The sequence below is a fragment of the Dipodomys spectabilis genome, unplaced genomic scaffold, assembly GCF_019054845.1.
Source record: "Dipodomys spectabilis isolate Male_0828 unplaced genomic scaffold, ASM1905484v1 ptg000081l, whole genome shotgun sequence".
NCBI classification, from domain to species: Eukaryota; Metazoa; Chordata; class Mammalia; order Rodentia; family Heteromyidae; genus Dipodomys; species Dipodomys spectabilis.
The window spans coordinates 16988213-17118739 of record NW_024870758.1 but is presented as its reverse complement, the minus strand read 5'-3'; the positions used below and the strand labels follow the sequence as shown (position 1 = coordinate 17118739).

The 130527-nt window shown below is 39.9% G+C and overlaps 2 protein-coding genes across 4 annotated transcripts; both read right to left on the bottom strand.

Moving 5' to 3' along the window:
* Window positions 1–10375: 10375 nt before the first annotated feature.
* On the bottom strand, window positions 10376–84213 carry Rif1 (replication timing regulatory factor 1). 3 transcript variants are annotated; one of them, XM_042683386.1, is made up of 36 exons: window positions 84114–84213; window positions 83603–83716; window positions 82926–83004; window positions 78582–78678; window positions 73054–73181; window positions 72875–72969; window positions 71248–71437; window positions 68345–68437; window positions 60446–60584; window positions 57512–57663; window positions 55705–55819; window positions 54914–55087; window positions 54595–54705; window positions 53087–53149; window positions 52602–52702; window positions 51061–51147; window positions 50078–50151; window positions 48796–48976; window positions 45558–45665; window positions 44289–44438; window positions 40263–40362; window positions 37569–37833; window positions 35568–35610; window positions 34965–35167; window positions 33946–34045; window positions 31746–31865; window positions 30442–30593; window positions 29911–29994; window positions 29555–29606; window positions 25925–29143; window positions 18123–18266; window positions 17811–17888; window positions 17606–17721; window positions 14839–14992; window positions 12587–12695; window positions 10376–12153 (listed from the first exon to the last, which is right to left on the bottom strand). In XM_042683386.1, the coding sequence occupies exons 2-36, from the start codon at window positions 83704–83706 to the stop codon at window positions 11939–11941; spliced, it is 7395 nt and encodes a 2464-aa protein (XP_042539320.1). In that variant the 5' UTR covers window positions 83707–83716; window positions 84114–84213; the 3' UTR covers window positions 10376–11938. The 3 variants fall into 3 exon arrangements, with proteins under 3 accessions (XP_042539320.1, XP_042539321.1, XP_042539322.1); XM_042683387.1 differs by having other exon boundaries at window positions 51085–51147; XM_042683388.1 differs by lacking the exon at window positions 17811–17888.
* Window positions 84214–97890: 13677 nt separating this feature from the next.
* Tnfaip6 (TNF alpha induced protein 6) lies at window positions 97891–113082 on the bottom strand. Its single transcript, XM_042683528.1, has 6 exons — window positions 112938–113082; window positions 106978–107115; window positions 105244–105405; window positions 104150–104378; window positions 101935–101975; window positions 97891–98388 (listed from the first exon to the last, which is right to left on the bottom strand). Exons 1-6 carry the CDS (start codon window positions 113029–113031, stop codon window positions 98219–98221), a joined length of 834 nt encoding a protein of 277 aa, XP_042539462.1. The 5' UTR covers window positions 113032–113082; the 3' UTR covers window positions 97891–98218.
* Window positions 113083–130527: the final 17445 nt, after the last annotated feature.

Below are 130527 nucleotides of genomic sequence, written 5' to 3'. Positions count from 1 at the left end.
AAGACTCATTAAGTGAGTGAACTCTTGCAATTATTTAACATTACTAAGATTCGGCAGACCTTCAAACCTTAAGGACTTAAGAACTTTAATGATATTTTCACAAAGATGTAAAGCATGATACATAATAGACATCTACCATTAACTGTGCCATAAGAAACCACAAAATCAGGACTGGAGACAAGGTAAAATGTTCCCCAAGGAGGTAGCCCAGAATTTAGTCCCTAGTATCACAAAGAAAAATGGGAAGGAAAAAAAATCCTCCAATAAATTCTAACAATTTGACTCATGACTTGATTTTTGGCTACATTCTCTTAAGTACTTTAAATACCTTTTTTTTTTAAACAAAGAGTATTTAAATGAGGGAAATATGACAACAGAAACCCCAAAACATTCACTTTATTCAATTCTTTCAAATTTCACATTACAGTAAAAGACTTTTTTTTAATGGGGGGGGGGGGGGTTGTTGTGGGCTTGAACTCCAAGCCTGGGCCTTGCCCCGGAGCTTTTGGCTCAAGAATAGCATTCTACAACTTTGAGCCATAACATCACTTCCAGTTTTCTGGTGGTTAATCGGAGATAAGAGTCTCATAGACTTTCCTGCCCTGGCTGGCTTTGAACTGAGATCCTCAGATCTTAGCCTACTGAGGAGCTAGGATTACAGTCATGAGCCACCAGGGCCTGGCTATGGCAATAATCTTGAATTAAAAATCTCTCTGGGTTGCAGGACAGCCTTAAAGGCCTATTTTAATGTGTGGTCCTTGTATATCCTCTGGAAGTGCTAAAAATGCAGACACAGAGCCAGGCACACACCTGTAAGAGTATTATGACATCTTCAGGGAAATGGACAGCCTAGGGAAAAAAAAATTGCTAAATGAAGTCAAGTTCAAGACAAATGGCACATTTATTGTTTGGAAGCTAAATATAAAATATCAACATACTTCGTATGTAAGGTACAATATCTAAACACAAATGATGAAAGGATGGTACACTTAGGAGTCTATTACTGTAACTCTTTGAACAAGCAAAATACCAGGAAGTTTTGTATGTTCACCTATGCTTGCATGCACGCACACGCACACACACACACACACACACACACAAACAGAAATGCAGACTCAGGCCCACAAACAGATCTAACTCAAATAGAATCAATGTTTCTATGAACACCTCCAAGCTTGAGAACAAATGACAAAAATCAAAACTTAAGTATACTACGAGTTTTCAAATGGCTTAGGGACAAAATGGACACTGGCTGTGATAAACAAGTAAACAGTCTCTTTCTCCAACCCACATCTTAGCTGAATGACTTGAACTACTGTTGTTTCATAACCTACTTTAACAACTCAACTCTTAAAATCAATTATGATAGTGAGATGAAATCTAGGCTTTTCTCACTGAGTTAGCAGAAGCTAAAAGGAATAATATTCACTCATTTATAATTTTCAACTAAGCCAGTTTTTAAAACAGCCTTTTGTAGGTGCACATATACCAATCCTAAGGCTTAATTAGGGGCCTGGGCACTGCTCTTGAGCTTTTGTGCTCTACAACTTGAACCACAGCTCCATTTCCAACTACTTAATCGTTAATTGAAAATACATAAATCTGGTAAGACTTTCCTTCCCAAGCTGTCTTCAAACTATGATCCTCAGATCCCAGCCTTTTCAGTAGTAAGGATTACAGGTGTAATATGTTATGCAGTCAGAGCTTAATCATATTCATGCCCTTAAAAACTCACAACTCTGCTTGGCGCTGCCAATAATTGACATTTTTATGATATTTACAATCCCTCAACAGTATTAACAACATGCCTCTATAGTTCAGATTTAAAGCCTATTTGAGTGTATTATAACATTTAACATCCTATTCAACAATGCTTTCCACACTTGTTCAAAAAATAGTACCTATAGTAATAGACTCAACTAAACTATGAAAATTTAAATAAGTAACAATGTAACGGTGAAGTAGGCCCTGAGAGGAGACTCGAGCTGGTACAGCTTCTTTCCAGGCTTTGCCTTTGTTTTAGGGATTTTAGGGGGAAAAAAAAAAAAACTCTAAACAAGGTTAACTTGACCTTGGCTCCAACCAGCCCAGTTCTTGGAATAGAAAGAATGCCTCTAGGTCCCCCTCCCCTTAACCACCTAACCCACCTTGATTGTTCAGTTAAGGACTGACCCATAAAACCACGTGCTTACAGTAAACTCCACCTATTGGCCACCTGTGTGTGGTCTGGTATGACCCTACAATCCTTTGTGTGTGTTACAATCCCATTGGTCACCTGCGTGTGACAAGGTTCAAAGTCATGGTTTTTGCCTTTAAAAACCAAAGAATGGAGGCCACTCAGGGTCACAGTATCAGCTCCCGAACCTGTGCTGTGGCCCTGGCCGGTCAGTGTAGGAACCTTCTCAATAAAGTTGCTTCCTTATTAATAACTTTGTTGCGGTGGGCTCTTTCACTCCGGATGACTAGGTGGGCTTGCCTGCCTGAGTAGGGGGTCTTCCTATTACATTTAATGGGGGCTCATCCGGGATCGAGCTCTTAGCCACTCCAACCTGAGGGGGATTGAAGTCCCTGGCTGGGCAGACAGTGTACGGGCACTCGGCTGTTGGAGAGAAGCTCCAAGAAAAGCTTTGAGGTAAGTGCGGTCGACCTAGGTAGAGAAGGTGCCAGAGTGAGGCCAAAAGTAGGGTGAGGCTGAACGCAGCAGAGTCCCCTATGGCCGAGGAGGTCCAGGGACGCCTGGACCCCTCAATTCCACCATTCCTAGCAGTCCTAGTTGGACGGGGGCTTGCTTGTGGAGAAAATAGGTTGAGAGGAAAAGTAACTTTTGGTTTTGGGATCCCTCCTCATTCTGTGTATAATCGTGTCTGCTGTGTCTCATTGTGCTTTTGCTTTTGCTTGCCATGTTTGTAATTGGATTTACTTTACAGGAAAAATATGGGACAAAGTGAGTCCACCCCCGGGGCACCCCTAGACCTTGTCCTAGTTCATTTAAACAAAAACAAAAACTGCTGGTTCTGCTTTTGTAACTTGCTTGTTTATCAATTATGAAACTGCCACTGACCACCTACAAGTGGCCCCAGTTAGATCTCAGCCTCAGGCTTTGGCCCAGGGGGTCTGAGCATGGAGGTGAACCTGTCAGTCTGAGGGGACGGCCTCTAGGGACTTCTTTCCCTTGCCCCAAGATAACTGGGAATTCTCCTCCACCTTGGAAGGCCCCTGGGTCAAGGTTTGCAGGAATCTAAAAGAAAAATCCTCTGGAATGAGTAGAGGGGATTGGAGTCCCACTTATGAATGGTGGTGAGATGTCGCCCCATTCACTGAGACCTGATTTTGTCTTTGTGGCCACTTGTCTGTCTTGTTTACTTCGGTGTGTTTTCTGTTCTGTTTTCTGAGGTGGGGGAGTTCTGGGTGAGGTTGGCAGGCTCACTCAGCAGACTCCCAGATTCAGCTTGCTGAGTGAGAACAGCGCAGAGTTCTGGTAGGGATGAACGGGGGCCCATTAGTCCCCAACTCAGCCTTTGGTTGTTGTCTAGTTTTGTTTTAAAATTGGTACCAGTTTTAAGTGTGGATCCTTGGTTTTTGTGTTTTTGTTATTTATTTGAACATCTCTGAGGGAATAAAAGTTACAGCCTCCGGCTGGGCTCAGTCACAACTTGCTATAGTCCCCTCCATGTGAGGCGTAGAAGGTTGCTGGACTAGTTTGGTCCCCTTCAAGCCTCAGGCTGAATTTATTGTCTTAATTTTTGTTTAAAAACTTTAGAAAATGTACATACAACTGATTTTGATTTTTGCGCACTTTAAGATCTGTATGAGTGTTTTGTATGAGTGTGAACATGTTCAATAAGAATTGTCAGCATGCTGTAACAACTGGGTGAATTTAAGTTGTTTAAAATTCAAAAAGTTATGAGGTTTGGACATTACCAAAAGAATCTTCACATTGTTTTAAAAGACTTTTTAAGGATTCTTTAACTTGAAAATTAGAAAATCTGGTATTTATACATAAGGCTGTTTACACCATAATCAAGTTATCTGGCTTAACAAAAATGCATTGGCTGTTTGGGATTTAGTTCCCTAGGCTAAAATTTGGGGATAAATATTAGAAATTTAGATGTAAAGGTTAGTTTAATACTGTCAAAGACATTACTGTTCTGTCTGTTTAAAACTGTATTTCATTCAGGAACCAACAGAAAGAAGACCTGTCTTTAGAGGTAAGGGGTGAACAGGCAGAAGTGCAGTTCAGCTGGTCATGCATGGTGGGACAGGCCCTGGGAGGAGTCCACGCGTGGTGAAAGAGGGCAAGCTGGCACAAACGCAGTTCATCTAACCCTGAAGAGTCGGATTGGCCGAGGGGCTGAGTGGCCCGTCGTTGCTGTCCCTTTTTCCTGTAGATAAACACTGGAAACATGATGGTTAAAATTAGTGATGTGATTGTCTGATTAGTATTGCTAAAACTGACCCTTAGAAGTGTTAAAATTAAAAAGGCCTGAAAAAGAGGTTAAAAAGTTTATTTGTATAATGTGACTTGCTTTCAATGATGTCCTACAATTAGGGTATGTTTTTAAAAGCCATAAAGGTGTTAAGTCTAGCTTCTTGGTACAGTGATGGTGATTTTAATTTTTGCATTAAGGAAAAGTTGTTGCTTGAGTTTAAAAGTTTTTTTAATGTGTATCTGTTTTTAAACAAGCAGCCAAGAGGCAATGAGTGACACTTGGCCTCAAGATTTTAAGGGATCTTTTCAAAACGCAAATGAAAACTAAAGTTATAAAATATTCAAAGAGATTAATAAGAGGCTTAAAAATTAGGAATGGATTTTTGGATATAAAGTTTTAAAAGTAAAATTGTTCTTAACATTTGCCTCAAAGTGCACAAAGGAAAAATTAGGTTTACCAAAATAATTGCTATTCGTTGGCTCTTATAGTTTTTTTTCTTTTCTTTTTTTTTTTCCAGGGCTGAGGACCGAACCCAGGGCCTTGCCCGCTCTGGGCGGGCGCCCTTCCGCTGGGCTAAACCCCCAGCCCCTTATAGGTTTGTTTAACAGTTTCCAGCAAGCCCAGAGCAAAGCACAGAGGATTCTTACAAGTTTGCCAGGTGTAACTTTTGTTCTTAAGTTCCAGATAAGAGCATGCTTAAAAGCTTTTTTTTTTGGGGGGGGGGGGGGGGAGGGGGGTCTGGTCGTGGGGCCTGAACTCTGGGCCTGGGCGCTGTCCCTCAGCTCTTCAGCTCAAGGCTAGCGCTCTACCACTTGAGCCACAGTGCCACTTCTGGCTTTTTTCTTTTTGCTTATGTGTGCTGAGGAATCAAACCCAGAGCCTCAGGCATGCAAGGCAAGTGTTCTACCACCACTGAGCTACCTTCCCAGCCCCTTAAAAGCTACTTCTATGTTGACCACCTTGTTGCTTTTAATTGGAGTAAAGTGGCCTTTTATGAGACTCATTGATCTGCAAACTGGTTCAAAGCCAGCCCGGGCAGAAAAAGGTCCCTGTGAGTCTGTCACCTCTAATCAGCCAGCAGAGTGCTGAAAGAGTGAGCAGAGTTGCTTTGGGACTCAAAGTGGCAGAGTGCTAGCCTTGAGCTGGAGAGCTGAGAGACAGCACTCAGGCCCCAAGTTCAAGTCCAGCTACCAGCTAAGGGAAATGCCAATGAGGGATTTATCCCAGTGTGGAGAAGACACTCCTGGGACAAGAGCAATGGAGGAGCATCCAGAAGCAGTAAGCCACTGCTTAGATGGCAGAAATAATGTCAAATCTTAGAGTCATTTGTGTGTGGCCCTTCAAAAATTGGTCAGAGCCAGGAGGTCATGGGAAGATAGTTTGTAAGCATGCCTTATGTCCATAACTATCTACCTTGTAAGGGACAGGAACTTGCCATTTCTGTGGTAGTAGTAAAAAGCCAGTTATAAAATGTGGGAGATGGTTTAAATCTCAACCCCTATATGTGTCAAAAGCTCTAATTGGCAGTTAACTTTTGAGCTGACACCAGCTACATGAAATTCATCTGCTCAGGAAAGTTTGTAAACCTGAGAATGTGTTTCTATTGACATCTGTCTTAAGGCCTGCAAAGGTAACTTAGGCATTGTTAGGGTCACTAGAGATCACATTCCTAAGCCATCCAGAAAGATGCTTTTGCAAACCAGAGTGTTAAACAAGCTACACTACTGTAGCTGGAGGAAAGGTCTGTGCAGTTGTCAAAATATTGTTCTTAATGACATCTAACCTTGATAGCCTCTTTGTAAAATAGGCTAAGGTTATAGGTTCCTGGCTAGGTAGGATCAACGCCCCTGAAGTCAGCTTGAAGAACTTACAGAAGATGGACCTTCGCCCATCAACCCCCTTTTAAAATCAAGGGTCCAGAGTCAGTTTTGGAGAAATGAGGCAAAATAGATAAAATAATTTCTTTTTAAAAAGGCATAAAGAATAGTGTTAACAGGTGTGCAAGTGTGGAGACTGCATCTGTCGGAGATGGTTACAAGACTAAGCCTTCTATGTCTGTTTACAAAAATATCTGGTTAGTAAAAAAGTTGTCATTTTGGTAAATTGTCCTGGGCTATTGTCTAAACAGTCTTAAAAACCAACGGAGCCACAGCCTGCCAAACCTATGCAATGTATCCTTAACCAGTCTGTGTAGGAATTTGCAGCCCAGCACAACGTGTGACAGTCCCTTGGAGCCACTGAGAGACCCTGCTGCTGCTGCTGCACACCCTAATGAGTAAAGTTCAACAACAGCCTGACAGTCACCTGGAGGAAATCTACATCGTCACTCAGACCATCTCCACCCAGACTACCTCCACCGTGGTTAAGAGTAGACTGAACCGCCTGATCCCATCACCTGAGACTGCTTCCTGGTTGAAAGCTGCTAAAACTAAGATCTTGGGGGACATTCTTTTAGTGATATCCAGTAACCCTCTTTACTCCCACAGTGGATATTGGGGTATCACTGGGTATCACTGGCCTGCTTTAGGTACTTCAGGGTCACAGCCTAGTTTGGCTCTGGTATGGTAATAACCTGCTTCTGAAGAACGTAAAATTATATATATATATATAGAGAGAGAGAGAGAGAGCATTTCTGTACCTTTTCGCTTCTGTACCTTTGCTTGCTAAAAACTCTGCTAAAACTTTGAGTGTAGTGAAAGAGGCAGAAAACTGGACTGCCCTCATCAAAGTAGGCAAGCACCCCCTGAATGAATTTATTAAAAGGCATGGAGTAACATTAATGCTTAATGTAATAGAAATTAGAAGTTATGATTTACTAACTGCTCATTTTTGCTTCTGTACGAATTGCTTTGTGCTAGATGATTTTATGGTTTTTGTATGATTTTAACTGTGACTTGTTTTAGTTACTCAGTAGTGGAATGTCAGCCTGGGAGCCTAGAGTTGCTTAGTAAAAGACTTCAAAGGCTTTACAGCCTTGACCAAGGGCGCAAAGTCCTCAGAATCATCCCCACAGCTGCAACGCCCTTCCTGGTGGCCGGGCAGTAAGGCGCTAGGGAAGAAATGTTTTGAGAAACCTAAGCAACTCCATTTTTGTTTAACACTCCATCTCAGTTCTGCGACTTGACTCGTGATCCACTTTAGCCCCAATGCTAGGAATTTATGACAGAAAGCCATGCACAATCTTGGAGCCATAGATGGCGTTTGCTTAAGGCAGGTGTTAGCCCCCAAATGGTGTTGCCCCCCCAGCCACCTAGGACTGAGTTTCTGACCAACCAGTTCTTTGTTGGTCCAGGTGTGACTCAACCGTTTTCAGTCAAGCTATAGACCAAGGACATTTTTCTTCTTTTTTTGGGGTCCAGTTGTGGAGCCTGAGCTCGGCCTGGGCGCTGTCCCTCAGCTCTTCAGTTCAAGGCTAGCACTCTACCACTTGAGCCATAACACCACTTCCGGCTTTTTTTTCCCCTGCTTATGTGGTGCTGAGGAATCGAACCCAGGGCCTCATGCATGCAAGACAAGCACTCTTACCACTGAGCCACCTTCTCAGCCCCAAGGACATTTTTCTGTAAAGGTCAACCAATCATATTTGCCCAGCTTAGCTTGCTTTAAATGTTAACCAATCATGTAATTTCTTATGTAAAAGCTGTTTGTTCAATACTATAAAAACTGCTGATTCTACGCTCAGGGCCTCTTTGCGTCATCGGTTACCGTGTGCACGGAGGACCAAGCTCAAGCTTGCAATAAACCGGCTCTTTGTTGCTTACATTGATCGTGGTCTCTGGTGCTCTTCTGGGGGGTCCCCGAATTCCGGTATAACACCTCCAACTGAGTGTGTGCTATCAATGCAAGTAGTAAAAGGAATGGGACCCAGCCCTGCCCTTAGCCTTAAAATCCAGCAAGCTTCTCCACCTGTGTTGCCTTGAGGCTGTTCTGAGATAACTTGGTCCTACAAGTCACAGGAAAAATTGGGCAGTTTTAAACTCTAGCCACAAAGAAGCTTAAGGAATTGTAAAGAAAGAGGGTAGTAAAGAAAGCCTTGGGAGAGGAATTGGGGGGGGGAATGGTCTGGATAAAAAAGGGCTTAAAAAGTAAGGATTGTCTTAAAATGTTTGTAAGTTTAAGTATGGAGCAAATGGTATGAGTGTCTTAAAATTGGAGCTTATGAGTAAAGCTGGTGGGGCTTGGAAGGTGGCTCAGTGGTAGAGCGCTTGCCTTGCATGAGTAAAGCTGGTATAAAACTAAGTTAGCTATGCTATAAATGAAATCAGTATTGGTGCACTGTGGAACCTTCTTTATGTCTTATCTATATGCCTACTGCAATCTAGATGCTGGTTTAGTTAGAGCCCGCCAGGTAGACTCTTTGGTAGAGGTAGTTCTCTGAAATCGCTGGGGATTGACTTCTCATGAAACAAGGTAGCCTTTGTATTAGGGAAAGTTTGGCCTCAGTTAGAAGAGTCTGAGGGACTGAGTCATGTTATCAGCCTCTCTTCTCATGGTCCCCAGGGGCGATAACCCTAATAACTGCCCTGGCTGGCATACTTCTACTCTTGCTTCTGACATTAACTGTTGGTCTCCATGGATGATGACCTTGATTTCAGCTATTGCTGCCCACCTTCTTATCCTCCTGATGCTATAAACTGGCCCTTGTGTAATTAATGCATTAATGTCATTCATACAAGAGGATTGGAGCTGTAAAATTAATGGTAATGAGAACTCAATACGGTTTCATCCCAATAGAAAAACTGAGTCAATGATTCGACTCAGGAACAAGCCAAAGGGGGGAGTGAAGTCGGCGCTGAGAGGAGACTCGAGCTGGTACAGCTTCTTTCCAGGCTTTGCCTTTGTTTTAGGGATTTTAACTCGACCTTGGCTCCAACCAGCCCAGTTCTTGGAATGGGAAGAATGCCTCTAGGTCCCCCTCCCCTTAACAACCTAACCCTTGATTGTTAAGGACTGAACCATAAAACAGGTTGTAATCTGGCTCGAACTGGTGACACCACGTGTTTACAGTAAACTCTGCCTATTGGCCACCTGTGTGTGTGTGGTCTGGTATGACCCTACAATCCTTTGTATGTGTTATGATCCCATTGATCACCTGTGTGTGACAAGGCTCAAACTCATGGGTTTGCCTTTAAAAACCAAAGAATGGGGGCTGCTTAGGGTCGCAGTATCAGCTCCCAAGCCTGTGCTGTGGCCCTGGGCGGTCAGTGTAGGAACCTTCTCGATAAAGTTGCTTCCTTATTAACAACTTTGTTGCGGTGGGCTCTGTCACTCCGGACGACTAGGTAGGCTTGCCTGCCTGAGTAAGGGTCTTCCTACCACAACAGTAAATTATTTTGGAACTCCAAACCAGTAACCAACCATGCCTGAGTATTAGTAATTCTTACTTGTTTTATTTACCATAGAAAAGATCTGGAAAAAAGACCCCTTTTTACTAGTAAAACCCAAACATACTGAAAACAAATCAAGAAGTATTAATGCATTTCTAGTATTCTGGGTATCATTCACAGAGGAATCTAAAGAAGTTTCAAGGCAAAAGTATTCGAAAGTGACTAAGCTTACATCATTAAAGCAGTATTTTTTTAACAAGCTAACATTTACCCCAAAATAGCATTTTTAAATACAACCTCACAGAACCACACAATTTGTCTTAATAATAAATCAGTTATTTAAGTGAATAGTAATCATTTTGGTTATATTTCCTGTTGCACGGTTCTGCTCCCTAGAGACCTCATTCTGATAGCAAGTTAAAACAACTCATAGAAGATGTTTTAAAAGGCACGCAGTCATGAAATGAACAAATTTTGACACTGAACTGCAGATACTATAGTCATCTGCTAACTTTCACAGACAGGCTTACCCACTATCTTCATCATTCTTACTCGTTAAATGATCATGTTGAGTCAGATGAACATGGCAGTTAAATGGACAATATAAACCACAATGAGAATTGTTTTGAAAAACCAGTAGCTTTTTTTTCTTTATTGGTTATGCCTTCAAAGTACATTCTTGATTCAACAATCCCAGAACTCCTTTTTAAGACCACTCTTGGTATATAAATATCACATTTATATCCAGAAATATACATGATGATGGATTATGAAAAAGATACCAACTTTCTTCAAGGCTGGCAGGAGGTATCTAACTTGCCAAATAAAGGAGACCTTAAACTAGACATGATTAAAATTTCTGACTTGATGAAGAAGTATATTGTTCAAAGTAGGGTTTAAGTTAAGTGTGAAACTAGCATCACTTATCTATTGAAACAAGCTGGATATATTCTCATTTAAAAATACAGGAAGTCAGGCACTAAATACTTATGTAAATTTTACACATTTTAATTATATAGCCTATTAGTTTTAAACCAGAGCAAAACATATATATAATATACATATTTTATATATATGTTTCAAATTTCTTTCAAGTTAACTTTTAGGTGTAATTACGAATAACAGATAATCTCTAGACTTCTTATAATACAACTTGTAATAAAATATCCAGACTAACTCTCCATTAAGAAGAAATGTAATGAGGCACACTTTCTAATGGCTGGCATCCTTTTCCAAACCAAAAGAAAAAAAAGGTAAGGGCACGAATAGCAAAGCTGCTGTGAAACAATTTTCTCATTCCAATAATCTTACCCATTTTGAACAGTCAGATAAACTCATGTTTTAACTAAGTACAATCCTATTTGCTCATTATTTGTACATACAGAATCCTATACATTTCTGCAGCAAGCCCATGAAGCACTCTCCATACTGGCATTTCAGTATTATATACAAAATGTTGCTATTACACAGAATCAAGGTATTCACAAGAAGCTGCAGAAAAACTCACACTGTAGATGAAAGCTAAACTTTATAAATTAAAACAATGTCATCTGTACATAATATACAAAGGGTCATGCTCCTCATAAGAATAAATTTTCTATATACCATGTGCCATCAAAGCAAATTTTCAAAGGCAGATGCTACTGCCCAAACATTTGCTAATGCAAATAGAGGGAGTATTAGTAAAATCTGTGATAGTATTTTTAACCACCAAAAGGCTCAGCCTTTGGTATTTATTTCAATATCCAAAGGTGAAATCTGTGGGAGAAAGTTCCAAAGTAGCAAAAAAAAACTACTTAAACCCAAGCACAAGGATGAGTCACTTTTGAAAATGTTTAAACCCCTTTATCACTTCAGTAAAACCCAAATAAAATACTCCAATATCACATTTCACTAAAAGAGGAATTTTTAAGTATGTGTGAAATAAATTGCTTTCAAAATCTTGTCATGACACTTAAATTTCTTGAAAAAACAAAGTGGCCAAGAAAGCATGTGATCAGGGGTATCGTATCTACCAAACTGATAAAACTCACATAATGGTACGTACGTCATTGCCCTGCAGGGTTTAAAATGTTACCAACTTTGTAGAACCTTCTTCTAAAGTAACAGTATTTAAGAATTTTATTTCAGTAACTAAAAAATTCAGTGATATTTTTAAAACTTCAATTTTCTTACATAATATTAAATAGAATTTTCATTAGCTGATGATTTCCAACGTGATTGTAGATTTCTTATTATCAAGTTTGCCATAGTACCAAGTTTCTCATGCATTTCAAATAGCTGACTTCCTGAATAACTGTGGAGATCTTCTGAATTCAGTTGAAGAGCAAGAGCACTAATTTGTGCCATAAGATTTTTAGATAATGGAGTTTCTAAAGGTACAGGATCAAGCAAATCTGAGGGAAAGGGAGAAATAAAAACAAATAAGGTATATGCCAACTAAAATTTACATTGTATATTATCTCCAAACAGAAGACGAAAAATTATGTTTAGATTTCAAACTGAGAAATGCAAAATGAGGTATATATACCAGTCCAAGTGAACAAGATGTCCAAAAATGTGCCATAGCTTACTATAGTTGGCATAAGTGGACAATATTAATTTTTGTTAACGTAACTGAAATGAAATGGATCCCATGATGAACTAGAAACTGCTAAGGGAACACTAGAAATAACTATAAATTTTCCTACACCTGGCACTGAGGACAAAGTAAAACACACTGAAACGTGAAATTTGTCATGTTCAAATTAAATTAAAATTAAATGCATAACACGTTCTCAAGAAAAGTTAGTTCACCTTTTAAGTAGAATTGACTATGCTAAAATATACCTGAGGCTAGTTTTTCTTCATCAGTTGAGAGAGATTTATTTTCTATCCCATTTACTGCCTTGTCAGAAAGGTCAAAAACTGGAATCTCTTCAAGTCCACGAGACTTCACCTTGATTATACATTCAAAACACAAATCAAAGCTTGTTTTTAATAGTAAGCATGGCACAAACATGCAAAAGGAAGATAGGTATATGAAATATGTCAAGACATAACAAGCATTGCTAAGAAATCACATTCCAGTTATCCACACAACAAAACAGCTTCTCAAACGATTCGTTCAAGTCACAATTTTCAATATTACTTAAGAAAAGAGTACTGGTAGCTGAAAGAATTTTATTTCCCAGTTCAGGAATGTGGGGGAAAATCTCATCAGATATTGTTAATATATTCTTCTGAAAAGAACGTAATTTTCACACGGGGAGTGAGATTGATTGGAATACATTTTAAACATCCATGGAAAAGTTGGACTAAAATTTCACCTTGTATAATAAATGTAAGGTTAGTGGTACAGCAGGTAATCAACATTCATGAGGCCTGAGTTCTACTTTGCCATTGTCAAAAACAGAATATAATTTCTGATTACTCTCTAGGCTATGGACCACTAATGAAAACTAACACTCATGAAAAACCTTCTAACTCTGTCAATGGACTAAAGATTTAAGTGGGTTTAGGGAGCCCCTTAAAACTGAAAGTATACATAATTTTTTTCTGTATGGTTAAGAATCTTAAGTTACCGGGCTGGGAAGGTGGCTCAGTGGTAGAGCGCTTGCCTTGCGTGCCTGAGGCCCTGGGTTCGATTCCTCAGCACCACATAAGCAAAAAGAAAAAAGCCGGAAGTGGTGCTCTGGCTCAAGTGGTAGAGTGCTAGCCTTGAGCTGAAGAGCTGAGGGACAGCGCCCAAGCCCAGAGTGCAGGCCCCACGACCGGACCCAAAAAAAAAAAAAGAATCTTAAGTTACCATTAAAATGTTAAAACCTTCAATGACCAAAAGATGCTTATGGGCAAAATGTAGACAGGGATAAAAAATAAATCACAATGGGTGCCAGTGACTCATGACTATAATGCTAGCTACTAAGGAGGCAGAGATCTGGGGATCACTGTTAAGACGCCAGCCAGGACATGAAAAGTCCATGAGACTCGCATCACCAATGAATTACCAATTTGCTGCACTAGTATGTCGTCTGAGATGAAACTCTTTAAAGAGTAGCTGCAAGGACTATGATGCTTTCTTTAATGACATTTCCACAGAATGTTTCAGTAAACTAAGTAAACTAAGAGTATGGATAAACAAAAAAATTACCACCACAGACTTTCCAGAAACCTAGACTTAGTTGTGTAAATTTGGAAAATAAATTCTAAAAGCCTTAATTTGCTCACTAATAAAGTGGGGGTAATGAAATACTTAAATCACAGCAGTAGTGAAGATTAAAATAAATATTACAAATACACAAGTTTCAATAAGCATCTTACAAGAAGAAATATTGTGCTTTCATTATTATTATTGTATTACTGTGACATTTGGAAAAATTACCTGTAACAATGTACATAAATAAAAAATAAATAAAAAAAGAATTACCAGAAGTAGAGCTATGACTAAACTGGTGGAATACTAGTCTTAAGCAAAAGCAGCTCAGGGACAGCACCCAGGCCCTGAGTTTAAGCTCCAGGATTTAAGGGGGGGGGGGGGGGGGGGGGGGGAGAGAGTATGTTTTACAACACAGTGTTTATGCAACACTTGTTACATATGTTTGCAACATGTTATCTAAAATATAGGTTAACACATAATATGTACGTATTTTTCATTTGAACATCTATTATCTAAGCTTTTATGAAATCATGGAATTCAATAATGTATTTGTCTCAGTACTGGAGCTTGAATTCAGGGTGGTGGGCAATATCCCTCAGCTCCTACACCCCCCCACCGCCAATCAAGGCTGGTGCTCTACCTTTAGCTACACCTCCATTACTGATTTTTTGCTGGTTTAACTGATGTTCCTGACTGTCTTCACACTACAATCCTAAGATCTCTGACTCCTGAGTAATAAGGATTTCAGGCATGGACCAGGCATTTGGCCAAGAGACTGAGACACATGCCAAGCTTCTCTGTGGAATGAATTATTCTTTTGTAACTTATTTTTTATGGAGGTGGAGAAAACATAAGCTAGGATTTTAAGCAATAGTTTATATAGCAACTTTCGTAGTTTTTATTTTTTTTACATGATTCAAGTATTTAGTAACATCCAAGTTATTACCTGTTGCTCATGATAAACTCTGAGAGCCTTCTTTACATTGATCACCTTCGGGGAACGGATAGGAAGAGCTTTTATTTCAGATGCCGTGAGAGTACTCAAATCACCGATTGTTTTTATATTCTTGGCTCTGATAAGTTGTCCTAGGCCTCTAGCCCTGAAAGCGAAAAAATGAAAAATGTAGTTTTGTCTTTATTCTAAAAAGCCAGGCGGCGGTGGCTCATGCCTGTAATCCTAGCTACTCAGGAGGCTGAGATCTGAGGATTACAATTCAAAGCCAGCCCAGACAGGAAAGTCCTTATCTCTTATCTCCAATAAACACTGAGAAAACCAGAAGTGGTGCTGTAGCTCAAGTGGTAGAGCACTCGCCTTGAACTGAAGAACTGAGGGACAGCGCTCAGGCACAGAGTTCAAGCCACATAACTGACAAAAAAAAAGCTGTAGACAGCTGCAATTTTCCATTTAGACTAAGCAATAATCTATAAATAAGCTTATTTACAGAGCCTGCCTTGCCAAGCAAGGCAAGCACATACGTAGTTCCATTAAAAATAAAAATTAGGAGTTGGGAGGTGGCTCAGTGGTAGAGCGCTTGCCTTGCATGCCTGAGGCCCTTGGTTCAATTCCTCAGCACCACATAAGAAAAAAGAAAAAAGCCGGAAGTGGCGTTGTGGCTCAAGTGGTAGAGTGCTAGCCTTGAGCTGAGGGACAGCGCCCAGGCCCAAAGTTCAGGCCCCACGACCGGACACCCCCCCCCCCAAAAAAGATAAAAATAAAAATCAATTCTGGCACGCATGTCTAGCTTAAGAAAAAGTACTGAAAATAGAACAATCCGGTGTGCTTAATACTTCAAAGAGTATTCTCCTTAATGATTTTAAAACTCTTTAAACATCTGTAAATAGAAACTTCAGTTCTACAAAAGTGTGAAAAACCCAGATACAAACCAGTTGCCAGAGAGGCCTGTGAAGAGAACATCTAGAGAGGAACCAGAAAAGAGGAAAGTCTTGGAGCAGGAAACAGACTGGAAAACAAAAGGTCAAGGCTGAAGGTCCCACCAGTATCTGGCTCCATTACTACATCCAAGGGATGGTTATGGAAAGCTCTGCCCCTCACTGCAAATACACTTTAACTATGATGTTTATGCACAAATAGGTAACCTAAGAAGACAGAATTTATGTACAGGTACCTCACTGGATAGGGATATGTGTGTATGCACACGCATGTACATACACACCAGACCTAGGGCTTGAACTCAGGTCAAGATCTAGGTGCTGTCCCTGAGCTTTGTTTGTGTTCAAGGCTAGCACTCTATGACTTGAGACACAATTTGCTTCTGGCTTTTTGGTGACTAATTGGAGGTAACAGTCTCACAGACTTTTCTACCCAGGTTGGCTCTGAAATCACAACCCTCAGATCTCAGGCTCTTAAGTAGCTTCCTGAGTAGCCTGAATCCTGAGCTACTAGTAACCTGCCTTCACTGGACTATCATCTCTCCTAATCTAGATATATCTGCCTGATATTATTTGTAAATCTTCAAAGCTGGAGGTTGATAGTTTACACTTGTAATTTGATGGTGTTTTTTTTTTTTTTTTTGGGGGGGGGGGGGGGGGGGGTGTCAGTTGTGGGCCTGAACTCTGGGCCTGGGCACTGTCCCTCAGCTCTTTTTCTGCTTATGTGGTGCTGAAGAATCGAACCCAGGGCCTCATGCATGCAAGGCAAGCACTCTACCACTGAGCCACCTTCCCAGCCCCTCACTTGTAACTTGAAAATAATGGCTGAAAGCCAGGCAGACAAACCCTAGAGAGTCTTCTCTCCAACTAACCTGCAAAAAACCAGGAGATAAAGCTCAAGTGGAAGACTGACAGTCATGACTGACAAAGCCCAGCAAAGAGCACAAGAACAGAACAAAGCCCCAGTAACAGCACAAAAATAAATACAAAATAAGGGGCTGGGAAGGTGGCTCAGTAGTAGAGCGCTTGCCTTGCATACATGAGGCCCTAGGTTGTATTCCTCAACACCACATAAGCAGATAAGGCCTGATGTGGCCCTATGGCTCAAGTAGTAGAGTGTTAGCCTTGAGCTGAACAGATGAGGGAGAGCACCCAGGCCCAGAGTTCAGGCCCCACAACCGACCCAAAAATAAATAAATACATACATACAAAATAAAAAACATATATATATATATATGAACATATTAGCTTTACAATTTTGATAGACTCTAAACATTTGTTTTTTTTTTTTTTTTTTTTTTTTGGGGGGGGGGGGGGGGGTCCTATCATGAAGCTTGAACCAGGGTGCTGTCCCTGAGCAATACTGCTTTGAGCTATAGTGCCACTTCTGGTTCTCTGGTGGTTAATTAGAGGTAAGAGGCTCATGGGACTTTGCTGCCCAGGTTGGCTTTAACTTTGAACCTTGATCCTTAGATCCCAGCCTCCTGAGTAGCTAGGATTATAGGTATGAGCCTAAAAATCATTTTACAAGTAGAAATGATGTTCATGTTCCTCAAAAAAGATACAGGATTTAACGTGATAATGTATATATAATAAAGTGGCTGAATATAGCACCTGGTGAATACTAAGCAAACATTTATTTTCTTAACATAAATGCCTCTAATTCTTTCCCCTTTGTGGCTGTCTAACTTTTCTCTCGGAACAAAAATGTTGGAGGGATATATATCAATCACTTCTAAACATGAAAACTCTGACCATCCAAATATTCCTCCTAAAAAAGTGGTATTTTGGAATATAATCCAGAAGCTTAAATAACCACTTACCATATGTTTGATGTAATCTGAGGTAAAATGATGTCCACTGGTGCTGCACAGTTCACCAAAGCTGGGTAAACACTTTCTGTTGGGGATAGCATGGATTCTTTGACCATTTCTGTAATCTTAGAATAAATTTCAAAAGCCATTAAACAGAAGTCACCCAATTGAACAGGAAAATATAAAGTTACATGAAAACCAAAGCACTTCTTACTAAACACTTCTTTGAGCTCTTAAATTTAGAGCTACGTGATCCTGGGGACAGAAATCCTTTGGCTGAAGTGGTATTATGCTAGACAGAAGGAGAGAAAAAAACACTCAGAACCCTAAATAACTATAGTTTTACAATTTAATTTTTACAAGACTGAAATCTAAAATTTCAAAAACTTAAGAGAATAACCTACCTAACAAAGTTACTTTTACAACCTCTTCATATGTTACCATGAAGCAAAGAATATATCTAAACAAAAGTTTTATTAAATTATGCACATACAAAATTGTTCATATTTTAAAGCATAGGACTTACCTTAGACTGTGCAGTAGGTGAAGTTTTAACACCTTTTATTGTGGGAGAACTAATTGAAGAATGAGACCTAACAATAGACCTCCTATCAATATCATCTGCCAATCCTGCTTGGTATATTGGATCTGCAAATGAGACATGGCGAACCTGCAAACACAGGTTAGAATTTTAGTTACTAAAAGTTTCTAAAGATGCCATCATAAATTCTCATGCAGTTACTCAAAAGTAGAATTTGGATTTAGAATCTTAAATTACTTTTTTCCCCCCAGAGGCTCTATTGCACAGTTATTTGTCCTAGAAACTGCTTTCACAGGTATACATATTGCAGTTCATTCTAACTACATTTTAAACTATCACAGCTGGGCACTGGTGGTTCATACATACAATCCTAGCTACTCAAGAAGCTGAGGTCAGGGCTGGGAAGGTGGCTCAATGGTAGAGCGCTTGCCTTGCATGCATGAGGCCCTGGGTTTGATTCCTCAGCACCACATAAGCAGGAAAAAAAAGTCGGAAGTGGTGCTGTGGCTCAAGTGGTAGAGTGTTAGCCTTGAGCTGAAGAGCTGAGGGACAGAGCCCAGGCCCAGAGCCCAGGCCCCACAACCGGACCCAGCCCCCCCAAAAAAAGAAGCTGAGGTCTGAGGATTGCAGTTCAAAGCCAGCTTGAGCAGAAAAAAAAAAAAATCCATGGCACTCTTATCTACAATTAACCACAAAAACAAAAACAAACAAAACAACAACAACAACAAAAAGAAATGGAGCTGTAGCTCAATTGCCTTGAGTACAAAAGCTGAGAGTGCCCAGGCCCAGAGTTCAAGTGCCATGACCAGCAAAAATAATAATAAAAATGAAAAGTAAGACTATATTTGCACACCAGTAAACAGGGACAGCTATAACAACTTATGGAAAGTTCTATGGCAGTTACATAATCTGTAGGACATGGCAAAACAAGTATGTAATTCCAGCACTGGAGGGTCTATGGCAGGAGAACTAGGGAGTTCAAAGGCAGCAAAAAGCTACATGATGAGACCCTATCTAAAAATACAACAACAACAACAAAAAAATCTCTGTACAACCTGATTGCAATAACCCATGGGCTTACATAGAGAAAATGTAGTAGAGAAAGGTTAAAGACAGAAATAACTGGATTCTATACATCTACTAATCACTGTTCTAATCTTTTAAAAGGTAATGTCAGTGTTACAGCAACTAGGCAGCAATTTTATCTTTCTTTACCACACTTGTAGTTTATCTGGCTTTTTGTAATACTTAGCATATATTTACACATCAGCATCATCTTTAAGTCCTGATTCCCAAAACTGGGCACAAACTAAACTTACTACCAAGTAGACAGTGGTATCCTAGTGCTAGTCAGTCACTATAATCAAAAAATTTAACTAACCTGTAAAAACAATAGTCAAAATTTTCCCACTGTGTAAGTCTTTGGCTCCTTTGTCAAATACTAGTTGACTGTATGTGGTTTTTATTTCTGGGTCTTCTAATCTGTTCCACTGGTCTTCAGGTCAATTTTTATGCCATTTTTTGGGTGCCAATATCAAGCTGTTTTTGTTATTATGGCTATGTAGTAGTTTGAAAAGTCTAGTACTATGACACCTCATGTATAGCTTTTCTTGCTTTGAATTGTTTTGGCTATTATAGGTCTTTCGTTGTTCCATATAAATTTTTGTATTGTTTAACTCAATAAAGTCATTGGGATTTTAATGGTGATTGCACTGAATTTGTTATCATTTTTGGCAGAATGGCTATTTTTAATCCCACCTATTATAGCCTCTTCAATTGGGAAAACTAGACAGCCATATACAGAAAATGAAAAGTGGATCCCTGCTTATCACCATACACCAACATCAACTCCAAATGGATTAAAGACCTCAACATCAGACCTGCAATTCTGAAGCTACTGCAAGAGAGAAGAGACATTAGAACTTATAGGCACACGGGCTGGGTGGGAAGGTGGCTCAGTTGTAGAGCGCTTGCCTTGCATGCCTGAGGCCCTGGGTTCAATTCCTCAACACTATATAAGTAAAAAGAAAAAAGCTGGAGGTAGCTCTGTGGCTCAAGTGGTAGAACGCTAGCCTTGAGCTGAGGGACAGCGCCCAAGCCCAGAGTTCAGGCCCCGCTACCGGACCCAAAAAAAAAGAACTTATAGGCACAGGCAGGAACTTCATGGATAGAGTCCCAGGGACACGACAGATGGGAGAGATTCCACAAGTGGGACTGAAATAAAGTAAGTTTCTGCACAGCTAAGGACATAGTTACTAAACTAGAAAGACAACCAACCAAGGTCTTTACCAGCAATACAGACAAAGGCCTTATATACAAGAAGCTTAAGAAACCAACCCCTCCCAAACTTAATACACCAGTTACTAAATGGGTAACAGAACTAAGAGACTTCTCAGAAGAAGAGATAAGAATGGCTAAAAAACACATGAGGAAATGCTTATCATCCCTGGTCATACAGGAAATGAAAATCAAATCAAAACAAAACAAAAAACAACCCTAGTTCAACTGGCCAACATTTTGAATTCTAGTAACAACAAATGCTGGCAGGGATGTGGTGAAAAAGGAATCTTACTGTTCCTGCTGGTGGGAATGTAATCTAGTACAACCACTCTGGAAAGCAGTTTGGAGGTTCCTCAAAAAACTAAACGTAGACCTTACCTACAACCCAGCCCTATCACTCATGGGCAACTACCCTCAACATCACAAGCCAGGGTATGATAAGAATACCTGCACATTCAATTCACTGCAGGACTGTTCACAATAGTCAAAATATGGAAACAAGCCAGATGCCCCACAATACACGAGTGGATCCAAAAAATGTGCCATCTATTTACAATGGAATTTTACATGGCCATTAGAAAAAAAAATGTCATTTGCAGGGAATTGGATGGAACTGGAATAAACCATGTTGAGCCAAGATCAGAGAGACAAACGGTGCATGTTTTCTATGATGTGCAGACCTTAAGACTTATAACACACTGGGATATAACAAATTACACAGAATTATGGATAGCAAAGGTACAAAACCTATTCACCTTTTCATATGGTATATAAAAGAAATGTACTTAATATCTGATGTATGTAAAGGTATCTCTGCTGTATATCGCCTCCAGAACAATTTTTTTTTAAAAAAATAGCTAACCTGTAAGAATTTGAGTAATATTTAACAAGGATATTGTCATTTTGGACCATTTTAATGTATCTTACTTTCATGTAAGTGTTCTTCAAGAATACAGTCTACTAATCTTAAAGACACCTGGGCACAGGTGGCTTACACTTATAATCCTAGCTGCTCAAGAGCCTAAGATCTGAGGATCCTGGTTCAAAGTTAGACCAGGCAGGAAAAGTCCATGAGACTATCTCCAATTAGCCACCAAAAAGCCAGAAATGGAGCTGTAGCTCAAGTAGCAGAGTACTAGCCCTGAGCACAAAAGCTCAGGCCCTGAGTTCAAGCCCCAGTACAAGTACACAGTACGCTATGTTGGAAATGAACTATACAACATGTGCGTGGGAATGGGAGGGAAAACTGGGAACGAGCGAGCAAAGGAGTAACATTGTCCAAAAGGAAATGTACTCTTTACCTCTCTGTACACCACATTCATAATGAAAAATTTTAGTAAAAATAAAAAAACAGAAACTCAAAATAAAAGCCAAAATGATGTAATTCCTTAGAAAGGCTAAGCCACAGTTCATAAACACCAGGAAAACTAGTACTCAAAAGGGGGACAGGTCAAAAGGAGGGAGATAAAGGAAAAGAGGCAGCAGGGGACAATGCAGTCATAAAATTCAATGAATACCCTACAACACTCAAGGGAAGGAGTAGAGTTAGAAGGGATGAGGAAAATGATGGAAAGAAATGACATGGGGTGGGAATGTGGCTTAGTGGAAGAGTGCTTGCCTACCATGCATGAAGCCCTGGGTTCCATTCCTCAGTACCACATAAATAGAAAAAGCCAGAAGTGAAGTTTTGGCTCAAGTGGTAGAATGCTAGCCTTGGGCAAAGCAGCTCACGGACAGGGCCCAGACAGAATTCAAGCTGCAGGACTGGTTAACAACAAAGTCAAGATGTATTCTAAGCCGGGCGCTGGTGGCTCACGCCTGTAATCCTAGCTACTCAGGAGGCTGAGATCTGAGGATCGCGGTTCAAAGCCAGCCCGGGCAGGAAAGACCGTGAGACTCCTATCTCCAATAAACCACCAGAAAACCGGAAGTGGCGCTGTAGCTCAAGTGGTAGAGCGCTCGCCTTGAGCTGAAGAGCTGAGGGACAGCGCCCAGGCCCAGAGTTCAAGCCCCATGACCGACAAAAAAAAAAAAAAAAGATGTATTCTATTCATAAACTGCTTTGTTGACTACAACTCCTTTGTACAACTACTTAAAGATAGTAAAAAAAAATATTAAAAAAATACCTTGGAGCAAATGTTTAAAAAAAAAGATTTGAGTAAAGAAAGTGGTGGGAAGGCCTGACTTCAACCAAGGGCATTACATAATAAATAGACATGTTAAACTGAAACCCTTCTGGCGCAACTGTTTGAAGATAATAAATAGCTTTCTATTTGAAGATAATAAAGAACAAAATGAGAGAAGAAAAATGAACAAAAGAAACCACTACAGACTGGCACTGGTAGCTCATCTGTAATCCTACTCAGGAGGCTGCACTCTGAGGATTTGGGTTCAAAGCCAGTCAGGGAAGCAAAGTTTGTGAGACTCTTATTTCCAATTAATTACCAAAAACCTGGGAAGGTGGAGCTGTAGCTCAAATGGCAGAGAGCTAGCCTTGAGCAAAAAAGCTCAAGTACAGTACCCAGGCCTTGAGTTCAAGGCCCAGGGCAGATGGATGAACATATGCCCACAGATGGACACAGACATTATGTCATATCCCTGAGTTCAATGTGTACATGCCTGGAATCCCAGAATTCAGAAGGCCAAGGAAGATCATGGGTTTGAGACCAGCCTGGATTTCTCACAAGATTCTATCTCAAAAAGAGTAAAAGTTTCTAAAGTAGAAACAAAACCATCTAATGTGGTAATCTCTCAATTCTCAGAGAAAAAATTTTCACTGTATCTTGGAAAACTGAAAAGTTGTAAAAAAAACAACTGCCTAATTAAACATAAAGCAGTGAGTTCAAACCCTAGTGCCAATCAAACACGTACACAGAAGTTCTAAGAATGTTAGCTAAGTCAGGCCTGGTGGCTCAAGCCTGTTATCCTAGCTACTCAGGAGGCTGAGATCTTTCCAAGCCAGAAGGCAGGCTGAGCAGGAAAATCCATGAGACTCTTAACTCCAATTAACCACAGAAAAAGGTGAAAGTAGCACCTTAGCTCAAGTTATATAGAGTGCTAGCTCAAGCAAAAACACTCAGGGACAGCAGACAGGTCCAGAGTTCAAGTCCCAGGACTAGCGTGCCTCCCACCAAAAGCAGTAACTAATCCATCATGTTTATATACATATTTAATTTTTCTTAAACTGTCAATGTACATGTATAGTTCATTTAGCACAACCCAAAATTTGACGCTGCCCAAAAACAACAACAACAACAAAAAACAAATAAGTTGCACATTAACAGCACAGGTTTGTGTTGACCCCAGCACACTATGAGTTTGAGGCAGGAGAATTCAAGGCTCTGTGTCAAAAAGCCAAGGGCTATAGATGTAGCTAAAAAGAGAGGTCAGAGCTGGGGCATGGTTCAAGATATAAAACACTTAACATAGTATACTCAAGGCCCTGGATACAATCTCCAGAACCATTAAAAAAAAAAAAAGAGAGAGAACAAAAGGGAAAAACTGGGAGGGAAGGGATGACATTGTCCAAAAAGAAACGTACTCTTTACCAGACTTATGTAACTTTAACTTCTTTGTACAGCACCTTTATAAATACAATTTTTAAAAATTTTAAAAGGGGGGGGGGGGAGAGTGGAGGCTGGGAAGGTGCCTCAGTGATAGAGTGCTCGTCTAGCATGCATGAAGCCCTGGTTCCATTCCTCAGCACTACATAAGCAGAGAGAGTGAAGTGGTGCTGTGGCTCAAGTGGTAGAGCGCTAGCCTTGAGCTAAAGAGCTGAGGGACAGCGCCCAGGCCCAGAGTTCAGGCCCCACGACTGACCAAAGAAAAAAAAAAGGGGGGAGGGGGGCCTGAGAACGTGGCTTAGTGATAGTGTTTACCTAACATGAACTCCAGGGTTCGATTCCTCAACAGAAAAAGCCTGAAGTGGAACTGAGGCTCAAGTGGCAGAGTCCTAGCCTTGAGCAAAAAGAAGCTCAGGGACAGTGCCCAGGACCTGAGTTCAAACCCCAGGATTGATAAAAAAAATAAAAATTAAAAGAGGTATAACATTTGCCTAGTATACTCAAAGCCCTGGGTGCAATCCCCAGTACCATTTAAAAACAGGTGTTGGGGGAGAAGGGCAGACAGCATTTAAAAACAGGTGGGGGGGAGGAGGGCAGCGATGGAGAGACAAAGGGTAAACAAATGAAGCAGTGGTACTTACTAAACACTATGTTGACAATGAACTACACAACTTGTAGGTGGGGTTGGGAAGTAAAACTGAGGAGAGCCAGGAAAGAGGGTGGCACTGTTCAAAAAGAAAAGCACTCGGGGCTGGGAAGGTGGTTCAGTGGTAGAGCACTTGCCTTACATGCAAGAGGCCCTGGGTTCGATTCCTCAGCACCACATAAGCAAAAAGAAAAAGTCGGAAGTGGTGCTGTGGCTCTAATGGTAGAGCGCTAGCCTTGAGCTGAGGGACAGTGCCCAGGCCCAGAGTTCAGGTCCCACAACGGGACCCACTCCCCTCCCCCCCCCCCCAAAAAAAGCAAAGCACTCTATCTGCTTTATTTAACTACAATCCTTGTCTACATCAACTTTATAATAACTATTTTTAGAAAAAGAAAAAAGTTAATTAGATTAAGACTTTATATGGGAGCCGGGTGCTGGTGGCTCACGCCTGTAATCCTAGCTACTCAGGAGGCTGAGATCTGAGGATCGCGGTTCAAAGCCAGCCCGGGCAGGAGAGACTATGAAACTCCTATCTCCAATAAACCACCAGAAAACCGGAAGTGGCGCTGTAGCTCAAGTGGTAGAGCGCTCACCTTGAGCTGAAGAGCTGAGGGACAGCGCCCAGGCCCAGAGTTCAAGCCCCCACGACCGACAAAAAAAAAAAAAAGACTTTACATGGGTACTTAAGCGAACTATCACTATGCCCCAGAACACATTAAAGTGATGAAAATGCTGTCAATGGCACTTAAGTGTTCCCTGGCTTCCTATATTTGTTTCATCACATAGTTTGAGGTATGATGAACCAAAAGATCGTAAGAAATCTTATGCATTTTGCCACAGGTGAACAACATGCACACCTATATAAAATTCCTTTAATTTGCAAAATGAACACCGAAGAGACTGTCTTTTCAGCCCTTTTCCACAACCATGGTAGTGATAAAAATAAATGGACAAAGACAGGTGCTGGTGGCTCATGCCTGTAATCCTACTCAGGAGGCTGAGATCTGAGGATCTAGGTTCCAGCCCAGGCAGGAATGTCCATGAAACTCTTATCTCCAATTAACCACCAGAAAACCAGAAGTGGCACCAGGGCTCAAGTGGTAGAGCACTCACCTTGACATGAAGAGCTGAAGGACACCGTCCAGGCCCAGAATTCAAGACCCATGACCGGCCAAAAACAAAAAAATATAAAAAATGGACATATAACCCTAAAATTCTATCACTCACTAGCTGTCACTGTACAGCTAACTATTCCGACTAAATGTTAACACATTAATATTCAGTGTTTGTCTTCCTACCTTGTTAACAGGTGATGAGACTTCATCTTCTTGGGGTCTTTTTAATCCTCTCTTTAAAATGCTAGTGGATGGAGAAGCTAAAGGAGACCAGACACAGCGTGTCTGCACACCAGTAGGGCTTTCGTTGGCTGACACGAGTAAATGATCAAATTCCTTTTGTTTTTCAGGAGACACGTTGTTTTGTGTTATCAATTCAGAGACAGTTATTTCAGGTGAAGATTGTGAGGGCTCCTTCACTTTCTCTGAAATGTAAACTTCTTGCAAAGTATCATTTCCTACTTCCAGCTGATTGTCTTCCAATTTTGTTTCCTCACATTTATTAAGCTCAGTACCTGTTTCAATTGTTTCAGTTTCATTTGAGGCAATGTTTCCTTCTTCCACGCTCATTTCAACTGTGTTAGGAATAAAGTTGTCAGGCTCTGTGTTTAATCTTTCGGTTTCAGCTTCTTTTGATGGAGAGGATTCTTGAGTCAAGTCCTTGTCCTCTGTTTCCTTGACACCATGAATTTCAGTATTTACCTGACCCATCATTTTTCCCTCATTCTCTTCAACATTAATTTCTTCAGATTCCAAACATGAATCAGATACATTATTCCTACTTTGCTTCCCTTCTATTTGGTCAGAAATCCCAGTATGGGTATTCATATTTTCAGGTGTGGTATTTTCAGAAAGACCAATACATGAATTTAAATCCTCAGCCACTGCTTTTGCAACACTCAGTTCTTCCAATCTATCTGCTTTGGGTTCACCACTTTTATTTTCTTCTGTTGCCTCGTATTCAGGAGTATCAATTTTGGCACTCTCTTTTTCCAAGTAGCTAGATTCAATTTTATCTTCTTCTATACTACTCACTTCCATAGCTTCTACTTCCTCTGCACTGGGTTCTGCTATTCCTGTGCACGTAATTCTGTCATCATTTATATCACTCAGTTCTCTTTTGGGGGAAGTTTCTGGGTTTTGAGCATCTAAAGAATTTTCCTGTAAAATATCCTTGTCATCATCTAAACATGGGTCCATGCCCTTAAATCTTTTATTAGATGGCTCTTTGCTTGGAGATACTGCTTCCCTAGAATCTATGTGGGGAGTTACTTCTTCCTTATTTGAGGTTTCAGAAGGGACAACTTTATGAGCACTTTCTTCCAAGTTTGTTTCAGACACAATCAATGAATCCTTAATAGTACCATTCTCCTCTTCAAGACTGAAATGAAAATTCACACGGGGATGCTCATCTAAAATTCTTACTTCACACGTATTAGAGGTTTCTGTTCTAGTCTCTGCTTCTGTTCTAGTCTCAGGTGTGTGGACATCGGGTTTTGTTGTTTCAATCTTCGTACCGTAATTTTCTGTGTTCTCTAATTCAATGAGTGATTTTTCCTGAGGTTGTGGTTTTTCCCCACAGCAGTCACAAGCTTTACATCTCCTCACCCTCCGACTTCTCTTATGGTGGCATTCAAGTTTTGAGACAATCTTTTTGGAAATCACAGACATGTTTGAAGTCTCTGTTTTTGAGCATTCTTTCATACTAGTATCAGAATCTTGCTTATGTAATTTTTTACTGGCATTTCTAGTCCTTAGAGGTGATTCTGGTATAGATGGACTTGCAAGGGAGAGTTTTGCAGATTTGCCATTTTTACTTTTTCCTTCATGTTTATTTGGTGTGTCATTAGAAACTTGCAATAAATCTGAAGCTACTGTAGAATCCTGGAGTGTTACAGTACTACTTGTATCTTTTTCACAAACCTGGGATTTTATTTCTATGTCTGCTACAGAAACAGGTTTATGATCATGCAACTGATTTTCAATTTTTAAGCTGTCCTCTTCTATTCTTTCTTCTTGTTCTTCTAAGTCAACACTGTCACTGTTTTTGTTTTTCCATTTTCCAGATCTCCTCTTTCTACAACTTTCATCTTTTGCCTCAGAACTATCAGATTCTGAGTTTTCAATGCTAGAAAGCAACCCCTGAGATGCTCTTCTTGTTTGGTAACGTGTTCGTCCCCTTAAAGGCTTCTCAAATGATTTGTCTACAGTGTCTTGGCTACCATGCCCCTCAGTACTATTATTCACAAGATCTTGTTTTCTTTTATTTTGGTCAATTTCAGCATTAGCACTGGTTTCACAAGTACTCTCATGTAAATCACCATTCTCAATTAGATTCTCCTGTACAGTTTGTTCAGAAGTCAGTTTTTCTTTATGTAACGTATCCTCTTTTATTTGCGCTGGATTCTTCGGAACTGTTTTTTCTTCTTCCTTATGTCTTTCCTTTTTTTGAAGACTATTTTCTTTATCTTGGCTATCAATTATAGACTCCACTGTTTCGGAACGAAGCCTTGAAGATCGTCTAAGGATTTTTGGATTTTGAGCTATCTGAACCTGATTATCTTCATTTCCCATTTGATCTGATGGTATTACTGCAGGTGGTGTATTTTCTTTGGATTCTAAATTTACCCCTATGTTTTTCTCTTCTGTAGTATTGTTTTCCAATATAGTACTTCCTGTTGTAGTACTATTTTCCAATATAGTATTTTCTGTTATTGGCTTAGATTTTGTATCTTCATACTCCACTGTAGATTCAGGAGAATGAACTGGGCTACCTGACATACACCCTGTTGAATTAACCACATTGGACAAGTTATTTTCTAAGGTTACCAGGCCTTTGGTAGATTCCTGAGTATGTTCCTCTGGTTGAGTTCTTACTAAGGGATCAGATCTTTTATTCTCTGACGGTTCCACTTTACTAGATCTCCGGCCTAATCTCTTAATTCCATTCACTATTTTTTCAGTATCAGACTGAGAATTAGTTACTTCTCTTTTCTTTGTTTTTGGTGGAGTGTCTGTTTTACTCATGTTTTCCTGGTTAGTTTTCACTACAACAGTTGATGAAATATTATTTAAAGCTGATGGACTAAAAGGTCTATTTCCTGAAACATCAAACTTCTCCAATGTGATAAATGTCTGCCTCCTACTTGTAGGCTGAGGGAGCGTCCCAGAAATAGTGGAATTAGAAACTGAGTTACTGCTGACAACAAATGAGTTTTCCACGCTAGGTGTACATTCAGTTGAAGTCTTCTTTGATGAAATGGAAGTGATTTCTCTGTCATCATTATTATTACTCAGTATTTCTGGGTTTGTTTCAGGAACACACAAAGAAGCCTTTTGGAGATGTTCGCCTATACCACAGTTTTCTGTGACAACTTTACTCTCCATTTTCACTTTCTCCTCCTGAAAAGAAATACATAAACATACAGATTAATCAGCAAACATTTATTTTCTAGGGAAATTTAAGTACCCAACTTTGGTTATTAGAAAGATAATCACTGGGTGAAGCTGAAGCATAGTAAGGCTCTGAGTTCAAACCCTAGTACTACCACAAATACCACCAAATACAAAGTTAAACACTAGCTTTTAATACACAGTTAAATACTCTAAAAGGGCAAATAACTGAGTTTCTAATTTTAAATACTTAAAATCATATACATTTATTAAAAAAAATAGATACTACAATTCTATTTGAATTATCAGGAGATTCTACAACTCATCTTAAAATAAAGGCCTATCAACAGCCTTCTAAAAAATTGAAGCAACTCTGAAATGGAGAGGAAACTAAAAACTCTGAAAGAATACTAGGCATACCTTTATCATCTTCGGATCTTCCGTTGATATTTCTGTTAAGGTAGGTGTTAGCCTGAGATAAATGAATGCAGAGATTAGATTCACTTCATTCAAAAAGTAAGGAAGCGGGGGTTGAGAAGGTGGCTCAGTGGTAGAGCACTTGCCTTGCATGCATGAGGCCCTAGGTTCGATTCCTCAGCACCACATAAGCAAAAAAGAAAAAAGCTGGAAGTGGCTCTGTGGCTCAAGTGGTAGAGCACTAGCTTTGAGGTGAAGAGCTGAGGGACAGTGCCTAGGCCCAAAGGTCAGGCCCCATGACTGCCCCCTCCCCCCCCGCCCAAAAGTAAGGAAGCTAGTTTTTAAAATTCCACACTTACATCGAGTCTTCTTGACTAAATTGAGTGGAAAATAAGGTATCTTGTGAAACATCCAGATTATTATACATGGTAGGAATATCGTACCTAGGGGTAGGGGTAAGAGTTGTATAATTACAAAAGGCTGGTGACATTACCACAATTTAGAAATTAAATTTATAATTCTACAAAACTGATATACTAAAAAATAACAAAGCCAGGTGACCATTTTCCAGGAAACTGTCTTCCCTACCTCAACGAAGCTCAGTTTATAAAGATAAGGTACCCTTCCTTATACGGCTCTTTAATCAAATTACACATTATACATTATATACAACATATCTTACACTAATGAAATTTAGTACACACAGGCTGGGAATGCAACTCAGCAGGGTAACACTTGCCTAGAGCATGTACAAAATCCTGAATTCAATTCCCAGAACAAACAAAAAAGCAAAAGCCAATTTAGCATGTACACACCTAAGTCTTAACCACAAAGCTATAGTGCTTCATAATATCTAAATATATAAAATTGAAAATGAAAGTCCTACAAACCTCTTTGTTTTGAGTACTTCTTTTTGATGTTCAGTTAGTATTCTTTCCTTTCCCTGTTTTTCTTCTGGGGGAAAAAAAACGAAGTCAGTAGACTTTTCTTCTTCTAAAAGCATTCCACTTCTTACTTTTGCAGATGAAGATTCAAGTTTCAGCTGTTGATTTAAGAAAAGCAAATGTACCTGAGTTTCCAGATCATTAAATTACAAATGTATACATCCATAAATCCTATAGTGAATACAAGTTTGAAGTTCAAGTCTATTCTATCTCCATCTATCCATCCACAACAATCTCATTGGTCTGGCCTGGAACATACTATGTAGTTCAGGCTAGGTTCAAACTCATCATCAGCACACTTTTCCCCATACAATATTCAAATCAATGTCCTTCACTTTTCCTACCTCTAATAAATACTGAGGAAAGAAAAACTATTTAGGCCTCTTTTCAGGATGCAATTCTGTGAGGTTACGATTGATGTTTTATCTAGGCCTGACTTCTTTCTATTCAAAACACTAAGTTCTAACTCCAGGGAATGGAAACAAGAGTTTTTCTTTGTTGTTGTTCTTGTTGATGTTCTCTTTTTGTCTTGTTTGTTCATTTATCTGTCTTTGGGAGGGTAAGGAGGGACACAGAAAAGGAGAGAGAAAGGGTGAACAAATGCAGCAGTAGTACTTACTAGACACTATGTTGAAAATGAACTATACAACTTGTAGGTGGGGATGGGAGGGAAAAACTGGGAGAGAGCGAGGGAAGGGATAACACTGTCCAAAAAGAATGTATTACCTGACTTCTGTTAACTGTAACACATCTCTACATCACTTTATAATAACAATAGATTTTTATATGTACTCATTACCTAACATGTAAATTGTAAAATTCCTCTGTAAACATATATATTATAATAAAAAACAAACCAATATGCTATATTTGACTGCAAGGTGTTGACATATATAATTACATAATCTTATCCTAATTCCTTTTGTTTTGTGTTTAATTCTACTCTTATTCCTTGCCCATTCATTATAGTATCTTAAACAATTATAAATGAACTCCAAGTTCTATAACTTACACAGAGTAAAATTACTACATAAACTAATTATTGCAGCTTTTCCTTTACTAAAAAATCACCCAAAACATCCAGATTTACAAGCCATCCTAGCATTCTAAAACTTGTTAATCATCCTCTATATACCCAACACAATCCCATCTTTTATTCCAATATTGCAGTGCAATCTTGCAAATAAGTTACATGCCTTTAGGCTATCACATATTTTCTAAATCTGCTAAATATACTTTTGTAAACATACTTTGGCTGATGGTTTGATATTTTCTTTTTTATCCTTTGTTTGTGCCAAAAAGGAGTCTCTTTTTCCACTTGATTTTCTTTCCATGCCACTTATCTTCACATTTAATTGTGAATTTCCTGCCTGTTTTGTACAAGGTACAACAATTAAGGAGGACTCTACTGCTTGCTTTTCATTATGAAAATTTGTTTAGTGTCTACTGCAAATAATATCAAATTTCTCCAGACTATTAAAGCCTATTAAAAACAAAGGCTAAGGAAAGCCACGATCTATATAGCTGTCTTCATTTTTATAACTACTTTGAATCATTTAGATTTATAAACTTTTGAAAATAAGAAATACGACATAAAAACTACAAAGCAAATCAAATCATTAGATTGGAATCATGCATGTATTGCTAAAAATATTTTCTGGCCTGAACTAGGGCTTGAATGCTCAGCTCAGCTTTTTGGCTCATGGTTGGCTCTGTATAGTTCTGGCACAGAAGGTAGAAATCAGGTTTTAATTCCAGGCCAGGATGAGGGGGAAATAGTTAGCAAAACTATATCAAGAATTAGCTGAATGTGTTAGGGTAAGCCTGACATCCCAGATAAGTAGCATATAGTATCTTTTTTTTTTTGGTCATGGGACCTGAAGCATATAGTATCTTGGGCTCAGGTTAGCCTCAGTAAACAAGACTATGTCTGAAAACAGGGGAGGCGGCGGGGAGGAAAAAGTCCTTTGCTTATGGATCAAATGAGACTACTTCTCTAGCAAGACCAAGACCTACAACCCTTCTCTGCTTTTCAGTTCAAATTACAGTATTGAAAAAAAAAAAAAAGCAAAAAGCCTGTAACACCAAAAGCAGTGTGGTTCAGGTGACAGTGCTGGCTGAGCAAGCTCAAGGCCTTGAGTTCAAATGCCAATACTGATAAAAAAGAAAAAGTAAAGGTTACTAAAACATGTAGAACAGAGGTTATATATCAAGGGCATTTCCCTTCACACCATAAATATATCATGTCTGACTTTATCTCTTGAGAAGTTTTTACTTCAGCCAAAACTAAAAGAGTACTTAGCTATTACATTTCTAAGGAAAAAAGAGCAGGCATTACCTGGTGCTGAACAGAAACTTTTTGTAAGGCTCTACTACTTTACAAATGCATGGTATCGATATGTAGGTAGATTCAAATCTTCTAATAGTAATCAAATATTAGTTATAGTAGCCTTGGTCCTAATGAGTGATATGACAGAAAATATGTTTTGTACTTTTTTTTCCAAAAATGAGAAAAATGAAGGGTGATTCTTGTTTAGGTATGAACTAGAAATATTATTTGTAGTTTCTTTAAAGCAATATCTAGTCTAGTATTTGAACAATATATTTCAAAAGAGGCTTGAGTTTGAGGTTAGTTATGTGAGATATCTAGTGACAACTTTTGCCCTTAATTCATGAAAGTACTTCAGGCTAAAGCCTTGCATAATGGTACAAAGCTGTAATACGAGCTTCTTGGAGACTGAGGTAAGCAGATCACAAAATTCAAGGCCAGTCCAGGCAACTTAAACCTGAGCTCCAAATAAAATGTAAAAGGGAGAAGGCAGTGATGGAATGAAAGTGAAGGCACAGTTCAGTCATATAACAATAGCATGCAGAAAACCCTGGGATCAAGTCCTAAATAGTGCCTCCTCCAAGGCTTTTCAAACCAGACGACTGATACTATGTTGTCAAGTATGCAAATACACTATTTCAAAATCATGTTTCACAGTATAATGATGAAGTTAATTTTAAGTAAAATAAATGCTAAGAGAAAACATGTCATGAGAAAAGACATTTTTGAAGCCAGGTACCAGTGTCTCATGGCTGTAATCCTAGCTACTCTACTCAAGAGGCTGAAAAGGCCTTTTGAAGGCCTGGGCAGAAAAGTACATGAGATGCCTATTGCCAATCAGCCAATCACCAAAGAGCCAGATATGAAGCAGTGGCTCAAGCGTTATAGCATTACTCTTAAGCAAAAAAAACCCTCAGGGACAGTGCCTATCCCCAAGTTCAAGCCTCATACAAAAAGTTATTTTTTCATATGTTTACTTCCAAGCACTTATTTGATTTTTTAAAAAATGATCATTTGATAATCTAATACTTTATATAAATTTAAATTTTAGAACACTTTTCTCCTTGTTAATCACAAGTAAGCATTTACATTCAAAAGGCAAATAATAACCATCAACTTACTGTATCTGAATATGGTCCACTGGATTCTTCCATTATTTCAACTGTTTCCAAACCAGGCAACAGAAGCAGAAGTTTTGGTTTGGCTTCTCTTAATATTGGTCTTTAAAAAAGTACAAATACACACACAAATATACATATATAGATATATATACATATATACACACACACATATATATATCACGTGTACTGAACTTTCATGTTACCAAGATTGCTTTACTATAACTATTAAGCAGGAAGACTGGTTTAAGGACTAAATTTCTTACTAACGTTTATAAGTGGAGAAAATCATACAGTATTATTTTTTTCTCAATACTTTTTAAATTTGCAAGTTTTTCTTCATTAAAAAAGCCCTCCAAAATTTCTATTTACCATGAAAAAATATCTAACAGGAGCAAAATATTAACTACCCATGTGTACCTTTAATAGCCACCAAATTTCTACCCTTGTCTTTTTATTAACAATAATAGTGAGGTTAGGGGCATGGCTCAGGTGGTAAGAGCACCAGCTAACAACAAGAGTCAGATACAGAGTTCAACTAGAGGACCAATAAATAAAACAATTGTAATTTTGAAAAGTTATTATTCCTCCCCTAAGGGAAAAAGAGAAAAAAGAAAGGAGATGGAGGAAGAAGAAAGAAGAGATAAGTACCCAAGCATAGTAGTAACATGTTTGTAATCCTAGTAACTCAGGAAAACCATGAATTTGATTGAGGACAGTTTGGGCATTCTGGCAAGTTCCAACTCAGCCTAAGCTACATAGCAAGGGAAATCTGAAATGTTTCCCATTCTACACCAAAGGGGAAGAATTAATTTTAATTACTTTCCATGGTCCTAAAATTGAAGTTAGTCTAAAGCCCAAAAGTTAAAAAAAAGAATTAATTAATGAATGCCACATACCCCAAATATGAAACTAAGAAAGCCTCTCCAGTTTCCCATAAGAAAAGTTCATGTTAATATTGTAACACCAATTTAAATTATAATAGAATACTTATAACAAGTTTTATTGCTAACATAACATACTTCAATTCCTCAGGATAAATCAACCCTGTCACTTTAGCAAAGGTGGCATTCCAAAACAGAGCACTTTGTTTCCGAATCTGTTTATTCTTATGCAGAAATAAGACACACAGCAGTGGGGAAAGCTGTTCAAGAAGTTCAGTATCATAAGTTCCAGTGTAGCTGAACTGTAGACAAGTAATAATTTCTCCTAGTAACTTTTCCAACTAGGAAAAGAGAAAAGTATATTTTAGTATCAAGTTGCATATTGTTTCTATTTTTAAAATTTGAAAAGAAAAATATATAATCTCTAATAAACTGACAAATTACAAGTTTGCATGGCTTATGAATACTACAGATTTATTTTTAACAAAAAAGGTAATATTTTACATCAATTGTAATAAATTTCACATACAAAATCTTATTAAAAACTACTTTAATATAGAGATGAGTTATGACTTAATTATATGAATTTAAAGTTACTTTTTAAGGAATGTGAATATGCTCGTGTGTATTAAGTGCCTATTAAAAACTAGTAATAAAATCCATTTAAAAATTAACAGTTATGTTAAGAAAGACTGCCTGTTTTTCATCATGAAAGTTTGAAGTACAATTGTCTATTTTTACCTTGTTGTTCAGACAACTATATACTTTAGGAGCTTCATCAAGCCTAGGAAGAAAAATATATAAAACAAATAGCAGTGACTATTTCAGGAAGTCCCCTCTTATTTAGCAAACTTTAAAAATGAGGCAATACAATCATAAAAACAAGTAACAGACCTTTGATAATATAAAACATTCCAAATATAAAGAGTAAAATTGCTAAGCATGAGTCAAATCTATCTTAAAAATGAAAGCAGCGGGGCACCAGTGGCTCATGCCTGTAATCCTACCTACTCAGGTGGCTGAGATCTGAGGATCATGGTTCAAAGCCAGCCCTGGCAGGAAAGTCAGTGAGACTCTTATCTCCAATTAACCACTAGAAAACCAGAAGTGACGCTGTTGAAGTGGTAGAGTGCTAGCCTTGATCTGAAGAGCTCACAGACACAGGGCCCGGGCCTGGGCCCAGAGTCCAAACCAAATGACCAACAACAACAACAAAAATATTAGTAATAATCAAGGTCATACCTTAAAGTGGTCATACTAGCTACTTGGTATTGAAGAGGACCCAAGATTTGCAGAGGTATGAAGTTTGTGGATTTGGGGTTAAGCTGCACACAGTATAAATTATGTCTTGGAATTTCCTCTGCAAGTTGATTTATATATAAGCTTTAATGTTTGAAATCATAAAAGCTTGTTATACCCGGGATCATTGCATCTAAAGTATTACCTGCTTCCTTTCAAAAGTAAAAGATCATGAAATTAATTCAAACTTTTAGAGGGCAATTTTGTAATTTATCACCTTTTGAGGGGGTAATAACTGGGGTTTGAGCTTGGGATCTTAACACTGTGCTCGGCAAAAATTGTACCACTTGAATCATATACATCAAAACCAAAGCAGCTTTTGTTTTTATTTTTTCTTAATACGATGCCCTGTGTATGCCAGGGAAATCCTGGACTGAGATCTCTTTATGCTTCCCTCTATCTGGGATGACAGGTACATACCATCTAGCTTAGTGCTTTTATTCTGTGCCAGTCCTAGAGCTTCAATTCAGGGTCTGGGTGCTCTCACTGAGTTTTTGGCTCAAGGTTAATATTCTACCACTTGCCACAGCTTTACTTTCTGGCTTTCTGGTGGTTAAATGGAGATAGGAATCTTAGGGACTTTACTGCCCAGGTTGGATTTTAACCATGATCCTCAGGATCTCAGCTTCCTGTAGCTAGTAGGATTGCAAGCATGAGCCACAGACACCCAGCTAAGCATCACTTTTTATTGAGATGGGGGGAAATTTATGCCAGACCTGGCCTCAAATGGCAATCGTGAAGCTCTCAAACCTGAAGAGTAGCTTCGCTTACAGATATCAGTCTCCACATTTCATGAAAAGAATCAGATTCTACACCAGGGGACAATGCAGGTAATGATTACATATAAATTATGTTCATATGCTGCTATGGCGGAAAAGGAATAAAAAACATGTCTACTCTATTTAATGAAATACTATGCAGACATATAGTGAGATTTTCATGTATCTGGTGGAAAATATACACATATATTAAGTGCCTATTTACACAATTGTACAGTAAGTAGCATGTCAATTCTACTTTCTATTTCTATTACAAACTAAATGGAAAATACTGCAGTAAATTGAAGGGGACTAGGATTAATTAAAAAACAAACAAAATTTCTAAATGACCTGTCAACAAAAATGATCAAGATTAGGCTGGGAGGGTGGCTCAGGGGTAGAGCGCTTGCCTTGCAATGCATGAGGCCCTGGGTTCGATTCCTCAGCACCACGTAAGCAAAAAGAAAAAAGCCAGAAGTGGCACTGTGGCTCAAGTGGTAGAGCGCTAGCCTTGAGCTGAAGAGCTGAGGGACAGCTTCCAGGCCCAGAGTTCAGGCCCCCGACAACCGGACTCAAAAAAAAAACAAAAACAAAAATGATCAAGATTAGAATCCCATAAAAACAGAGCTCAAGAGAAAATGCTGCTTATATACATTTAATTCAGAAACTAAGCCAAAATACTTACTTTGAATTTTCATAAAATAATGCCACAGGTCTTATTAAAGTTGCAAACATATTCCGAATCACAGAAGGCAGAGAAATATGTCCAAGTACATTGGAAAGAATGCTGATGATTGAGTTTCCAATCGCAAGCAATGTATCAGAATGTCCTTCCTTGAAGCTCAGAGTATGGAAAGAACACATAATTCTCACAAGCATCTTAAACAATGAAGCTAATTTCCCTAGAGGTTCTTTCTTCTTTTTGGACCAATCTGAAGATCTCTGTGGTGCTAAGACATAATTGAATTGATTACTGTGTTTCTGTGAATTTAAAATTATTACAAAATAAGTCACCCACAATTCCCAACTTGACCTTACTACACTATGGAATAGTAACAATTTCCTTTCTGAAACCCTTAATTTTCTATTTCTATTCATGGATATTCCAAATCTCACTGAATAAATTTAAGCAGCAAGGCAGTCACTGGCTTTCTTTTCTTTTCTTTTCTTTTTTTTTTTTTTTTGGGGGGGGGGGGGGTTGTGGGGCCTGAACTCTGGGCCTGGGCGCTGTCCCTCAGCTCTTCAGCTCATGGCTAGCACTCTACCACTTGAGCCACAACGCCACTTCCGGCTTTTTTTTTCCTGCTTATGTGGTGCTGAGGAATCGAACCCAGGGCCTCAAGCATGCAAGGCGAGCACTCTACCACTGAGCTACCTTCCCAAGCCCCATTACTGGATTTCTTTAGGTAAACAAGAAATTAAAAGGTAAGAAATTGTTGGAAGATACTCATCTGACTTGGAACACTACTTAAAATATTTCAGAAAGCTAAGAAACATTTCTCACTTAGGGTTTATAATGAGTAAACTCAATACTAATTTACATGTAATTCTTCATAAATACCAACACTGGTAAAATTATGTAACTATAAAACTCATCCACTGGGCTTTGTGGAACTTCAGTGGCTTGCAAAGTAATCTCTGCTATTCCTTTTTATACACTAATAATGCAGTAAGCTATGTACAGTATTCAGAAATCATTTCATTTTCTGATAGCAAGATTAAGTCCTGCTTATTAGCCCAAGAAGTCAGCTGAAATTCATTTCAAACAATATATAACCTGTTTTATGATATAGAGCCTAAGGTACTCTGCCCTACAAATAAACATATTTTTACTGTACGTAATGTGTTGCTCTCTATTACTACTATACTGAGAACAAAAGCAAAGTAATCCCCTCAAAATTTCCTTATGTTTTAGAAATTTTCTCAGTATGTTTTAGAAATCTTTAATTCAGGGCTGGGAAGATGGCTCAGTGGTAGAGCGCTTGCCTTGCCTGCATGAAGTCCTGGGTTAGAGTCCTCAGCACCACATAAGCAAAAAAAAAAAAAGCCAGAAGTGGTGATATGGCTCAAGTGGTAGCGCGCTAGCCTTAAGCTGAAGAGCTGAGGGGCAGTGCCCAGGCCCAGAGTTCAGACCCCACCACGGGACCCCAAAAAGGAAGGAAGGAAGGAAGGGAGGGAGGGAGGGAGGCAGGGAGGGAGGGAGGGAGGGAGGGGAAATCTTTAATTCATTCAATGGCAAATCAAAGTATTTTAAAAGAATACTAGCATTTTTCAATAAAAGTTGCCTTTCACTAATGAAAGAACATACAAACAAAAGTCTATTTTTACAAGAATCAAGTACTAGACTGAAATAATTCAACTACAACTTAATTCAGAATTAACAAGAGAATGTTGTTTTAAATATCTGACAACTTGTTTTAACTTGAACTAATTATAACTAAGATGTAAAAATAAAGTCAGGTGTTGGTGGCTCATGCCTGTAATCCTGGCTATTCAGGAGGCTGAGATCTGAGGATTACAGTTCAAAGCCAGCCCCAGGAAGAAAAATCTATGACAAGCTCACCTTTGATTCACAACCTGAAAATCAGAACTGGTGCTGTGGCGCAAAGTGATACAGAGTTCAAGGACAGCACCCAGGCTCTGAGTTCAAGCACCAAAACCAACAAAAAAATTTTAAGTCAAATTCTTGGATTTTACATATCTTACCAAACTGTAACCAATTAATGATTCTTTTGTATAGTTAATAATTATTTCAAATCAGACTTCCAAATAAGAATGTTTTAAAGAATATTTATCTGGTCAATTTATCAGGAGAAATTAACTAGATAACCTAATTGAGTATTTACCATTCTATGTTTAAGAAAGGAATAAAGATAAGGTGTGTGCAATGTATGTGACAGGCAGAAAGGAGAACTGAGAAAGAAACAGAGGAGGGACGGTGGGAGGGGAGACGGTGGGAGGGGAGACGGTGGGAGGGGAGAGAGGAGAAAGAACATGCATACAAGATTCTAACAAAAAAAGTAATTAAAATAGTGAAATAAAATCAAAAATCAAAAATATGAGCCGGGCGCTGGTGGCTCACACCTATAATCCTAGCTACTCAGGAGGCTGAGATCTGAGGATTGTGGTTCAAAGCCAGCCGGGGCAGGAGAGACCGTGAGACTCCTATCTCCAATAAACCACCAGACAACCGGAAGTGGCGCTGTAGCTCAAGTGGTAGAGCGCTCGCCTTGAGCTGAAGAGCTGAGGGACAGCGCCCAGGCCCAGAGTTCAAGCCCCACGACCGACAAAAAAAAAAAAAAATCAAAATATGATAGATAAAACCATAGGTTAGCTGTTTATACAGTATTGGATAAATAAAAGTAATAAAAATACTTACACTTAATTTGAGGTTGATATTTATTATTATATGGTGAAAAGTCAATGCAATTAACCATCACAGTAATAATATGTACAATCCTGTCCAAGAAGATCACATTCTAGGGGAGAACATAAGTACCATAATTAGAAACTTTTCTTCTGCTCAAGGCTAGTGTTCTACTACTTGTGTCACAGCTCTACTTTTTTTTTTTTTAGTTTATCAGAAATAAGAGTCACGGACTTTCTTGTTCAGGCTGACTGTGATCTTCAGATCTCAGCCTCCTGAGTAACTAGGATCATATGCACAAGTATAGCTTACAAAGTACTAGTATATTCAATAAATAAGCAACAAGAAGGAATCTCACAATTATCATATTTCATATTTTTTACCACATAAAGTCTAAGTATATGCTGAAAAATATTTCCCATAATTTATGTACCTCAACATAGGGGAAATATTCATCTTCCTGACACATTATATCAATCATAATTTAAGATTCAAATTAAAAGGTTGTAGCTCCCGTGCCATTGCTCGGGCTCCTAGACAAGCTCTCTACCACCAGCTCAAGTAACTAATTCTTCCTAATATTCCCCTTGATAATTACAGAAGTATTCATTAAATACAAAATGGGAAAAAAATAGTTCATCCATATTTTCTTCATCCTCTCTGATATATCTGAAATAAAAACAAAGCCAGGTTCAAAGATTATCTTGATTTAGAAGAAAAAAGGGGAAAGACACAAGAAATCACAAATAGAATAAAGGGTCAAACATGGTGGCACAAGCCTACATTCCCAAAACTGTGAACCTGTGGAAGAAGAATCTATAGTTGTGGGCTGACCAAAACTACATCGAGACCTTGTCTCAAAAACAATGAAGAACAGCAGCACACGCTTATAATATCAAGGCCAGAACTAAGCTACTGAGAATCTGTCTCAAAAAAAAGTTAAGGACACAGATAAAAACACTGCAAAGCTGGCAACCAGTAGATTAGACCTGTAATTCTAACTACTGAGGAGGCTGAGATCTGAGGGTCATGGTTCAAAGCCACCCTGGGCAAGAAAGGCCATGAGACTCTTTATCTCTACTTACCCATCAGAAAACCAGAAGTGGCCCTGTGGCTCAAATTAGTAGAGCATTAGCTTTGAGCAAAAGCTCAGGACAGCACCCACACCCTGCCCTGAGTTCAGGCCTACAAGCCCATAACCAGCAAAAAGTAAAAATAAAGAGCATATGTCAATTGTTAGCTAACATCTTTTACAGTTAAGACTTTAACAAAGTAATTATTACTTTCTTATTTAATTTGGTATCAAATAGTAAAATGGAGAGAAAACAATAAATCTTATTTCTGAAGACAATAACCGGGATGATATATGTAGTAACGGGAAATAACTAAAATATCCTTTTTTTGTCGGTCGTGGGGCTTGAACTCTGGGCCTGGGCGCTGTCCCTCAGCTCTTCAGCTCAAGGCAAGCGCTCTACCACTTGAGCTACAGCGCCACTTCCGGTTTTCTGGTGGTTTATTGGAGATAGGAGTCTCACGGTCTCTCCTGCCCGGGCTGGCTTTGAACCACGATCCTCAGATCTCAGCCTCCTGAGTAGCTAGGATTACAGGCTTGAGCCACCAGAGCCCGGCTAAAATATCCTTAAAATACGGTTCAAACAATGGTAGGTATAGTCATACTACAGAAAACTGTACAGCAGTTAAAATAGCAATTATATACGTGGCTGTAGGTGGACAGATAATGCAAAAAAACTGAGTCTGTAAATGAACACTACTATAACTATGTATGTACCATTTACATTCCACTGAAATATTTAATGCACCTACCTAAATGATTTAAAGTGTATGGAAGTTGGGTGCCACTGTCTCCTACAGCCCTATTCAGGAGAGTGATATCTGAGGACTGTGGACAAAGCCACACATGGCAGACAAATCTTGGGCACATCTCCAATTTATTAGGAAATTAGGAAAAAGTCAGAACTAAATGTCTGGACAAGTGGCAGATCGTAACTGTGAGTGGAAAAGCCTAGTGAGAGTAAAAGGCCAGGAGTTCAAACACTTTCAAACTTTCCTGTACACACAGACACAGACACATACACAGTATAGAAGGAAGTGTGTAGGTTCCATATGAATCTGTATTATTTAATGCAAAGGATTTTATAAGCATTTGAGGATTTTGGTATCCCCTTGGTCCTGTACCCAATCCTCCTCCTAGAGCTTCAACAGGGGTGTTTTTAGTGCAATTTTACTTGCACTTCAATGTATACCTCAATACAATTAAAATTCAGTCATGTTTTCTTCCTAAGTTAGAGCCTCAAAAATGTAAGCGTGTGCTTAATTTCTTTTCTAATACCAGTACTGATGCTCATACACATTAGCTATATTAAGTTTTTGCCTTACAGCTTTTTCTCAGGTTTATATTCTGTGCTATTTAGCTTCACTCCAGTTCTCTAATTTAAAATACAAATTAGCCAAGCACTAGAAGCACATATCTGTAATCCTAGCTATTCAGGAGGCTGAGATCTGAAGACTGAGGTTTGAGTCTACGGCCATACCACCCTGATCTCGTCTGAAGAGTGAGGTTTGAAATCAGCCTGAACAGAAAACCAATGAGAATCTATCTCCAAATAATCAGCAAAAAGCTGAAAAGAGGTATGAATCAAGTAGTAGAGCACGTCTTAAATGGAGAAAGGCCAAATGAGAGCATAAGGCCAAGGCCAAGCCCCGAAACAGCACCAGAAAAAGGAGAAGAAACAACAAAAAATTAAACACCTCACATACACTACACTACCCTGCATCCCCATATGGAAGTCTTTGCTTTTCTGGTGCTGGTCCTGGGGCTTGAACTCTGGGCCTGAGAGCTGTCCCTATGTTTTTGTGCTCCAAATTAGCACTCTACCACCACTTGATTTAACAACTTCACTTCCATCTTTTTTGGCTAACTGGAGATAAGAATCTCACAGGTTTTACTGCTCAAGCCAGTTTCGAACCAAAAGCCTCTTGTGTATTTAGGATTACAGGGGCCCAGCTGAACAGTCTTAGTAACAAACATATGGCAACAGTCAGGTGCGAGTGGCTCAGACCTTAGCTACTTAGGAGGCTGAGATCTAAGGATCATAATTTGTAGCTAAGCAAGGCGTAAAGTCCCAGAGAGACTTATCCCAATTTATCACCAGAAGAAAAGAGTGGCATTGTGGCTCAGAGGGAGAGCTTTGAATGAAAAAGCTAAGGGACGGTGTCCAGGCCCTGAGTTCAAGCCCCACAACAGACAAAAAAAATAAAAGTATATGGCAATTGTAAACATACCTAATCTAGAGCAACCAAGTAAAAATGAACTCAAATTAGGAAGTTTTCATTTCTAGAAAAATAGAATATTTTTCAACGACACGCAAGCACTCATTTAGATTGCAAATAACTTCCCAGATCTACTGAGTGAAGATTATTATAAGCTTGCAAGGAGATGTGGCTCATGCCTATAATCCTAGCTGCTCAATCCTAGCTACTCCATCTGAGCTACCTGAGATCCCAGTTTGAAGCCAATCTTTCCAATCAGGAAAGAAAAGACTATGAAACTCCAATTAAGCATCAAAAAGATGGAAGTATGGCTAAAGTAGTAGTGCACCAGCCTTTGTTTTTTGGTGGTGTGTACTTTAGTCATGTTTTCTTGGTTAGCTTTCACTGTAACACAATCATTGCCAAACAAATCAGACTTTTGACATCTAACTACAAACATGAAACAGTGAGGTCCAAGACAGCCAAGGCCTGGCACTGTTACTCTGGAATAACGTTAAGCACCAAATGGTATATAGTAAAAAGAAAAAAAAAAAAAGAAAGAAAAAAGAAAAAGCAAGCAAGCAATCTTAACGCTCATGGCCACATAAAAAGGATCTAAAAGCTTAAAGTCACAGCCTGGTTTACAAAAGTGAACTTACTTAATATTAACTGGGCCTCTTTAATCAATTGATAATTACAACTGAAATTTTATCTCCATTTTCCAAGAATCCTTTAAGTGTAAAAAAGTCAATACTGGGACCAACTCACCAAAAGGATGTCATCTTCCAAAATAGACAGTATCTTGGAAGAAAGTTCTTCACAGCATAAATTCTCTTCTGCTGTTGCCACCAAAGCAGCACAACGAGCAAATGCTTTGTATAATTCTGACCAAGTTCTAAGTAATGTCTTCATGGTGACCTAATAAAAGGAATTTAATAAATATATACTGGTGTATAGAATAGAACCAATGTATCTTTCACATTTTGTTTTAACAACTATTAAATAGAGCCAAGCAAGCACTAGTGACTAACAACTGTAATTCTAACTACTCAGGGGGCTAAGATCTGAGAACTCCAATTCAAAAACAGCTTGGGAAGAAAAGTCTTTAAGACTCATAGAGAAGATCAGGGACAATGTGCAGGCCCTGAGTTCAAGACCCAGTAACAGCACACACACACACACACACACACACACACACACACACACACACACACACACACACAATGTGTGTGTGTGTGTGTGTGTGTGTGTGCATATATATATATATATATGTACTTTAAAAATACATATATTTAAGATGTCATAGAGGAATATAAGGGAATATACACAACTCCCTTAAAAGTTCTAATTTAAGAACCCAAGGTAGTGGCGCTGTGGCTCAAGCGGTAGAGCGCTCACCTTGAGCTGAAGAGCTGAGGGACAGCACCCAAGCCGAGTTCAAGCCCCACGACCGAAGGAGAAAAAAAAGAACCCAAGGTAGCCAGGCGCCCCTGGCTCACGCCTGTAATCCTAGCTACTCAGGAGGCTGAGATATGAGGACCGCAGTTCAAAGCCAGTCAGGGCAGGAAAGACAGTTTGACTCTTATCTCCAATAAACCACCAGAAAACGAAGTGACATGTGGCTCAAGTGGTAGAGTACTTGCCTTGAGCTGAAGCTGATGGACAGCGACCAGGCCTGAGTTCAAGCCCCACGACTGACAAAAAAAGAACCCAAGGTAAAAAGAATCTTGATGTTTTTACCTTTTTCCTTCCCTAATGCTAATAGTAAAGTCACATCAAAGTGCTGTTTTAGGAAAACTTAATATTGGCATTATTTTGAGAATGGCATAAATTTCTTATACATAAAAACAACACAGAGCCAGGCACAGGGCTCATATCTGTGATCCCAATTCAGGAAGCTGAGATCTGAAAGCCAGAGACTGTTATCTCCAATTATTCACCAAAAAGCCAGATGTGGAGCTGTGCAAAAGCCTTGAATGAAAAAGCTAAGAGACAGTACCAGCACAGAAATCAAATGTTAAAATTTGTCAGACTTACTGTGGGAAAATTCTGTTCTGAAAAAACATGATTTATTGGCAAAATCAAAGCAGAATAGATGGCACTAAAATTGTGTTCTAAGGCATCACCTTGATTTACTTCATTGGTCTGAAATAGGAAAAATAAAGTTATGACAAATTAGCATCTTTAATGGTCTATGTTAACACAGAATGTGCTCTACCATGACAATATATTTAAGAGATGTTGCATTCCGAACCTTTAGACCTATGAATGATGTCATATTGGAGTGAGGTGGACCTGAATATGATGAATGGTATCCTTAAAAGAGGAAAACTGCCAGGCATCAGTGACTGATCTCTGTAATCTCAAAAGGCTGATATCTGAGGATCCAGGTTTGAAGTCAACACAACAGGAAAGTCCATGACATCGTATCTCCAATTAATCACCAGCTGAAGTAGAACTATGGCTCAACTATGGCTGAAGTAGAACTATAGAGCAACAGCTTTGAGTGAAAATGCTATAGGACAGCACTCATGTTTCTAAGGACAGCACTCAGGTTTCTAAGTTCAAACCCTGGTACTAGCACGTGGGCGCTCGCACGCGCACGCGCATGCGCGCACACGCACGCACACGCACACACGCACACACACACACACACACACCTGGATCAACATAAAAGCAGAGGAGAGTTCAACAACCATTACAAGAGGAAGAATAATATGTGAAGATGGAGGGAAAGAATGAAGAAATATGGATAACACAAATGAGGCAAATTGAAGGGATTATCAGATACCATCAATAGGAGAAAGGGAATAGACTGTCCCTCGGAGCTCCAGAAAGAAGCAATCCTATCCAATACACTGATTTTGGACTTCTGGTCTTCACAACTATGAAAATAAAACTCCTATTACTGGGACTAGGGATATGGTGCCACAAAGGAGTATTTGCCAAGCCCTGGGCTTTTATTTAACACTGAAGGAAAAAAAAATATTAAAGATAAACTCCTAACTACTTTGGACAGCATTCTGACCCAGCTATACCACGCATTCTTGAGCATCTACCCAGAATATCACTAGCCAAGAGACTTGCACATTCATGTTCATTGCTGCACTATTCACAATAGGCAAGTTGTGGAAACAGCTCAGATGTCCTACAATAGGTGAGTAGATCCAAAATATGTGGTACCTATACAATGGAATTTTACACAGCTATTAAAATATTATGCCATTTGCAGGGAAATGGATGGACCAAGAGCAGATCATGTTAAGTGAGATAAGCCACATATGTGGAAGCTCTAAAATACACTGAGACATGGGAATAGACACTCACACAGTTGAGATCAAAGCAGAATACTGTTAGGCGAGGAGCACAAAGGACAATGCCCATGTCCATCTGAACATACAAAATAATATTTATTGAAATGAACTCCAAGAATTAGAAACGAAATTTTTTTTCTTTGTTGCTGGAAAAAAAAATCCTAGTTGGGTGCCAGTGACTCATCAAGACTATAAACTTACTCAGGAGGTTGAGATCTGAAGGATCAAGATCAAAGCTAGATTCCATCTCAGAAATAACCAGTTAAAAAGTATGGCTTAAAGTAGTAAGAGTGTCAACCCAACCAAATGAGTGACCCTGAATACTCCTAAGTTCAAATCCCAGTGTTGCCATCAATCAATCAATTCCTGTTGCTTTCCCCGCCCCCCCCCCCCCCCCGTTGGTCATTAAGTATAAACTCTGGGCCTGAGCACTCCCCCTGAGCTCTTTAGCTCAAGGTGAGTACCCTACCACTTGAACCACATTACTATTTTTGGTTTTCTAGTCTCTCTCAGACTTTCCTGCCCAGGTTGTCTTTGACCGGTGATCCTCAGATCTCAGCCTCCAGAATAACCAGGATTACAGGCATGACCCACCGGCACCCATCTCCTGTTGCTTTTCAATCATCAGGTTGTAGCAATTTACTCCTAGAATGTGTGGAAACTAATGTATTGATTTAAAGCCTTAAAAGAGAAGCAACTCGGGCTGGGATGTAACTCAGTGGCATAAGCGCTTGCCTAGCAAGTGCAACGTCCTGGGTTCGATCCCCAGTACCAAAAAAAAAAAAAAAAATACAGTTAAAAGAGAAGCAACTCCCAAAATCTTTTACTACAAACACACAGTATGGATTTTAAAAACACTTCTGCTGCCGGGCATTGGTGGCTCACACCTGGAATCCTAGCTACTCAGGAGGCTGAGATCTGAGGACCACGGTTCAAAGCCAGAACAGGGAGGAAAGTCCTTAAGACTCTTATCTCTAATTAGCCACCAGAAAACTGGAAGTTATCTGTGGCTCAACTGGTAGAGGGCTAGCCTTGACCTAAAGAGCTGAGGGACGGAGCCCAAGCTCAGAGTTCAAGCCCCAAGACCAACCAAAAAAACAAAAACAAAAAAACTTCTGCTGTCCAAGAGTAGGAAGGATTTTAGATATGTGAACTATTTTTCTATTTATAGAGTATCTTTTAATAATGTGCTTACTCTATGTGTCTTCATATGATATCCATGTGAATTATATGGATTCAGCTCAAAGAATATTTCCAAAAATAGTGAACTTGAGCTATATAATTATCAACTCTGATGAAAGAAGTACTTAAAATGTCAGAAACAGTTGATTTAGCTTGCTAACTTAGAATACTGAATAAATTGGCAAAATCATGACTTGACCACAAGAATATAACATAATTAGCAAGGAATGGTGGCACACATGATTGTAATCTAAGCATTCAGGAAGCTGAGGCAGATTTTTGAGTTCATGGCCAACCTGGACTAAAGAGCAATAACCAGTGTTACTCCACACCCCCCCAAAAATTGTGTTCCCTACTTATACAACTACTAAAAGGACCCACATATCAGAAGACAAAGTTCAGAAGACAGAGAGCTGGAGGCCAGAGTAGGATACATAAAGTCCCTGTAGCAAACATGAAGCAAAAATATACATAATAAAAAGAAAAAAAAAGCTCAGGTAAACATAAGACTTTATAACCCCAATCAAGTCCTTTTATAAACCACTGGAGAAATAAGAGCTAATCATTTCTATTACTTTGTTGACAAATAAGGCAGAAATACAGGGAAACTACAAAAATATTCAATCACATCAAATCTAACAATACATATTTATTAATTACACAGGAATTGAGTAATTGTCATCTACTCATATTAAAGCTTCTATTCATTTTCTTATCATTAAAAAAAAGAAAAAGAACCTAAAATTCTGGGAGAAATATGTAGCAGACATCTACTATACCTGATTGATCATTTCAGTTAATGGGGTAACTATAATACTCCACATTCTCCAAAGATGCTCCTTGTTTTCCAACTGCTTTGCATTTTGGTTAATAACATTTAATACAGAATCACTGAAAGCTAGTGGTGATGTTGGACCAGAAAGCACACAGCCTACAAGTGTTTCCAGATTGAGGAAAAACCTAAACAAATTAAAATCCCATTAATAAGTACTTTGTGCAGACTCACATTGTTAAAAACAAGAAATGGCAATTTACAAAACTTGTTCTAAAAATTTGTTTTGGCAGAATTTAACTTAGTGGCTCACAGTTGATAAGTACCCTACCAATCGAGACACACCCTAGCCCCCTAGCCCTTTTTTTCCTTTACAGTTATTTTTCCTTACAGTTATTTCCTGAGTTGGCCTAGACAGTGATCCTCCTACTTTTAACTTCCACACAACTAGGACAATAAATAATATATACCACTAAGCCCAGCTTTCCTGCTGAGATGGGATCTTGCTAAAAACTTTTTGGCAAAGCTGTCCTTAAATTGGGATTCCCCCCATATCTATCTCCTGAACAGCTTTAATTACAGGTGTGGGCCAAAGAGAAGGTTTTTTTTTTGAGGACAGATTATGTAGTCTAGGGAGGCCTAAAACCTATCACCTTCTTGCCTCAATTACCCAATTACTGGGATAACAGGCATGAACTGCCATAATTGGTTTGATACATCCTTTTTTCATTAAAAAATAAATATGGTAGCTGGGCATCAGTGGCTCACACATGTAATCCTACTCAGGAGACTGAGATCTAAGAATCATGGTTCGAAGCCAGCCAGGACAGGAAAAGTCCCTGAGACTCTTATCTCTAACCACAAAATGCCAGAACAGTGGTAGAATGCTAGCCTTGAGCATAAAGCTTAGGAACAATGTCTAAGCCCATAGAGTTCAAGCCTCAGGATTGCCCCTTCCCCCCCAAAAAAACCCACAATAACATGTACGGTGATACACAAACTTTACATCAACATGAGTTACATAACAAGATTCTCAAAAACCAAAAACTTTTGGTGGAATGTGCTTATAATATCAGCACTTGAAAGAATAAGGAAGGGCAATCGAATCAGAAGTCAGTCTAAGCTATTGGCTACATATAGATGTATAGGTATATTATAAAGACATATATAAATCAAGACTTGATTTTGAAAAACTTAATTTATGACAGAAAAAAAAATGAATCTCGTATATTGGGGCATTGTTTCACAACAGAAACAATATAAAGTTTCAAGTTAAAGTTTAAATTTACCTTTCATCTGCTATACCACATTCCAAAAGGTTATTGTTGAAAAATAACTGAATTAAGAACAAAGCTGGAGTTCCCTGAAAAAAGGAAAAAAACAATCCCATTTCAAGGAATAATGTACTTATTTTCTACAAACAGTCATTTAAGAAATATAGTATTATTTATGGTATGACTAGTTTATTACCAAAGCTACATTCAATCCTGGGTATAGTGGTTCCATTATCATCACAGTATCTTGGAGGCTTAAGGTAAAAGGAGTTTGAGGACAAGGCCAGGTTGAGATATAGTGATATCCTAACTCCAAGAACAAACAAACCAACGCTAAATACAAATATCAATCAGCATGTTCTAGTCTAATTATTCAGTCTATGTATCAAGGAATGTGTGATTCCAGACATAAAGAGCACTGAAAAACCTCCTGTACTCACATACCTACATATGCAAACAAGCATGTTTCACATTAAGCTAATATTCCTAATCTTACAAAACTTTTAATATTTAACAATAATAGAAAACTTAACTGTAGGGCTGGGAAGGTGGCTCAGTGGTAGAGCACTTGCCTTGCATGCATAAGGCCCTGGGTTCAATTCCTCAGCAACACATAAGCAAAAAAGAAAAAAGCCAGAAGTGGCGCTGTGGCTCAAATGGTAGAGCACTAGCCTTGAGCTAAAGAGCTGAGGGACAGCACCCAGGCCCAGAGTTCAGGCCCCACGACTGGACCCCCCCACTCCCCCCCAAAAAAAGGAAGAAAAAGAAAAAGAAAAAAAACTCAACTTTAGTCAATTACTTAATCCAGAAAAATTGATAGCACTATATTATTCACATAAAGCTATTACTTTTTTAACTTAGTCAACATATTTTGAATGCAGTCATCATAAAACTTTAAAAAAATCTACCACTTGTAATAAAGCAAATAAAAAACATGAACTTCTGGGGATGGGGAGAAGTTACCAATCTGATCATATCATTACATTGAAGATACTTGCATTAAGAATATCCATATTAGCAACTTGATATGCAGGTGAACCTAATACTTTCTGAGGAAGTTCTTTAATTGTAATTTCCATGAGGACCTAAGAAAGATAAAAGGTTTTACAGTATTCAGTCATACAGTCTTTCTACTTAGCTAAGTCCACTAATGTTAAATATTTTTATAACTTAGCAATTTGTACAAAAAATGCTCATTCATTAATGTAAATATACATTTACTTGCCTGTATATATCTGAATTAGTTTTAAAAGTACATTAACAGAAACAAGAATTTTTGCATCAACATATAGATGTTTTCCTAAGAATGTACATCATTTGTTTATTCAACCATGGGTGATAAGGATATTTCTATTTTTTATGTTGCTAAAAATTCTGAGCTGGGTGCTGTTGGCACTCCCTGTAACACGAGCTACTAAGGAGGCTGAGCTCTGAGGAACACAGTTCAAAGCCAGGCCAGGAAGGAAAGTCTGTGAGACTCTTAGCTCCAATTAACCACCAGAAAACCAGAAGTGGCACTGTGGTTCAAGTGGTAGAGGGCTAGCCTTGAGCTGAAGAGCTCAGGGACAGCACCCAGGCCTAGAGCATCCAGGCCAACAAAAAAAAAAAGAAAGGAAACGAAAAAAGAAAAGAAATTTTGTATATACTCAATAGTAACAGTTTTAAGACGCAAACTAGAAGCTGGGTCCAGAATTGCTAGAGCTAAGCCTCCACCAAACTGTTCTCAATTTGTATTGATGTAAAATCTAACCATACTTGTATTGTGACGCTTTGTAAGGTGTCCTAAAAATGACAATTAGTAAAAATGCTTTTATATATTTTGCTTTGAAACACATCAACTGGATTTATTTGTGTCTGGCCCTTAGTCCTTTACACATATCAACTCAAACATTTAACCTCTACTTTGCTGGATCTTTAAAGATGAATCGAAGTGGTCAAGAACACAAATCAATTGTTCAAATTCATTTAACTCAGTAAAAAAGCAATTTACCTTATCTGCTCTAGATCCTTCCTTAATATTAAGAACACTGTACTTCCTAGTACATTGTCAATCCATAAAGAAAACCTGTAAATCGTTACTTATTTCATTTTCAATTTATGAGACTATTCAAATCCATTTAATATCAAAAAAATTCTTTAATATATAACTGGAAGCCAATTGCTCGCCCCCATAATCGCAGCTACTCAGGAGTATACTAAGATCTGAGGACTGTGGTTTGAGGCCAGCCCAGGCAAAAAAAGTCCACAAGACTCTTGTCTCCAATTAACCATCAAAAAGTCAGAAACAGAGCTGTGGCTTAAGTGACAGTATATCAACCTTGAGCAAAAAAGCTCAGGGACAGTGTCCAGGTCCTGAGTTCCATCTGTAACCCTAGCACAAACAAAAATCTATAGCAGTTGTGAAGTGATGATATTTATTATTAAAACTATGTTGCTAATTATCGAATGAAAAGTCTACCTCAATTCTAATCTCTGAAAATATCAACATAAACTCAATTCCAAAACATGACCTTTAAAATCAATTTTCAGGTGTACTTACTAGTGTTTTTGATGCAAGAAATACTTCTGATTTCACTATACTTTCCAAAGATTTTAGTATTAGGGTTAAAACTTCAGAACCTGGCCTCTCTTTTTTGTTACCTGTCAAAAAGAAGCAAAGAGGAAGAGTATGGTTCTAAACATATTAATACAGGTGAGATGAAGATTTTCTTTCTAAAAAACAAATTTTACTAAGTCAATAATCACTTTAAATTAGTGTAAAAATTTAAAGTACAAGGTTGGGAATTGTGGCTCAGTGGTAGAGTGCCTGCCTAGCAAGCATGAAGCCCTGGGTTTGATTCCTTAGTACCACAGAAACAGAAAAAACCAGAAGTGATGCTGTGGCTCAAGTGGTAGAGCACTAGCCTTGAGCACAGAGAGCCTCAAGGACAAAGCCCAGGTCAAGAGTTCAAGCCCCAGGACTGGCTAAAAAATTAAAGTACATGTGAAATTCAAAGATTTCAATTTCAGTGTAATAATGCTTACCTGACTCAGTCACAGACTTCACCAAGGTAATTAGCTCCTTCCAGATAGCACTGACCACTGCATCTATTAAACAAAGAAAATAACCACTTTTAACAAAACTTTTCTTGTTCCCTTATATCAGTAACAAATTGAGCAATACCTAGGTAATCTGAATATAATTTCATTATTTATACATCCACACATTCATGAAAAGACCACTTCATTTTTGTTTGAAAACATTAATCTTGTTTTCTATAACAGGACTGTAACATGCTAACACTGGGATATGTAACAGAGGAATATATAACAAATTCATAGAAAGTTCAGGTACATAATATAATCTGGCCAGTAAATATCACTAAATACATGCAATTTATCTTTTCCCCATTATCTGTATTTTCTGTATTGAATACCAATCATTTTTTGCTTTTGTTTTGGCCAGTCTTGGGGCTTGAACTCAGGGCCTGGGCATTGTCCCTGAGCTTCTTTTTGCTCAAGGCTAGCAATTTACCACCTGAGCCACAGTGCCACTTCTGGCTTTTTCTGTTTATGTGGTACTGAGGAATAGAACCCAGGGCTTCATGTATGCTAGGCAAGCACTCTACTACTAAGCCACATTCTCACAGTCCAATACCGATCACTTTTAAGAAAAGGAAAAAAACAATGACTTAGAAGGCATTCTGACAACCAATATAATGGGGGGGAAGTATGCTTCATTCACCAACTAGGTTAGAGAGAATAAAATAAAAAAAAAAAGCCAACCATTGGTCACTCAGACCTATATAATCCTAGCTACTCAAGAGGCTGACACCTAGAAGATAATTATTCAAAGCCAGCCCAAGCAGGAAAGCCCAAGATTCTCATGCCCAATTAACCACTACAAATGTCAGAGGTAGAACTGTGACTCAAGTGGTAGAGCACAAGCCTTGAGCAAAAAATGATCAGGGATAGCATCCAGGCCCTTAAGTAATTTCAGATTCCCAAGTGCTACTCTTACACAAATACACCACTTATTCGAATTTTGATGTTTTGCTGTTCAGAACACAGAAATCTTAATGCAAAGGGGTCCAGTCACAGAGCCTAGACAAGAATCACATTACCATTTGTCATAAATACACTGCTACATGTTGGTGGCTCCTGTCTATAATCCTAGCTATCTAAGAGGCTGATATCTGAGTGGACAGGAAATGTCAGTGAGGCTTTTGGCTTCAATTTTTAAAAAAATTTAAAAAATAAAGCTAGAAGTGGAGTTATGGCTCAAGTGATAGAGCGCTAGCCTTGAGCAAAAGAGGTCAGGGGCAGTTCCCAAGCTTGAATTCAAGTCCCAGTACGATCACAAAATAGTAAGTTATATTCTTATACATACATTAACACAAGTTACATACTTCCCTATACAACCCAGTTTCTCCATTTGTAAAATGAACTCAAGGATTAAATAAATCAACATAAAGATTTTTGGTACAATATAAATATTTGCTTTAACTTCCCAAAATAATTTTGAATATATAAAAAAAAATTCTTGCAATTACCTGAACCATCTTTTCCAACTGCAACAAAGCTATCATGAACAGCAGTGATGAGGATATGTGCATGTTTGGAAAAAAAAGAAGGACTGCTGATTAACGGATGTTCAAGTGGCTCTAAAAGGGAGAAAACAAAGTTATATAAAAACAAAAAAATGTGTGAAGCAAATTTATCAACTTACAAAATTTTAGATGGTTGGAATAAGTGCTTATTATTTAAAAGATTATACAGAATTACAATTGCGCTGTGGAGAAAATAGAAGCCTCATCAAAAGTTAATTAATCTGAATTATTATAGTAAATTATGTTAAGAACACTTACATACCTAAGTTCAATACAAGTTTCTGTTGCTTGGCAAAACTCAAGACTTCTGGACCTAACAAAAAGTGAAGCAACATTTCTAGTCCCAAAAGTTGAATGGAAGATATTGTGGACATTCCACTTGAACTGGAACTGGAACTTGAACGTGGAGTTGCAGGACCTCCATACGGGGAAGCACCTTTAAAAAAGAAAAACAAAAAGTTATACAAGATTTTTTTTTTTCTGTTACCCAAATGCACCCATTTTCTCTTCAATAAAATATGTCTTATAAAACAGCTGTGTGCTGACAGCTCACATATGTAATCGTAGCTATTCAGAAGGACAAGATCTGAGGATTTTGGTTTGAAGCCAGCCCAGGCAAGAAAAGTCCTTGAGATTCTCATCTCCAACGAACTACCCAAAAAGCTGAAAGTGGAACTGTAGCTCAGTGGTAAAGCACTGGCTTTCAGCAAAAAAACTAGGGCAAAATCCCAGGCCCAGTATTCAAGCCCAAGACCAGCACATGAACACACAAAAATAATAAACACAATTTCAATTGTACAAGCTATTAATTGCCATGTTGAAACTATTAATCTATACATTCTGTGTTTGTGTGAGCTAGGACCAGCACCAAAAAAGGGGGCGGAGGATGGGGGGAAAGGGTGACACAAACCTGTAATCCCAGCACTCCATATAAACTGAGGCAAGAGAACTGTAATGAATTGAGCCTGAGCTACATAGGGAGATCATACCTTTCCCTTATTGTTTCTCCTCCCAAAGGCATTCATTTCAAAAAAGCAAGGACATCTCTCTTACCTTTGTGTACAGGAGTCATAGGAGTTAAATTTGGAGAAGTGGGTAAACGAGATGAACTGCTTCTAGGTGAAGCATTATTATCAATGATTGTACTCTGAATCAGGGGCACACAAACCTATTAGGACAAGAAAAAAAGGACAAAATGTCTGCTTATAATCTATCTAGATAGATCTCTCCTGTTCTAAGTCTTTTATAATACAAATTTCTGACCACCCCCTAATTAAAAAAATATGTATCTGAAAAGATCCAAAACCAGAAATTTCATGAGCAGTCAATGCTCTGAAAACTCTGAACCTGACCAGTCTCATGAAAGGTCAGTCTAAATAAGTCAAAGTAGAGACACAATATTGTAGCTGGGCACCAGTGGCTCAACACCTATGCCTATAATCCTAACTACTCAGGAGTCTGGCATCTAAGACTTGCAATTTGAAGCCAACAAGGGCAGAAAAGCCATGAGACTCGTATGTCCAATTAACCACCAGAAAACTGGAAGCAGAGCTGTGGCTTGAGTGAAAGAAACTCAGGGACAGCACCCAGACCCATAGTTCAAACCCCAGGCAGGTTCAAAAAAAGAACCCAAAAAACTCAATTTACACTTTTTTTCAGTAGTACTGCATTCACTTCAGTGCCTTACCATGGTCAAGACAGGCAGACAGGTCCTCTATTGCTGGATCAATGCTGCAGCCCACTATTTACAAAATTAACCCATTATCAATCACATCTTGATACTAATTAATTACAATAAAAATGCTGGACAACCAGAAAATCGGCCTATTAAACTCTTGTAATGGGCTGGGAAGGCAGCTCAGTGGTAAAGTGCTTGTCTTGTATGCATGAGGCCCTGGGTTCTATTCCTCAGCACCACACAAGCAAAAAAAGCCAAAAGTGGCACTGTGGTTCAAGTGGTAGAACGCTAGCCTTGAGCTGAAGAGCTGAGGGACAGTGCCTAAGCCCAGAGTTCAGGCCCACGACTGGCAAAAAAAAAAAAAAAAACTCTTGTAATGTAAGAACTTGGACAATTTGTTATGATTTCAATTATACATCTATGTTTATTTTCAATTATCTTGTTTTACGAAGCTTCTTCGAAGCAGATAAAATGTAAATCTCCTTTTCCAAAACAGTGGACTCAACCAGGTACTGGTGGCTCACGCCTGTCATCCCAGCTAAGTCAGGAGGCTGAGATCTGAAGACTGCAGTTTAAAGCCAGGCCAGGCAAGAAAGTCCTTGAAACTCTTTATCTCCTAACCACCAGAAAACACGAAGTGGCGCTATGGCTCAAGTGGTAGGGTTCTTTCCTGAGCTGTAGAGCTGAGGGATAGTGCCCAGGCCCAGAGTTCAAGACCCATAAATGACAAAACTAACAAACAAAAAAACCTGGGCTCTACTTCAGATCATTAGAGAATATTCTCCACAGCAAAATCCAACTTCTGAGTTTAAAAAAAAAAAAGAAAGGTCTTAGCTAGGCACTGGTGGTGCACACCAGCAATGCTAGGTACTCAAGAGGCCAAGTAAGGATTGAGGTTGAAAGCCAGCTCAAGCAGGAAAGTCTCTGAGACTCTTATCTCCAATTAACCACCCAAAAGCCAGAAGTGGATCTGTGACTAGTGATAATTTGAACACTAGCCTTGAGCAAAAAAAGCTTGGAAACAGCATCTAAGCTCTAGGATTGGCACTTAAAAAAAAACAAAAACTTTTGGCTTTCCTGGAGACTGTGGTCAACTAACACATAGCAAATGTAACCAAAAAAAAAAAAAAAGACTACTATTAAGAACTTAAGAATTAAAGAAACAATGAACATTTATGTTACCTGTTCAAAATTAGCAGGAAGATATGATCCAAGTCTCTTCATTAAGTACCACCAGACTTCTAGTTTTGTTAATGCCAGAGCTTCTGTTTTCACATGGATGGAACTCAAAGGCTGCATCAATAACTTGAGTCTTTTTGCACTACACAGTATATCTTAAAATAAGCAAACACATAAAAAGTCTAAGTTAATGTTTACATTTCTTAAATGAGCTGCTTAAAGTCTTTTTTGGCACATTAAGAAAATATGTTTAAAAAAAAAATCCTAAGATTGTTCTTGTTCTACTCAAACTTTTCATTTTGACAGTTGGACCAAAACCCTTAATAGGAACTGGTAATACCGATTAGATGATTAATCTTTAAAAATCAAGCTGGTGGGATGCTTTTCCAATCAGATGACATATTGCAATGTCTATACTACTCCTTGCTGTTACAAATGGCATAATGAGCCGGGTGCCCATGGCTCACACCTGTAATCCTAGCTACCTCAGAAGGCTGAGATCTGAGGATCACAGTTCAAAACCAGCTGAGCAGGAAGGTCCATGAGACTCTTATCTCCAAATGACCACCAGAAAACCAAAACTGGTGCTGTGGTTCAAGTGGTACAGTGCTCGCCTTGAGCTGAAGAGCTCAGGACAGTACAGGACAGGAGTAGATTTAAAGCCCCATGACCAATAAAAAAAATTTTTTTAATTAAAAAAAATGGATCCAGGCAATGGTTGTCTCACGCCTATAATCCTAGCTACTCAGGAGGCCCAGGCAGGAAAGTCCATGAGACTCTTATCTCCAATTAACCACCAAAAAACCAGAAGTGATGCTGTGGCTCAAGTGGTACAGTGCTTGCCTTGAGCTGAAGAGCTTAGGGACAGGGCCCAGGCCCAGAGTTCAAGCCCCACAACCACATACATAACAGCATGCCATGCAAAGTCTCCTTTAATTACAAATTCTGATTTTACTCAGCTCAGATAGATCAAATCTTTGTCTCTCTTTTTTTTTGGGGGGGGGTCCGGTCGTGGGGCCTGAACCCGGCCTGGCCGCTGTCCCTCAGCTCTTCAGCTCAAGGCTAGCGCTCTACCACTTGAGCCACAGCACCACTTCCAGCTTTTTCTGCTTATGTGGTGCTGAGGAATTGAACCCAGGGCCTCAGGCATGCAAGGCAAGCGCTCTACCACTGAGCCACCTCTTCCCAGCCCCCAAATCTTTGTCTCTTTCTAATCTGCCATTTAGACATCCTACCTGATAAAAATCAGGTGAAGTGTATAAATGTATAAGTCATTGTTTTGAAATCTTATAGCCCAGGCTGGCCTTTAACTAGGAATCTTTTTGCTTCTGTTGTACGACTGCCTAGATTACCTGCATGTGTCACCATGCTCGAACTGTCTAATTCTTAAGTGATTGCTATGAGTCTCTTACAGCCTAAGCTGACCTTAAACTGGGAATTCTCTCTCCTCTGAAGTCTGACTGTCCCCATGCTTGGAATGTGATTCTTAAAAGACTCCTTTAGTTATTTTTGTTCTTCCTTTTGTCCTACTTGCCGTAGTCTGCACTGGAAGCATATCAAAGATAAAATAGGACAAGTAGCCGAGTGACGGTGGCTCACGCCTATAATCCTTGCTAAACAGGAGGCTGAGATCTGAGAATCACGTTCAAAGCCAGCCCGGGCAGGAAAGTCAGTGAGATTCTTATCTCCAATAAACCACTAGAAAACCGGAAGTGGTGCTGTGGCTCAAGCGGTAGAGCATTTGCCTTGAGCTGAGGGAGAGCCCCCAAGTCCACAGTTCAAGCCCCACGACCGACCAAAAAAAAGGACAAGTATCTGATTGCTCAATGGCTTCCTGTATCCACTGATTTCCAGTCATGAACTTTAGCTCTAGACTTGACTTAAAGATTTTATCTTTTCATTATTTCACATTCCTACAATTATATATAATTCTAACAGATTTAACTGTCAAGTATTACTCCATACTACTAGCTATGCTAACCATTCTGTTTTTAAGTAAGCAGTATTTTATTTCCAATTAGCTGGGCATGGTGGCTCACACCTGTAATCTCAGCACCAGGGAATTTGAGGCCAGGCTAGACTACAGTTAGTTCAAGAGTCGAAGTTAGAAACATGATGTCCGAAAAAATCATTATCTAAAAACGCACGTGTATCCCACAACATACCTTCTTTACTAATATTCTTAGTAAAACAATAACTACTATATAATTAAAAATTATAGTAAAGTAGGGAATATCACTATTAACAATCTTTGGTAAGGGAAAATGGATAAATTCAACATTAATATTATACAGTGGTGATTAAAGATAAGATCATTGTTTCTCACATCTTCTGCTGGCTTTGTCCTCTGGTATACTTAGCTTTCCTAAAATAGTTACAGTACACCTCAGATCTATTGTATAAAATATGTATAAGTGTTCAACTCAGTGCTAGAACACATGGTATTTTTCCATTTTAAAATAAAAACTTTTGGGGGGTGTAGAATTATAGCAGAGATTAAATATGGCCTCACCTTTGCTAGGGAAGGGCTCAGAAAAAACACACACACACACACACTCGTAATTTCCAATGTCTCTTTAAAAAAATCTATCATTACAGGTACTGGTGGCTCAGGCCTATAATAATAATCCTAGCTATTCAGGAGGCTGAGATCTAAAGATCGCAGTTCAAAACCAGCCCAGGAATAAAAGTTTGTGAGACTCTCATCTCCAATTAAACACCAGAAAACTGGAAGTAGCATTGTGGCTCAAAGTGGTAGAATGCTTCCTTGAGCAAGAGCTCAAACAGTGCCCATGCCCTAAGTTCAAGACCCAGGTACAAATAAAATTCTATCTTTACTACAGATATTATTAAAGTTTCAGTATAAACTCCAAAGAATCAGGAAAGTTTCGATGTTTAACCTTGCCTAATAGCAAAATAAACAAAAAATTTACATGCCTGGATTTAAAGCAAAATTATCTATTAAGCTCTTCCAAGCAATAAAAGCAATTTTTTTCACCATGGGTGTTCCACTACGAAATCCCAGTTCTTCCAGCTGTAACAAAGAATTGATGAAACTCCCACTTCGATGCAGGGTCTAAATAATGAGAAAAAAAATTAAATTATTTTTCTGCTTGAAACAAATTAATGAAGATAGTGCCTATTTTTTTTTATCTATTCACTTAATATATGCTCTTAGGAATTCATAATCTCACAAAAGAGACAACAGATGTATTTCCCACAAAACATAAGCTTGTTACGAAAGATACACATTCCTAGAAATTTGAATTAAGAAAATCTTATGGCCAGATGTGTTAATGTATACCTGTAAATCAGCACTTTGGAGGCCAAGGCAGGAGGATCTTGAATTGGAGACTGTCTCAAAACAAAATTCCTTAGTGGTACTGGGATTTGAACTCAGGACCCCATATTTTCTATGTAGAGAGACATTCTACCATTTGAACCAGTCTAAAAAAGGTCTTACTTTATACCTAGGCTTGAACTCAGGGTCTCACACTTGCTAGGCAGGTACTCTACCACTAGGACCAATCTACCAGCTAGTTACTTGGGCTATTTTAAAGGAACAGTCTCACTCACTTTATACCAGAGGCTAAATGTGGCTTCCCTGCATAACAGGGATTAACAGCCATGTGTCACCTCAACCAATCACTGGTCAAGATAGAATGTAAAGAAGAGTTTTTGCCTCTGTTGACTTTGAACTGCCATTACCCAATTTCTGTCTCTCAAGTAACTAGAACAATAGATGTGAACTACCACACTCCACTAAGAAAATATTGAGGTGTACACACATATTGAAAGCCACGGTAATAAAACATTTTTTTAAAAAGGCTTAATAAAGCATAGTGTACAATGCAGAAAAAATATGGAAGGTAAGATAAATTCCATGTTTTATCCATTTAAGACCAAAGAAATAGATACAGATTGAATGTACATTTTCACTTTGTAAAGAGAATTTTATAGAGTATTTTCACTGTTACTTATATCTTGACTGACACTCAACACAAAGCCAGGCATAGAATTTTTCAGTCAAGGGGGAGAACAAATTTAGATCTTGAGCCTGGCATTGGAAGGTCATACCTGTCTGTAGTAGCTACTCAGGAGACTGAGATCCAGAGGATGGAAATTTTAGGTCAAATGAGTTGACAGTAACAGCCAAGCAGTACCAGAGTTCAAACTGGTACTGCCAATAAGTAAGTAAGTAAATAAATAAATAACGCTTTGTACTCTAGAAGATTTTCAGATAGGATATTCAACCTGTATCTATATGAAAAAACATGCAAAAAAAGACTAAGAAAAAGAAATGCTAAATTCTGAAATTAACAAATCCTTTCAAGCAACTCAAACAGGCATGAAAATCAGCTGAAAGACGTTTCATGAAAGACAAATATAAATGATATCTGCTAACAGTATTAAAATGAGATGTCAAGTAACTTTACTTCCAAACACTGTATATGACTAAAACGGAAATAGTATCTAACAAAAAAAACTATAAATATATGGCAAGAAAACAATACATAAATAGTCCTACAAATCAATAAAGCACATGTAAATGTTTCTTATTTTTTTATTTTCAAGACAGAGTTTTACTATACAATCTAGGCTGGCCTCAAACTGGCAATTCACCTGCTTTGCTTCCCCAGTGCTGAGATTACAAATGTTCACCACCATGTTTGGCTAATTATATATAGTCTAAAATGACAACAAAAAGGCTTAGAATATCAGACTCCTTAAGAAATTTGCTAGAGCTAATAAATTTAGTAACTACAAAGTCAAATCACTCTTATGCAAAACTCAAGAATGAACAATCTGAGTAGCAAATTAGCAAAGCAATTTAATTTACCTAGCACCTAAAAAATAAATATGTGGATCACTTAATGATAGGAAATTTGTTGTCATGCAAAGTCAAGAGTGTACTTACACAAACTTAGATGGAATAGCCTTCCATACACCTAGTCTACATGGTGTATATATGGTATAGCTTATTGCCCCTAGGGCCAAGGTGAACAAAACACAAGATTAAGTCAATCACAAGAGAAGATGAAGCAACTAATACACATGATAAAAATGAGATGAATTAACCTGACTTAACACAGTATACTACTTTACAGTAAGTGTTTTTATATTTAGAGTACACTGTAAAACACCATATACATTAAGCAGTTAATGTTGCTTATTATCAAGCATTATGTATATATAAAATTGTATTGCTATGCTTTTATATGACTGGAAGCCCAGTTTGCTAACAAGATCACCACCAATACTTGAGTAATGCAATTTCAAGATGCTACACGCATCAAGCATGAGTGAGGTCCTGGATTTAAATTCAGTAGCATAAGTAAGTAAATAAATCAAGAGTTCTGAAGAAAGCAGTTAAAACCAAAAGTGCATTGAGACTCTTTATCTCCAATAACAAGCAAAAAAAAGCCAGAAATGCAAGTGTGGCTCAAGTGGTGGTAGAACAGAAAAAAGATAAGCAAGAGCACAAAGCCCTGAGCTCAAGGCCAAGTACCAGTGTGTGTATATGGGGGGAGAGGGGGGGAAGCCAGGCACTAGCAGCTCACACCTATAATCCTAGCAACTCAAAAGACTGAGGTTTTGAGGATTGATATTCAAAGACAGACCAAGAAGGAAAGTTAATGAGACTGTCTCCAATCAACCACTCAAAGTGGGAAGTGGAGTTGTGGTTTGAGTGGTTGATTTCTAGCCTTGAGGAAAAAAAGCTAGAGGTAGCAAACAAGCCCTTAGTTCAAGACCAGCACCAAAGAAATAAACACACACACACACACACACACACACACACACACACACACACACACACACACACACACACACACACCAAGCCAATTTTAATGCTACTAGCTCTATTTCTAGCTCTATTGAACTCTTATGAGACCACTGCACCATGTCTGGCCTGTCACTGTTTGAAACATCATTATACCGCAAATTACAGAGTTCTAACCAAAGAAGTTAACAATTTATACAATGAAAACTATAAGGGATTGTTAAAATAAGCTGAAGACCAAGAAAAATTAAAATATGACATGTATTCAGACAGGACTAAACAATGTTAAAACAGCAAGACTATGCAAGATTCCAACAACTAGCTAGTTAACAGTGGCTGTCTATTTACTCAGGTGCTCCTGAGTTCAAAGCTAGCCTGGGAAGGAGAGTCCATAAGACTGTAATCTCCAATTAACTACCAAAAGACAGTGACTCAAGTATGTAGGGCACCAGACATAATTGCAAAAAGCTAAGGAACCAATGCCCAGGCCAAGTTCAAGTACCAACATAAGCACAAAATTTCAACAACCTTTTTCAGACAAAAATAACAAACATTAATGACAGACCAGGCAGCAAGGGAGCAGAATTCAGGGGAAAAAAAAATCCCTGCATACATGTTCAAATACATGGGTCCAGGACTATATTGATTGAAAAGCCTTTTCAACAAATGGTAGCTCATGACTATATCCTAGTTACTCAGGAGGCTAGAACCTGAGGATCTTGGTTTTAAGCCAGACAAGTCAGAAAAGTTCGACTCTTAATTCCAATTGAGCAACCAAAAAAGCTCAAAGTGGAAATGTGGGTCAAGAGATAGAGCATTACCCTTAAGCAAAAAAAGCTAAGGGAGAATGCAAGTAGCCAGGCATTGGTGGCTCACACCTGGAATCCTAGCTACTCAGGAGGCTGAGATCTGAGGAACAAGGTTCAAAGCCAGGCCAGGCAGAAAAGTCCTTGAGACTATGATCTCCCATAAACCACTAGAAAACTGGAAGTGGCACTGTGGCCAAGAGGTAGAGCGCTTGCCTTCAGCTGAAGAATGCAGGGACAGCGCCCAGGCCCGGAGTTCAAGCCCCATGACCGAAAAAAAACAATAAAGGAATAATGCAAGTCCCTGATACCAGTACGTACATGTACACACACACACACACACACACACACACACACACACACACACACACACACACACACACACACAATACCCACTTACAACAGAATGAAGCTAAATCATTACCTCACACATTATCAAAACTTTATTCAAAATATTTTAAAGATGAAAATTAAAACTGTAAGGCTGGGAAGATGGCTCAGTGGTAGAGCGCTTGCCTTGCATGCATGAGGCCCTGGGTTGGATTCCTCAGCACCACATAAGCAAAAAGAAAAAAGCCAGAAGTGGTGCTGTGGCTCAAGTGGTAGAGCGCTAGCCTTGAGCTGAAGAGCTGAGGGACAGCGCCCAGACCCATAGTTCAGTTCCCACAACTGGACCCCCCCCCAAAAAAAAAAAAAGAAAAGAAAATTAAAACTGTAAAACTTTTTTGTGTGGTACTGGGGCTTGAATTGAACTCAGGGCCTAGGAGGTGTTCCTGAGCTTGCTTGTTTTTTGCTCAAGGCTAGCACTCTACCACTTGAGCCACAGCTCCACTTCCAGTAAGTCTCAAGGACTTTCCTTCCCAGGCAGGCTGGCTGACTTCCAGCTACAATCCCCAGAGCTGAGCCTCTCAGTAGCTAGATTATGGACATGAGCCACTATACTCCATCTTCTAAAGACTTAATATATTAAAATTCCTTGGGAACAGGAGGGGAAAAACTAAGAGCAAGGGAAGGGGGTGACATTGTCCAAGACAAAATGAACTCCTAACCTAGTTTATATAATTGTAACCCCTTTGTACATCACCTTTATAATAAAAAAAATTCCTAAATCTCTGACAATTAGGGACAATTGCACAAATATAGCATCAAAAACAAAGACAACTGAAAGTATATTGTACTTCACAAACTGTTTAACAGTTTAATGGTAGAGCACATGCGTAACATTGTATACGACCCTGGGTTTGATCCTTAACTACAACCCCAAAAAGACTGTGCAAAGGACATCATCAATAAAGCACGAATACATCTTAAGGCAAGCCTTAATGGTTCACTTGTAATCCTAACTACTGAGGAGGCTGAGACCTGGATCATACTTCATTTATTTATTCTTTTGTTGGTTGGGGGCCTGAACTCTGGGCCTGGGCCCTGTCCCTCAGCTCTTCAGCTCAAGGCTAGTATTCTACCAATTGAGCCACAGAACCACTTCCAGCTTTATTTGCTTATGTGGTGCTGAGGAATCGAACCCAGGGCCTCATGCATGCAAGGCAAGCACACCATTGAGTCACTTTCCTAGTCCTTGGATCATACTTCAAAGCCAGCTGTGAGATTCCTTTTCCAATTAGCCAGGCAAAAATGCCAGCTTGGAGGTGTGGCTTAATGTGGCAGAGCAACAACTATGAGCAAGAAAGCTCAGAAAGAGGCCCTGAGTATAAGTTCCAGTACCAGCACTCCCCTACCAGAACAATATCAAGCAGGGAAGTTGGTTGATCATTCCTATAATCTTACTATAAAGGCTGAGATCTGAGGGTCCGAGCTTGAAGCTGGCCCAGGCAAAAGAGTTTTTGAGACACTTCTTTCAAATTGACTAGCAGAAGTGAATTGTGCCTCAAGATAAACCTTGAGCAAAAAAGCTAAGGGAAGATCACCTGGCCCTGAGTTCCAAACCCCAGTACTAGCTTATTTAAAAAAATAAATAACCTACAAAATGAAAATGTCTGTAATGCACATAAGTGAAAAGATTTACAAGACTATATTAAGGGGGCTGGGAAGGTGGCTCAGTGGCAGAGTGCTTGCCTTGCATTCATGAGGCCCTGGGTTCGATTCCCCAGCACCACATAAGCAAAAAGGAAAAAATCCACAAGTGGCGCTGTGGCTCAAATGGTAGAGTGCTAGCCTTGAGCTGAAGAGCTGAAGGACAGCACCCAGGCCGAGTTCAGGCCCAATGACTGGCAAAAAAGAAAAAAAAAAAAAAAAAGAAATGAAGGACTTGCAACATTTCTCTGGATAAAATAAAGAAAATGGTCAGACCACATGAAAAGATTAACACTAGAAAAGCAAACTACAACTGACACTGACCTTCACATCAATTAAAATGACTAATACTAAATAAAGGTCAAGAATGTTGAGAAGGCAGGACCTTAGAGCATTATGGGTACAAATATAAAATAGTAATGCTGCTATAGATCATTTAGTGGCTTCTAAAATATTGAAGCACAGAACTTACCATACATGTGTCCCCATAATTCTATTAAGCTTATATCCAAAAACCTGAAGACAAGGACTCCAAAAACATTTCTACACCTATGTTTATAGTCACATTATTTACAAGAGCAAAACGATAAAGTCCAAATATCCATCCTGATGAACAATAAAATCCAGTACAGTATTACTCACAATCACTGGAAGCTTTAATATATGCTCTTAAATGGATTTTGACATTATACTTAAAAAATAAGCTATAAACAAAGGACCAATGTCATGATTCCACTTACATAAGGAAATAAGCAAATTCACACAGAAAGTACAACAGATGTTTAATGGTGGAGAGAGTGAGTCAATGAGTTAAGCAAGGGTTAAGAAATGTCCGGCCTGTGGGCCTCATCATTTGGTATGTGATGGGATAGGTTGCTTCTCATAGGCGCCTGCAGCCATCTATCTGCCTATTACTTATTCTGTATGGCCTGTGAATGGAATTATAAAATATCCAAATGGCCCTTGGCAAAGAAGGTCCCTACCCCTGGCACTAAAAGGGTAGTTTTTATTGGAGATGGAAGAAAATGTTTTGGGTATACACAGGACTGTTTATACAACATATTTAATACCATTAGATTTAATACCACTGAATGGTTAAAATAAATGAAGAGTACCCTCCCACAAAACTGGCTTAGTTAAACCTGATTTTTTTTATTGTTCACTGCATGTTCTATTAAATGACCTCAACCTTTTAGTAAACATTAGCCATCACGTCTATACAATATACTATTGGATTTCTTTGATCTCTTGTCAACTGTTCAATCGACAATCCTATTTCATGGTTCTCTAAAGACACGGAATTGAAAACATGTTGATTTTCTATCTATTAATTAGCACACATTCTACACAGGCAAACACATCCTTCTTATGCTTAAGAACACCAGCAAAGGCTGGGAATGTGGCTTAGTGGTAGTAGTTGCCTAGCAAGTATAAAGCCCTGGGCTTAATTCCTCAGTACCACATAAACAGAAAAGGCCAGAAGTGGCACTGTGGATAGCCTTCAGCAAAAGAAGCTCAGGGACAGTGCCCAGGCCCTGAGTGCAAGCCCCAAGACTGGCCAAAAACTGGCCAAAAACAACAACAACAACAAAATGAACATTAACTAGACAACACACAGCCTGATACTTAATGCACTTTTAATAAGTGAAGTGACCAAGAACAATCACAATACCACCTGAAACTAGAGGGACCAAGAAACAAACTTGCTTAAGATATGAAAGCTAAAACTAAAGGCAGAATATAACCTTGCTGGACCCTCAGCTGAGAACATACCCTTCTGAGTGACTCACATTCTTGGCTGCTGTTTGTCTACAAATGATATAAAAGCAACACCAGGACTAATATGGGATTGACAAACAATTCAGTAACTACAATTTGTAAATAAGGCAAAAATAATGGAGATAACCCAACTAACATTAAAGCATAAAATTGTCAGACCCTGGGAAAGATAAACAGGCTCTTGGGGGGGAGGGGGGAAGATGCTAGTGAAAAGGGATTATCGAAGACAACAAGGAATATGGTTAAGTAGACTATCATCATGTATGAAAACACAACAATGAAACCTACTAAAAGTGTTTTGGACAACAGGGGAAGAGTAAAGGAGGATGATAGAGGGGGTGAAATTGATTTGAATACTCTGTCTACATGATCAAAAAACTCTTTGTACAACTAATGTGTGCTTAAAAATACAAAAAATTCAGTAACTATGTCACTTACCTTTCCAAGAAGTTTGACAAACAAAGGCCATAATTTTAATACATAGGTCTCATTTTTGTTCAGAAATAGTTTTTGGAGTTCTGAGATCAATTTCTGTAAAGAAAATTAAGATATTTACTAAATAATCTCTTAGAAAGGAAAATACTATCCAATATGGAAGTCTACCTATAATTCCCCAAAATTCATTCCCCAAAATTCATTCTCAGCCAAACAGCCTTAACCCCAACTTAAATAAGCATGGTGCCAGTGATTCACACTTATAATCCTAACCTAATCTTAGCTACTTAGTACACTGAGATTTGAAGGATCACAGTTCAAAGCCAGCCCAGGCAAAAAGCCCATGAGAGTCCATATCCAAGTACTAGCAAAATGACTGGACAAGTGGGTCAAGTGGTAGCAAACTAGCCATGAGCAAGAAACTTTGAGTAAGAGCTTAAGAACCTGAGTTCAATCCCAGTACCAGCATGCACGCGCGCGCGCACACACACACACACAAATTACAACAAATAGGAAATACCTAGACTATAGCATTATTTTAATGTGCTCATTTTTTATTTCTGATCATAAAGCCATTATCAATATAGATTTGGCTGTAATGGGGAAAAAACAACAAATACCAACTCAGAGCCAGTCCTTTTGCGCTCAAGGTTTTCTCACCAAGAATGAATTTATCCTCTGGACTTCAAGTCACTTAAGAGCACCTCCCACTTGTTAGGTACATCCCTAAGCCCAGATGACCTAAGTTCTACCATCCTTGTCCACCTCACTAGTCTTTCTGATGGTACAATCTGTATCTCAAAGGTAGAAAATACTTTCTTGACAAAGACCATTTAATTATTCCTGCTTGGGCTTAGATTTCTGGCTCACACCCAAAAATCCTAGCTATTCAGGAGGCTGAAATCTGAAGATCATAGCTTAAAGCCAGCCCAGGTGGGAAGGTCTGTGGGATTCTTTTCTTTTTTTTTTTTTGGTCAGTAGTAGGGCTTGAACTCTGGGCTTGGGCGCTGTCCCTGCGCTCTTCAGCTCAAGGCGAGCGCTCTACCACTTGAGCCACAGCCCACTTCTGGATTTCTAGTGGTTTATTGGAGATAAGAGTCTCACGGACTCTCCTGCCCAGGCTGGCTTTGAACCCAATCCTCACATCTCAGCCTCCTGAGTACTTAGGATTACAGGTGTAAGCCACCAGCGCCCGGCGGTAGAATTCTTATCTGCAATTAATCATAAAGTTGAAAGTAGAGCTGTGGGGCTGGCAAGGTGGCTCAATGGTAGAGCGCTTGCCTTGCATGCATGAGGCCCTTGGTTCGATTTCTCAGCCACCACATAAGCAAAAAAGAAAAAAGCTGGAAGTGGCACTGTGGCTCAAGTGGTAGAGCGCTAGCCTTGAACTGAAGAGCTGAGGGACAGCGCACAGGCCCAGAGTTCAGGCTCTACGACGGGACCCAAAAAAAAAAAGTTAAGTAGAGTTGTGATGATAGAATGCTAGCCTTGAGCAAAAAAACTTAGGGATGGTACCAGGCCCTGCACATACCCACAGAAAAAACCTCTTAGACTTTTTTTTTTTTTTTGCTGGTCATGGGGCCTGAACTCTGGGCCTAGGTGCTGTCCCTCAGCTCTTCAGCTCAAGTCTAGTGCTCTACCACTTGAGCCACAGCGCCACTTCCAGCTTTTTCTGCTTATGTGGTGCTAAGGAATGGAACCCAGGACCTCATGCATGCAAGGCAAGCACTCTATCACTGAGCCACCTTCCCAGCCCCCCTCTTAGATTTCTTAAACTTCAAGTTCTGCCTGTTGTTGGTTCACTTCATAGACCTGATCGAATAAATTCATGGGCCTCACAGGACCTCTGAGCCAGATAATCCCCACACTTGCTCTACCGTGTCTGTGATGTACTTCATAGTGGTCTTCACTTATATATACCTTACTTCTTTACTTATACGAGAAAATAAGCCCACAACCTTTGGTTTGCTACTACAGTCACAGTGCCTAAAACAGTGCACTTCATGTAACAAGCTAAAGAAAAACCTGTTAAAAGAACAAAGCCCAGGGGCTGGGAAGGTGGCTCAGTGGTAGAGTCCTTGCCTTGCATGCATGAGGCCCTGGGTTCGAATCCTCAGCACCACCTAAGCAGAAAAAGCTGGAAGTGGCGCTGTGGCTCAAGTGGTAGAGTGCTCGCCTTGAGCTGAAGGATAGCACCCAGGTCCAGAGTTCAAGCCCCACAACCGACAAAAAAAAAAAAAAAAGAAAGAAAGAAAGAAACAAAGCCCAAAGTCCTGAAATAATGCAACTAGGAAACTATTCCAACTAGAGGAACTTATCTTTTCATATTTTACAATCCAAATAGTATTGAATGAGTCACAAGTCTTTTTCAGAAATATAATCCTTTTATATTCACCATCTACAGGAGATGTGATAAACTTCAGTAAAAATGAATTCAAAGGGGCTGGGAAGGCGGCTCAGTGGTAAAAGCACTTGCCTTACATGCCAAAGGCCCTGGGTTTGATTCCTCAGCACCACATAAGCAAAAAGAAAAAGGCCGGAAGTGGCGCTGTGGCTCAAGTGGTAGAGCGTTAGCCTTGAGCTGAAGAGCTGAGGGACAGTGCCCAGGCCCAGAGTTCAGGCCCCATGACCGGACCCAAAAAAAAAAAAAAAAAAAAATGAATTGAAAGAAGGAATCCATTTTTGCTAAAGCAGTTCTTTATTTCTTCAGTCCTGGGACTCAAACCTAGGACATCACCTATACTAGGCACATCAACCAATGACCTACATCCCTGGTCAAGTCTTCATTTTAATTCAAAGCTAAACTCCCCTATTACAGTCAACTCCTACAGTGAGCTGAGTCAATTTGAAGCTTAATGCAGATCACTCTAATGCACCAGTTAATTTTTACATAATGAAGTACTTACAGTAGTCATAAGCTGCTCTGTAATAGATGCTACTTCTTGTTGTTTCTGAAGCAACAGTGGCATTCCCATCTCCAAAGCAGTGGCTCCCCGTAAATGGATCCTCTGTGCTGAGTGAACCAGTAATGGGATGACCAATTTTGCCCATCTCACTGCTTCTTCGCCCATTTGAACTGGTGCTTGTTCTATTAGCCTAAGATAGAGAATTCAGTGACTAAAATAGCTTAATGTTACTCCCAAAATTTAAACCAATACAAAACAGAAAAATGCACAATATGCCAAGTATATCTGCATAAAAAATTGGCGGGGGGGGGGGGGGGGAGGGGGGGCGCACTATAGGGTGGAAGGGTGAGTCATGGTACTTGAACTCAGGGCCTGAGGTGTCTCTGAGCTCTTTTTGCACCTCTTAGAGCCACAGCTCCACTACCAGTTTTTCTGAATGGTTAATTGGAGTCTAAGAATCTCATGGGGACTTTTCTGCCCCAGCTAACTTTGAACCTTGATACTCAGATCTCAGCCTCCTGATTATAGGCATAAGCCACCACTGCCCAGTGAAATTCAACATTGTTATGAGAGCAATACACAAACATAATCTGAACATCAATCATAGCATGGGAACACCAAGTAAAGCAAATAGCTCAATAGCTTTAAAAACGGAGAAAGAAAAATAAGGAAAAGTTTGTGCTGTTATCATGCCCATGAAAGAGTAGAAAGGGCTAAGAAAAAGGTATTTTTCTACTCCCAGCTAGCCCTAGCCAACTTCTGAGCTTCCACTATTTTTTAAATCTTGCAAAACCTTTAGCATGTAATTTTTGATACCAGAACTGAATTATAAGCAGAATTTTAATTTTTAAAACTATGTTATTAAAGCTGAGCAACAGTGGCTCACGCCTGTACTGTAATCCTAGCTACTCAGGGGACTGAGATCTAACGATTGAGGTTCAACGCCAGCCTGAACAGGAAAGCCTTTGAAACTCTCTTCCAATAAACCACCAGAAAACCGGAAGTGGTGCTTGCTTTGAGCTAGAGGGACATGCCCAGGCCCAGAGTTCAACACCTACAAACAGGAGGATAAGAAAAATTTTTTAAAGATTAACTCAGTAAAAAATTTTATTAACTTTATGAATATCTACTTCCATCTTTTTTTTTTTTTTTTTTTTTGCGGGGGAGAGGGGGTCCGGCTGTGGGGCCTGAACTCTGGGCCTTGGCGTTATCCCTCAGCTCTTCAGCTCAAGGGTAGCACTCTACCACCTGAGCCACAGCGCCACTTCCAGCTTTTTTTTTCCTGCTTATGTGGTGCTGAGGAATCGAACCCAGGGCCTCAGGCATGCAAGGCAAGCGCTCTAGCACTGAGCCACCTTCCCAGCCCCTACTTCCATCTTTACTTGTTTAGGTTTTTCTTTTTTTGTGTCTGTACCTTGACTCACATTCTCACTTAGCTGGCTTTCTTCCTCATGGCTGGCATACCATCTAAGCCACAAATCTAGTCCGCTATTTTTTTTTTTTGCCAGTTCTGGGGCTTAAACTCTGACCTGAGTACTATGAGCTTTTGCCTAAATTCTACCTGCAGCCTCATGAAAAATAACTCTAAATTTATACATTCTAAATTTCATAGCAATCAAACACATACCTTATAATAACATTTAATGCTTCATAAACAACAACAGCAGAATGCTGCTCTCCTTTATTAAACAGTATTTCTAGTGCATCAATTATACTGGATACCTGGAAGAGTGAAAAACAAATCAAATATGACAGAATTCTGAATTGGAATATAACATACGTAAGACACATAAAAACTATACTCACCAATTTGCCAATAATCTCAGTGGAAATCATCTGTTTGGCTAATAACCAAAGTGCTCGGGTACATACATTTTTGTCTGAATTCTTAATAACCTCATTCACTCTTAAAAGTAGTTCCTTAGTATTTTCCTCTAAAATGAAAAAAATTTTCATTTTAATGACATAGAAATTTACAATCTTTGAAATTTTAAATACAAAAGTAGAGAAATATACTCTAGTTTAAACATATGCAGACACATAGAATAAAAAGAAAGAAAATGCAGACCACAGAAGCTTCCTCCCAAAATGCAATCAGGAGGAAATAGCACAGTCAGTAGTAAAATCCAAGTTAAGACACTTTGTACAACTTAAATAACTATAGGACTAGGATAATTTTTGACAAGATTCCATGACTTCTCTATCTCTGCTCCAAATGGCAAACTACTTGAGGCTGCTTATACTTCTCTATATAAAATGGAGCAAGTAGCCAGGCAGATGGCTCATGCCTATAAATAATCCTAACTGATACTCAGGAGGCTGAAATCTGAGGATCATACTTGGGAGCCAGCAGAACCAGAAAAGTTGTCTTATTGCCAATTAACTACTAAAAAAGCTGTAAGTGGAGCTGTAGCTCAAGTGGTATAGCACTAGCCTTGAACTAAAAAGCTCAGGGAATAAACTCAAGAGATGAGAATGGAAACATCACAGAAGCAACCAAGATTCAGAACATTATAAGGGAGCCGGGCGCTGGTGGCTCACGCCTGTAATCCTAGCTACTCAGGAGGCTGAGATCTGAGGATCGCGGTTCAAAGCCAGCCCAGGCAGGAGAGACCGTGAGACTCCTATCTCCAATAAACCACCACAAAACCAGAAGTGGCGCTGTAGCTCAAGTGGTAGAGCGCTCGCCTTGAGCTGAAGAGCTGAGGGACACCGCCCAGGCCCAGAGTTCAAGCCCCACGACCAACAAAAAAAAAAAAAAAAAAAAAAAGAACATTATAAGGGAATACTTCTCAAAACTTTATGCTAATAAGTTTGAGAACCTGACAGAAATGGACCTTTTCCTAGCAAATATTGACATGCCAAAACTAAACCAAAATGAGTTAAACCATCTTAACAGGACCATATCAAGCATTGAAATAGAAACAGCAATAAGAGACCTCCCAGCTAAGGAAAGTCCAGGACCAGATGGTTTTACAGCGGAATTTTACAAGGCCTTCAAAGCACAGCTCACACCAATACTCCCCCAACTTTTCAATGAAATTGAAAGAGAAAGCTCACTACCGAACACATTCTATGAAGCCAGCATAACCCTCATCCCAAAACCAGGCAGGGACTCATCAAAGAAAGAGAACTATAGACCCATTTCTTTGATGAACATTGATGCAAAACTTCTCAACAAAATTTTGGCCAATCGATTTCAACAATTCATCCAAAAAATCATACACCACGATCAAACAGGATTCATTTCAGGGATACAAAGCTGGTTCAATATACGCAAATCAATATTATTCATCACATCAACAGGAGCAAGAATAAGAACCACATGGTTATCTCAATAGATGCAGAAAAAGCATTCGACAAGATCCAACACCCCTTTATGATGAAGGTTTTGGAAAAATTAGGAATCCATGGAACATTCCTCAATACAATAAAGGCTGTATATGACAAGCCTACAGCCAGCATTATACTTAATGGTGAAAAACTAAAGCCATTTCCTCTTAACTCAGGAACAAGACAAGGATGTCCACTCTCTCCACTTCTCTTCAATCTAGTATTAGAATGCCTAGCTACAGCAATAAGATGCAGACATAAAGGGGATCCAAATAGGGAAAGAAGAAATAAAACTCTCCCTCTTTGCAGATGACATGATCTTGTATTTAAAGAATCCCATAGACTCCACTCCCAAATTACTCAAGCTGATTCAAAACTTTGGCAAAGTAGCAGGGTATAAAATTAACCCCTCAAAATCAATGGCTTTTCTGTATGCCAACAATGAGAAAAGTGTGGCTGAAATTAGGAAAGCAACTCCATTTGTAATAGCCCCACAAAAAAATAAAATACCTAGGAATTAACTTAACCAAAGTGAAGGACCTCTATGATGAAAACTTTAAAATCTTGAAAAAAGAAATTAAAACAAAACTTAGAAAATGGCAAAACCTTCCATGTTCCTGGATTGGAAAGATTAACATCGAGAAAATGGCAATATTTCCCAAGGCTATCTACAAATTCAACGCAATACCTATCAAAATTCCAACCTCATTCTTCAAGGAAATAGAAGAGGCAATCCAAAAATTCGTATGGAACAATAAAAGACCCCGAATACCAAAAACGCTCCTCAACGGAAAGAACACTGCTGGAGGAATATCAATACTAAATTTCAAACTCTACTATAAAGCCATAGTAATCAAAACAGCTTGGTATTGGCATAAGAACAGACCTCAGGACCAATGGAATAGAATTGAAAACCCAGAAATGAACCTACAGACCTATAGCCATCTAATCTTAGATAAGGGAGCTAAAACAATAGAATGGAAGAAAGACAGCCTCTTCAGTAAATGGTGCTGGCAAAATTGGTTAACTACTTGTAGAAAACTAAAGCTAGATCCTTATATATCACCCTGCACCAGAATCAACTCCAAATGGATCAAAGACCTTGAACTCAAAGCAGACACTCTGAAAACATTACAGGATGGAATAGGAGAAACCCTAGGTCTCCTTGGCTCCAGCCGAAATTTGCTGAATAGAGACCCGGAAACACAACAAATCAAAGAAAGGTTGGACAAATGGGATTGCATGAAGTTGCAGAGCTTCTGCATGGCAAAGGACATAGCTAGCAAGATCAATAGAAAGCCCACGGATTGGGAGAAGATCTTCACTAGCCATACAACAGACAAGAGTCTCATATCTAAAATATACTTGGAACTCAAAAAATTAAATCCCCCAACAACAAATCCTCAAAGAAACAACTGCCCAATAAATAAGTGGGCTAAAGACTTAAAGAGAAACTTCTCTGAAGAAGAAAGAAGGATGGCCAATAGACACATGAAGAAATGTTCAACATCCCTAGCCATAAAAGAAATGCAAATCAAAACAACATTGAGATACCATTTTACCTCAGAATGGCAAAAATCAAGAACTCTAATGACAACAGATGCTGGAGGGGATGTGGACAGAAGGAAACCTTACTGCATTGTTGGTGGGAATGTAAACTTGTTCAACCACTTTGGAAAGCAGTATGGAGGTTCCTCAAAAGACTTCACACAGAGCTCCCCTATGACCCAGCAATCCCACTTTTGGGCATTTACCCAAATGTTTACAAACAAGACGACACTAAAGCTACCAGCACAACTATGTTTATTGCAGCATTATTTACCATAGCTAAGATATGGAACCAACCCAGATGCCCCTCAGTAGATGAATGGATCAAGAAAATGTGGTGTGTATATATATATATATATACACACACACACACACACACACACACACACACACACACACACAATGGAATTCTATGCCTCCATCAGAAAGAATGACATTGCCCTATTTGTCAGGAAATGGAAAAACCTGGAAAAAATTATATTAAGTGAAGTAAGCCAGGCCCAAAGAAACATAGGTCCCATGGTTTCCCTTATTTGCATTATCTAGTATATGTATGAGTCAAGCGGAAAAGGTCAGATAATGTGATGTTAGGAAAATGAACCCTTAGATATGTATTTTAATGTTTTTTTCTTTCATGCATTTGTTTCTAACGCATTTATAAGATTATCTCTTTGTTGCTTTGTATGTCCCTCCCCCACAGTATAACCCTGGCTTTCACTATATTTGATGTCAGTATTACTTGTGGAGAAGGGGAAAAACAAGTCGTTTAAGGATATAGGTGGACCTGTTGCAACAATGAGAAGTACAAGTTAAAACGAGCTCTACAACGTTGGTGGGGGGGGGGAGGCTGGGAAGGGATGTGAAGGGTAAACAAAGGAGGAGGCTGCAATGCTTGATAAGAAATGTATGCATTATCCTGCCCATGTAATTGTAACCCCTTTGTACAGTATGTTCACCAAAAAAAATATAAAAAAAAAAAAAAGCTCAGGGAGAAGACTGGGAATGTGGCTTAGTGGTAGTGTTTGCCTAAGCAAGCATGAAGCCCTGGGTTCAACTCTTCAGTACCACATAAATGGAAAAAGCCAGAAGTGGTGCTGTGGCTCAGGTGATAAGAGTGCTACTTTCCACAAAAGGAGCTCAGGGACAATGCCCAGGCCCTGAGTTCAAGCCCCAGGACTGGCAAAAAATAAATCAAATAAAAAAGGACAATATAAGCCAAGCATCAATGGCTCAGACCTAGCTACTAGTAATTACTACCTAGTAATCCTAGCTACTACTCTTGGGGCTCAGATCTGAGGACTGTGGTTCGAAGCAAGCCTCGGCAGCCAAGTACATGATTCCCTTACCTCCAACTAGACAGCAAAAAGGTCACAAGTAGAGATATGGTTCAAATGGTAGAGCTCTAGCCTTGAGCTAAAAAATTTAGGGACAACCCGAGTTAAAGCCACAGAACAGGCACAAAAAAAAAAAAGAACGAACAATATAGGTGTGAAGCACAGCTGTATTCCCAACACAGGAGGCTGAGGCAGGTTACCTTTGAATCTAGCCTGAGATATATACTGAGACCCTAAGAGAACAGCAAAAAAACCAGCAACAACTTTCGGATATCCTTTATTAATCATTCCTGAGGTCTTCTCTAAAGATTACCTCTATGTTTTTATCATGGCAAACTGCTGAACATTACTTGAAACTTAAAAATCAGGTTCTGCAGCAGGGCACTGGTGGCTCACGCCTGTAATCCTAGCTACTAAGGAGGCTGAGATCTGAGGATCTCGGTTCAAAGCCAGCCAGGGTAGAAAAGCCCATGAGACTCTTATCTCCAATAAACCACTAGAAAACTGGAAGTGGCGCTGTGGCTCAAGCGGCAGAGTACTCGCCTTGAGCTGAAGAGTGCTGGGATAGCACCCAAGCCCCACAACTGACCAAAAAAAAAAAAAAAAATCAGGTTCTGCACTTTCATTACTGCTTCTAATCCCAAACTATCCCTTATTGTGAGAAGTTTTCAGTTCAGCATGTTCCCTAGTACATATGCCTGAATAATCAATAAATTAGTATTCACTGACAACAGCTATGTTCTATTTATACAGAAAAAAATATTTTTCTTTTTTACAGCCACCACATTTTATTTATTTTGGACTGGCAATGAACCAAGCTAAGTATGTGTTCTACCACTGAGAACTGTATAGTCCCAGCCAGCATGTTTAGATGATATTAATCTAAACCTCCTCTCAAATAAATCCTAAATCATGTTTGATGGAATATGCCTATAATCCAGTACTCAAGTGCTGAGATAAGAGGATATGAGGCCAGTTTGGCCCACATAGCCAGACCTTGCCTCCAAAAACAGAGGAGGTAGGGGTCCCAAACTACATGTTATAAAACTAATCCAAAATAACAATACTTTTAGCAGTCTATTATTCATATTTTAGATTTCAAAAATTTAACAAACTTACCTGATAACCCAATGGTAATTTTGGGATTATGGAAACAAAACCCCAAGGCCTGAAGAGCAGCACAACTCAGCTCTGAGTTTTGACTGGAAATGTGAGCCTACAAAAACAGAAATTACATTGACTGAAAAAAAGAAAAAAAAAACGGAGTATTTTTTTTTTTTGGGTCCGGTCGTGGGGCCTTAACTCAGCTCTTCAGTTCAAGGCTAGCGCTCTACCACTTGAGCCACAGCACCACTTCCTGCTTTTTTCTTTTTGTTTATGTGGTGCTGAGGAATTGAACCCAGGACCTCATGCATGCAAGGCAAGCGCTCTACCACTCCCAGCCCAGAGTATTTTTTTTAGAATACTATATTACACACAAAACAAATGCATTACATTTTGATCAAATAAACAAATCTTACAAATTATGTTTTAAAAGAAAGATAACCAAGTACAAATAGTTTGGCAATGAAAAGTTGAGGGAATTATATAAACATCTGCTGAAAGAACATTTTTATTAAATATAAAGGGCATCTAAATCCACATAAAAACAAGAAAATCAACACATTAAAGATATTAGAAAAAAGCAGGGTGCTTGTAATCCTAGTTATAGTGGTAGAAATAGTAGCCTTGAGCCAACCAAGAGAAAGCCTAAGACCCTGAGTTCTCAAGCCCCAGTACTGACACAAAGAATATGATATTCTCTAACATCCTATAATTTAAAACCCAACCCATACAAAACAGGTGTCCCAAGGGGTGTAATGGTGGAGTGTCTTTCAACATTTACCTTTAACTTCATGCCACCTTTGTACACACACACACAAATTTTACTGGAAAGGTGATGTACAGAGGGGTTACAGTTACCTAAGTCAGGTAATGAACATTGTCACCCCCTCCCTCATTCTCTCCCTTTTCCCTCTCCCTCGAAGTTGTACATAATTCATTTCCAACACAGTGTCTAATATCACTTTTAAATTGGTTCATCCTTTATCCCAGTGTCTGTGCTTTCCCTCCCCAAATCCATGCCACCTTTAGGAACTGTTTTTTTGTACCAATTCCTACTCCAAAGTGATTTATACCTTCAATAGCCTCTATTAAGTCAGGTATGGTTTATGACTTTAAGAGGTCCTATGCTCTAGAGACAACACAGGATTGTGTTAATTAATGACATTTGCTTTAAGTCATTCAGTGGTCCTTTTTTTTGGGGGGGGGGGGCAATGAAGGATTAAGTTCATGTCCTCTCATATCTCAACAGTCAAGGGTCATCCTCAAGAGTGCTCTCAGACAATTCTAGCAGAAGTCTCAACAGTAACAAATCTAGTGTGATTTTGAAGGAATTGTGCTTCAATTCAAATAGATTGCTTTTGTTGATTGTCCTGTTACTTACCTTCTCCGTGCTTCCAAATAATTTACTTTTTAGTTTTAGGCAAGACTAGGGTATGAACTCAGGGTCTCCAACTTTCTGGGTAGCCACTTTTTTTTTTTGGTAAAGTCGTGGGGCTAGAACTTCGGGCCTGGGTGGTGTTCTGAGCTCTACAGCTCAGTGCTCTAGTGATCAACTGCTTTGAGCCACAGCACTACTTCTGGTTTTCTGGTGGCTAATTGGATGTCTCATGGACTTTCCTGTCTGAGCTGGCTTTGAACTGTGATCCTCAGATCTCAGTCCCCCGAGTAGCTAGGATTACAGGTGTGAGCCACCAGCACCAGCTGGTGGCCACTCTAGAGCCTTTAAATTTTTCAAATAGGTTTAGCAGGTTTTTACCCCAGGCCAGCCTTCCCATCTAAGGTGGGGTCTTTTCCATCTCCTGAATAGCTAGGATTAGAGGTAAATCACCAAGCTTCGCTAATATGGCAAGTCATATATAAACCCTATTTAGAAACAACGTAGCTCAAAACGCATGTAAACAGGGTTTCTGACCCTATATGCTGTTAAATATTAAATGCAAGCTGGACACTGGTGGCTCATACCTAATCCTAGCTACTCAGAAGGCTGAGATCTGAGCTTCGAGGTTCAAAGCCCATGAGACTCTTATCTCCAGTAAACCACTAGAAAACCGGAAGTGGTGCTGTAGCTCAAGTGGTAGAGCCTCACCTTGAGCTGAAGAGCGCAGGAATAGTGCCCAAGCCCCAGGACCACCAAAAAAAAAAAAAAAAAAAAAATTAAATGCAGGACCAGACCCCAAAAAAAAGAAGTCTGTATCTTTGCTGGGCTGATGCCTATAATCCCAGCTACTCAGGATGCTGGGATCTGAGGATTGTGGTTCAAAGCCAGCTCAGGCAGGAAAGACCTTGAGACCTTTTTTTTTTTTTTTTTTTTTTTTTTTTGGTCAGTTGTGGGGCTTGAACTCTGGGCTTAGGCACTGTCCCTGTGCTCTTCAGCTCAAGGAGAGTGTCCTACCACTTGAGCCAAAGTGCCACTTCCGGTTTTATTCGAGACAAAGAATCTCTCAGACTTTCCGGCCTGAGAAACTGTGATCCTCAGATCTCAGCCTCCCTGAGTAGCTAGGATTACAGGCATGAGCCACCAGCGCCCAGTGACCTTGAGACTCTTATCTCCAATTAACCACCAGAAAACTGGAAGTGACACTATGGCTCAAGTAGTGAAGTGTTAGCCTTGAGCTGAGGAACAGTGCTCAGTTGTCAGGCCCAGAGTTCAAGCCCCATTGATTGACCCAAAAAAAAAAAAAAAAAAAGTGCGTATCTTTTAGTTTAGATTCTTTTTTTTTTTTGGTTGGGAGGGGGGTTCCGGTCATGGGCCTGAACTCTGGGCCTGGGCACTGTCCCTCAGCTCTTCACCTCAAGGCTAGCACTCTACCACTTGAGCCAGTGTCACTTCCAGCTTTTTTTTTCTGCTTATGTGGTGCTGAGGAATTGAACCCAGGGCCTCATGAATGCAAGGCAAGCACTCAACCACTGAGCCACCTTTCCAGCCCGTATCTTTTTGTTTGTCTAAGGATGGGGGCTTGAACTCAGGACCTTGTCTTCTAACTTGGCTTTCTCTGCTCAAGGTGGCACTCTACCACACAAGCTACATTTTTTATGCTGGTCGTGGGGCTTGATCTTGGGTGAACTGTGTTGTCCTTGAACTTTTTTGCCCAAGGCTAGTTACTACAGGAGCTACAGCTCTATACTTTCAGCTTTTGGGTGGTTAAGTGGATTTAAGTCTCAGATCTTCCAGCCTGGGAAAGCTTCTAATCTCAATCCTCAGATCTCAACCTCCTGAGTAGCTAGGATTACAGGTATGAGCTACTGACATGGTGTATCTATCTTCAATATCAAATATCCTGGAATATGGACCAAAGTACCCCAGTACCAGTCTGTTCCCAAAAAAGCCGTTAAGATCTGGGAATTTTAAGAGTGCTGGTCCTAATTTTGTGAGTGTTTAAGTCACTTTTCTGTGTCTCTGCACAGACGAAATAAAGATTATACCAGAAGACTCTATTGAAAAAAAGGGGGGAGGAGGTGGGAGGTCATGAAGCCCCTATATAGTCAAGTGAGAACTCTTTCCTCCTCACTTGAGGCTATCTCAAGCTTCCAGGATGTAGAGAAGTGGGAAGTTCTGCCAGCCTGAACAGAAAGGCATGTGAGATTGTACCTCTAATTAACTAGCAAAGTACAGGACTGGAGGGATGGCTCAAGTGGTAGAGCCTTGACAGGAAGCAAGAATGTTGATAGGAAGCAAGAGCAATGACAGTAAGCAAGAAATACCAGCTATAATGCTTTGGATTCAGGCGTGTATGGTTGACTTTGGGGAAATTAAACCAATTTCTTGATCTGTAAAGTAGGGGAGGGACTAGAGTATCAGCTAGTGTGAAACTAGCAGGCAGGATATTTGCCTAGCATGTAGAAGCCCTGGATTCTGAAATCGTCAGGGGGAGGTGGAAAGTAGTAAATTCCCTGTGAAATTAAAAAAAAAAAAAAAATTAAGTGGAGGCTGGGCACCAGTAGCTCATGCCTATAATCCCAGCTACTTAAGAGGCTGAGATCTGAGGATGGTGGTTCAAAGCCAAACCAGGCAGAAAAGTCCTTAAGACTCTCATCTCCAATGAACTACTCAGAAAAAGCTGCAAGTGGCAAAGTGGCTCAAGTGGGAGAGTGCTAGCCTCGAGCAAAAAGCTCAGGGACAGTGCCTAGGCCCTGAGTTCAAGGCCCATCACCTGAGTTCAAGTCCCAGGACGCGCCAAAACCTTTTTTTAAAAATTAGAAAATAAACAAAGTGAAGAATGCCTGTAATCAGGGGTACCTGACCAATTTTAACTAATCAACAAAAGAAGTACACTAATCTAGTCATTACTATAGTTATTTTGGACTTGATCAGCTGGGTGGTTCTAACATCCCATGTGGTTAACTAAAAACAATACAGACCTTTAAAACTTCGCACAGCCGAGGAAGGTTTTTCTCCATGTGTACAATGATTTCTTTTCCATCTTCTCCAGTCATACGACTTAAAAGACAGAACACAAGCTTAGGCTTAGAGCAGAAAGAGAAGTTCTGTACCTGCTGCCACCAAGTATCTGGATACCCTTAAGGGTATCAACTCTCTAAAACGAATCCACCCAGCCAGTCCTTAAGGTACTTAAGGATAGATCACACAAAAGTGCACGCCCTGAAAGGACTTTAGCCTCCACAACACACTCAGTTTTGACAGTCTCAACCTGTGAAGGCGGGACGGGAATCTCTGGACAAATTTATTCATTTTAAATTTTTTTAACTCTTTACTACCATTCCGAAAACGATCAACCCCCAAAACCACACCAAAAGCCCGAATTGCTATTTCCCTCCTCCATCGGGGAAATCGACACGGAAGACGCCTGCCCTCCCAACTCCCTGCAGCTGGAACTTTAAATTCCTGGGGTTTAGGGCCCGGGGGCTCCTTCCCTCCGGCCCGAGGCGGGGGAGGCACAGCGGGCACGTCACTGACTGCACCCCCACAACGCGCCCGCCATCCCCGCGTCCTCTCTCCACCCCGCCAGACTTGAAAGCAACACCCCACGCCCCCGTGGAAATGCCCGGGCGGGACGCGGCCCCGCGGCCGGCCTCACCTGGTCAGGGTCAGGTACGCGTCGGTCTGCGCTCCGGAGGAGGCGGAAGGGTCCTCCAGCGTCTCCAGGAGCGGCGCGAGGGGGCTGGGTCTCGGGGTCGTCATGTCGGCTTCCCTGCGATCCCGGCCGGGGGGGAAGAAATGCCAGTGACCGACCCTCCGGCCCCGCGGAGGGTTCCCGTCCCCGACACCTGCACTGCCCGCCCGGATCTCCCCCCCCCCACACACGCTCCAGCCGCGGCGTCCCCACCTTGCAGCCCGGGGCGCGCGAGCTCCAGCTCCGAGCTGCGCCCCGGCGGCGCGCGGCCTCTCTCGCACGCGGGCGCCCCCCCCCCTCCCGCCACCACTTTCGGGCAGCTTTCCACGCAGGGAACGGAGGGGAGGGGGCGGGAGCCCGGGGAGCGGGGCCGCGCGCGCCGCGGAAGGTCAGAGGTAGCGCCACGCCGAGCGGGGGGGGGGGGGGGGGATGATAGGTGGGGGCCCGGCCTACTGGCGCATGCAGGATTACTTACCCCCACGGCGGGCGAATGGGACCGGGTTCTCTCGGCTGCAGCCCCGCGGGACCCGGATGCAGCCGCCGCTCGCCTTTTCCCAGCAAGCACTGTTTACTCACGCGTGCGGCCTGCTCCCGCCAGGGCCAAGATGGCGGCGGGGGCGGGGCCTGCAGCGCGCGGGAGTCCGGCAGGCCTGGCGGGAGAGGCTCGAGCCAATCCTACAGGCCGCGCGGTGCGCTGCGGACGTCGACCGCCTCCCACTGCCAGCCCCGGGCCTCTGGCCCCACCCTGCCCCTCGGGTTCCTTTGAGGGCGAGGTGGGGGCGTTCGGCCTCAGGTAAAGGATTTCAGATTCGACAGCAGAGTGGGCCCATTGAAAAGTTAGCCTTCAGGCTAAGTTTGCCCACTCCCGAGTTCGGGGCTTCCTTGGGGTGTGTGGGGCCCAGAGAGTGAAAGACGGTTTCCGGGCTTGTTTTTGAGGGGCTGGGGCCCTCCAACCCCAGGCTTTAAGCATGCAAATGCTCTAGCTCCTTCGGGATGGCTGCCGAGAGCGACGTCTTAGGCAGGTCCAGGTTTCCGAGGGACCACAGCAAGCTCATCTTTCTAAACCTCAGTTTCCTCCTTTAGAGAAATCGGACGTCCCGTGGAAAACGAGGGCGAAGGCTGGGGTTCGTGGGTCTCAAGCAGTACATAACAAAGACCTGAAAAATAGGCCCCATTAAAGTGCAGATTTCTGCAGAGGCTGGGCCCAACCCTTCCACCATGTGATTCTTTAGATTTACAGAGTTCTCCCAACCCCACCCCCACCCAGAGGATTTGCATTCTTCTAGGCTCTGTGTTGCTTCCTGAGTCGGAGTTGACCTAGGGCTTCATCCTGGGAACTGGTAGTTAACCTTCGCGCAGATATTTCTCAATATGATGATATTGTTCTTCATTTAAACACCTCCAAGCTTTTTCCATAACTGGCAGGAGTGTGTCTACTTTAAACCAAGCAGCCTCGTTTTTCAATCTGAAATCTCAATTTCCACACCCAGATGAGTCCCCACCCCTCACACAATACAATCATTAGCCTGGAAGCCTGGACAGTGTTTTTTTTTTTTGGGGGCTCCTACCTGTACGGTATGCATTTACAAAAATGTCCACTAAGTCAAGCACTCAGTACTTGGTATGTTGTTATTTTGTTTTTGCAATGCGGAAATTGAATGCGGGAGGGGGGGGGGGAGGGGGGGGAGGTGGCTCAGTGGTAGAGTGCTTGAGGACCTGGGTTCAAATCCTCAGCACCACATAAGCAGAAAGAAGCCGGAAGTAGTGCTATAGCTCAAGTGGTATAGCCCTAGCCTTGAGCTGAATGCTGAGGGACAGCTCCCTGCCCCCAGAGTTCAAGCCCCATGACCAAAAACAAAAGAAAGAAATTGAATGCCGGGCCTTGTGCTAGGCAAGCCCAACTCACATATCTACCAATACTGGCCTGGACATTGTCTTTTAGTTTTTTTGGCTCAAGACTTACATTCTACCACCTGGGCCACACTGCCCTTTCTGGCTTTATTTTGCTGATTAATTGGGGATAAGAGTCTCACTGGACTTTCCTGCTCAGGCTGACTTCCACTCAACATTCAGATCTCACCCTCCTGAATAGCTAGTATTGCAGGCATAAGCCACTGGTGCTAGACTGGAAATTAATTAGATTCTTATAATGGTAAACACATATGTCTGGTTGAAATATAAAGGCTGTATGGCCGAGGATGTTCTAAGTGCAGCCTAACACGTTTTTTTAAGATTTGAAGGCAAATTCACACATTATCTGGGCTTTGAAAGAACATGTTTTTTAAAACAAAGAGAAATTGATTAGAGGAACTGGGATGTAGCTCAGTGGCAAAACACTTGCCTAGCAAATGCAACATCCTGGGTTCAATCCCCAGTACCAAATGGTAGAGCACCTGCCTAGTTATCACAAAGCCCTGAGTTGATACCCAGTGCCGAGAAGGAAAAAGGAAAAGAAAAATATCTCAGCATTGGTGGCTCACACCTGTAATCCTAGCTACTCGAGAGACTGACATCTAAGGATAATAGTACAAAGCCAGCCTAGGCAGGAAAGTCTGAAACACTTATCTAACAAAAAAAGAAAAAGAAAAAAATCTGGAAGTGGAGATGTAGCTCAAACACCAACCTTGAGGGGAAAAAGCTGAGGGATAGCACTTAGGTCCTGAGTTCAAGGCCTACCCAGTAGTAGTGTATACACACACACACACACACACACACACACACACGTTATTAGACAATGGGTAAATCTGGATGTGGTAACAGAAGCCTGTTATTACAACACAGGGGAAGCCAATTTCAAGGCCAGCTTGGACTACACAGCAATACTCTGTCTCCAAAGAACAGAGAGTGAATGAAAGATGTAGATAAGACTGTCATGTTTAGGTCTCAGTCATAATAGGTGTTCAAAAGTAACTGTAGGAGCAAGGTTTGAAGGCAGTCTGGACAGGAAAATCTGTGAGACTCTTATCTCCAAATAAACAGTAAAAGGCTGGAAGTAGATCAGTGGCTTAAATGATAAAGCTAGACTAGATAATGATAAAACTAGACTTGAGCCGAAGAGTCTCAGGGACCACAGCCAAGCCCTAAATTCAAGTGCCAGGACCAACACCAAAAAAAAAAAAAAAAAAAAAAGGTAGTAAGGAAGTGAAGGAGGGAGAAAGGGAGGGAGAGAGGGAAGGAAGGAGAAAAAGAAAAAATAATAAAGGGAAGGAAGGAAGACAGGCAGTCCGTCCATTCAGTAAGGCAGTCTAGGATAGAGGTGTGACTCAAGTTGAAGTGTGCAAGGTTTGAGCAAGAAAGCCAAGAAAAAGAGTCAGGCACCAGTGGCTCACACCTGTAATCCTAGCTACTCAGAAGACTGAGGTCTGAGGATCTCAGATCAAAGACAGCCTGGCAGGAAAATCCATGAGACTCATCTCCAATTAACCACCAGAAAACCGGAAGCGGCACTGTGGCTCAAGTGGTAGAGCACTAGCCTTGAGCTAAAGAGCTAAGGGACAGTGCCCAGGCCCAAAGTTCAAGCCTCAAGACAAAAAGAAAGAAAATGGGGGGGGGGGGGGGGGAGGGGGAAGGAAGAAAGAAAGAAAAGAAAAGAAAAGCTAGAAAGAACTAAAGACTTTGAGTTCCAGACCAAGTACCTGAAGAACAACAAAAAGTAAAAGAGTTGTAAAACCCTGTTATTTTCTAGGGTGGCCAGAAAAATTGTAGCTAGACCATCGAATTTGTCTTAAATAAAGTTTCTTAACCCAATCCTGTTCCTTACCCTGCTTTAGTCCTCTTTCTATAGAACATTAACTGTGTTCTATATCTTCCTGTACTGATTAGTATTTATATTGTATCAGGGCAAGGGTTTGTTTTACTCATTTTTCTCCTAGTTTTTCAGATAAAGAAGAGTCTTAGCGACTGGGAATGTGGATTATTGGTTGCATGCTTGCCTCACATGAAGCCCTGGGTTCAATTCCTCAGTACCACATACACAGAAAAGCCAAAGGTGGTGCTGGGGCTAAAGTTAAGAGTGCTAGCCTTGAGCAAAAGAAGCACAGAGACGGTGCCCAGGTCCTGAGTTCAAGCCCCAGGGCTGGCCAAAAAAAAAAGTCTTGGAGGAGGGATTCATAGTCATCTGCTTGCACCCTTCCAAATGTAGCCCTAACCCTCCCTTTGTCAGCTTTTAAACAACTCAGAGCCTTCTGTTTTTCAATAACAGTGAGTCAGCCAGGTATGGTGGTACACAGTTATAATCTCAGTACTCCAGAGGCAGGGACAAGAGATCAGAGATTTAAATGACTGCATGGGCTATACTCAAGAAGTCATTGGTTCAGGGTTGGGAAGGTGGCTCAGTGGTAGAGCGCTTGCCTTGCATGCATGAGGCCCTGGGTTCAATTCCTCAGCACCACATAAGCAAAAAGAAAAACGCCAGAAGTGGCACTGTGGCTCAAGTGGTAGAGCACTAGCCTTGAGCTGAAGAGCTGAGGGACAGCGCCCAGGCCCAGAGTTCAGGCCCACGACCGGACCAAAAAGAAAAAGAAAAAAGCCGAAAGTGGCGCTGTGGCTCAAGTGATAGAGTGCTACCCTTGAGCTGAAGAGCTGAGGGACAGCGCCCAGGCCCAGAGGTCAGGCCCCACAACTGGACCCCAAAAAAAAAAAGTCATTGGTTCTAAGTGAGGGTTTGTGATGTTTCCCTTTGGAAGTAGGGACCCTTCACTTGGCATTTTAGTCCCAGGTCCTTGACTTCAATCACAGAAGGATTTCAGGACAAAACACAATGGTAAGAAAGCTTAGCAGAGTTTAATTGAGTAAGCAAGCAAGCAGAAAGACAGAGGCAGGCTCTAACAGAGTAGGGGCTCAAAGGGAGACACACTGAGCTCTTTGACATCATGAGTATATATGATAAAAGCTAAGATTTTGTTGTAAGGTGAATCATCCCAGAAGCTATATTTTAAAATATAGAATATTGGAGTCTTTATTATGCAGTGACCAGGCTGCAGGCCACCAGTTGTTACAAAGGCCTGCAGCACGCAAATACACATAACACTGCTAGAAAACATGCTAAAGAGGAAAGAAATAGCAAAAACAATACCAACAAGCCAATTCAGCTCCAATGGAGAGCTGAATTAGGACGCCATGATGACTGGAGACAAGCCAGGAGGCCACAAGACACGATCCTGGAGACATATGTGGCATCCTCTGATGGCTAGGCTGGTCTGGGCCTAAATAGGTTGGCACAGGGGGTAGATACCCAGGAAATTCCCAGTCCCAGGCACCGGACTGACAGATTCAGTAACCTATCAGCCAAGTGCCTGCCTCTGCCTCCAGGGGTCTGGGCACACCCTTTACCTGGGAGGCAGGTGATTGGGGAAGAGGGGGTTCCTTCTCCCAGCATGAAAACAAGATGCCAGACCCTACAATCCGCCATGTGCCAATATGGCACTGGCCAGACCTGACCTCCTTACTTAAGTTTTGAGTCAATGTTATTTTAGGATAAGTGTTTTTCTTTGTTTTCACACCTGGCACATTTGACCATTCTTGGTGTTACGCTTTTATCACTTGGGCTCAAGATCTTTTTTTTTTTTTTCCCAGGGCTGAGGACCGAACCCAGGGCCTTGCGCGTGCTGGGCGGGCACCCTTCCACTGGGCTAAACCCCCAGCCCCTGGGCTCAAGATCTTTAAGACTAACCTCACTAAAGTTTGATCATTGATGTTGGGGCATCCCCTCAAAGAAGAAATGCATTCTGCCATATACTTTTTTTCAAGACAGATGTCTACCCTTAATCTGAATCTATCCATGAAGCAAGAATCTGAAATTTTTGTATTGAAGGATGTTTTATAAAAAGCTAAACAGAGAAACTGGCCTGTACTTTCCCTTTCAAATGACAATGTCTTTTTTTTTTTTTTTTTGAGTCCGGTCGTGGGGCCTGAACTCTGGGCCTGGGCTCTGTCCCTCAGCTCTTCAGGTCAAGGCTAGCACTCTATCACTTGAGCCACAGCACCACTTCCGGCTTTTATCTTTTTGCTTATGTAGTGCTAAGGAATCGAACCCAGAGGCATGCAAGGCAAGCGCTCTACCACTGAGCCACCTTCCCAGCCCCCAAATGACAATGTCTTAAAGACAAAGGAAAGCAGAGAAAATATTCCAGAACAAAGAAGACTCAAGACCATAACCACTAAAGTCAGGACTTGGTCATATATAGGAAACAATTTTTATTTACAAATTTGTAATGAAATTTGAAAGAAAAAAAAAAAGACTGAGGCTGCAGCTCTGTGGGAAAGCGCTTGCTTAGTATTCACAGGATCTGGGGCTCCATTCTCAGAGGTGTAACAATAAATCAAAAGAAGAATTCACAAACCTGACTGCTTGTTCTGTAGCCAAAGACCAAATTCCAGCCAAAGCCATTTAAATTAAGTCAGTTGATGTAGTTAGTGATACCAATAATCCTGCTTCTGAAATTAACCAATCAGGGATGAACTCACTTCAAACCTCAAAACTTCAAAAATTTGTATGCTGAATACAAAACCATTTAACAGTCTAACTCAGAAGAGAAAGTACTAAGACTTAATAAACTCAGAACCACACACTCTTGCTTAGCATTTTTACTCAAGTCTGATTCTCTATCACTTGAGCCACACCTCCATTTCTGGCCTTTTTTTTACTAGTTAGTTAGAGATAAAGAGTCTCTTGGAGGGCTGGGAAGGTGGCTCAGTGGTAGAGCGCTTGCCTTGCATGCCTGAGGCCCTGGGTTCGATTCCTCAGCACCACGTAAGCAAAAAGAAAAAAGCCGGAAGTGGCACTGTGGCTCAAGTGGTAGAGTGCTAGCTTTGAGCTGAAGAGCTGAGGGACAGTGCCCAGGCCCAGAGTTCAGACCCCACGACCAGACTCAAAAAAAAAAAAAAAAGAAATGTATTCATTATCTTGCCCATGTAATTGTAACCCCTCTGTACAGTATTTTCACAGTAAAAAAAAGTATCAAGAAAGGAAAGGATACTGAGGGGAGAAGAGGATTAAAAAATCTTACATGGGGCTGGGAAGGTGGCTCAGTGGTAGAGTGCTTGCCTTGCATGCATGAGGCCCTGGGTTCGATTCCTCAGCACCACATAAGTAAAAAGAAAAATCCGGAAGTGGGGCTGTGGCTGAAGTGGTAGAGCGCTAGCCTTGAGCTGAAGAGCTGAGGGACAGCGCCCAGGCCCAGAGTTCAGGACCCAAGACCGGACCCAAAAAAAAAAAAAAAGAATCTTACATGTCTATGTTTACTCACATGTATATAGAGAATTGCAACATGGGTTCCCACCAAATGATGTTTGAAAACTGGAGAAGAGAGAAAAGGGGAATTGGAATATGATGAATATGGATTCAAAGTGTACTGTGTGTCAGGTGCCAGTGGCTTAGGTCTGTAATCCTAGCTAATCAGGAGGCTGAGGTCTGAAGCTTGTAGTTCAAAGCCAGTCCAGACAGGAAAGTCTGTGAGACTCTTATTTCCAAGTAACTTCCCAAAAGTCAGAACAAGTGGTGAAGTGCCAGCCTTGTGTGAACAAGCTAACTTCAAGCTCCAGTATTGGGGCGGAGCGGGGGTGGGGTGAGTGCACTGTGTACATATATAGAAATAGCAAAATGAAAATCCTTTTGTAGTACAAATGTATGTTAATAATTAAAAAACAAAACTACTTCTTTTTTAAAAAATGGTTCTTTGGCAACCACTTTGGAAAGCAGTATGGAGGTTCCTCAAAAGACTCCACATAGAGCTCCCCTATGACCCAGCAATCCCACTTTTGGGCATTTACCCAAATGTTTACAAACAAGACCACACTAAAGCTACCAGCACAACTATGTTTATTGCAGCATTATTTACTATAGCTAAGATATGGAACCAACCCAGATGCCCTTCAGTAGATAAATGGATCAAGAAAATGTGGTATATATACACAATGGAATTCTATGCCTCCATCAGAAAGAATGACATTGCCCCATTGTTAGGAAATGGAAAGGCTTGGAAAAAATTATATTAAGTGAAGTAAGGCAGGCCCAAAGAAACATAGGTCCCATGGTTTCCCTTATATGCCATATCTAGTATATGTATGAGTCAAGTAGAAAAGGTCAGATAAAGTGATGTTAGGGAAATGAAACCTAAGATATGTATTCAAATGTTTTTTTTTCTTTCATGTGATTGTTTCTAACACATTTATAAGATTATTTCTATGTTGCTATGTATGTCCCTCCCCCACAGTATAACCCTGCTTTCACTGTATTTGATGTTGGTATAATTTGTGGAGGGGAAGGGGAAAAACAAATCATTTAAATAGGGATACAGGTGGACCCATTGCAACAATGAGATATACAAGTCGTTATGTAGAAAATGAACTTTACAACTTTGGTGGGGCAGGAGAGGATTGGGGGGGGCGCGGGGAGGGTGGGAAGGGATGGGAAGGGGAAACAAAGGAGGAGGCTACAATGCTTGATAAGAAATGTACTCATTATGTTGCCCATGTAATTGTAACCCCTCTGTACAGTATTTTCACAATTAAAAAAAAATGGTCCTTTGGATGGTACTGAGGCTTTAGTAGTAGAGCCATCTGGCCATCTTCCTTAGCAAACACAAGGCCTTGAGTTCAAATGCCAGTAGAACAACAAATCCTTTCCAAATCTGAACTGAAATCTTACTGGATGTATGCACATGCCAATGTCAGTACATTTGTTCATTTGTATGTATCTTAATTTCTTTCTCTTTCTTTCTTTCTCTTTCTTTCTTTCCCTTCCTTCCTTCCTTCCTTTCTTCCTTTCTTCCTTTTTTTTTAAGATCTGAGACCAGGACTCAAACTTGGTACCTGCCAATTTTACTTCGGGCGGGGATGGGGGTAGGGCTAGAGCTCTACCAACTGAGCCACACTGCCAACCCCTATTTCTTTCTTTCTTTCTTTCTTTTTTTGTCAGTCGTGGGGTTTGAACTCTGGGCTTGGACACTATCCCTTAACTCTTCAGCTCAAGGTGAGCATGCTACTGTTTGAGCTACAGTGCTACTTCCGGTTTATTGGAGATAAGAGTCTCACAGACTTTCCTGCCCAGGCTGGCTTTGAACCGTGATCCTCAGTTCTCACCCTCCTGAGTAGCTAGGATTACAGGCGTGAGCCACTGGCGCCCAGCCCATTTGTTTCTTTTTAAAGAATGTCTTTACTATAAAGATCACATTTACCTGAAAGTAAACATTTTTTAAAAGAATGGAGAGAAGCTATAAATATATACGAGCGGGTTTTAAATGGAAAATATTCAAGTAACTTAGAATTATTCAAAGGATAATAAAGTAGATATGCAAGAAGATGCTAAATTGATGACAGAAAATTGGATTTTAGAAAAGATTCTAGACCACTACAGAATTTATTGAAAAACTCATCTGCATATAGCCTTTCATTTTCTTAGAATATATTCATAATGTGTCTAAGCCTTGCTAGTAAGCTCAATAAATGAGCCAAATCCATAGAAATTGTTTTCTACTTTTCCTCCTGTGAGTCCTGCCCTCCTTTTACTGTTGGGAAACAGAGAGGTCAGCAATAACAGGGCACTTAATATTATTCTAAATATTTCACATATCTGAATATTGTATCCAAGAAAATCCCAAAAGATTTATATTTATCATCACTGATAATACTAGTACCTTAGAGTACATTCTAGTTTTAAAATTTATATACATTCTCCTATTTCCTATAGAAATAATACCTTCTAAAGAGAACAATAACAAAATAGTGTTTCATAAAGACAAAAGGTCCTATTGAAATGAACTAGAATAAAAGAATATCACAAGCAAGTGGATAAAACAGTACTCAATGCATTGAGAAAACATAAACAGAGAAATGTAATGCTGGCCTTATATAACACTCACATAAGTTAACTTCTGTGGTTTAGAGAAAGATTGGTATTTTTTAATTTATACTTCATTATCCAAAACTATAATTTCTCAAAGTTTAAGTTTGCATGAAATTGATTATTAAGAGGTATAATAGCATACTAGAAGTGTAGCTAAAGTGATAGAGAACTAGCCATGAGCAAGAAAGCTGACCAAGGAACCAGGAGCCAAGGTTTTGAATTCAAACGCCACGCACGCACGCACGCACGCACGCACGCACGCACGCACGCACGCACGCACGCACGCACGCACGCACGCACGCACGCACGCACGCACAGGCACAGAAGTATATTAGGTTTTGTTGTTTTGGTTTTATTTTATGCCAGTCCTGGGGCTTGAACTCAGGAACTTGGCACTATTCCTGAGCTTCTTTTACTCAAGACTAGAGCTCTACCACTTGAACCACAGAGCCATTTCCGGCTTTTTTGATTTTTTTTTTTTTTTGTCGGTCATGTCGGCCTGAACTCTGGGCCTGGGCGCCAGCCCTGAGCTCTTCAGCTCAAGGTTAGCGTTCTACCACTTGAGACCCAGTGCCACTTCCGGCTTTTTCTGCTTATGTGGTGCTGAGGAATCGAACCCAGGGCCTCATGCATGCAAAGCAAGCATTCTTACCACTGAGCCACCTTCCCAGCCCCTTTTTTGATATTTTTAATGGGGATAAGAGTCCCACAGACTTTATTGCCCTGGTTGGCTTCAACCCATTCAGATCTCAGCCTCCTGAGTAGCTGAGATTATAGGCATGAGCCACCTGTGCACAGCTGTGTATTAGGTTTTTATTTTTTTGATTTCATGTATTTTTATTTGCCTAATTTTTAATTATTAATAAGTTTTTATTGTGAAAATACTGTACAGAGGGGTTACAATTTACATGAGCAAGGTCATGAGTACATTTCTTAACAAGTATTGTTGCCTACTTTGTTTCCCCTTACCATCCCTGCCCTCCCATTCCCCCCCCCCCCACTCCCAACACCCGCCATTAAAAAAAATCATAAAGTTGAACTGGGAAGGTGGCTTAGTGGTAGAGTGCTTGCCTAACATGAAACCCTGGGTTCAATTCCTCAGGATCACATAAACAGAAAAAGCTGGAAATGGTGCTGTGGCTCAAGTGATAGAGTGCTAGCCTTGAGCAAAAGAAGCTCATAGACACTGCCCAGATCCTGAGTTCAAGCCCCAGGACTGGCAATAAATAATGGGGAAAAAAAAAACCCAAATCATAAAGTTACTATTACATAGTTCTGTCACTCAAACATTTAACCAAACAAACTCCAGGCCATTGCCTATGCTTTGGGACCCTCTTCATCTCTCTTAAAAATTTAGCTTTCTGAGTGCTGGTGGCTCACTCCTGTAATTCTTGCTACTCAGGAGGCTGAGATCTGAGGATCGTGGTTTGAAGCGTCTGGGCAGGAAAGTCTGTGAGACTCTCATTTCCACTAAACTACTCAGAAAAAGTTAGAAGTGGTGCTATGGCTCAAGTAGTAGAGTACTAGCCTTGAAAAACAAGAATCTCAGGACAACACTCAGGCCCTGAGTTGTCAAGCCCCAAAACTGGCACTGCCCCCACCCTAAAAAAATCATTTGCTTTCCTCTAAAGGTATCTGCATCTTCCACTTCTCTCTTTCCTATGAAGAGGGTACTTAAGCTACAACCAAATGGCATTTTAACTCCTGTTTTGTGTGGCTGTGATGTATGTATTTGCATTAAACTATTTCTTTTCTTCTCCTGTTAATCAATCTACTGGCATTTTCCTTCAGAGGCTAAAGAGGAGAACATGGACTAGAGGAAGTGGCTATAGCAACTTTTCCAAGCCTTGATTTATCAACAAAGCCTTCTTCCCTTTCTTCCTCTTCTTTTTTTTTTTTTTTTCCTTTCCCCAGCTAGTCCTGGGACTTGAACTCAGAGCCTGAGCACTTTCCCTGAACTTCATTTGCTCAAGGCTAGCACTCTACAATTTGAGCCACAGCACCACTTCTGGCTTTTTCTGTTGATGTGGTACTGAGGAATCTAACCCAGGGCTTCATGCGTGCTAGGCAAGCACTCTACCACTAAACCACCTTCCCAGCCCCTCTCCCCTCTTCTTCTTCTTTTTTTTTTTTTGGGGTCTGGTCGTGGGGCCTGAACTCTGGGCCTGGGTGCTGTCCCTCAGCTCTTCAGCTCAAGGCTAGCACTCTACCACTTGAGCCACAGCGCCACTTCCGGCTTTTTTTCTTTGTGCTTATGTGGTGCTGAGGAATCGAACCCAAGGCCTCATGCATGCAAGGCAAGCACTCTACCACTGAGCCACCTTCCCAGCCCCCTTCTTCTTTTTTATTTGCATACATTAGTTAAATGGAAGCGGGTATTTCACTATGACATTTCCATGCATTTATACAATGTATTTCCATCACCCCTCTATCACTCTTCTTTTCCTGCCCCCTTTCTAAAACAATGTCAATAGGTTTCAATGTTCTGAGTCTATACATACATTCTGCTACTATATTCATATTCATCCTTATTCACTTTCCTTGTTAGTCCAACCCTCTCCAGCTAGTATTCCCCACTAACAAAGCCAGTTTCCCTACTACCACCCTCCTTATTTAGCCTATATACACTTGTGACTACCAATTTCTATATAGCCAAATTCATTGCCATGGTGTGGGTGTGGCTTGAATGTCCCCCAAAGGTCAATTTCCATTGGAAATTTGGGCCCAGGATAGCACTAATTGCCCATTGCAGAGCATCTAAGAGGAGGAGGCTGATGGGAAGTCATTTGGGGATTAAGAGGTCGCTCTTGTTTGGTACCTGGAGTGCTCATGATAGGATGTTATAAAAAGAGCAAAGTTAGCCCTCCTGTCCACACTTTGTCTGTTACTGTTTTGAGATGTATTCATTTACCAAGTACTACATACTACCATTGCTGCACAGGCCATTAGTTGATACAGCCAAGGGACAGCCCTTGCCAGATCCTATGTTATTGGCTTTTGGATGTTTTTCAGTCTCCAAAACTGTGAACTTAACAGACTTCTCTTTTTTTTTCCTAAGTAGCTAGATGTCAGGTATTTCATTATAGTGATTGATACATTCACTGACTCTAATACATCTCCATTTCACTTTTCAAATTACTTTATTTAGGCCTTTGATTTCTCCACCCATTGAAACTGCCCACAAAGGTCACTACAATACTTTAACGGGTTTCTAGAATGTAGTTTATTAATTTATCATGTTCATTAATTATTGCTTTTCTTCATCCACCAGGACTTCTGCTTCTCAAAGCCCAGAGATTTCTATTGGTTTTCTAGTGTTCCTTACATATCTAGAACAATGTTTGGCACATACATTTCTGTTAAATTTAATTGGTTGGTAATCTTTACCTCTCACACAAAGAGTAGCAAGTGTGGCTTTCCCCAACCCCTAAAAAAGGTGAAGAAGTAAGCAAAAACTATAATTAGATAAAGAAACATCTACTCTCATAATGGGAATATTCATTTTATGAACTAAATTTTATAGGAGGCCATTGGTTGGACTGAGTTCCTGCCTAATGCCTAAAAACCTGTGCTAATATTCCACATCATCAAGAAGAATTTATTTACATAACCTTCCAAGAAATCAGGGGTGAGATAATAGCCAAATCCCTTACCAAATCATTCTGATATCTCTTTTTTTTTGCCACTTGAAATATAAAGCTCTATTTTCATTTTTCTCTGATCTAATAATTCTACATCTAGATCACTGAACCACAAATTATAATACTGCACAAGTATGTATGCCCAAGAATATTTATTGCAACAATATTTATGAAAGCAATCTAAAAGTCCAACAACTGAAACAGATTTAAATAAAGTATAAAACAATCATATCACAGAATATTGTTCAACCATTCAAAATCATGTTTTTGTAAAATATTCAATGACTTGGGAAATGCTTAGGACCTAAAGTTTAGAGAAAAATGAGGATATAAAACTTGATGCCAGTGGCTTACCTATAATTTCTAGCACTCAAGAGGCTAGGATTTGAAAATCTGTTAGAAGCCACCCAGGGCAGACAAATCTTTGATGCTCTTATTTCCAATTAAACAACAAGAAGTTGGAAGTAAAGGTATGGCTCAAGTGGCAGAATAACAGCTCTGAATGAGAAAAAGCCAAGCAATAAAAGGCTTGACATTCAATTCCCAGTACTGGCACAAACAAAACAAAACAGAACAAAACAAAAAATAGTGCCAATGGCTCACACCCGTAATCATAGCTATTCAAGAGGCTAAGACCTCAGTTCAAAGTCAGCCTGGGCAGGAAAGTCAATGAAACTCTTATTTTCAATTAACTACCACAAAAGTCAGAAATGGAGCTGTGATTCAAGTGGTAGCACAAAAGCTCAGGAACAGTGCCTAGGCCCTGAGTTCAAGCCCCAGGTCTAGCACACACACACACAAAAGTTGTTTATGGAACAGACTTTCAAAATGTCAAAAACAAATATATAGATAGATAGATACCATGTATACATATACCATAAGTAGAAAAATGAAAGAAAAATATATAAACACGTTAACAGTTATTTCCATGTAGTAGGGTTATGTGAGATTTTCTCTTTGAAATGTTCTGCATTTTTCAATTTTCTTCTAGTGTTTCACATTTTGAAAAATAATAAATAAAAGTGAATAACAATAATTCAAAAATGATATCAAAGACATTTCAGAAGACGCAACCATAAACACCATATATTTGTTTTATAAGTGGCTAAACCTTCCGGCCAAAAAGTTTTTATTTCCAGTAGAAGTAGTACTTGTATTTTTTCCTTGACTGGCTTTGGATACAGGATCCACAGCGACGTACTTGATTTGGAAACCTCCTGCTGTGATGGAAGCATCACTCAGGAACTTCAAGGTCATAACATTTCCTGTGAGGAGAGGGGCCAACCAAACACCAACAATGTTAATGGTCTTTGATTTATCCCACAATTCAAACACCCAATCTGTTTCCTCAGAGAATTTAAGCACCGATGAACAGGACTAATACCCAATTGAGAAGTGGATTCTCAGGTTTTTGTGTCCATGGTTTCATTGGCAAGTGGAGTTTCCTCACTGCAACCTCCCCCCCCTCCCCCCCTCCCCTCACTTCACTCCCCAGTCTGTCCTATAGGAAGAGGTGGAGGCTGAAGTGAGGTTATTTGGAGATTAAGAGGAAGCTCTTTTTTGGTACCTGGAGTTCTCATGAGAGAACTCCATTAGACTCATTAAGAAAGTCTATTTGGAGCCATGTGCTGGTGGCTCATGCCTGTAACCCTAGATACTCAGGAGGTTGAGATCTGAGGATTCTTGTTCGAAGCCAGCCCCGGGGCAGAAAAGTCCCCATGAGACTCTGATCTCCAATTAAACACTCAAAAGTGGAAGTGGAGCTGCGGCTCAAGTGGTAGAGTGCTAGTCTTAAGCAAAAAGAGGCTCAGGGACAGCACCCAGGCCTCGAGTTCAAGTCCCACCACCAACAAATAAAAAAGAGAATCTATTTGTAGGATGGGGAGGGGGCAGCTCAGGAGTAGAGAGCTTGACTAGAAAGCTGAGGTGCTGGGTTGGACCCTAGAATCACACAACAACAACAACAACAACAACAACAAATGGTTGTTGTAGTAGGAACACTGACAGAATTATCTCAAGCAGCAATTCAAACCAGTAAGGTGTGAATGGGTCATTACCAAATGACACAGAGCAACAAACTTTACATTTGCATGTTCTACTGCAAACAGTGTACTTAAATTCATTTCACCCATCAATAAAGATTAAAATGTACTTAAAAGGTTTAATGGATTCGTTTTCCTAGGAAGATTGTAACAGAACAATGAATTTTAAAGGATTAAGCATTAATCATTCCATGACTGTGCAGAAACTTTCCCTTTTGTCTTGTAATGAGGACAAATACACTAGAATTGAGTGCTTTGCAAGCCTGGTGTGGAAGTAAGTCTATGGGTAGTTGCCTGTTTCAAGATTACTTAGGCCTGCCTGGTGGCAGTGGCTCACACCTGTTATCTTAACCACTAAGGAGGTTGAGAGATCTAAGGATCCTGTTTCTAAGCTAGCTGAGGCAAACAAAGAGGAGAAATACCAGAAATGGAGGTATGGCTAATGTGGTAGAGTGTCAGCCAAGAGCTGGGGAATGGGGGAGGCAAACAAGAGAGGCTTTGAGTTCAAGCCGCAGTACTGGCACACAGAAAAAAAAAATTACTAAGAATTGCAACTTAATGCAGTTTTGCTGGTTTTAGTTACAGAAGTATTGTGATGATTTTATGATCTGGTGAGAAAATAGAGCCCATAAGAATGTGAACTTCTGGTGCTGGTAACAGAAATTAAAAGAGAAAATAAAGACTTCTAAGAAAAAAAGGTTTGTAGCTTTAAAAAAGAGCAGTTTGGGATAATTTAGAAAGTAGCATTACAAATGAGCCAAATGCTGGTGGCTCAAGCCTGTAATCCTAGCACTAAGAAGGCTAAGAGCTGAGGATCACAATTTGAAGCCAGCCTGGACAGAAAAGTCTGTGAGACTGTTATCTCCAATAAAACTACTCAGAAAAGCTGGAAGTGATGCTGTGGCTTAAATGGTAGATGGCTAGTCTTGAGCAAAAGAAGCCCAGGGACAGTGCTTAGGCCCTGAGTTAAAGCCCCAGAACTGGCAAAAAAAGAAAAAAGAAAAGAAAAGAAAGTAGTATTGCTTATTGGGATACATTTATGCTATAAAAAGGATTTTTTTTTCTTTTTGAGGTATACTTCTTAAATCAAGAGACATATTTCTTAGCACAAAAATACAAGATAATTTTGGGAGGGGGATAATTTGACAATACAGTCTTTTGTAGTTGGCCTTTTGAGATTTGCTGTACAAATTAGTACATTAAAAGCTTTTGAGGGGCTGGGAAGGTGGCTTAGTGGTAGAGTGCTTGCCTAGCATGCATGAAGCCCTGGGTTCAATTCCTTAGTATCACATAAACAGAAAAAGCTGGAAATGGAGCTGTGGCTCAAGTGGTAGAATGCTATCCTTGGGCAAAAGAAGCTCAGCGACAGTGACCAGGCCCTGAGTTCAAGCCCCAGAACTGGCACCAATAAATAAATAAAACAAATAAATAAAAATAAAAGTGCTTCTGAGTTGGGTGCCAGTGGCTCACACCTGTAATCCTAGCTACTCAGGAGGCTCAGATCTGAGGATCATGGTTCAAAGCCAGCCTGGGCAGGAAAGTCCATGAGACTCTTATCTGCAATAAACTGCTAGAAAACCGGAAGTGGCGCAGTGGCTCAAGTGGTAGAGTGCTTGCCTTGAGCTGAAGAGCTGAGGGACAGCGCCCAGACCCAGAGTTCAAGTTCCACAACCAGGAAAAAAAAAAAAAAGTGCTGGGCTGGGAAGGATGCTCAGTGGTAGAGCGCTTGCCTTGCATATATGAAGCCCTGGGTTTGATTCCTCAGCACCACATAAACAGAAAAAATGGGAAGTGGCACTATGGCTCAAGTGGTAAAGTGCTAGCCTTGAGCTGAGGAGCTGAGATGCTGAGGGAGAACGCCCAGGCCCAGAGTTCAAGTCCCACGACCGACCAAAAAAAAAAGCTTCTGTGGTTTACCAATAAAGAAATCTGTTTAACACTATTTAACCCAAAGTTTATTTTAGCTTAGGTTTATTTCCTTATGTAACACCACTTAAAATATCACACTAACCTGTGTTCTTCTTCAGAATGCTGTGTGGGGGAATGCTGTAGCAAGATAAAAATGTGAAAATTGCTGGACATCAGTGACTCACATCTATAATCCTAGTTACTCAGGAGGCTGAGATCTCAGGATCATAGTTTGAAGCCAGACAGGGCAGGAAAGTCCATGATACTCTTATCACCAACTAACCATCAAAGAAGAGGGAAGTGGAGGTGTGGCTCAAGTGGCTGAGTGCCAGCCTTGAGCAAAAGCTCAGGGACAGCATCCAAGCCCTGACTTCAAGCCCTAGTACTGACACACACACGTGTGTGTGTACACACACACAATGAAAATAATTACAGAAGATTATTTTCAGTGACAACAGGTATTTTTGAACAACTTTATAAATTACTTCTGCCTTTCATCAATAATCTCTCTTATGTTATTTTACATTTTGTGATAAATGGAGCACCTCACACATATTAAGCAAGCACTCAACCACTAACCGACAGTCTGAAAATCCAGGCATTTTATTAGAAATCATAGCTGTAGTAATATGTATGAACTGGCACATTCAAGACTATCACTCCATTTCCTGCACGTAACAAAAGTCTGTGTGCATTTTTGGCATAAAAAATGGCACAAGTCTTTAACTGTAAACAAGTCTTGCATTTTTTTGTCACAAGCTATTTTAGCCTCAATCCTGTCCACTGTAAAGAGTGAATGATAGATAATAAGGCTCTGCAAAAAAGAAAAAAAGGAAATCTTTGCTGTGATTCGGACATTACCTGTGCTAATGATGTCTTCTGGAAGCTCATCACCACAGTACCTGAAAGGGGATTTTTAGAAAAGAAAGGTCACATGAAAGAACATTAAGCAGCTGTGACGGGAGTTTTACTGAGAATAAAATGCCTTACATCCCTTCAGAAAGTCTCATTTTTCTTTATTCTTGTTTATTTTGCTACTAATGGGTTGCAACTCAGGACCTTGGTGTTGGTCAGCTGGTACTGTACTAAATACTTGAGCAGCATCTCCAGATTGTATTTTTGTTAATTATTTTGGAGATGGAATATAGCAGATTTTTCAGTCTGGAATTACCTTCAAACTACTATCCTCCAAATCTCAGCCACCTGAGTAGCTACAATTATAAATGTGAGCCATTGGTGCCTGGCTTTTTTCTCTTTTAATTAAAATTCTAGGATAAATTGTTTTAAATGTGGAAAAATTATAGATATAAAATTTCTATGTTCAGCTGGGTGCTGGTGGCTCATGCCTGTAATCCTAGCTACTCAGGAGGCTGAGATCTGAAGGTTGAAGTTTGAAGCCAGCCTGGGCAGAAAAGTCTCTGTGAGACTCTTATCTCCAATTAACTACTCAAAAACTAGAAGTGGAACTGTGCCTCAAAGTGGTAGGGGGTGCACTCAGGGACAGCACCCAGGTCCTGAGTTCAAGCCCTACAACCAAGAAAAAAATAAACTATATATATATATATATATATATAAGTTATAGACATAAAATATTTAATGTTTCACTCTAAGTCATGAACTCCTTCTGAAATTATATAAAAATGATGTAAATTTTAAAAATGCAATTCATTCTGGAGGAGGGAAAAGTCTACTATAGAGGAAAATTACACAAATAAATCTAAATAACAAATTAGCCTGGTGAAAACTTTCTAAAAATAGTAGTTTATGATTTTTTTTTTTGGTCGGTCATGGGGCCTGAACTCAGCTCTTCAGCTCGTGCTCTGCCACTTGAGCCACAGCACCACTTCTGGCTTTTTCTGCTTCTGTAGTGCTGAGGAATTGAACCCAGGGCCTCATGCATGTGAAGCAAAGCACTCTACCACTGAGCCACCTTCCCAGCCTGGGACCTGCATTTGTAAAGCACTCAATTGTACACTTTCATATATCAATATTTTGTAAGGCATTCAAGATTTAAACTACATTAAAAATTTGCAATAGGAAAACAAAAAAAAAAGGATCCAGCATGCTGAAAATCCAAAGGAAAAATATTGAATAATGAGCAATTTTTTTAATGACAAAGAAGATTGCTTTTAAGACAATATTCATTGTATAGCTAAATTACATGAGAGATGGACTGTACCTTACATTCCTAATATAGTCATTGCTTTGTATAGAGAATATAGGCAACAATTTACTGACCATATAGTCACTTTTAGGATGCTGACACATTAGAAAACTTAGCCGTGCACTGTAATTTTGACTATTCAGGAGGCTGAGAACAGGAGGATCATGGTTTGAAGCCAGTCCTAACAGAAAAGTCTGTGAGACTACATCTCTCTAAAATAACTAGCAAAAAGCAGAGCTGGAAGGATGGCTCAAGTGGTAGAGTGCCAGCCAAGGAAAAAAAAAAAAAGCCAAAGGAGAGCATGAAGAATTGAGTTCATTGAGTTCAAGCCCCAGTACCAGAAAAAAAAGGAAAAAAGAAAAAAATGAAAAAAATGACTAACAAAATTTCAAACTCACATGTTTCTTCTTTCTCCTACTAGAAAATAATAAGCAGACTAGACAAATGAGTTCTTACAATTTTACAATGAACAAAAGACAGAGATTACTAGTCTAATAGTAAGTACACATAACAGACAAATGAGAAATAATTTAATTGAAAACTTATTGGATATCACTGGAGAGTAGATACTGGAAAGTCAATATTATGGATTTGGTTGATTATTCATTTACTTGTGTCTGTCCTGGGGCTTGAACTCAGGGCCTGGGTGCTGTCTCTGTTTTTTTAGCTCAAGACTAAAGCTCTGCCATTTGAGCCAGTTCTACTTTTGGCTTTTTGCTGGTTAATTAGATATAAGAGTCTCATAGTCTTTCCTGCCCAGGCTGATTTCAAATCACCATCTTTAGATCTCAGCCTTGTGAGTAGCTAGGATTACAAGTGTGAGCCACTAGTGGCTGGCTGGATTTAACTGATTAAAGAAGCAGGAATACTGAATGTTCACTTGTCTTTTTTGTGTAGGGAAGTAACACATACCTTCCCACAAAGCCATGGACATCATCGTAACTGTCATATATTTCCACATAGTCTGCTAAGCAACCTGGATCATCTTCTAGGTCAAAGTCCAAAAAACTCAGGTGAATACGCTGGCCATACTTGAGTCTAATGTGCCAGTAGCAGACTTGGTTGTCATCATACTCATTTGGGAAGCCTGGAGATTTGAAAATTCTCTTTGGCTCTGTAAAGACACCACCACACTCTTTTGCTGAAATGGAGAAAAAAGAAGAAAAAGACTCAGGAAAAAGTTCACACTCCTGACACTTCTTGCACTTTTTAGACACTATTTTTTCTTTGTGCCAATACTAGAGCTTCAATTTAGCCTTGCAAGAGTTTACTTTGTCTCCTTTTCCTTTATTCAACCAAGGGACAAATTATCCAAAACAGTTAGTTTGGTAACATTACTTGATTGCTTAGCTATTTGGCCATAGCTAGGTTATAATCTCCGTCCCCCCTTTTTTGTGGCTAGGAAGTTCTCTGACATAGGAAAAAACCTGAATTCTCACCTCAAGCATGTACCAATTATTGGCCGTGTGATCTGGGGTAAGTGATTCAACTTTTATAAATTTCAGTTGTAACAATGGCTCCTTGTAGAGCTGTGACTATTAAATGATTGCAAATAAAGGAACATAATTCAGTGTGTGAGACAGAGTAAGCATTCAAAGAATGATATTTATTGTTAATAATAATCATGACCGCATCCACTATTTCTGAAAGGAAAACCCATTTCTTGTAACCTATAAATGTTAGTAGCCTATAAATGTTTTGTTGTTATTATTGTTGTTGTGTATGTGTTTTGTTTTTTGTCGGTCATGGGGCTTGAACTCTGGGCCTGGGCGCTGTCCCTCAGCTCTTCAGCTCAAGGCGAGCGCTCTACCACTTGAGCTACAGCGCCACTTCCGGTTTTCTGGTGGTTTATTGGAGATAGGAGTCTCACGGTCTCTCCTGCCCGGGCTGGCTTTGAACCGCGATCTTCAGATCTCAGCCTCCTGAGTAGCTAGGATTACAGGCGTGAGCCACCAGAGCCCTGCTTGTGTATGTGTTTTTTACAATGATTATTTCTAACAACAAACCGTGTGGGTTGTAGCAATAGGCATCCCATCTTTCACTCCTATTGAGCCGGAATCCATAGTCAATAATCCCAGTTTTTCCAAATCCACAGTTGGGACCTGGCTTCACAATGGGGTATCCAACTCTGCCCTTGGCCATCCAGCCAGCAGCACAGACATGAAATCCTACAAGAGGAACAAAGCGTTAGATGCTTAACTGGCAAAGCCTCACAACCAAGCAGATGGGCACCTCCAACCATGTTTCTCAACTTTCCGAACCCAGCTCATGTAAAATGTAAACAAACAAAAAGACTTCTTCCTTTAAAAAAATGTTTCAACACACACAAAATAACAGATAATTACTGTCTTTGTGAAATAAAAGAAAGAGATGTCACTGCACTAGAAATTATAACACATGGATATACAGATCATCCAAGTTCAGAGGTGGCTTCTTTTCACATATGATCTAACTTGTGCTATGGGAGAATTTCTTAAATTATGAAACATTTCAAGTGATAGTTTAATTAACTTTTGTTTCAAGATCAATTGAGATAAGTGTAATATTAAAAAATTTTTGAGGGCTGGGAAGGTGGCTCAGTGGTAGAGCGCTTGCCTTGCATGCCTGAGACCCTGGGTTCGATTCCCCAGCACCACATAAGCAAAAAGAAAAAAGCCGGAAGTGGCACTGTGGCTCAAGTGGTAGAGCGCTAGCCTTGAGCTGAAGAGCTGAGGGACAGCGCCCAGGCCCAGAGTTCAGGCCCCATGACAGGACCCCAAAAAAAAAAATTTTTTTTTTTGAATGAAGATAGATTTTCTTACCATTTTTGAACAAAGGCTCATCTCTGTTTTCTATGCTTAAGCCTGGCAGCCATTTTTAGTGTCTGCTAATGCCATCCTAGATCTATTTTACTAGTAAAGACAAAGGTCATGTTATCTATCCATCCAGTTCTGCCCTACACAGCTTGTAATTAAGGAGGAACAGTAATATAGGGAGACTTTGGGACTCTTGGAGAGAATACCTTTACAGTTGTCCCTCCAAAATCTGGGTTCTGTATCTAGGCATTCAATCAATTGTAGATAAAAAATACTACTTTAAGCTGGGTGTTGTTGGTAGCACACATCTGTAAGCCTATCTACTTAGGATTCAGAGCCACTTCTGGTTTTCTGAGTGGTTTATTGGAGATAAGAGTCTCACAGAGGGGCTGGGAAGGTGGCTCAGTGGTAGAGTGCTTACCTTGCACGCATGAGGCCCTGGGTTCCATTCCTCAGCACCACATAAGCAGAAAAAGCCACAAGCGGTGCTGTAGCTCAAGTGGTAGAGCACTAGCCTTGAGCTGAAGAGCGGACGGACAGCGCCCAGGCCCAGAGTTCAGGCCCCACGACCAACCAAAAAACAAAAAACAAGGAGTCTCACAGACTTTCCTGCCCAGGCTGGCTTTGAACTGTGATCCTCCGATCTCAGCCTCTTGAATAGCTAGGATGACAGGCATGAGCCACTGATGCCTGGCAGCTTTTTGTTTTTTAAAGAACAAATACACTCTTCACTTGTGTTAAAAAAGTATTGGGGGGAAAAAGGTTTTGAATTCAACTTTCCTCTTACCAAGTACATTTCTTTTCCTCCTTCACTCCCTTCCCCTTTCCTTTTCTTTCTTCCTCTTTCCTTTCCCCCTTGTCTGTCTCTCTCTTAGGGGTTGTAGAAAAGTAATTTTTTCCCCCACCAGGATAAAAGAGAAGAGAAACCATTGTCAAATCAATTACCGATTTTTCTGGCTGCTTCTAGCTGCTTGTAAGTAGCGAGGCGGCCACCTTCAAATTCGCACACTGCCTTTGCCTCTGTGTAGGTGAGCTTGTATTTACCAGATCTTGCTTCTCTGTGGTACACGCCTGCTGCTTGTTCTGTGAAATCACAAGGTGTCATGAATGCATTATTACCCATTCTGGCCAAACAAGGAAGTTTGCTGGAAGATTACATCAGGTACTGTTCTTGCCAAAGAACTTTCTAGGTCAATTGCCATGGGTGGCTAATTTTTCATTGTTAGAAATCCTTGGGGGAAAAGATGAATGAGGGGAATTTTAGGGGAAATTTGGGGGAGCATTAACAAAAACTGGATATGTGTCTGATAGGAGAACCTAAAAAAAAGGTTAAATATAACATTGCATTTCTTTATCATCCACAAGTGATAACACGTTTTGGCATTCTTTTGGCATTAAGTCATAAAAACTTGGAAAGACACCAATGAAAATGGCTCCATATGAAGGTTCACACTGATGGAGAAAAACAAGCCAAAATATCAACTTGAGGGAATGACTAAAGCAACATAATTGAGAATTTAGTAAATAAATTAAAACTGTGGAAAGGTCTGAAGGAATCCAAGGTAAACAAAAGAAAGAATAGATTCAAGCAGAATAGAGAAAAAGACTGGGTATGCCTATCAGTTCCTAACTTTTTTATTATTTTAGGGAGTGGTAACTTATCTGTGAGTTGTCTTCCAGATCACTACTTAAAATGGATGGCTTTAAGTTCAGAGCACTTTGTGCCATGAAAAAACAGTGAAGAGATTCCTAGGACATAAAGCTAGCTCTAGCAGTGCTGATAAGCTACATAAATCTGCTAGATGAGAAGATGGTACACTGACCTGTATAGTTGGCTACCAATGGGACCACATATTTCTTGGCTTCAGCAAGATATACCTTTAGTAGAATTAGAAATGGAGGTCATTTTAATGCTCCTTCCCAAACTTTTATCTTGACATTGCTACTGTTGGATGGAGACAGTACTTGATATGCTTTTGGTTTTGCTAGTTTCCTGGGACCCTGCTCTTCTCTGCATTAGAGACCAGAGAATAGCAATGGCATCAAATCACAGCCAGTCACCATGGTTCCCCTTAGTAAATCTCTTGCCCGTCAGGAGATTTCATGTGCAGAAGCCTTAGTAAACTTTTGGTAATTTCCAATAATTATTTGGGGCATGTATCAAGAGTTATTTTGCTAGGCACTATGGCTCAAGACTGTCCTCTCAAGAAACTTACACACTACGGGCAACATGAACATCTTTATAGTATGTGTGTGTGTGTGTGTGTGTGTGAGAGAGAGAGAGAGATAGAGAGAGCAAGAGTATGTGGTTTGGTAGTGCTGGGATTCAATTTCAGGGCTTTGTACTTTGTAGGCAGGCAGGCACTCTATTACTCCAGGCATAACTTCACTCTTTGTTTTTTTAGTTTTTGAGACAGGGTTTTGCTTGTCTTGTAGCCATAGTTAGTCTGGAACTCATGATTCAACTGTCTCAGCTTTCCAATTGTTAGATTACAGTCACGTGGCTGGTGGAATAGGTTTATCTTGATATAGATAGGCACTAAGGCTTTTGCTAGACAACACAGGCGTGTCTAATTTAATTATACTAAGGATTGTTAATTTTTACAATTGTAAAATGGCTGGGCACTGGTGCCCGGAATCCTAGCCACTCAAGAGGCTGAGATCTGTGGATCCCAGTTCAAAGCCAGCCAGCCAGGAAAGTCCATGAGACTCTCATCTCTAATAAAATTGCCCCCAATAGGTTGAAAGTGGAGCTGTGGTTCAAGTGGTAGAGTGGTAGCATGCGCTTTTGTGCTCAAGGACAGAGCCCAGGCCCCAGAACTGGCACTGGCACATGGGTACACGTGTACATACACGCACTTGCGTGCGCACATGTGTACACACACAAGACACAACTTGTAAAATGGTATCTGTGCTCCAGAAATATAGAATAAGAGAAACCTTTATTTTAAAAAATGCAGCAATTATTCTAATAGCTGTCTTTTCTTTTCTTTCTTTTTTGTCAGTTGTGGGGCTTGAACTTGGAGCCTGGGTGCTCTCCTTGAGGTCTTTTGCTCAAGGCTAACATTCTACCACTTTGAGCCACAGCACCACTTCCAATTTTCTGGTGGTTAATTAGATGAGTCCTCCACAGTCCTTCCAGGGCTGGTTTTAAACTCAGATCTCAGGGGCTGAGAAGGTGGCTCAGTGTTGCTTGCATGCATGAGGCACTGGGTTTGATTCCTCAGCACTACATAAGCAGAAAAAGCCAGAAGTGGCGCTGTGGCTCAAGTGGTAGAGTGCTAACCTTGAGCTGAATAGTTGAGGGACAGCACCCAGGCCCAGAGTTCAAGTCCCTCGACCAACAAAAACAAAAAAACCAAAACTCCCCTTCAGATTTCAGCCTCCTGAGTAGCTATAATTACAGCCATAAACCACCAGAGCCTGGCTTGTCTTGTTTTTCTTAAAATGATTTTCTTTCTATTTTACTCCAAAATTGAAATGTAATGGGCTGGGAATGTGGCTTAGTAGTAGAGTGCTTGCCTAGCATGCAGAAGCCCTGGGTTTGATTTCTCAGTACCACAAGTGGCACTGTGGCTCAAGTGGTAGAATGCTAGCCTTGAGCAAAAGAAACTCAGGGACAGTGCCCAGGCCCTGAGTTCAAGCCCCAGGCCTAGCAATAAAATAAAATTAATACATTTTTAGAAAATAATTTAAGAGTTTCCTCCCAGTAAGTGTTAAAAATTGTTATCTTCTAGCAATAAGATAGTAAGTAAAAGTAACAAAAATAATTTGCAGTAATTGTCAATTTGTTAAATATTAATATTCTGCAGTTTTCCTCAAAGAGCACTAAATTTCTCAATCTGTTAACTTATGACAAAATTGAATACTCTTACTCCATTTGGCCATTTTATTTATTATGCGAGGCTATTTTATTTATTTGTTTGTGACTGGGTCTTGCTATATAACCTAAACTGGCCTTGAATTTACGTTTTTTCTGTCTCAACCTTCTGAGTTTGAGATTCTAGGCATGCACCATTATACCAGATGGCAATTTTAAATAAGACATGAAATTAATTACCTTATTCTCATTTTACAATCTCACTTTATAATCTGAGGGGCTCCACTATGACTTCTTGAGTTTAACATTTATTTTAAACTATTCCTCAGGTTAGAATTTTTATTTATTAAGATGGACCTTTTGGGCTGGGTGTTAGAGCACCTGGGCCCTGAGTTCAAACCCCAGTACCAACTCTCCCTCCCTCTCCCAAAAGATGAATTTTCATACAATAAAATCCTAATTTAAAAGATTTTACCTTGCAGATGAAATATTTTATTAATTCTTATAGTGAATAATCAGTAATATTTTTTAATTAAAATTTTGCTTAATCAGCCAAGCACTGGTATCTCATACCTACAATCCTAACTTCTCAGGAAGCTAACATCTGAGGATCATGGTTTGAAGCCAGCTGGGGCAGGAAAATACATATGATTCTTATCTCCGGTTAACTACCAGAAAACCAGAAATGGTAGAGTGTTAGCCTTGAGTAGAAAAGCTCAGGGACAGCATTCAGGCCTTGAGTTCAAGTCCCATGACTTTACTAAAAAAATTGTTTAACTGATAAAATAATTTTTTTCCCCTGTTAAGAACTGGCAACCATAGAATGTTGGCTGTGTCTTCACTGCTGATTTTACTGGGGAGAGTTGTATAACTTGTATAAATAGCTGCCTGTGCCTCAGTTTCTTCATCTGTCCCATTATAGCTTCTGGACTCATGACATGTTACTTTTCCTTTCTTTCCTTTTCAGATTCAGTAGAGGTTAAAAAGAATTACTGTCTGTGCCTTTTATTTTTTATGATAAATGTAAATGGACTGACATTTCTTATCCTATAGTTTCTGTTCTTGTTTGTTTTAAACTACTTATTTTTTCTTTTTTAAAAAAATTTTATTGTAAAGGTGAAGTACAGAGGGGTTACAGGCCACATATTGAGTATATTTCTTTTTTTTAAAATTTTTTATTGTAAAGATACTATACAGAGGGTTATAGTTACATGAGCAAGGTAATGAGTGCACGTCCTATTGAGCATTGTTACCCCCTCTTTAAACTACCATTTAAGGAACCAGAAAACCACAGAGTGCAGGTGTCCTGTTCTAGATAGTTGCTGCAGATTCCTGCCTTTGAATACAACTATCTTTTCCCTCTAAACTGTTGCTAACATTATATTGACCCTAACTGATTGGAAACAACTAGTGCAAGGAAGACTGGTTAATAATTTGTCCCATATTGAAGCAATTTACACTCATCCCAAGCCTCAGATTTGCAGCATACTCTTTACAAAGATTTGGGTCATTGCTTTCTGTCTCTGGGACAGAACCGCTCTTATCCATATTTATGTTTTTGCAATATACAACATCACTTAACAACAACAACAACAACAACAAAAAGAAACACTTTTGGGCTGGGAAGGTGGCTCAGTGGTAGAGTGCTTGCCTCGCATGCATGAGGCCCTGGGTTCAATTCCTCAGCACCACATACACAGAAAAAGCTGGAAGTGGGCGCTGTGACTCAAGTGGTAGACTGCTAGCCTTGAGCTGAAGAGCTCAAGAACAGTGCCCAGGTCCAAAGTTCAAGCTCCACAACTGACAAAAAAAAAGACTCCATCTCCAAAAAGAAACACTTTCCAACCACTTGATCACAAAGAAGCTTGATAAAATTTCAAAATTTACACAAATGATCATAATTCTTGTTACCTTTATGACATTTTTAACGCTATATGCACATATCTTGTGTGCAAGATATGTGTGCAATTAAAATAAAGAGAAATTTAGCATATAGATTTGTTTGTTCATCTACATTCTCTCTAGAATGCATCTTGACCAAATAGATCACACTGAAACTAGTCCACTGGCTCAAGCTGAGAAAAAGCAGCAAGGCTCTGCATCACAGATCAGGCTTTCTAATGAAATTCACATGCTTGCAGTTATTAACAGAGAGAAATACACTGAAAGGGAAAATTTGTCTACAACCATGTGTTGCTTAGCAAGCATAAAACCAAGATCTAGGTTAATTGGGCTTTCTCTTAATTTCTTTATTTGGTGCACGAATCTATCCAAGCATTTGAATGTTTTTCTCTCTTTAACACAATTGTGGACAAAAAGCAGTATCAATTTGAATCAACATAATTAAAGTATTACTTGCAATATGCATCATAAGAATTGAAAGTATTGTTTAAGCAATACTTTCATTGTTTAATACTCAGAACATTATAAACGGTATTGTTTTTCTTTTCCCCTCCTTTCGTATTGTTTGTCTTCACCATTTGGTCTGTGTCATTCCTTACATTGAACAAAACCACAAAAGAAACTTTTCTTGTCCCCAAAAAGGTTGGAAAGTATTTTTATATGAATAGAAGAACAAGAAGAATCAAAGTGACAAGATTACATTCAGCCAAAGAAACATTTCCCCTGCCCCTTTCCATATTGTAAGCTGGTTTTGTCAAAATAGTCAAAAGAGGTTTAGAAAAACTTCAGATATACCCCACAGTTTAGAGGATATTGAACAATGGCTCTAATTTTTTTATATATTCCAGTTGATCTAAAATCTGACTGCAAATACAATTAAAGTACAAAACATTGGTGTTTTAGTTTGTTAAGATTAAAAACATGCTACCACATCTGTTTTTAAAAAAACCTAAAAGTGCATTTTTATAATGTCTACTTTCTATTGAACAATTCAAAAATATTTCAGAAAGCTATTCTTAAGCAGAAACAAGAACACTTAAAAGATATTTCAATGGCTTTCTCTCTTAAGGATTGTCTTTGATCAGCCATCAATAGATCAGTAAGTTTTACTTCCCTGATTCATTCTACCTTGGTTTTACAGCATTGGTATTTCTAACAAGAAGCTTATGAGTGAATTTCTTACCAAGCCATATGGAGTTATGAAAGATTCCATTCTTGAATCCCCATCCTTGAGCCTCTTCCCACAGCAAGAGGAACAAGTAAATTAAGACGATCATGTCTTCAGTGGAAGAAAAGCTCTCAGCCTGTCAGGGGCTGCTTGTGATGAATTCTCAGAGCAGTGCCTGAATGTGACTGAAACATCTGGTTTCCACATCTTTTAAATAGTTTTTTTTTTTTTTTCCAACTGTGAGGTCAGCTAGTCTTCTCCAATGGTATTTTCCGTTGTAGAGTTACACAATTAACTCAGTGTCTGAGGCAAGCCCTCTGACTCATTTGCATTGGCAAGCAGAACCAAGGATATAGGATGATCATCTACGTATGAAAATTCTCTTACTCAGAAAGGCGTTCATTTATGCTGTCTGTTATGGTTTTCAATTAGGAAGTTTGTGTAAGTCTGTGGGATTCAGCAGTGATTATAACAAAGCCAAACTTCAGCTGGAATTTTAAAAGAAATTCTAAATGTCGTGTTGGTAATGTTAATGATAGAGGTAAGGGTATCTCATTAATCTTTTTTTAATTGTTTAAAAAATTTATTGTAAAGGTGATATGCAGAGGGGTTCAGTTACTTAAGTCAAATCATGAGTACATTTCTTTTTTCTTTTTGTTGGTCATGGGGCCTGAACTCTGGGCCTGGGCACTGTCCCTCAGCTCTTCAGCTCAAGGCTAGCGCTCTACCACTTGAGCCACAGTGCCACTTCTGGCCTTTTCTGTGGTGCTGAGGAATCGAACCCAGGGCCTCATGCATGCAAGGCAAGAACTCGACCTTTGAGCCACCTTTCCAGCCCTCATTGATCTTTAACTTGACCCTGGCAATCCTAATTGTTGCCAAGTCTGGGTAGAAAATTTAAAACAAATCTCCAGCTTTCTCTAGTAATGTAGGACCTCCTTATTCTGTCTACTTGTGTTCTGGGGTAAAATCTGTTTCACTCCTTTGTTTGTTGTGATCAGCAGGTAATTTAAATGTATCAGTTTCCCCAAAAGCAGTTTAGTTTCAGAGCCTGAGTATACCATTATAACACAAATTTCACAAGGTAACATATTCTTTCTGCTTTGGGAAGCAGGTGAGCAGAGAGTAATAAGGTTAATAAAAATACGATCCTAACTGTGCATGTGTGGCTCATGCCTGTAATCTTAGCTACTCAGGAGGCTGAGATCTGAGGATCACAATTCAAAGCCAGCCTGGGCAGGAAAGTCAGTGAGATTTATCTCCAATTAACCACTAGAAAACTGGAAGTGATGCTGTGGCTCAAGTAGCAAAGTTCTAGCCTTGAATTGAAAAGTTCAGGGACAGTGCCTAGGCCCAGATTTCAAGCCCTATGACTGACAAAAAAAAAAAAAAGACCCTAAATTCCCCAGATTACTCTAACCTTGCCAAAGATGATCAAAATAATAGGTGACAATTATCATAGTAAAGTCACCATATCTGCTATTGATTGATAGCTGTTTATTGGCAATTGTTTGTTGTTGGCTTGAACCTAGGACTTCACATACTCATTTGGATTTCTGTCTCAAGGCTGGTGCTCTACCATTTCAGCTTTCCACTTTCAGCTTTTTGCTTGTTAATTGGAGATGTATCTGGGTCAGCCTGACTTCAAAGTGCAATCCTCAGATCTCAGCCTCCTGAGTAGCTAGGATTACGGGTGTGAACCATCAAGCTGGCAATTGGCAGTTTTTGTTCATCTTTGTTACCAGCTATGTTTTGATACTTAGCTTCTTTAGTCTTGATGCCAAACTGTTTCCCATTTGCTCTTTCTTTTGGGCTTTCTTAGTCCTTCCAGTGATAGTGGTTTGGAAAAGCTAACTTCCTACATATGTTCTGGTCTGATGTTAGCATTAAATCCCTAGGACATCTTTACATCATTAGCCTGGTCTCATCTCTTAATGACAGGGTAGTTGTGGGGATGGAGAATGACAGTATAGAATTTAATTGATGTTCATTGAAATATGTACCAGGATTCAAAATTTGTATTTTGTAGCTGGGTACAGGTGACTCAGGACTGTCATCTTAGTTACTCAGAAGACAAAGATCTGAGGATCCTAGTTTAAAGCCAGGCCAGGCAAGAAAGTCCACGAGACTCTTCTATCCAATTAGCCACTAAAATATGGAAGTAAAGCTGTGGCTTAAAGTAATAGAGTACCAGCCTTGAGTGAAAGAGCTAAATGACAGAGCCCAAGCCTCAAATTCAAGCCCCACTAGCACGTGTGCATGCACGTACACACAAACACACACTTACATTCTGTTTTTGGGGCTGTGGCAATGAAAGGCGAGGGAAAAGTTCAATGATTAATTAGTGAGGTTAAATTGGATGCAAAAGCGGATATGGTCTAGACCATGTGGGTGTGCCTGTGGAGACACAGGCTTAAATTTGTGGCTTAGAAGCAAATATAGCTTTTTTTTTTTTTTTTAAACAATGGGTCAAACTGTATCCTTGTTTCAGCATTTTGTTATTTCCCTTCCCTTCCCAAATTAGAAAAATGTATATACTAGATGCAGGGTCCCAGAATCAAATACTATGACAAAAGGGGTTATACCATAGGGGGAAGAATATACAAAAGAAACAAAAAAAAATCACATAGTACATTAAAGGCAACAGCAGCAAAGAAAAACCTCTTGTGTCCATATCTTGGGGTTCATTTCACTTAGCATCATCTTATATGGTTATATGAACATAGCTTTTGACCTTTTCTACTTGTCTGGTAGGATTATCCTAGGTGTATACTAGTTATTGCAAATAAGGGAAAGCATGGGGCCTATGCTTCTTTAGGTCTGTCTTAATTCACTTAATATGATTTTTTCCAAGTCTTTCCATTTCCTAACAAATGGGCGGTGTCATTCTGGTGGAGGCATAGAATTCCATTGTATATATACACACTACATTTTCTTGATCTGTTCATCTACTGAGGAACATCTGGGTTGGTTCTATATCTTAGCTATGGTGCAAATATAGCTCTTCTTGCACACTGTTACTGAAAAATGTCATAGTTGTCTGGTTGTTTGGTTACTTTTTCTAGCTATGCCATTTCTATATCTTCCTCAAGCATCTACTTTTCCCCTACTTTTTATTTATTAAAAATTGCTCTCAGGAAAATGTTTGCAATTAATCAAGTAGCTAATAACACATACCCTTCTGTGTTCATTTGCATTTTAATGAAATTCCAAATATAGCAGGGTGTGAATGTTCAACTTGTTGTAATATGAAAATTTAATGAGCTGATATGATGGATTAACCCATTGGAAGATGGGGGATATTTTCCCCTCCTCCCTACTCCTTTGAAGAATATTTCCCTGTACAGTGTTTGGAAAATCTGTCCTCCCTGTTATCAAGAATATAGAAAATAATACCTATGCCAGGTATGGTGGTGCATGCCTGAAATTCCAGTGTTTCAGGATCAAGTTCTGGTTCAAGTTCAAGACCAGCTTGGGAAATATACCCAGATCCTATCACATACAAACAATGTCTAGTGGTGTGAGCTCTGCTTTTGAAAGGATGTTCAATTCTATTGTGAAAGAAAGAGGAAATGAGGTATTTATATGAAAAGAAAAGGCAGGTAGGTGCCTTTTTTGGTGGTTCACACTGGTAATCCTAGCTACTCAGGAGGCTGAGATCTGAGGATTAAGATTTGAAGCTAGCCCAAACATGGAAGTCTGAGAGACTCTTATTTCCAATTAACCAACAAAAAATCAGAAGTGGAGATGTGGCTCAAGTGATAGAGTGCTAGCCTTGAGTGAAAAAGCTCAGGTATAGCACCCTGTCCTTGAGTTCAATCCTGAGTATTGGCACACACTCAGAAAAGAAGCATGTAGTTAGTTGAAAAAGCAAGTAGCTACTAAAGGTGAGGAGAAGAGAAGGAATGGGAGGGCTTCTATGAACTTACTTGGGACTACCAGATATGCTGAGAGAAGATACATTGTTAAAAATTCCATTTTCAAGATGACTCCAGTGGTGGAGTTCCTATCCAGCAAGTGCAAGATCCTGAGTTCATATCCCAGGTTACCCCCCCTCCCCATATATTTTTACCAGTTAAGTGTTCTGTCTTTGTGGATAAAAAAACTCCCTTCTTTCAAGCTCTTGACTCATAGGTCAAGGTGTACATAGCTCTTCTTGTGTCTTTAATTACAGGCTGAAAACTCAGCAAGGCTAGTCAGCTTTGTAGAGGCCCCTTCTCTTCTGGTTGCGTTTTCACAAGGGGTTCACATGCCTGAAGGCATAGCAGGGAAAGCTCCATGAAGGGAGAGAGGATGTGTCTGCACAGAACTAACCCAGAAGATCTGGCACAGAAGCTGGGACAATAGCTCAGTGATGCCGCTATTGCACAAACCTGAATAGAGTAAAACTCTAAAGTAGTATTTCAAATATCAGAGAAAAGAGGATATTTTCAGTCTTGTGTGTGTGTGTGTGTATGTGTGCATGCTGCATTCAAACCACAAGGGTTGATCTCAGGATCTGGGTGCTGTCTCTTCAGTTTTTCCACTCAAGATTCATTGGTTATTTTGAGATAGGCCTACACTTGAACCCCAATCTTCTTATTTTATGGTTCTCACTTTAGCTGGAATGTCAGGTATGTGCCACTATATCAAAGTTTCCATTGAGATGGGAGCCATGAGAACTCCTTTACATGGACTGGTCTGGGTACATGATTCTTCTGATCTCACCTCCAATGTACCTTGAATGACAGGCAAACAACAACACATACCTAGCTCTTGGTTGAGAAGGGGCCTCATACATTTGACCTAGGCTGGCCTCAAACCTGTATCCTTCTGATCTTGGCCTCCCAAATAGCTAGGATTACAGATGTCAGCCACCAAGCCTAACTGAATAATGATTACAACTCTTTTTTTTATTTTTAAAAAATTTATTTTCTTGTAAAAATGCTGTACAGAGGAATGATTACAACTTTTGTTGAGTCAGACAGCAAGATGGACTATCAATTGAACAATATGGAACCTTTGGAAAAGTTAAATACTTAATAATTTTATATCCAACAGTTCTTAATGAATATACGCTTATGCATCACACTGAGCAGAACAATGTGCTTTTGAGTTCACAAGAAAACAGATGTTAGAAAGAGATCTGAAACCAGCATTGGATTTTCTTTTATAGTTACATGGTATGACTTCCATTAGTAGCCTTTAACAAGTACTAGACACTATGTTGGAAATGATCTTCATACCTTGTGGGGAAGGAAATGGGTGGGGGGAGGGAAATGAGAGAAAATGAGGGCAGGGATAAATACTGTTCAAAAAGAAATGTACTCATTACCTTTCTTATGTAACTGTAATCCCTTTGTATATCACCTTTACAATGAAAAAAAAACCTACAAGTAACTCCATTTTGCTCTCTTGTAGCAAAATGATGATATTTTTGGCCATGTCTGCTTTGGCAGGAGCATGCAACTAATTTTGGCCAATGAGATGTGAACAGAATAAATGTGCCATCTTAGAGATGAGGATTAGATGAATGATGAAGAATCACTTTTCCCTCTGGTATGGAGGGAGACTTTGAGATAACGGTTTCTCTTGGGTCTTCTATTCACTTTTAGATGTAGTGTGTAAATGAACTGTAAACCTTTGTTATTTTAAGTCATTGGTCATTCATTATAGTTCATTTTTTCCCCATTGCTCCATATCTTGTGTGGTCATCTCTCACTTGACTTGAAGATAGAGTTGAGGTATGATAATTTCCTTTGTAGCTTTTACTAATGTCTCTGAAAGAGACAGGGGCACACACTACTGCAAAATTTTCAGGTCATAATCTCTCACTGGTATCATTATAAAGTTGGCCATATGTACCCATAAAATAGTGTCCTTGAATGGACATGTGCATTCCCTGTTATCCTTTTGTTCTAGCATCCTCCTTTGTTCTATCATTCACCTTCCTGTTTAATATGACTATCTCTACTTCTCTCTCTCTCTCTTTCTCTCTCTCTCTCTTTTGGTCAGTCGTGGGTGCTATCCCTCAGCTCTTCAGCTCAAGGTGAGCACTCTACCTCTTGAGCCACAGCGCCACTTCTGGTTTTCTGGTGGTTTATTGGAGATAAGAGTCTCACGGAGTTTCTTGCCCGGGCTGGCTTTGAACCATGATCCTCAGATCTCAGCCTCCTGAGTAGCTAGGATTACAGGTGTGAGCCACCAGCACCCGGCTCTCTATGTCTCTTGAATTCAATGTACCACAACCATGTGTATGTGTCAGGTTTTCAAGAAGAGAATACATAGCTAGACAATAAGGTAGGAGGTGGAACCATGTGACTTAACCAAGTATAACAATTATCAGTAAATGACAGGATAAAGGCAATTGCATTGAGCCTAAAAAAGTGAAATAACTTTGAGCCCAGCCTACTTGAATAGACAGACAGGAATGGGGACCCCAAATGCACAACATCACAGAGAGCAAGCATTGTCTGTGTGCTGGCACCGACACAGTGAACTCCTGAAGCTGGCAGAGAGTTCTGCATTCAGCCCCCTTCCATGTTTCCCCAGCCAAGGAAAGTGTATTATATCAAATGTTCTTTACACGCATGGGAATCTTTGTTCTTGTGTCTGGCTCCCTGGAGAACCCAACTATCACAGATTACTTCACACTTCTGCTCAACTGAAACTTCACCAGGGGCAGAAGTCAAGCTCTGTGAAGGTATCAAACCCAAAGAATTCCTTAGCCTAATGAGCAAGTGAAGTAAATTTAAACTTCATGTGATCATCTCTGAACATTCTTCTACAAAGTTGAATGATGCACATGAAGCCCAATTTCTTATATGTTTCTGTAGATCAATAGTGAACCATTACCTGATGCTGTCAAATTTCTAAGGAAATAACCTTAAAATACCCTAAAATCCAAAGCTAATAAAAGCAAACAGAAATTAGCTAATATTACAGTTCATTTTTTGCTGTGTAGACGTTTTAAAATTTGATGCAGCCCATTTGTCATTCATGCTCCTACTTTCTAGGCCATTGGGAGACCCATTCAGAAAATAATAAATGTGCTCATGTTCCACATTTTCCACTATGTGTCCTGTAGTAGTTTCAGATGTTACATTTAGACCTTTGAGCCCCTGGTAGTTAGTTTTTACATAGGATGAGAGATAGGTATCTAGTTCAGTCTCCTGAACCTAGAGAACCAGTGTCCTCGCATCGTTTGTTGAGGAGGTTAACTTTTCTCCAGTGTATATTTCTGGTTTCTTTGTCCAAGATCAGACGTACCTGTGTGGTTTTATGTCTGGGTCTATGTTCCATTGGTCTTTGTGTCTGCTTTTGTATTAGTTTTGGTTATTGTGGTTCAAAGTATGTTTTGAAGTTTGGTCTTGAGCTAGCTCCAACATTGCTCTTATTGCTCAGTATTGCTAATAATTATGTATCATAATCAAATCTCTGGGCTGCCTGATGAAATGCTAGTATTTCAAGGATGAGTGTTGGTAGGAAAGAATCAGGCTTACAGGCTTATTCAAGGCTGGCCCTGATGAAGAGGGGATTAGCTCCTCCAATCTCTGACTTGCAGTGTTGGGGATAAGAAGAGTCTTTATGAGGCAGAGAAGAGGAAGCACTGAGGCTGCTGGCTGGGTGGTGTCTTCCTCAGTAAGCAGAGCACCTGGAGAACCGTACAATGAATTTGAAAGTCCTATGGTTTCTAAAGGAAAGGTGGGACAAAGGATGCGGACTCTAAAGAAGAAGTTAGAAATTAGCATCTGAGTGAGACTTCCCTTCAGCTACAGGATTAGGGAAGAGCAGATGGGCTGAAGAGATGGGTGGAATGTAGGACTGTTTTATATGTATATACATGTATATATATGTGTGTATATACATGTATATGTATGTATATATACTTTTATTTTGGTGGGTCGTGGAGCTTGAAATTAGGGCCTGGGTGCTGTCTCTGAGCTCCTTAGGTCAAGGCTAGCACACTACCACTTTGAGCACAGCTCCACTTCTGGTTTTTTACTGGTGGTTAATTGGGAGATAAAAGTCTCATAGACTTTCCTGCCCAGGTTGGTTTTGAACCATGATCCTCAGATCTCAGTCTCTTGAGTGGCTAGGATTACAGGTGTGAGCTACCAATGCCCAGCTTTTTTTTTTCCTTCCTTCCTTCCTTCCTTCCTTCCTTCCTTCCTTCCTTCCTTCCTTCCTTCCTTCCTTCCTTCCTTCCTTGCTTTCTTTTTGTATACTGAATGAAAATTGTTCTGATTTCATCTGGGTTCCCTTGGCTCATGCCTGTAATCTTAGCTACTCAGGAGGCTGAAGATTCCTGTTCTGGGCTGGGAAGGTGGCTCAGTGGCAAAGTGCTTGCCTTGCACTCATGAGGCTCTGGGTTTGATTCCTCAGCACCACATAAGCAAAAAAAAAAGAAAAAAGAAAAAAAAAGCTGGAAGTGGCACTGTGGCTCAAGTGGTAGAGTGCTAGCCTTGAGCTGAAGAGCTGAGGGACAGCGTCCAGGCCCAGAGTTCAGGCCCCACGACCGGATCCCCCCAAAAACAAAAAACAAAACAAAAAACAAAACAAAACAAAAGGCCATAATTCAAAATTTGTGCTGGAATCAAAATGGCCTAGGTTACTTTTGATTACCCTTAGAATGGAACTGAAACCTTTTTGTGGAACTACTTAAGATTAGGCCAAAGAAAAAGGGCACTTGAGATGAATAGCTCCACCCTGAGCCAATATAGATATTTTTCGTGAAGAAGCATCACTGAGGGCATAGTTTGTGTCAAACAGTCTGCTGTGTGCTAAGGGGGATCAAGAGGTTAATAGAACACATGATCTCAAAAGGTTCTGTTTCCTATTTGGAAGGTTTCAAGTTGGTTCAAGTCTTCCCTTGGCAGTATTGAAAAGAGGTTTAGTTAAACATTCCAGTGTCATTCATTCCAAAACTGACAGAGGTGGGCCGCCTACCAGGAGGAGTGTTTCCCCTGGCACCTTTGATACTAGTAACTGTCAAAATCTATCTATCTATCTCTATCTCTCTATCTCTCTGTCTATCCATCTATTCATTTCTATCATCTGTGTATGCTTTCTAACTCCTTTTAGTTGCCATAAAAACTTTTTTTTTTTTTTTTTGGTTGATCATGGGGCTTGAACTCTGGACCTGGGCACTGTCTCTCAGCTCTTCAGCTCAACCCTAGTGCTCTAACACTTGAGCCACAAGGCCACTTCTGGTTTTCTGAGTGGTTTATTGGAGATAAGAGTCTCACAGACTTTTCCTGCATGGTCTGGCTTTGAACCGAGATCCTCAGATCTCAGCCTCCTGAGTAGCTAGGATTACAGGCATGAGCTACCCGCACCCGGCAATAGAAACTTTTTTTTTCTTTTGGGTCCAGTCATGGGGCCTGAACTCTGGGCCTGGGTGCTGTCCCTCAGCTCTTCAGCTCAAGGCTAGCGCTCTACCACTTGAGCCACAGCGCCACTTCCGGCTTTTTTCTTTTTGCTTATGTGGTGCTGAGGAATCGAACCCAGGGCCTCCAGCATGCAAGGCAAGCGCTCTACCACTGAGCCACCTTCCCAGCCCCAATAGAAACTTTTTTGACTTAAAAAAATCAGTGACTCTTTGAATTTTTCTTCTGCCAGTTGTGGAGCTTGAAGAACCTGGGCTCTGTTGCTGAGCTTCTTTTGCTCAAGGGTAGCATTCTACCACTTGAGCCACAGTGCCACTCCCTGAGTTTTCTGTCCTGAGGGCCACATGCTAGGCAAACACTCTACCACTAAACCACATTCCCAGCCCTTAGTGACTCTTAAGAGTGTTTATGTGCATCTGATTATACAAAATAATATTTTTTGAAATGAACTCCAAGGTTTTTTTTTCATTGTTGCTATTTGTTTCTTTTCTTTTTGTTTTGTTTGTTCATTTATCTGTCTTTGGAAGGGCAAATGGATCACAGAAATGGAGGAACAAAGGGTCAACAAATGCAGCAGTAGTACTCACTAGACACTATGTTGAAAATGGACTACATAATTTGTGGGTAGGGGTAGGAGGCAAAAGCTGGGTGAGAGGGAAGAGGTGACACTGTCCAAAAAGAAATGTACTCTGTTCCTGATTTGTGTAACTGTAACCCCTCTGTACATTGCCTTCATAATAACAATAAAAAGTTTTTTTTCTGCTTATGTGGTGCTGAGGAATCGAACCCAGGACCTCATGCATGCAAGGCAAACACTCTACCACTGAGCCACCTTCCCAGCCCCACAATAAAAAGTTTTAATAAATCAGTGAATATTAATTGTGCAAAAAGTTTCACTGTAGTCAGGTGCTGGTGGCTCACTGCTGTAATCCTAGCTACTCAGGAGGCTGAGTTCTGAGGATCGCAGTTCAAAGGCAGCCTGAGCAAGGAAGTCCTTAAGACTCTTATCTCCAATTAGCCACCAGAAAACTGGAAGTGGCACTGTGGTTCAAGTGGTAGAGCACCTGCCTTGAGCTGAAGAGCTGAGGGACAGTGCCCAGGCCCAAAGTTCAAGACCCATGACTGACCAAAAAAAAAAAAAAAAGTTTCACTGTGGTATTTCACATACACATATACATATGTTGTACATTGATCAGACTAACTCCCTTTATTGCTCTTTTTTTTTTGGGGTGGGGGTGTCCGGTCATGGGGCCTGAACTCTGGGCCTGGATGCTGACCCTCAGCTCTTCAACTCAAGGCTAGTGCTCTACCACTTGAGCCACAGCACCACATCCGGCTTTTTTCTTTTTTTTTTGCTTATGTGGTGCTGAGGAATCGAACCCAGGGCCTCATGCATGCAAGGCAAGCACTCTACCACTGAGCCACCTTCCCAGCCACCCTTTATTGCTCTTTTTCCTTTCCCTCTACCCTTCTATTCTTCAACAGTTTTCAAGGCTTTGCCTTGTTTCACCTTCATACACAAAAATAATGTATTTTGGAATTGTTCACACTATCACTCTCTCCCTGCCCACCCCTAATCAGTCTTTTTTTCTTTTCTTTTTTTTGGTATTGGTACTTGAACTTAGCTTTGGAGTTCTCCCTCATCTTTTTCTCTCACTGTTTAATGTAAGAAGCTTAACAATCATGATATCAATTGGTAAAGGTATGATTACATAATAGCTTTGGCAGTATGATGAAATACTGTGCAACCATGTGAGGAAGGAAGAAGAGTTCTAAGATTTATGTGGGGAACCTTTATTTACTTATATTATTTGTGCATTTTAAATGATAGTGTAGTTACTGAGTAATCTAAACTAATCTGGAAGTGAAAAAAAAACAAAAAACCACTGACTGGTTTTGCTGCATAATGTGAGACTCAGGAAAAAAAAATGGAGGACATCTTTCTGACACCCTCATTTTGCAAACACAGAAATGGGGGCCCAGAGAAATTAAGTCATTTAAGGTCATATTTATCAGAATCTAAACAAAAACCCAAGTCTTCTCAAGCTCCTTCATGCATCATTAATAAGATCACATCCTTATCTGTCAGAGGGAAGCAGATGTTTCCTTAAAGAAGCTCCTTAACCCTATCCGTGCAGAGTCAATGCGTGGTTGGGCCTCATAGATATTGATGGCCTTCGGCTGGGGGCAAGGACAGAGGCATATAAAATCCTGGCTGTAGTGCCCTTGAAAAGGAACATGATGTGGCGCATATTAAGACAAAACATTGTAGCTAATAGTGATAAGTACAATCTTTAAACAGAATTATCTCTGGACTGTGTTGGTGTCTTTGTGAGATAAACATGCCAGGACTAAAATGTCCCATATAGAAGAAAACACGCTGGAGGCTGAGAAACTGAGGTTGATCTCTCTTGGAGAGCAGTACTTCAGGATAGCTGTGAAAAAATAGGGGAAGCAGAAGGAGGCATCTGCAAGGAGGAAGGAACCATTCAACCCTTCTGCATAAGAGTTTGAAGCTTATCCTGAAATATAAAGAACATTTTCCCCCCCATGCTGGTACTAGGGTTTGAATCTAAGGCTTTGAGCTTGGTAGGCAAGGTGCTTTATCAGTATTTGAGTCACCCTCCCCTTTCAATCCCAAAGAGTACTTCTCAAGGGCCTAGAAATCACCTATAATATGTTTTCCCTCCCTTAATTATTTCAATTTCCAAAGGTTTTCCAGAAATCTTCTCATTCATGAACTTGTCAGGCTCTGTACACAGTAAAATGAATTAATTAATTAGATTAATTAGGGGCTTCAATCTGTTTTAAGGATGGGACTTAAAAAGGCAAAGCATATATTTTTCTCTCTCCATAAATTTGGCATACATTACTATAGGGCTCAATTAGAATATAGCAAAAAATAAATATTCACAAGTACACATGCTTACATTTAAAATTATGCCTAAATAATTCCCCATGCATCCCATTCGTTTTAAAAGTGTTTTCTTAGAAACCAACTGCAGTCCATATATCTCTACTACAAGCAAAATTCTGGAGTTGCTATAAAAGATAAAGCACTCATAAAGAATACATTCACAAGAGGAATAAAGCAAGAAAACAAAAAGTTGTTAAGCAGAAATTTCAGGGGAAGAAGTTCTAAGACTGTTCTGAACACAGCAGTAGCTATAAGGAATAGGAAGTAGCTCTTCAACTTTCATTAGAGAGATCAGAGAAGCATCTAGAATGGACCCTGTTCTGACAATTGGACAAGAGCAGAACTGTTCCTTTTAGTGGAGTAGTGCAGGAGAGAAGTCTGGTCAGAGGAAGGACAACATCCAGAATTACTGCTCACTCTCAGAAGAGGAGAGAAACTGCCATTTTTTAGTAGATGACTTACTATAGCATTCCAGCTTGCAGCCTCCACTCCTACTCCTACTAGTGCATAGTAGAATTCTACTAAATGCAAGAATTCTAAGAAAAGTAGAATTCTAAGAAAGATAAAGCATGGGATCTCAAAGACGGTAAACCAAACATCACTGATCATGAAAGGAAATCAAAATCATGAAAGGCAGGTACCAGACTCAACTGACAGAATTAATATAGGAGAAAGCTGAATTAAATAGATCAAAAGATAAGCCAGTGGCTTACACCTATAAGTCTAGCTTCTCAGGAACTAAGATCTGGATGAGCATGGATCAAAGCCAGCCGTGGCAGAAAATTCTATTTGACTCAGTCTCCAATTAATCAACAGAAAGCTTGCTAGAGGTATGACTCAAGTGGTAGAGTGCCAGCTATGAGCAAGTGAACTGAGAGCATGAGGCCCTGAGTTCTAACCCCCAGTACTCGTGCATATACATGTTCATACATGCATGTGCTCTCTCTCTTACACACACACAAACACACACACAGACATAAGAGTGGATTGCAACCAAGAAAGAAGAACAGAAATGTTAATAAAGAGAAGCAATGAATGATGTTGGCAATATAAGAATTGAAGTAAGAAATAGCTTGGTGTGGTAATTACACCTGTAATTTCAGCATTTAGGAGGCTGAAGGAGGAGAATCATGAATTTGAGGCCAGCTTGGACCACATGGCAAATCTCATCTCAAAATAATGAAAAACAACCTGGTACTAGCGGCTCACGCCGCTAGTCAGGAGTCTAACAGCTGAGGATTTCCAGCCTGGGCAAAAAAATCTGAGAGACTAAAAATTAGCTTTTGACCATAAACCTGTTAGCTCACTGGACTAGTTTACCGGCTAACATGTGGATAAATAAGTCCTCTGCAGTGTTCCTATGTGAATTAAGTGAGCCAATACATAAGAAGGGCTTGCAGTATCTGCTATATAAGGAAGCACTCAGTGAACACTAAACACCTTGGTTCTGTGTAGTATAGTTTTCAAAGATATCCTCATTAGGTATTTGTCTAGATCCCATTCTTGTTTTGTTTTGTTTTGTTTAGCCTGGATTTCACTGTAAACTTGGCTAGCTTTGAACTTGAGATCTTCTTGCTTCAGGCTCCCCAGATTATAGATTTGTATCATCTTCACTTAGTCAGATAATATTCTTAATTTATAAATATTATGCATCTTCTCTTTAAACATCTTACTTACAAATTACAAAACATGAATTCATTTTAATAAAAAAGAATTGTATTTAAATTGTTATTATCCTCATTTCTTTCCTCCATCATTAAAAGATCAGGGTCATGGCCACAAATTAGCAATTACAAACTAATGAATGATTGAATTATTTTCAGCATACTTTCCTGCTTCCTTTCTTCTCCTGCTGCTCTTCTTCCTCTTCCTTCTTTCTCTCTTTCCCTTTGGTTCCCCCCTCACACCAACTTGTTCCTGGAAATAGAAGGAAAACTTCCAAGAGATAGTAATTTAGTTTTTTACACGGGGAATTTCCTCTCCTGTCTTCATTTCCAGCAGGTCATAAAAAATTCAAAAGCAGGATGTGTGGGCATTCTGTATTCTCTGCCAGAAGACTTCCCAAAGGAGAAGAGGGGGAAGGAACTTTAAAGGAAGTGACACAAAGTCAGCGAATAGCAGGGGAGGGAAGAGGACTGGTTATAGACATTGCTGCTCTTCTTTCTCTTATTTAATAAATTTACTGCCTGCTAGGCCCTTGCATTCAGATCTCATTAGCTTTTTAAAATTAGGTCAGACTGGGAGTATAACTCAGTGGTATGCCTAAGACTCTGGGGTTGATTATCAGTATTTTTGTTTTTTTAAAGCAGAAACAAACATGACATCTCAAAATTTCATTTCTGACCCTCTTATTGATGTTCTCATGATGAATGGCTTTTGGAAGTTGATTTGTACAACTGGCAAGCATTACTTCTTTATTAAAACTGAATTCTCAAAATAGTATCACTATAACCAATGCAATATATTTTATTCTTGAATTAAAATAATTGTAAATTGTGTTGGAGTTTCTCATCTTGTTATGGCTAATCTGGACAAATTCTTTTTACTTTCCTAATTATTTATCATTATGACAGACTTGCTTTATAGTTCCATTGATTGATTGATAAAACCCAGAGTGGGTTTTATTGGTGGCTACAGAAAGAAAGGCTATAGATGAGCACAGTTTAGTTTTTCTCTATAATGTAAGATTTCTCTGTGTGTATCAGCCCTGGGGCTTGAACTCAGGACCTGGGTTCTGTCTCTTTGCTTTTTTGCTGAAGGCTGGTGCTCTATCACTTAAGCCACAGCTCTATGAATGGCTTTTTGGTAGTTAATTGGAGATTAGAGTCTCATGGATCTTTCTGCCTGGCCTAGCTTTGAAGTGGGATCCTCAATTTTAGCCTTCTGAGGTGATACCAGTGCCCAATCACAGGGGATACTTTTAAAATGATTTTATCTTGACAAAAAGATACTTCAGACAACATCTACCAGCTCTCCAGCCAGGAATTCTCTGTGAAGTGTTCTCCAGTAGCAATTAATCAATGGAAAATTTCCTTTGTGTTCTCTTGGCACATGGTACATAGTTAGTCTAGTATCTTTTTGTATGCCTGTCTCTCCCACATAGGCTGTGTTGATAGGTATGTGTTTTAAAAGCTGTTTTAGACAAGATCTTGGTATATAGATCAAAACCAGCTTCAAACTCACAATCCTTTTGCCTTAGGTTCTGTAGTGTTGGAATTACAGGAATGGACCACCATGCCCAATGAAAGGACTTATAATACATAATGACAATTCACCTTGTAGTTAGTATTATTTTTCCTCCTCTCTGTCAACCACTGGCTAACATATCTTTTAAATCTCTGTTAATTTGGTAGATCATAATTGACATTGCACTGCCATTTTATTTCTATCACTTTGATTATGTTTGAGATGAAACGTTGAATAATATATTTAATTTTTTATGATAATGGCCTCAAATTAATCATATTTTGATGTCAGTATAATTCTATTATTTTACTGTGATGAGCCTTACCCACTTTAATCCATTACCCTTTCCTAGTTAGTATCTCTGGGGATCAGTGTGTAAAGCATTGCACTGTGGTGATTTGCTTGAGTTATTTCATGGGAAGATACTCTAAAGGCAATAACTTTTTCCTGGAAAAATGGCACTATTGAGCCAGTTCTTAATAATTATCTCAGCCCAGTCATACGACTTCTGAATTACACACCACTACGAGTAAGTCCAGTAAAAAAAAAATTTATTCCAAATGACGTATTGCTAATAAATCTGGAGACAATTTTAAAAGTCCATAGGGAGTTAGTGGAAAATTGTTTTTTACATCAATGGAAGTTTGCAGGACATTTTATGTATATTTGTGCTGAAGAATCTTATTAGGGAAAGGGATGTAGAAAATATGTAGAAATTTGTCAATGACAGTATTGAGGTGAATGTTAACAATAATAACAACATAAGATAAAATTAACAGCAACCACAATGGCTGCTATATAACTCAAAGGTCATTGGCATTATTCGAATTGTTTACACATTAACAAGTTGAGTCTACATAATTTCTCTGCCTTCTCCACCCTACTTGATTTCCTATGAAACTGAAGCTCATAGGCTGCAATGCTGGGGTCATTTCACTGGAAAGGGAGTTTGGAGAGGCAGGAATAGGGTGAGGCTGAATATTCATTTCTATTCAGGTGAAGGGAGGCAGTGGCTGCATCCTTTGCTACAACTTGTCTTGGGCTCTAGTGCTAGCTAACATCTTCTTATCTTCTTGTAGGGGGAGAAGTCTTTTTTTGGGGGGGGGGTTCCGGTCGTGGGGCCTGAACTCTGGGCCTGGGCGCTGTCCCTCAGCTCTTCAGCTCAAGGCTATCGCTCCACCACTTGAGCCACAGTGCCACTTCTGGCTTTTTTTCTTTTTGCTTATGTGGTGTTGAGGAATCGAACCCAGGGCCTCATGCATGCAAGGCAAGCGCTCTACCACTGAGCCACCTTCCCAGCCCCAGGGGGAGAAGTCTTTATATCTACTCTCTTTATAAAACCATCTCGTCTTACCCTCCTGGAGCACAGCAACTGTGACAGGGTCATGGCTGAAATACTTGATTGACAGTTTGAGTGGATGTAGAATCCTAAGTTTAGAAATAATCCTCAGAATGTAATGATACTGCTTTATTGTTTTTAGCTTCTGGTGTTGCTATGGAGAAGTCTGATATTTCCATCTGTGAAGTTCTTTCCTCCCCACCCTAAAAATTTCTAACATAGTTTTTGTTGCTGATGTTATAGCAGTCAAAAGGGAAATATTGGGCTGGGAAGGTGGCTCAGTGGTAGAGCGCTAGCCTTGAGCTGAAGAGCTGGGGGACAGCACCCAGGCCCAGAGTTCAGGCCCCATGACCGACAAAATAAAAAAAAAAAAAAAAGAAAAAAAAGAAAAGAGTAATTTTCAAGATTTGTTTTTTTCTTTATTCAATACTTTTGAAAAACAAATGTCAAGATCTGTCTTCTTTCCTTCCTTCCTTCTTTATTTCTTCCTTCCCTCCTTCTTTCACTCCTCTTCCCCCTTCTCTTCCTCCTCTTCTTTTCCTCCTCCCGCCTCCCCCCTCCCCCCTCCCCCCCCCCTTCCTCCTCTTTCTTCTTCCTTGTAGCCCAGTTTGTTTTAATCTCCCAATTTCCCCTTTTTAGCCTCTTGAGTGCTTGGCATTACTCTGGGTCTTCAATAAGCCATTAAAAAAACAGATATTTATATCCTATGGGTATAATACAAGACTTTTGTCTTATTATATCAGAATATTGTCTAGTTTGTTGTTGTTTGATTTGGTCACATAGTCTTCCTTGAAA

Coding starts and splice junctions, on each gene's coding strand:
- Rif1 (XM_042683386.1), bottom strand. CDS start 83,706: ATGACGACCCCGAGACCCAGCCCCCTCGCGCCGCTCCTGGAGACGCTG. Junction 83,005..83,602: donor GCGTACCTGACCCTGACCAG/GTGAGGCCGGCC, acceptor CTGTCTTTTAAG/TCGTATGACTGGAGAAGATG. Junction 29,144..29,554: donor AAGATCCGAAGATGATAAAG/GTATGCCTAGTA, acceptor ATTTCTTTTCAG/GAGGAGAAAGTGAAAATGGA.
- Tnfaip6 (XM_042683528.1), bottom strand. CDS start 113,031: ATGATCGTCTTAATTTACTTGTTCCTCTTGCTGTGGGAAGAGGCTCAA. Junction 105,406..106,977: donor AGAAGCAGCCAGAAAAATCG/GTAATTGATTTG, acceptor TTCCTCTTGTAG/GATTTCATGTCTGTGCTGCT. Junction 104,379..105,243: donor CTATTGCTACAACCCACACG/GTTTGTTGTTAG, acceptor TCTCCATTTCAG/CAAAAGAGTGTGGTGGTGTC.